The sequence below is a fragment of the Cyprinodon tularosa genome, unplaced genomic scaffold (genome assembly GCF_016077235.1).
Source record: "Cyprinodon tularosa strain WSP-4 unplaced genomic scaffold, ASM1607723v1 ctg730, whole genome shotgun sequence".
In the NCBI taxonomy this organism is placed as follows: domain Eukaryota; kingdom Metazoa; phylum Chordata; class Actinopteri; order Cyprinodontiformes; family Cyprinodontidae; genus Cyprinodon; species Cyprinodon tularosa.
The window spans coordinates 1-144,179 of record NW_024039486.1 but is presented as its reverse complement, the minus strand read 5'-3'; the positions used below and the strand labels follow the sequence as shown (position 1 = coordinate 144,179).

The window sequence follows — 144,179 nt, the reverse complement described above, 5'->3', positions numbered from 1 at the left end:
AATATGACAGATTACTGGATTAAGGACATTTATAGTATACCACATCACACATATCAATTTTAGAGAAATTGGAAACAGTTGCTCTTTATTTCCCAAAGATATGGGAGGAGAAGAGGAGATAATGGATGTTTCAGCTTACTGAAATATTCTGTTCCCCCTCCATAACAGGGAAGAAATTAATTTACCTGCAAGTCTTTAACTGTGCTTATTCCTCTCACCACTGAGAACAAATCCTGTGGATTTGGTCATATTTACTCTTTATTTGCAAAAATTAAAGGGGGGGAACCACATATTTCAGCTGCCTGAAATAATCTCTTCCCCCTCCATAGGGGGCCTCTGGGCGGGTCTCCTCCTCTTCACCGCGGTGGCTGGCAGGTGTTTTTTCATCTAAATAATCTAAATCTTGCAGCTATATTTGATGTGATCAGTGGGAATAAAGTAGTTTTAATATGTTTTTAAGTGAGAAAGTCCACCTGAAAACTTCATAATTGCAGTCAGTTCATCCAGATTATCATCATGCCTATACTATATCTGTCGGAGGCGCTCAGACCCCCTCATACCAGCGGTACACCGACAGTAGGAATCCCTTCATCATCAGCCTCTAGGCCGGGCAGCCTCCGGGTTCACCTCGGTGGCTGGCAGGTGTTTTTCATCTAAATAATCTAAACTGCAGGCACCAGGATACCAGCAATAAAAGCGAACATATTCCGTCGGCAGGTTTCAGGATTTTAAGTTAATTTAGGAGTCATCACAGCGCTCTGTGTCATCAGCGACGTATCGCTGGTGTCGTGGTTTGATTAATACTTTGTAATAAATAAATGAATAAAGCAGAATCATACTCAGTTTTGCTCCCGCTCTATTTTTAAATACGCATTAGAGGTATTTAAAGGTAGTAGAGGACATGTACCTGTATATAAGAAAACCCTATAGTCCGGTGCGCCTTATGTGTGTGTTAAATACAGAAATGGCACACATAACTGAGACTGCGCCTTTTAGTACGGTGCGCCTTATGGTCGGGAAAATTGTCTGTTTTTTTATACATTTCAATCCCCAGGTTTAATTAATGACATTGCTTGTCCAAATGCTCCTGGCCCGGCCCTTTTGTCAAATTTTAGAACCCATTCTGGCCCGCAAGTCAAAAAGTTTGCCCACCCCTGCCTTAGACCTAGTGGTGACTTCTTAACCAAAATCAACTATAGCTCATTTGGTGGTCCATGCATTGGGTCCCATAAGGAGCAGCGGAACCCCACAATGTGCCATTTTCCTGAAAATGGGCCCCACTCTGTTTTAAAAACAACATCTCTTTGAATTTAACAAACCGGGTATTGGGAAATCCTTGATTTGATGTTTGCTAGGGATGGGAAGCCTGAAATGAAGCTGTTTTTATTTTATTTTTGGGATGCCTAATATGTAGATGCACCAATACTAGAAGTGTGACGCATCTGTTCAGCACCGTAATGATGTAAATATGAGCAATGTTATGTATATAAGATTTATTATTTATTTTTTTGTTCACATCTAAGTGGTTTTCTTTTTTGTTTTATTGCCAATAATTAGTTAGCGGAGCTCTTTGTGTGCAAAGTTGCGTGGGCGTGTGAGCGGCATTCACGCTGGTCTGAAATAGTCTCTGGAAAAAAGATGCTTCTCAGTGAGCATTGTTAAAACCCGCTGTGGGTGTGTTTGTTTCTTCTTTTAAAAGTTTAGAAAAACAGCCGGAAGTGTTGCGGTTGTGTAGTGACACATTGTGGCTTAAGGACAGGCTGGTTGTGGGTGTAGAGAAAGTTAAAATAGCTCCTTACTTCTGTGATTTGGCGACTGAGGGGAGAATTTCTCATCCAGCTGGAAGGGAAACTTTCAGAGGGTTTATTTTTTTTAACTCTACATCTTCAGGTGAAGGAGGAATTCAAGTTGGGAGAACGGACTGAGGGAGGGTTGAAAGTGATGGAAAGACGGCATGGATTTCATCTTGGAAAGCAGTCAGTCGGAAAGCCCCGGCAATTGGCTGAGGAGCCGGGAGAGGAGGGGGGTGTGTTTGAGGGCAGTAAGGAGCCTCGGGCACTTCTCCCAGAAGAGCCCAGCCTCAGATCTTAAGGAAACACAGGAGAGAAAAGTGAGAGCACAGGCAGGGAGGAAGAGGGTGAGTGAGAGGGCAAGGAGCAGAGAGGCTGTCAGGCGAGCGAAGGTTTTATAGACTGGAAAAGTCAGGGGAAACAAGAAGACACCAGGGTGAGAAAGGAGGAATGATTTAGCTGTGTGGGTAAAAGCTCCTTAAATAAAGAGGTGAGAAAGAAAAGACAACGACATGGAACAGATCAGCAGGGGAGGCTGAGAAAGCTCAGCTCTGTTGTGAAGAAGAGATTGACGGAGGTTAATGAGAGGAAGATCGAGTATCTGTTGTCTGCAGGTTCCCACAAAACCAAGATAACCACTGAGGAAGAGTTGGGTGACGGGAGCCGCTGTTTTTCACTGTACTCCTCCTCTTTCTTCTTCTGCTCCTCCTTTTATTGCTGCTGTCGGCCTTAACCAGCGGCGGATCACTGGGGCGCCACTACATCGCCATGTTCGAGGCCACGCAGAACGTCACGCTGAAGCCTACGGAGTCCTGGAGGGAAGCGCTGCTGGACACCCGTGTCATGGACCTCTTCTTCTCTGTGAGTACCCCAACAGTCCCTCACCTGTTCCATTACACCATTCAATTACGCTATAATCTCGGTCCTCTGCATGGACCAGACTCTCTCTGTAGTTTGCATTCAAGTTACTCTGTTTATATATATATTCTATAGCCTGAATTTACGTTTTTTTTCTCTCTTATTTCTATTAAATCCTCATTTTTTTTTTTTCCTGATCTCTTCAGAGGGGTTTGTTTGTTTCATGCTGCAAGTCCTGGTTTAACCTTCTCCTTTTTGGGCTTTCTAAGTTTGCTCCTCTTCCGTGGCTTTCCTGAGTGCACCATTAAACAGATTTATAGGTGCTTTGCAGTGGGCTCATGTTACTGTGTTACCGTACAGAAGACCGCCCGGTGAAGCAAATGTGTATTTTAGTGCAGTATGTTTAAAGAGGCAGCCCACGCTGGCCGAGCACACGCTGTGGAACAAACTGGTCAGCTCCTCTTCCATTAAGCATCCGTCCAAACCTCCCAGCTGCCCATCGCCTCCTCTTAACCTTTTAACCGCTTCCAGCCTTATACTTCTTTCAGCTTCTGCTCTGCTTCCTGCTAATGCAGCTGCTATGGGTCCGTTTTTTTGTTTTTCTTCCAGGTCCTATCTTGATTTACTGAACAGAAGGGTTGGTCTCTATTTTGACACGCTGACTTTTAAGTAAGCAGCAGATGAAAGCAGTAGGCTCACCTCTTAGTCACAGGTCACTGTGGTTTTATTCATCATCAATAACTGACATCCGGCTTCGGCTGGTTTTAAACAGAAAACCCAATCTTTTACAGACAGTGAAGGCGTCATGCACAGCATCACCTTTGCTGTAGAGGCTGTTTTTAGCTATTTTCAGTGCATTAAGGTGAGATGAAGTACTTGATGTAACGTGTGTATGGTCTGTTTTTTTTTTTTGAACATTCTTTATTTAAGAATATAATAAATCAAACATATATACAAATGTATCTTCATATATGCAACTACAGAGAACATCAAACCCAAAGGTAGAGGAGAAAAAATAAAATAAATAAATAAAATAAAATGCAATAAAATAAATAAAGTAAAAAGGGATGGAAAACATTCGAATCTGTTTCAGCAATTGACAGTTCTTAGAGGGGTCTTCTTTAGCTCCCATAAACGGGAGGTGTAGATGTCTAGTATACCATAAAAGAGGGGAAATATAAACAACGGGCGCTGATATAATTTTTGTAGCATATGTGGCTCTTTATCTGTGTGGCCATCCGAAGTAGTCAATAGCTGGGCCTACACTTCCAAGAATATGTCAATTTTCACATGAAGTTTTGCTATTATCTTCTTCATTTTATACAGATTCTTCAACCATTCTTGCCATTGTTGAAGGGTTTTCCGGGGTTTATTAATGGTGTATTTAAAATATTAAATGGTCAAACCTTGTCAGTTGGACTGGATGATATAGAAAAAATTGTATCGATAAAAAAAAAAAAAAGTTTATATTGATCTATATGGATAATTATTTAAAAGATTCTTGACACTTCCTTCTCAGGTCGATGAAGTGAATTGAGAGGCTGAGGTAGGCGACTTTACCAGAGGTTGTGTCGTAGTTAGACACAGATAGCAGCTCATTATGTACTGCTTCCCTGCACTCATTGTATAAATTAGGGAGCGCTGAGTTAGAGAACAACTTGCAGCCCGGGACTTTGAATCAGGGATCAAGAGTGGTGAGCAACTGTTTGAAGTCAGGTTTGTCGACTGCAGACAACGGCAGCATATCCATCGCTATTAGGGAGGGAGCGGTTTATGAAAGCAGTCTAAACCGTTCGGTTCGCGTGTGTTGCATTCGGTTCATGCGCTGCTCCTTTTTCTCATAGGCGAAGCGTTTACACTCCAGAGCAGAAGGTGGCGGCACTGCGACCAAAGCCAACTACCAGTAGTAAAGAAGAAGAAGAAGAAGAGAAGCAGCGTAGCCGGGTGTAGCAGAAAAAAATCAGTTGTTGTGGAGAATTGTGTGGGTATGGCGAGTGGGAAAGAACAGGAGTTGGAAGACGCGCCAGCAGCACTTTATAGGTCTGCTGTATGTGATCACTTTGCATTTAGAGTGACCTACGATGACGGCAGAAAGAAAGCTGTGGATAAAAGTGCAACAGTGTGCAAGCATTGTGCAACACGTTTTGTTTATGCTAACAGCAACACGACCAACATGTCATGCTAACCCCGAAATCCCACATACTCCATCAGCGCTCTGCACCGCTGCGCTCCAGACCTCCTGCACAAAGCAAAGCCTACAGCCTCCGCTGTGGCTCCCGTCCACTCTGCTCTGAGTTCCTTAGAGATCGTAGAGAGCATGCGCGAGATGATTAAATTCAAAGCAGCAAAATATGCGGAAATGATCCATGGTTTCCGTGAATAATTAAAAATAATTACAATTCATTATTTATTTATTTTTTTTTTCATGAATTTAATTTAAAAAAAATCATTAATTTTTATCATTTTTATTAATTTTTTTATTTTTCGGTGTAACAATCAACATATACCGAACCGAAAACCGTGACCACGAAACCGTGAACCAAACCGTGGATTTTGTGCATTGTGCTTTGCAGAGGCAGACACAGCTTGTTCTGCATTGGATGTGAGCGGCTTTGATGACAAAATAAGTTGGTTGTGTTACCAGACTTTGTTTTTTCCGGTTCCCTGTAAATTTTACAAATCACTGTGGTTTGGTTTCTGTCTGACTTGCTATAACCTAAATATTGCCAAACTGGTGAGCTACTAAAACTCTTCTTTGGGTCAGTTTCCTCTGCCTCTCCTGCTGCGACATCGTCACGTGCTCTGTATTGTGGTCTGAGAGGGTGGCGCTTTGTGATGGCATGCCTGAGCTGCGATTGGTTGGTGGAAAGTGGTGACTTGCATCAAACTAAATGATAGGCCACAATAAAAAGGAAGGAAAACTGTGTTTCTATATTGAACTTTTAACCATCCTCTTTTTCTATTGCAACACACGGCTATCGATTGATATACGCTACTATAACAAGAATAGAGAACAAAACCTTAGAGGTTGAAGTAACAAATAATGCTGAAGAATCAAAATCGGGCAGAAGGGATCCTTTTATTCTTATTTCAGTTTTCCCTTCAATAGTTAAAGGCTTTGCATTTTTTAACTCTGCATTTGTTGAAAAAATATTGGCACCTCATGTTTTGAAAGATTTTTTGATAAGAAGAGAAAACTGTTGTTTTAAGAGGATGGTCACTTGTCAATTAATACATTCAATAAGATCAATAAACTTTAGATAAATTGATTAATCAATAACGTGTTTTCATATAAGTATTATATTTTCTCCTAAAAATACAGAAAAGATGAGAGATCATTATTTCCTAGAACAAACAAGAAAAAAGATTCAAAACAAGCAAAAACCTGAATATTCTTAGCGCTTCAGTTCAAACCTGATTTAGTTAAAGTTTAGAGGAAAAGACGTTTCAAATAATGAGGGGAAAAAGCTTCATTATAAGTCAACAAATGAAGACTGTGATTTGGTTCAAAGGAATTTTCAGGACTGGTTCATTGGTACGTCTGAAGGAGGAATCAAGTGTCGGCAGTGAAGCATGGTGGTGGCTCAGGAATGCTCTTGAGCTTTTTGTTTTATTTCACATCAAGGTATCCTGCTAGGAATCAAAATCCATTTTTAGTTCTAGTAAACCTTAAACCGGATAAAAGGGACTTCTTTAGCTGTCGGGTTTTTAAAAGCCGGATCGCGACACCAACTGGATTATGTTTGGTGAGTAAAGATTTTGGTAACGATGGCATTAATGCGTCAGAAGTAGCTGATTGTTGTTTGATGTGACCAGAAGCCTTATTGTCCTGTCTGGGAGTTTGGCTCTGAATAAAAATGTTTGTCATTTTTCCGTCGGTCCTTTTTGCTGCTGGAATCTGCAGGATGTGTTTTGTGTTGGTTTCAGTTTTCAGGCCTCTGGTTTCATCTCTGTCTGTGGTATTTCTAGTAGCTCAACTGTTTGTTTTTGCAAGGCTGCCGACGCGCTGCCAGCTGCCTGTGTGTGTTGTACCTTCATCTGCGCTGTGTTGGCTACATTTTTACGTCTGCCGGTTTGGATTTGTGTTGCAGAAAGGGTGCGTGTGTGTGTGTGTGTTGAGTTAAATGGCGTCCTTTGCTGTTTCAGCTGCTGTGTTCCCTCAGCTGTGAGTGTGTCTGTGTTTGATAGATGCGGATAAGTGTCTGTCGAGGGGGTCCTCAGAGGCACGTGCCTTTGGGGTCACAGTCCATTGCCGACCAGTGGCAGGATTACAGCCTGGCCCCTGGATTAGAGGCCCCTGTTAACAACCCCAGTAACCCTACCATAACACACGCGTCCCGTCTCTCCTCCTTAGTGGCTGGGCGTCTGTCAGCCCATAATGTGTGGCTCCTGTGGTCTGTTCTTAAAGCCAAGAAAGGAGCCCTTAGGCCTGCATCTCAAAAACAGCTCTTTAAATAAAACTGATATTCAGGGTCTTTATTGTCATTTATTAGACCGTCTGATGGTCGGCTGTAGTGACCACCGTTCCCCTCCACTGCCACCAGGCAGCTTGTTGTTTTGCATGCGTGGAGCCATAGCAGCACCACTTCTCTCTCCCAACCCTTTGTTGATATGTACTGCGCTCCAGGATGTGGCGGCTGACTGAACTGAATCATTTAGGGAAGGCTTACTTTGAATCGTGATTATTTTTCATAGCTATTGCAGTTTGCCTTAAAAAAGTCAGGTTCCCTTTATATTTGGTAAGTATGGAGCAAGTTTTATTCCATTATTGTTCAAAGCAAAGAATGTGTGTTTCTGGAATATTTTATTTTTTTTCCAGATCCATTTTCACAAATTAGCATAATTCATACAAACTTTTCAAAATGTAAAGGTTCTAAGAAAAGGAAATGTTGAATAAGTAAGTTGGACTCTTGAACATATATAAATGTTTAAAGCCCCTGTCACACCTTGATGATTTAGACAGTGTATGCCTGACGTACGAAAAATCTGGCAATAATGCTGGCATATGTTGGGTAAGTTATTGGTACGTTTTGTATAAGCTATGAGCATGCTGAAGCACATCAAAATACGGCAAGTACGTCTAGAAATTGACTTATACCAGTATATGCTCATATGTGGGTCATAAGTTGAAAGTAAGTTATTTGATCGTTGACATACGTTAAGTGTAAGTTACTCATAAGTTTTCACCTCTAACTTATACAGAACCTATAAGTAACATGTGAACAATTTATGCGTAAACTATTAAGGACTTATTTCCAACGTTTATCAACGTAATTGACGTGTTCTAGACGGCAGATGAACGTTTTTCTAACTTTCAGCTACAGTATAATGGCATAGTGGCAGCCTTTTGGTATAAAAGGGGAAACCATCAGTACTCCTCCAGACTTCATCGTCATCGTAGGGTGAGTATGAAGGATCCTACCTGCGTTCATGACCAACAAACTTCCTTGTAGACATGACGCTGAATCTGCGGAGACTACAAACCTGCAAACCATTTTGTTTTTGGCGGGCAACAAACAGCAGCAAGGTTAATACATCGATCAAATACATCTTTTTATGCAGACCGGGCTCATTGTTATCGCCTCAGGACACTGGCTCTTACATCAATTTATAGGCGTTACGCTGTCTTGCGTTATGCATAAGCTAGGCTGTCGTTGGAGATACGCTCTGGACTCGCTATAAATACTCTATGCTTACGCCCCAAATTTAAAAAAAAGCATAGAAATTTCAGCATATGCCAGCGTTTTAGGAGATTCCGGGATGCTGGCTAAATCATCAAGGTATGACAGGGCCCTAAGCGTTTGTTTAAAGAGATGACTCAGCAGATTAGTTTAATTAAGCCTTGGATTTATAAAGGAGTTTTTTTAAACTCAACTCGTAGCAGCATCTATGTTTGTCACTCTTATTTAGAACTTGGCAAGGAAGCAATTCCTGGATTACTTTTGCTGTGTTTGAAAGAGGATAGACGACCTGTCTGGCAAACTGACAATTTTGTAACTAAAGTAGAGCTCCTTTTGTGTTTTATTATTTGTAGAAAAAGGAAGCGTGAAGCCTGAAATGCGGCAAAAGGGGGTCTAATACTTTTGCAACGTACCGTCATATGGGACTGAGATAATGACAAGATGGAAATCCATCCAGGAAAACGGCTCGCCAACAAGGCTGCAACTGAGTAGTAGAAGAGATGATCTAAGGTGTTCTTTTTACTATGGCAGTAGACAGAACAGCAGTTTGGTTCTGAGAATCTGAAAGGAGAGAGCAGAAGTACAGATGAGGATGTGAAAAGGAATGAGAAAAACTGGAATTAATTTAAAGTTTAGAGAAAAAAATTTAATCTGCAGAATAAAAAGATGATTATGAGAAACGATGGACCAGATCGCTTAACAGAGATGGAGGGAATTGTGGATGTCCCTTTTAATGGAAGAATGTTTTTAGGATAAATGGTCCATTAGAGATCGGAAAGGTTTAAAAAAAAAAAAAAAGGCATTTATTTTTCTTTCAAAATAAGTGCAGCACCAACACAGAAAAGTGGGAAGGGGGGAAAAGGCAAGTTGACAAAAAGATCTTCAGCAAACTGAATCGCCTGTAATCAGAGCTTCGACAATGCATTTTTATTTCCGAGTGGTTGGAGAGTGGCAGCATTTTGGAGGAAAATGGTGGATGCAGTACAACCCATCTGGCTAAAGCCACAGAAATAAATGGACCATCACAGTCTGTCCTGTCGCAGTGCAAAAATGCCCATTTCCTTTTCCTTTACAGTCTGAAGTCTCAAGAATTGAAAAACACTTTGACTATTTGACCAGAACAAGAAAAAAACAACTTTTTATTATGGTTTGATAATAAATAAAAAGTTGCTGTTTGCAGGTTGTACATTATAAAAATATTTATCGCATTAATTTAGTCTAAAAATAATGAAAATATCCATGTTTTTTAGGTTTGGTTTTCCTCTTGTCTCCTTTGAAGGAAAAGCTCAGGCTGATATTATGTATTTACTCTGCAAACACAATCAGTGAGGAGTGGCAGGACTGATGAGGCTGCAGCAAAGCCCTGCAGACACACAGTAACACAATCTGTGAGTGAGACTGATGGTGGAAAAGACAATAAGTTGGAAGCACAGTGTTGATTTTAAAAAAGAACAGAAAGATGAGCCTCCAGGTCCCCCTGAGGTACCAGACACCAGGCTTTGTCTGCTATAAATATTCACCGCCTCTCTTTCTCTCTTCCTTATTTTCCTCTTCAGTCTCCTTTTCTTCCTCTTTACTGTATAGTCTCTTTTTTTTTCAGTCTCTGCTTTTATCTCTCCAACATTACAGCGATTCTGCTTCTCAGATAATCCTGTTCCTTTGGTCTTTCTTCCATATTGCCAAGTCTAATTTCAATTCTTTTTTAGAGGCATGTAAACCTTGGTAGGGTTTCCAAATTAAATCCATTCAGATACAAATCTTGTTTTATATAAATTGGAACGAGCTTTCAAAATATCCTTCTTAGATAATGATTAGTTTTGTCTGACCTCTACCTTTATACTGAAAGGGATCCACAGAAACTACTTTAGAAATCTATGTTAGCCAGTATCTGCCTGGGTTTAGGGCCTTGCTATGACAGTGTTGAGGTTATTCAGATGTTTTCTAAAAAATAGGTGTTATCAGATTTCTTGAAAGAGGCCTTTTATGTCCTGCACACGGTCACTAACCTTAAATTGTACCTTTAATTGCTCCCATAGGAGCAGAACGTGAGGAAGAGAATTAGCCAGGATATAAAAAAATGTAACCTCAAAGAGAAAGTTATATTCTATATTGCAGGTGTTAAGGATCAAGATGTTTTTGAAAATATATTATTTACAAATGTACACAAGCAACCCTTCATTCTTTAAGGGTTATTTTTTTTTCCTTTTAGTTTAAAAATGCTATAAAAGGATCTAGCACCAGTTCAATTCAGTTCAGTTTATTTATATAGCGCCAATTCACAACACGTCATCTCAAGGCACTTTACAGTTCAACCAGATCATACAGTCAAATTGATTCAACATTTTTTATCTAAGGAAAACCAGTTGGTTGTGTTGACACATTGACTCAAATGCAATCCTTCACACTAAGCGTGCTTGTAGCGACAGTGGAGAGGAAAAACTCCCTTTTAAGAGGAAGAAATCTCCAGCAGAACCAGACTCAGTGTGAGCGGCCATCTGCTGAGGCCGACTGGGGTTCAAGGAGACAGAAGCAGAAGTTGAACATATTGGCCTAAATATGTTGTAATGTTACGTGATGCAAACCGTAATCAGCCTCTGTTAGAAAGCGGAGCTTTTTGTAGCATAGCTCTCCATTTGGGTTAGCATCTCCTAGCAACTTCTTCAGCCAACTCTTCTCTCTTGCTCCTTTCCGTACTCCTCATCCTCATTGCCTCTTGTGATTTCTACATAGTGATCAGTTTCATCAGTTCAAACTGAAAAGTTTTAATGTTACTCTTTGTTGTTTTGACTGGATGGAGCTAGCGCTACAGGACCTAAGAAATGTCATTTACCCAACACTGCATTATTGCAATATCGTCACACTGCCTTTTCCATGTTCTTTAAATTTATAAAGACTAATTATATATCCCAAAAAATTAGGGATGGGAATCGAAAACTGGTTCCTATTCAGAACTGGTTGTGTGTTCCAATTCCATGGCACCGTTTGCGAGCTCGCTTAAAGATTCTCTTAACAGTCTCAGGCAGCACTGCCTACTGCTTGATAGCATGACTTACGTCACGTTTTTCATGCGAGTTACGCACACAGCATTCGGTAAGCAAGTACGATGTGACCTCGCGTAAGTCTAGAAAAGCAAAACAAAACAAAAAATGGCGTCCCATCGGGTAAACCTATCAAAATTTTATGTAAACTGGCAATAACATCCGCTGGAGGAAATGCATCCAACATGCAGAAACACCTGCGCACACATCATGACATACATTTTAACGAATGCTGTGTTTTTGAAGCTTCCGTACAGAAGCTAAAGTTACAACCACCAGAAGGCAACTCTGGTGGTAAGTAGCTAGTTTTTTTATCACTGGCTGTGCTTAATCTGGTTCCTAGTAAGTCATATGCCATTTCTGGAAATAAACCCATCTCCTACCTCTCTTTGGGGTTATTAAATATGCTACAAAGTTGCTCTACAGTTCAGGGAGCGAGAGAAAGGGGACGCTCGTTTATTTAATCAGGGTGAGATGAGTTTATTTCCTGAAATTATATGGTAATGCTTTTTCATTAAATGGATGCCTTCTCCGTTAGATTTAGATGACTGTGACGAGATGGGTAGCCTGGCTGCTCAGAGGCTTGCAGCTCCCATTCACTGCCTTATGTTTTAGCAGAGGCAGGCAGAAATAGAATGCCCCAGGCGAAGGTAGACTAATGTCACCGTGCATTTACCAAGTTCATTGTGTTACATAATCGATAAGGAAATCGGATTTGTAAAAAAAATCTTATCAATTCTCAACCCTACAAAAAATAAATTGTATTTGTTTTAAGTTGGTTTGCGAAGTCTGTTGTACAATTAGCCATGTTAGCTGACGCTCTGTAGCACAGCTTTCATTAGCACTTATTCACATCTTTCAGCATTTTCTGTTTGTTTGCCTCGTAGGCAGCAGACCTCCAAACAAGGCCTCTGCTATTGCTTCTAAAACTAAAGAGACCATTTAAAACCTGCTGGCTAGAATTTCTTACTAACTTTAGTTTTAAACCTCCTTGCTACTTGCTAACAGGCTCTTTTTAGCACTTCTGTAGGGACTTGCACATCAGCTTTAGAAGATATAAATTGCTCTATATTGTTTCTATCAGAATTAGCCTTTATTAAGATATTTTAATTTCATCCAGAAAGATTGATTTTTCTTTTTTTTTTCCTTTTGGGGCAACACTTATTTATTGTGGCACACCCACTACAAATTTCAAAATAAAAGTCTCCCATTTAGGCTTTAATAAGGCATCTATTGACCTAATAATAGGGAAAACTGTTAACAATTGGAAATGGGTTGTATATCAGGTGTTGTCCATTTCTTAAAGGCAGGAAAGAGGATTCTGTAGTGGAAGATATGTCCAACGGCAGTTTGTGTGTCTTTGAGTCTTGCGCATGCGTCAGTGCCCCCTCTGGGCCCCCTCTGTAGCAAAAGTTCTCTATGCTGGAAACGCCTCTTCCGGTAATTTTGTATTTCGCTTGGAAAAGCCGCAAAATGCCCTGATGCACTTAGCAGGAACACACCGATTTGTTGGTGTGTTCTCTCTGCTGCTGATCCAACTTACTACAGAATTAAACATAATTTACCTGTCCAGCAGAAGTTTTCAGACCAAAGCATCCGTTTTCAGATCCATTTGCTCCTTCAGGGATCGCCATCTCTGAAAAGAATCTCCTAAACACACACTTAGCCGGCTCCGTTCTCTTCCACTTTCTCTCCTCCATTCAACTACATCGAAAAAGGCTTTCTTTTCTGGTTAGGTTTGTCAGGATTCTTTTCAGCCATTGATGCTCCAGTTTACACAAAAGAGTGAACAAATAGCTAAAAAAAAAAAGCTGCAGCAGCAAACAAGAGTACTTCTTCATGCTTCGGCGTAATGGCGGACCTCTAGCCAAGCAGCGCATGAGTTACATTTAGAGCCAAGGTAAATAACATACTTGGGGCACGTACGGAAACACGTAACCAATCCGCTTTCAACAGTAGTTAAAGTAGATTGTCTAAGGTTTTGCAGGCCCCACCACAACCGGATTTTATGAATTCTAATTTAATTTATTTAACTTTATTATTTTTATTGTGGGGTTGCCAGAATGCCAGCCATCAATTAAGCCATTTTAGATTAATCTGGACACTTAATTTCTCAGAGAAATCCTCTTCCATACCCTTAATACCACAACCCTTCTAAACTTTCAAAGTATGACTCCAGGGACTCTACAAAATAAAAGCCTCTAGATGATACACGTATGTTAATTGCAGCATATGGCTAACATTATGACCCAATAATGTCATGCGAAGTGCAGGATGCCCCTCAGTGCTCTAGTGGAAGTACAACCTGATGGCGAATCTTTAGTTTAACAGCAGGTTACTGTGCTGCGACCAGACTAGTCATTTATTTTCACACAACAAGCTTTCATATATGACATGTTCCCTAATTCTTCCTTCCGTTCCACTCCACGCATGCATGAATACACGCGCAGCATTCAGTGTGTCTAACTATAGTCAAACTCAAGGCGACTGACATTACTGGCATGGTATGGCTCATTCACTGAAGCAGCTGCTTTTCCAGAGCTGGCGCTGTTCAATCTGTTGGCCTTGTGCTGCTCTCCCACTCCTCCCTCTCGCTTTCTTTCTCACTTACTCACCAGTTCCCCTCCTCCTCCTCCTGTCCTCTTGTTGAGCTCTTCCAGAGGATGACTTCACGCTCTGGAAGAGAGCAGCAGCACTGAGGGCTTACAGCGTGGTGGCTATAACACGCTAGCATCTGAGCCGTGTGGCTCATAACCAGCAGGGCAGCACAGCTGTAGATCAGAGAGAGGAGAGGAGAGGGGAGGAAGAGTGTGGGAACGAAGCAGGAAATAATCTGGAGGGGAGTGAGTGAGCAGGGAGGAAAAGGCTGAAAGTTTGATATCTTCAGTGATGGGGAGCCGACTGAAAATGCACACGCTCCGGATTTATTAGGATGGTTGAAGAAGCAGGAAAAAAGAAAAAAAGTGGACGAATTGGCCGAGAAAGAAGGGAGACATTAGAGGTCTGCACATCTGCAGAGAGCCGTCAGTGGAAACACATGTTGCTGTGATGAGTCGCCGTGGCAGTGCTGCTCCAAACGTGCTCTGTGTCTGTATGAACCCAGCATGCCTCTTCTGCTGTCAGAGCGTGACGGCTCAGCGCGCATCAACGTTTGATGGGAAGCTTCACGCTGCCATGACTCTGTATCAAGCAGATCTTTCTGGTCAGGAGTCGGATCCTTCCTCTGAGAGCGTTTGCGTGTCGCTGGGGTCACACTGAAGTCAGAAGCACTCGGATATTTTACAGCGCCTCAAGTTTTCTGGCTTGTTTGTTGCACCAGTGAGTATTAAACAAGTCAGATGCACCTTTTGTTCTAAAGCTTTTCTATTTGTGGAGGACCTTTGTGCAAATACATATATTAATGGATGCAGAGCAGAATAGTTGGGTAATTAAAAATCCACTTAATTTAGGAGAGAAACCTTTTACCCTTTAGGTAAGCAACGTTTTTTTTTTTCTATAGTAAAACTTAATTTGCTTGAAAAGAAAAGCTTACATTTGACCAAACTTTCCTTCCTCCAGCAGCAGATAAAAACCCAGATGATGGTCCACCCTCGTCGTTTCCTATTTGTGCTTGATAAACATTGAACAAAGTGCTATAATTTGAGTTCTTCAGTTTGCATAAGCCTAATTTGCATTAAAAGCTACAACCTGTTTTGTTTGCATCCGATTGCTGCTAAGTTATAAAATGTTCCTAATCCTAATGAAATAAAATAAATGAAATCGCTACAAAACAATCATCTGGTGAAGAACAAATATGAAATTCTATAGGATCTTAATTAAAAAAAAAAAAAATCAGAACTAGCATTAAGCTCCTGTAAACAAAAAAATAACTGTTCTTAAAGTTTAACTGAAAGTCTTCCACCAGTGTTTTCGCTCCTCTGTCAGCTCTCCCACGGCCGCCTTTTTTAAATCTTTCCGTATTTGCTGTAGTCGGCATTAATCCTCGCCGCTGTCACCAGAGATGTTTGAAATTAGCATTCGTCAGTTTTATTAACTCTTGCTTGAAGGTATTTCTGTTGGCTTAAACACGAACCACCTGCTGCTGACCTCATTCTTACGCAAACATTTACAGGCGCAGTGTTTCAAAGATGAGGTTATTGTTGCTTATCCTGTTGATTTGAAAAACAGATTGGGGGAAAAAAATAAGATCTTTGGTTTGCTGGCTCTTAACTTCTGACCAAGGGATGATTAAAAACAACCTGTTGGAGCAAGTGCAGAGGTTCTGCATACGGAAAAGCAATCACAGCAACATCTACAGCTTCAGTGGCGGCGAGCCTGTTGCATGCACAAAGATCTCTTCCACTATAGGAAACAAAACCCCCTTACAGGATTTATTTCTTTTAGATTTTCCAGCTAAATTTTTGGTAAGCATATTGCTTTAGGAAGCAGCTGATGAAAAATGTTTGCAGGAATTTTAAGAGTTGACTGATCTGATTCAGGTAAAATGAAAGGTATATTGTTATTAATACTAAAGGAGAAATGTCTGCTCTGTTCTGCAGATACACAGGAAGATCCGGGAGGACTCGGACATGGCGCAGGACTCCCTCCAGTGCCTGGCCCAGCTGGCCTCCATGCACGGCCCCATCTTCCCAGACGAGAGCGCCCAGGTCTCCTATCTGGCTCACATGGTGGAGGGGCTCCTCAGTATGATCAACGGGTGAGTGGGAGGCCTCCAGGCTTTCTGTCGCCGTTCATTTAGAAATAATGTGGCTTCCTTGTCTTTTTAAGCATTAATTGCTGTTGATATTTAATGATGCATTTATATGTTTGTTTTTGCTCATGGTTTGAAATTAGGGTTTTATGCTGTTGTTTTTTGGGAGAAGCACCATGATAACTCCATGCTGTTTCGACTAGAACAGTTTCTTTCTTCGTCAGTGGCTGTTTTACATTAACGGAGCTTAAATAAAGTTTTATTATGCTGTTGATTAGTGTTCATTTAAAGAACATCTGTAGGTTCCTGCTTCAAAATACAGGTGCTGGTCATAAAATTAGAATATCATGAAAAAGTAGATTGATTTCAGTAATTCCATTTAAAAAGTGAAACTTGTATATTATATTCATACATTACATACAAACTCATATATTTCAGATGTTTATTTTGTTTAATTTTGATGATTACAAATGACAACAAATGAAAATCTCAAATTCATCATATCAGAAAATTAGAATATTACTGAAGACCAATAAAAACAAAGGATTTATAGAAATGTTGGCCAACTGAAAAGTATGAACATGAAAAGTATGAGCATGTACAGCACTCAGTATTTAGTTGGGCCTCCTTTGGCCTGTATTACTGCAGCAATGCGGCGTGGCATGGAGTCGATCAGTCTGTGGCACTGCTCAGGTGTTATGATAGCCCAGGTTGCTCTAATAGTGGCTTTTAGCTCTTCTGAATTGTTGGGTCTGGTGTATTGCATCTTCTTCTTCACAATACCCCATAGATTTTCTATGGGGTTAAGGTCAGGAGAGTTTGCTGGCCAATTAAGAACAGGGATACCATGGTCCTTCAACCAGGTACTGGTAGCTTTGGCACTGTGTGCAGGTGCCAAGTCCTGTTGGAAAATGAAATCTGCATCTCCAAAAAGTTGGTCAGCTGCAGGAAGCATGAAGTGCTCTAAAACTTCCTGGTATGTGGCTGCGTTGACCCTGGACCTCAGAAAACACAATGGACCAACACCAGCAGATGACATGGCACCCCAAACCATCACTGACTGTGGAAACTTTACACTGGACTTCAAGCAACGTGGATGAAGTGCCTCTCTTCTTTTCCTCCAGACTCTGGGACCTTGATTTCCAAAGGAAATGCAAAATTTACTTTCATCAGAGAACATGACTTTGGACCACTCACCAGCAGTCCAGTCCTGTTTCTCTTTAGCCCAGGCAAGACGCTTCTGACGCTGTCTGTGGTTCAAGAGTGGCTTGACACAAGGAATGCGACAGCAGAAACCCATGTCTTTCATACGTCTGTGTGTGGTGGTTCTTGAAGCACTCACTCCAGCTGCAGTCCACTCTTTGTGAATCTCCCCCACATTTTTGAAGGGGTTTTGTTTCACAATCCTCTCCAGGGTGCGGTTATCTCTCTTGCTTGTACACTTTTTTCGACCACATCTTTTCCTTCCCTTCGCCTCTCTATTAATGTGCTTGGACACTGAGCTCTGTGAACAGCCAGCCTCTTTAGCGATGACCTTTTGTGTCTTGCCCTCCTTGTGCAAGGTGTCGATGGTCGTCTTTTGGACAACTGTCAAGTCAGCAGTCTTCCCCATGATTGTGTAGCCTATAGAACTAGACTGAAAGACCATTTAAAGGCTTTTGCATGTGGTTTGAGTTAATTAGCTGATTAGAGTGTGGCACCAGGGGCCATCAATTTTGAACCTTTTCACAATATTCTAATTTTCTGATATGATGAATTTGAGATTTTCATTTGTTGTCATTTGTAATCATCAAAATTAAACAAAATAAACATCTGAAATATATGAGTTTGTATGTAATGTATGAATATAATATACAAGTTTCACTTTTTAAATGGAATTACTGAAATCAATCTACTTTTTCATGATATTCTAATTTTATGACCAGCACCTGTAGATGCAGAAATCTTTAAGCCTTTAAGCAGTTTTTGACCAAATACAGGTTTTACATCATTTGTTTTGGGGTGTTTCTGTTTGTTTTTGTTGGTTGTTAGAAAGTTGTTTTCAAACCAAGAAGGAAAAGACAGTGCTATCTTTGAAAAGATAAAAAAAAAAAAGAAAATTATAATATAAACCAATGGAAAAGGAAAAGTTTTTTTTTTTTTTAAATACCATGTCCATGTTGTCATGAGCTTTCCACCTTAACTTTCAGTGTTTGTGGAAGTGGTGTGGCTGCGCCGCGCTTTCTCCCAGGGACACCATTCCACTGCAGTATTTAGGATCTGGCTTTAAATAGAACAATAAATCAGTAAGCTGCTCATTTGTCCTAGCTTAGTAAACTAGCCCCACCCGCCAGCGGCCGAAATCATTGTTGCCTGTGAGTGGTCTAGCCTCGATCAATGCCCCAGGCCCTAGAACTGGCGGGCCAATCACAACGCAGAGATGTGTTTTGAATTTCTGGATGCAAAGCGGGCGGGTTTTTGAGGGCGCGATGACAAAGCTGCATGACCCTGGAGAAAGCACAACAAGGAAGATGGCAACAACTATTGAACAGTTCTCATTTGACTCAGCTTTGGAATTATTTTTGGAAGCATTAGACTTGGGGTTTTCGTTAAAACGTGAGCAGGAAGAGGCTCTACACTCATTCACTTTTAAGAAGGACGTATTCGCCGTTTTACCGACAGGCTGTTTGTTTACTCTCCCCCACCAGCTTTCTGTCACGCTTACTACATCACAGTCAGTTGCGCTCATTGGTCAGAGCGTTGGCCAATAGGCACAGACATGGTTTGAAAAACAACAGGTTGTTGTCATCAACAATCTTCCGATGTCTCATTTATCTGGGCCAGACTAAATTACACATTTAATCTCACATTTAGTCTGGTTTATCAGGCTACATTTCACCAGTACTCCTGTTATCTAATCCCCTTACGTTATTTTTGTTGGATCTGTCATGATCATGAGTTTGTTCTTTCATTTTTTTTACATTTAATGCTCATATTTGACTGTTGACTAACTATCAGCTGTATTTATGACATGAAAGTCCAGAAATTATCCAAATCTGCACTTCTTTAACATGTAAACTGGATCCACTTTGAGTTTCATCAACTGACTTCCCGCTTAAACGTGGAGTCGATGCTGCAAAAATAGAACAGCCGCATGTTTCCGGACAATCGGCCGGCACATTTGGAAAGCTCTAATAGCGTTTGGAATCAAGGGGCCAAAAACTAGACCCTGTTTCTGGACGTCCCAGTCTGGTTTTGTCCAGAGATGTTCGTGATCTAAACACTTTTTTCTGATAAAATGCAGCTTTTTATGACAGAAATCCTGGTTTTATTTTTGATTTTTTCCATTAGTTCCTTAGTTTGAGGAAGCGTTTTAACAGAGAACCGCTGCTTTAATGCAACCTCAAATCTAAAGAGCCACTTTGACCCTTAACCCAGCAAAATTAAACTGGTTTAGAGCCACATTGTTTCATGACCTTTTGAAAAAAGTTTATATCTTTTTTTTTTATATACCGGGTACTCATGAAAATTTTCATCTCTGAAGAGACATGCTTTAGGTTTTAATCTAAAGAACAATAAAAATGAGGAATCGTGCACTTTTTACAATGCAATATCTAAAATGTTTGTAACAAAATAAGTAAAAAATAAGAATCAACCTAATGTCAAAAAAAATAAATGTGAAAAGTTTTATTACTGCAACTTTTTAGTGTTCTGTTGTGCAAAGGTAAATATAATGCGATTGTATCTTGTATTTAATTTAGCCTCTTAACATCCACCGGATCGCTGGCGATCCGTTATGCATATTTACAATAAACACAATACGCTTGATAATAACAATGGTTAAACTTTTATTAATATAGCCATGTTATACATCCTTAGAAAGCTTAGATTCTCCACAATTTAACCTCCAAATTCATTTTATGGACTCTGAGCACCAAAGCACAATTATAAAATATATAGCAGCATGTTAAATCAAAATTTGTAAAATAAACTTTTGACTTCCTACCTTTTGAAGCTATGCTGATGCCATATTATAAATCCAATCTTAGATTGTTTATATTCCATTTGTCCATAAATGGTATACAGATAAAAAGTAATCCAGCATATTCATAATTACAAACATTCCATGATGAGAAAATCGGGTCATAAAATCCATTTTTTACAATCAGACAAGTTTTATCCTTATCTAATTGGCTAATACTAATCGTCTTGCTAATTACCCTAGCTTTCCCAAATATTAACAATCGATGTTTGGTTTGTTTGTTTTCATCACCTTTCAGTCCGGCTGCTATTGGTTAAGCCCACATGCAATGTTTAGCTGTAGCCAATGAAATCACAAGGGCAAGCAGGGCTCATCTGAATAACGCAGACCAGATATATCCCTGGTCGTAGACTCTGCACAAAGACAGAGCCTGGATTGTTGCACATGTTAGAAAATTCGATGGAAAGTTAGAAAAATTTAAAAAGATTTGCTTGAAAAATGCTTTGTGGCCATCAAAATGCTTCAGTATGATTTTTGTTGTTGTTGGGTAGTCAAATTCTTCTTTTAAAAGCTATAAGCACAATCTGGCATTATTTGGAGCATTTTGAGAAGTGCTTTAATGGTATTATGATACAAGTTAGCTCTAATTTGAACATGTTTCTAGATGGATACTGAGCTGAAGTTGAACACTGATCCGCAGAGACCCAGAGCTGCGACTTGCATCGATACCGTTGCTTCTTTTTTACTTTCGAGGTTTTCTTTGACATTTTGACAAGTTGCATTTCTATAAGCAGAAAAGCATCAGCACTGACAGGTGTGGCTGAAGAAACGACCAGCGGGGGCTAATTGAATGCTGCCAGGTGGAGGCAGCCCCCCCATGAAGACCTGAGCTGTTGAACCCTGAATTAGCTTTTCTCTCTAATGTCTGATGCTTTTAAGGTAAAAGCCTTCCTTCTATTGGCTTCCGCCATTAAACCTTCAACAATTACAGTAAGGGCTGATGGAGGTGTATAATGTAATTATTCAATAATGACTTCAGTCTCACAGGCAGCTCAGAAACGGAGGAATTAAAAGTTGATTTTCTTTTTTTTTTTTTTTTCTCTTGGTTTGTTTAGGAGGCTTTTAATGCACTATGCTAAAGACGGTCGCATCCAGACATAGTGGCTTTTCATGACAAGGATTTCATGCTATTTGAATTCAGACTCAACAAGCGTCAGAAGTTAACGTCAACAGTAGGAGGGACACATATTGAACCATTTCAGCTTTATTTACTGAAGGTAATTGGTTGTTGTGTCTCAGTTTTAATGCCCCCCTACTTTTATCATGGGAAACCGTCTTCCAGCTTGGTTACAAATTGAGAACGTAGAGAAACCAGTGATTTATGGTTCCCAGATGCCTCCAAAACCACATTTATGCCACGGTGGATCAGATTATTATTCTCACTGCTTTTAAACAAAACATGATTAAAAACCCACTCTTAGTTTCTTTTAAACATGGGCAGATATTGTTTTGTTTTATATTGAGCAGTAGTAGTCTGTAATAAAGCTGAGGGGATTGTCTCTCAGATCCAGCTGGAGCGCCGCAGACCTGAAGTTTCTTTGGCGTCGCCTGAGGCAGTCCAAGAAGTGCAAACGCTTCCAGGTCTTTTCTGATGTGTTAACCACTCAAGTTTGTTTGTCAAACGGTTACACAGTTTAGTAGAGATAACACGGTTTCAGGATATTTACTCCAAAGTTTAAAACAAATATTTATACAAGATGATTGCTTTGCTTAAAACACAAAATCCACAACTTCTCCTCCTCCTTAAAAAAAAAGAAGAAAAATAGGTAAATTCCACTGGTATTACAGTTATAATCAACACTTTTTATTTTTTGACCCATAAACTAGATGCTTTTTGCTGTGATTTAGGAGTTTCCCAATATAAAATTTATTTTTTAATAGGATGTGATAGCTGTAAGTACAGACAATATGATATCGGCACAAATCAGACATTTTTATTACTTAATTTGTTATGTTGAATGTCAGAAAGGTCTTCAGAAAAACTGTCAAGTTTGAGAACAACTCGGTCATTATTATCATTCAAGTTAAACTAAGCCATAAAAATATTCCACATTTGAATTAAACAAAAAGATAACAGAGTAGAAGACTGTACACTTCTCCATGACAAGTTCTGCTCTCTGCTGCAGCAGTTTGGTTGGACTATCAGTTTCCTTTAAATATGAGATTTTGGTTGCATAACATATGCAATTTAATCTCTTACCAGGTAGTTTGCTGATATCAGGCCTATTCCCTAAATTTATATCTGATCAGGATATCCCTAGTTTTTAAATACCGTATTTTCCGGACTATAGAGCCAGCTCACTATAAGCCGCGCTTACAACATTTTTTGAAAAAGCTTGAAATGTACATATATAAGCCACACCGGGATATAAGCTGTCGATATCTACAGAACTCTCTCCCACCAAACCTGTAGGGGGAGCTCTACATATAGCCCCTGTAGGGACAAAGAAGAAAGCTAGCTCCCGTTAGCTTCCTGGCTCGCAGCAGCAAGAGCTTCGACTGAAGGATGGAGCTTCGTCAGCTCTTCATTCCGGCTCTGTAGGTGTTGAGCCCAGCGTCTTTATTGGTTCGACAGCTTTAATGAAGTAAATCAATGTCTGAATTTGGGAATTATATATATTTTTTTTTTCAATTTTTCAATTCACAAGAATGCGAGTACGAACTTGTGTCCTTGCCAAGTATGTTTCAGAGAAGAACACAGGAAATTTTGGACTCGGGGAGGACGGGACACGCAGCATAAATCTGGGTCAATTGGAACAGAAGCATACTTGTGACGTCACCACACGCTCAGCTTGTTATCAATATTCTCTAAATAATAATAAATTCTAACTTTTTTCATTTAGTGGGGAAATAATAATTAACACAGTCAGATAAACACAAATCAAATGGACATTTTGCCAAATAAAACAATAACCTCGCCAACAGAGCCAGCGGTCCTTCACACACGGCTATGCATAGAGAGGGCTGCTGCCGTTACCCTCGGAGGTCAGCTGGTTGCTGCGGTGCTCTCAACTTGGAACATTTTTTTATTTTTTTATTACGCATTAAATCAGTAAACGGGCCATATAGAGACGCTTAATAATATGTTCTCACATCAAATGATCCTAAAAATTTACTTTTATTGAACAACGGCAAGAGAAAAGAAAACTGTTAACTGTCAATGGAGCGCTCCATTGGAATCTGCTGCTGCCGCAGTGCATGCTGGGACAGCAGTCAATCTCAGGAATAGATAGGTCTGCTCTGATTCATGCTGGGTGAATAGGTAGGGGCGAGAACAACATCCGGAGACTTTGTTCGTTCTCAGTCTGCTGTCCTTTTGAATTGGAACAGCAATAGGGCTGAGGCTGATCTGACATTTCACGAGCACATGAGAACGCACAAGTACATGTACTGAAAAACAGCCTTGTTCACAGTCTTCCTGCTGCTAGCATGTTCTTTAGCTAATGAAAATTAGCTCCTTATTCTTTTATTTCCAACTTTGACTTCCCCCTCTGGCGGTTAGCAAAAATCAACAGAAAAGTTTCACCTTTTTTAAACTGCATGCTTCAAAGCGTGGGAAAAAACTAGCAGCTTATAGTCTGGAAAATATAGTAGATGCACTTTGTTTAGAGGCCAAATCTATTTTTGCTGCTCTGTTCTTTATAAAGCAACAAGACAAGCTAATGTTAGCTGGTTAGCTAGTCGTACCTTGGTTTCTGCCCTTTCTTAACCATATAGGTGGCCTATCTATATTTTTCACTCACCGTCTTTGTTTTTTGTTTAGTTATTGAAGATAAAAAGCTTGTTGGAAAATTTAAATGTGAGAAAAATTAAAATAAAGTAGCCGGAGGAACCAGCATTCAATCTCTCTATGCCCCAAACAGTCGGAGGGAGCTTGCTTCTCTCTGGTTCGTCCCTGGCTTCTTGTTTAACTTTAAGAAACCGTAGGAAAGACTCTTACTGCTTTTAAAAGTTTATCTTCTTAAAACCTTTTTATAATGCTCATAACCAACACAAACAGTGCAGTTTTATAGGTTTTTCTATGTAAAATAAGGTTTCCCATTAAGTAAGAAGCTGTGGACACGAATATCTTGTATTTATTCCTGATCGTTTCCAAGCAGCTTTGTAAAGTCTGTGAGCCTAATGCTTCCCAGAAACTATTGATTCCTACTGCGTCAAATGCAGCCAGTAAATGTTGTGGGTCAGAAGGGAACATGGCTTCTCTTTTAGCATCAGGCTGTTTCTGTACTAGAAAAACAGTTTCTGAACAAGAGTGAGAAGAAACTTCAGACCGAGGCGATTATTTGGAAACGCTTTTCTAGACAAAAGATTGTAGCCATTTATTATGGAGATAATTCTTAAATTAATTAGTTAGATATTGAAGGTTTTCAAAGCAGAAAAAGGAAAATCAAACTTTTCTTCTGAAAGGATTTGACTTGGGTAAAAATTTGTATTTTGTAAAGAATCTAGAAGAAATAAAAAACTGCTCAATCTTTGGCTCTGCTACAAACAATCTCTTGATGACCTTTTGACCATTCTGTTGCCATTTAGGTAATCTTAATAAACTTTAGTGCAGATCACTACAGTTATAACTGCAGCTACAAAAGCTATAATAAGAGACGCACTGATCAGGTTATGGCAGTCTTTGATTTTTATGCTTCATTTTATCTTATTGTGATTTCTCTTTAATGAATCAGTGTTCAGTCTTCCCTTAAGCTGCCATTAATAATCCATATTGGGAGTAGAGCTGACATCAAACCATGTGTTTGATGAGTTGGTTTTATGCCTAACAATTATGGAGTTGACGTTTTAAAACTTTTAAAAGTGTCACGTTCACCAGCTTTGCATGATTTTAGAATTTAGTAAATGTTAGTATTAAGGTTTCCAAAAGGCTCTTAACATGTTTGGATTCAGCATGGATTTGGAAGTGATCGAGGTGAAAAGTAAATTGTCCACACCTTTAGTTTTACTAATGTTCTTAAGTTTAAATCATTTTGATCTTCTGCCAATAGGAAAAACTTTGTTGAGCTTCTGAAAAGCTAATTTCCTGTGGCAGACATCATCTTTATGCCCTGAAAACACTGTTGCTAAATAACAGTAACCAATAAAATCCAGCTCCCTGCCTTGAAAGCCTCTTGCATCTGCTTATTTTGAGGTTGTTTATAATACAGAAAATAGTGAGCATCGACCTGTCTTCCCTCAGTGACTTCCACACTGAAGACTGTAGCGCTTACGTAATGGAAACTTGAATATTTTCCAACCTGTTTTTCACCCATCAAGCTGACATTCAGGGTTCTAGTAGCTGGTGTTTCATTAAAAATGTGCAGCAAACAATTTTCTGCTATTGTTAAAAAAACAAAACAATTTTGTTGTTTCCAATAAATATGAAATACAATACAGATCGTTGTTTACACTACCTCATTAATCTGGTTGTCGATCATGTGACGTGTTGAGGAAAAGCTGTTTCCATTGCACTTTTGTGAAATATGTTAATTTCAAAATGCCTCAAATAAAACAGCTTTATCCTAGTGCAGACATGTTTAAAAACTGTTTCCATTAAGCAGATTTATTTTGCCATTTACAACATAAGCACTTTGGTGGTTAATGGAGACACAGCTACTGTTTCTCAGAAGTTCTGCGTGACATAAATAATTACAGGACCTTCAGCTTCTGTCTTTTCCATTATTAAGTTTCAGATTAGGTTTTCTTAGATCGTTTTCCAGACCAAGGACCCCCAAACTGATGGCAAGATGGAGCGGGGACCCCCTAATTATATATATTGGATGAAATTGTATTATATTAAACTGGTCCTATAGTCGCTCTATTACAGATGGAGGAATGTAACTAAAGTAATTTCCTTCTGGGATTATTAAAGTATTTCTGATTTTGATTCTTGGTTGATGGGACAGGTGTTGTGAATGAAACGGTGCCCAGCTTGAAAGAGCTCCTGTGTGTCGCTGCATGTGTTCATTGATGACTGAAAGACATCTTCTGCCTCCATTTATCTGTTAACTACATTGTGTTGAATTCATGTTAATGTGGATTTAAAGACATTTCATTAGTAGAAACAATTGCAGGGGGGAATATTAAAAAAAGTCTAATCAACCAAAACTTTTGCGACCCCCATGCAGTACCTCCATGGACCCCCCCAGGGGTCACGGACCCCCTTGTTGAAGACCTCCATCTTAGATGGAGCATTTCAACTATTTTACTTATGGTTTTAATCCTACTTTACATCAGAGATCACTATCACAAGTGGCATTCCCCAAAGGTCCATCTTAAGGCCCCTTATTTATTATTATTTACATCCTCCCCCTAACTCTGTTTTTACTAAACATCTGTATTAGTTACCATAACATGTAGATGACACACAGCTTTACATTACGATGTCACCCAATGACTGGATGTGCATGGATGCACCATTTTTTCAGCTGAATCAAAACAAAACTGAAGTAATAGTTCTTGAACCCGGAAATGTGTGTGTAAAAGTTACACACTGCTTCAGTTAAATCAGCAAGATAATAAGGATCTAAATCTGGGTGTAGAGATGGACTCGGACCTGAACCATCAGAGGCTCATAAAGACGGTAACAAAGTCAGCCTAAAGATTATCCGAATTTTAATGTCTAATGTCTCATTAGGACCTTGAAGAACTACTTAATGCATTTGACTTTAGTAGAATTGATTACTGCAGTGGTATCTTTACAGGTCTACCTAAAATGTGGATCACACAGCTGCAGCTGGTCAGGAATGCTGCAGCCAGCATTTTCACTAAAACTAAGAAAGTGGAGCATATTATCCCAGTGCTAATCCCAGAGAATAGACTTTAAAGGAATAGTACACCCAAAACATGATTAGCCTTCATTTTCTACTCACCCCCATGCTGAACAAAACTCTGGAGTACTTTTTTGATATCTCAAATGCATCTGGAGATCTGGGAGGCTTCTTGCTGTCTGCTGACATTCAAATAATGGAGGTCTATGGCGCCCGAGACAGAAAGGTCCACAAAAGTCCACAAAAACGTGTCAATATTCCTCCATACTGCTCGTCCAATGTAATCCAAGTGTCCTGAGTGGGTAGCATCCAGAATTTACTCGAAACGAAGTCATTTAGAACGTTTTAGAGCCTAAACAGTAGTGTATAGGATTTCCTAATAGCGCCCCCATGCGCGCTCACGATTCTACGGAAGCCGGCAGACCAAACCGGAAGAAAGTGCACATTCAGCTTCTGCTCTGCCGATAATGCAAGCGTAGAAGAAGAAATGTGCTGTTTACCTGTGCAAAGAAAGAAACAACGAAAGAAAAATGTCTGAGGACTTCAGTGTTGAGGAAGAGCATGAGTTCTTTGCCGAGCTGAATGCGCTGGTTTGGTCTGCCGGCTTCCGTAGAATCGTGAGCGCGCATGGGGGCGCTATTAGGAAATCCTATACACTACTGTTTAGGCTCTAAAACGTTCTAAATGACTTTGTTTCGAGTAAATTATGGACGCTACCCACTCAGGACACTTGGATTACATTGGACGAGCAGTATGGAGGAATATTGACACGTTTTTATGGACTTTTATGGACCTTTCTGCCTCGGGCGCCATAGACCTACATTATTTGAATGTCAGCAGACAGCAAGAAGCCTCCCAGATCTCCAGATGCATTTGAGATATCAAAAAAGTACTCCAGAGTTTTGTTCAGCATGGGGGTGAGTAGAAAATGAAGGCTAATCATGTTTTGGGTGTACTATTCCTTTAATGTACTCCTGCCGCAGATTCATGCTCTCAAAGCTAGTGATAAATCTGGTAAAGCTCGCCGTTTAATGCAACACTGAATGATTATAAAACAGATCTAAGATATTCTGGTGAAAAGAGAGACGTTAATACCATGCAATGATTGCTGTATAATTACTAACAAATAACCTGTAGATAGATGCATGAGTCTAAAGGCAAGGCAAGGCAAATTTATTTGTATAGCACAATTCAGTACAAAGACAATGCAAAGTGCTTTACATGATTAAAATACAGGAAGAAAGTAGAAAACAATAATGTTGTACACTTCAGTGTTCACTGCAAGTCACACCATCAACTTTTACCCACATAGTCACATGTGTCCTGGTATCTCTCAGCCCATAATGGATGTAAAGCAGAGTATTTAGGTGCTTTGTTGCCTTCAGACTTCTAAGTGGACCACAGCACTAACAAAGGTCTCCGCTGAAGGTAGTGTCAGTCAGTAGAAGTGGTCTGACAGCACATTCTTCTGGTCTGTGGTTGTTTTATTGGATGCATACTTTAGCTTTTGTGAAACTAAACACATTGGTTTTTAAAAAAAGCAGTAAAATCTTTGATGTTCATGTAGAATTGTGCAATAATTCTTATGCAAGTAACAAAGGAAAAAAAGGATAATTAGACATTAGTTCTCAGCTTTTTTCACAGATGCCTTTGATTCTTAGCAAAGGTTTTATCTGTTGATTTTTTCTTACTAAATTGAGATAAATGGCTACAGTTAAAATTGTACAAATGATGAACTCACACAGCGACATAGAGCCTCTTTTTCTCTCCTTCCTCTCTCGTCCCTCTCCTCTCCTGCTATGTCTTTAATCACCTATTCTTGGAGCTTTTTTCCACTTGCCTCATCGGAAAGCCATGCAGAGAGGGACGGCCGATCTGCATTGAACAGTCCTGCACGCAATTTAGCTACATCTGATAGGGTTTAGTTCAGCTTCTCGCACACTGTTGCTCTTTCACTTGCATAGACTGGGGGAAGATTGTCACTTTAATCAATTGACCACACAACTAAAGAAGCTTCAGATGGTTTTGCTTTTTATTTTGTTTTTCCTTTTTATTTGCTTTATTCTTCTGTAGTTTTGTTTTCTTTTTAATAACTCCCTCTTTTACATATCAGAACACAAACAGAATCATTAGGACTTTGGCAGATTAAATGTAACCTACATCTAATGTCAGATCCTCAAAAACACTTTAGATTCTTGCCTTGTTCCCTATATCAAATCCAAATAATCCAACACATCCTTTCCGCTAAAATGCATAAATCGACTGAAAGCAGCAGTCAGATCTTACTAATCAGATGCTAACCCTTAAAGACAGCTAGTAATCTGCCTTCTTAGGAGTTGATTATCCATCAAATTCACTTAAGAGTCAGATTATGTAACACTTAGAAGTTGCAAAATTCCCAGGAGCTGCAGGTTAAATTTTTTCGGCGGTGCAATTGGAGAAAGACTGGCCCTTCAGGAGAAAGCCTCTTTGTTCCAATAAGAATATGACAGCTGGAGTTAGACTAAGAAATGTTTCCCAAAAGAAATGCAAGACTTGTTCCCATGTATTCATTGAACAGATGAGGTTCAAAATTAGAATGTTTGACAAAAACCATACATGGCCGATCGGCACAAGCACCTTCTAAAGGCGGATTTATACTCAGAAACCAGTTCGTCTGCGTGTCACAGTGAATGCAAATATGCCCCTTCCACCTACACTCTGCTACACCTCTTCCAAATTGTAGGTGAACGCAGACATAGCTGCAGACAGGAGGCCTCTGATTGGTCAAATCGTATTTCCTGTGTGGTACCTTACAGGCTTTTTTTGTTTGTATGACCGCCATTGTGGAAAACGACTCATGAAGATGGACCAGCTAGAAAAGCGAGGTGCGCGAGAACGCTGGAACCCTTTTTCCACCTGGATCCCTGCTCTTTTTCGCCCTCATGTCCTTCAGTTGTCGCACAAACTTGCCTGTCCAATTTTTCCACTTCCTCACTGCCTCAGCCATATCTTTACCCACAGGTAGTTCGTGATCGTACATCTTGCGTTGTGGCGTGGAATAACAGCACAGACCATGCTTCAATATTGGGCATAAATCAAAAATACCTGTTGCAAGCTACCTGCGACACACTGCTGCCGGAGGATAACCCGCCCTTCAGTTTCTCTGTAAGCAATCTGTTGTAGAGTCACATTTGTGGCGCATTTATACTCCGCCTGAAGCTAAATGGGTCAGGGGACAACATGACAATGTGAACCTCAGCAAAAACATTAAAAAGGAAAAAATGATGTGGTAGGGCGTTAAGAATATTGTGCAGAAATGTTCGAGAAAGACCTAAAGATCAATGGATACCGTGTTTTTAGGCCCATACCGATTATTCTGACTTTCTAAGCAACTCCTGATGTGCTGGGCTAAGTTTGTTTTTTTTTAGGACGATTGTTCTTCCTCAGTTTAAATGATAAAACATGACAATGATAGAAAATGTTACATTTGTCTCAATTTTTGCATAGCATTTATTAGTAAAACCAAAACATTATCAATGGATAGCAAATGGAGAGAGCAGTGATGCAACTTAAAGGCAAAAAATCTGTGAATTATCGGGCAATAACTAACCAAACAAAAAAGAATGCTAATATCAACTTGTATATCATTCTGAATACAATGAAGTGAAGAAACGTAAAGACAAATGTGACCTGATCCCTAAAATACGTTAGTCAAATGAAAAATAGATGAGATCTACCAAGTTCAATTTATTCATGTGTTTTTAGAGATTTACCTGTGTTTATTTCATACATTTCACTCAATCCCCAATTTATTCAATAGAAGCTGAATATAAAGTTTCGTCTATCCTTTGATGGAACATGTAAATGTTAATGACTAGTCTTACTGCATTTGTTCAGCACATTTAGTGCTTTAACCTCTCATAAAGTGTGTACAACTAATAACTCGGAATGCATGAAAATTCCACCAGTAAAATGTTTACCAATATAGACATGTTAGACATCGTTGGAAAGCTTAGATTCTCAAGAATTCAACCACCAAACTCATTTTATGGACACAGCGAGCACCAAAGCACAATTAACACAGATATAGCAGCATATTAAAATGTAAACATGACAAAGCAACCACAACAAGCAAGAATCTGTGTTTTACACAGCTTGGGATGTGTTTTACTCACCCAATTTTCATATATATTTAGAAACTAGAAGGGGTTAGCTTTCAAATAATGTATCACACATGTTATTTGGTCTATTGGTTCCTAAGTTATTTGCTTTTCCATTTGGGTTCGCAAAAAATAGGCGAGAATTTCCTAAAATAAGGTGGATTTTATTAAAGTTGTAGAAAAATCATATTTAAATGTCAAATCATTCTGGCTTAAACATGTATATAAATGTACTCTTTATCAGACGATATTGTCCAAAAATGTAGAAAATTTCTGTTAAGAAAAAAAAAAAATCCTATCTTAAAATCTGTTTTTTTTTTTGTTTTTTTTTCTTCCCGTTATTTAATGCAGGCCAATTATACGTCAGCTTGTACGCCTAAATTCGGCCAATCACATATCAAATTTTTTCGGTCATAGGATCTTGATTCATATGTCACAGCTAATATACACTACGGTTGAAATAAGAATAATTTCCTTTCCCATTGAGTTCCGTCCCAGTGTTCACGGGGATGGATGTCTGTGTCTTCAGCAGGCGTAGAGCTAACAGAACTGGCAGCGTTGCGAGGCGAGGGCTCAAACATTACATTTGTCAAACTTAACAAAAGTTGTTGGTCATTTTGCTTCATGCTGGCTTTGAATCTTAACAGATCAGTTTCACACCTACCTTATTGTAGGTATGAAATGAGGCCGTCCGATCCTTCATATATATGTCATCTTCTTCACCATCAATCTGGTGATTTCTCAAGATAAGAGCACATTTAAAAAATATTAAGACTAATAATAATAAATAAAAAAAGAGTAAGATTGAATGACATATTTGGAGAATATCTAAGATGAATATTTGAAGGACATCACTGATTCCTGAAAGTTTTTTTTTTTATGGTAATGGACCTTTTAGATAGTATGTCATCCCAGTCCAAATAACATTAGAAATCCATAAATTGTATGGAAAGCCGCATAATATTGCAATTTGACTTTGTCCAAATTTGGAACCCTGTCATATTTTACATCTCTTAATTTTGGGGGTTCGAACAATTCTCTATTAATACGAAGTTTCTACAATATTTTCATAATGTTCTTAATTCAGACATCTGTATCTATTAGAACTCAGTTCACCTTTCCTACATTGGGTCTCGTTGGTGCCCCAAAACTTAATGGTTCCCAAACTGGGGGCGCCCCCTAAGGGTGGCTTAGTGCAATTACAAGTGGAGCCTGGTAGAATTAAACGAATAAATTACCAATTTCAAATCTTTTTATGTATCTATTGTTTGAAGTAATATCAAATTGTCTATTGTAAAACAAACTGTAACACATGAAATAAAAACACTTCAAAATGGATTATACTTTATTTTAATGCAATATTAGTTTTTACCCTTTTTTGTGTGTTTTCTAGACTTTTAAAAAAATAATAATAATAATAATCCACTGGACTTTGTTTCCAAGTTTGAAGACGTTTCACTTCTCATCCAGGAAGCTTTTTCAATTCAAAAAGCGTTTTGCTTCCTGGACGGGAAGCGAAACGTCTTCAAACTTGGAAACAAAGTTCAGTGTTTTATTTTTTTTACTTTTTGAAATAACTATGACCTGGATGACTGTGAATCTTCACCAGCATTTCTGGACTTTTCTTTGTTCAACGGTTGAAAAGGTCAGAGATGAAAACATCCATCCATTTTCTCCCACTTAGTCCTTGTCAGGGACGCGGTGGGGCCGGTGCCTATCTCTGGCAGTCTACGGGCGAGAGGCGGGCACCCTGGACAAGTCGCCAGTCTGTCGCAGGGCATCACAGAGACACACAAACACAACCATGCACACACCCACTCCTAAGGAAAATGTAGAGAAGCCAGTTAATCTAGCAGTCATGATTTTTGGACTGTGGGAGGAAGCCAGTTTAACCAGAAAGAAGCAATGAAAACATCTCAGAAGCAAAATTGGTGGAGTTGTGGAATCATTACCTTAAACTAATGGTTGTTATTGGTATTTGACACCTACACAAAGTACTGCATACCTGTAAAGTGGATGAAAAAGGATGTTTAGTTTTAAAAAGGACAATAAAGTGATGCAGGTTAAAATGTGGAAGTTCTGTGATACTTCCAGAGTCCGTTTGCTAAAGAGTTATGCCTCCCTGTTTCAGGCCAGCTTAACATTAAGCTGTGGAAAAACTCAGGAGGGTTGAGTTTTAGTAAGAGACTGATTATTATTTTACGTTATTTTTTATTATTTTTTTTTAATATAGTTTTCATTGTCACAAGTGGGTAAAGTGGGAAAACTTTGGTCTGGATCCTGACCTTCCTCAGACCAAAAGAGAATTTGAACTATAAACCAAATAAAGATGCTTTTTTTTCCTCTACTATTTTCTTTTATAAAAAGAAAGGGCAGTTCTTTGCATGTAAATAAAATCCTGCTAGCAGATGGCTGCTTGTTAAAGCAGCCATCTGATATTAAATATCCATGTCTGTTTTTTGGTTGGTTCAGATAGTGAATGGTCTGTATCTTCTCTGTGCTGTCAGGATTGAGATCGAGGACTCTGAAGCGGTGGGCATCTCCAACATCATCTCCAATCTGATCACCATGTTCCCCCGCAGTATTTTAACCGCTCTGCCCAGCGAGCTCTTCACCTCCTTCATCAACTGCCTCACGCTGCTCACCTGCTCGTTTGGACGCAGCGCCGCCCTAGAGGAGGTGGTGAGTCCCTCCTCATCTTGTGTTGCATAATTAGACCAGTCTTAGTAAAACGGAGTAGGTTAAATTCAAGCGAGCGCTGATTAAATGAGAGCTGTGTTGTCACCCTGGGTCACCTGTTCCACAATCTTCTAGCAGGTCAGCTATATTTAAACCTCATAAATCTAAAAGCGTCCCGGGGGCCGTTTGGGGCCCATGGAGTGATAATGTTGGTAATGAATGGGTTAAATCTTGAATGACAGGATTTTCATTGATGGTGGAAAATCTTTTCCACTCAGTTTTTGGCTTTTAATGATTTTAAAATGCTTTCTTTAAAGATCCCTTTTCCACAAGAACATCTGAATTTCTTCTTTTTTATTATAAGATGAAATATTTTATCATTTAAACAATAAAAACTAAGCAGAAATCGTAATTTAAAATGAAAACCTGGTTGCTGCTTAATTGATCTCTTTCATTTCCTCGTCCCGTCAGCTGGATAAAGACGACATGGTTTACATGGAGGCCTACGATAAGCTGCTGGAGTCCTGGCTAACGCTCGTCCAGGACGAGGAACACTTCCCCCGCGGCTGCTTCGTACAGCCGGCCATCCAGGTTTTCAACTCGTACATTCAGTGTCATCTGGCCGCCCCCGATGGCACGCGGAATCTGGTGAGACTCTTTAAATACAACGCCGTTGATCTGGTTTTCTTTGCCGCTCCTGATCTCTTGTTTTAAATGTTCCCGACGGAGCAGTCTGTTAACGGCATAGCGTCACACGAGGAGGAGGAGATCAATGAGCTGCAGGAGGACGACAGGGAGCTGTTCTCTGACCAGCTGTCCAGTATTGGCATGTTGGGACGTGTCGCTGCAGACCACTGCATCCCCCTGCTCACCAGGTAGAAAAAAACAACCCTGCTAAATCAAGAGAAATGAACCCTGCTGCAGTAACCTGATCCTCATGCAGGCTCTAAATGTTGCTTAAACTTTTCCCCCATTTTCTGACCTTATAGTCGCACAGTTCAATGTATTTTATTTTGATTTAGGTTGATAGGCGGGCAGAAATGATTGTAGAACTAAGAGAGGGGAAAAGAAAAAAAATGCTTAGGTTACCAAGATTTTTTTCTTATTTAAAAAAAAAAATCTATAGTTAAATGTACATTTATTTTCAAAATGTCCAATTTTGGGGTGGCTTAAATAATTTAGTCTAATTTAAAAAACAGAATTGAAGTTTCTATCCTACATACAAACTGCTATAGAAAACTAAAACCTAAAACCAGTGGCGGCTGGTGGAGTTTTCTCCAGGGGGGGCTATAAATTCAAAATAGACGTATACCAAAAATCAAATGTATACTAAGTCATCACACCAGTATATTTATATGAATGCCAACAACAAAAAACATTATAAAAACACTTTATGGAAGAAAAAAAAAACATAATTTCATGAATAGCTTTACTTTTTGTACATAAATCTTGCCCTTCTGAGGCTTTGTGAAGATAAATGTGTGTTTTGCGTGGTAAAAAAAAACAATGTGCCAGTTTATTAATAGAGAAGCTATTGGTCAGCTTTATACTTTTTTAAATATATAAAAACTATTTCCTGAGAGTCTTTATTTATGAGCAACTATGCAAATTAACAACCATCTAGAAAAAGTTCACTATATTATATTATTTTCCATGTGAATCCCAAATTATTGATTCTTCTTTGCCTTTTCTAAAAAGTGCTTTAAATCAGTACTAGTTGTCTTTATCCATGCTGGGTCAGAACCTGGCATTTGGAAAAGGAGGCAGGGAAAGCAGAATAAAGCTACATGCTGCTAGCCAAGACTTCTTGCTAAACCAGGTCCTGGAAAAGATTTTTCTTACGCCATTTCTCTCATTCTCCCTCTCTGTCATCAATCCGATAAAAAAATGGAATGACGCTTTACTAGTCATTAAAAGATTAAATATATGTTTTGCATATCTAAACAATAAATATAGATATATTTCAAAATATTTGATAATTTAAAATGAAATTATAAATTTAAAATAATAATAAAAAAAATGTATGTCTTAATCAGGGTCATTGAGTGTTGGGCGGCGCCCCAGCACCCTCTATTGGCCAGCCGCCACTGCCTAAAACTCTGTCAGGGTTCTCACAGTTTTTATTGAACTTACTTTATGCTATTTTCTCTTTGCTAATTAAGCTACTTTTTCTTTCCATCTTTTCTCTGCGTTTGACACAATGTTTAGATCTCCCCTTAATATGTTGCAGACATCAGACTGATCTAGAAACGTTGCTCTGATCCACCTGCAGCCACAGTCTGCCGGCTACACACCAGCGCAGCAAAGCTGCTTTTTAGTGGATAGAAGAAAAATACTACACTGGTCGGTTGGGCTTGACAGACCCGCTGTTTGGCAGTCCATCTGAACCTCCGAACCTCACCCCTATCCCAAAGCTGGCTCCTTTTCTGCCTGCGGGGCGGTAGAGCAGGTATTCACCTGCTGCAAGGACTTAGGATGTTGCTGACATTTTTCACAGCGCGTTTAACAGCTATATGTAAATAAGGAGGTAAACGTGTTTAAAAATAAAAAACACTGTTTGCACTCATTTAATGTCAACCTAATTTCGATGCAGTTTTGACTACTTTCACCGTTTGTGCTGAAGAGAGCACTGGAGGAGGGAGCCCAGATGCAATCAAAGAGTTGATACGCTCAAAAAAAAAAAAAAAGCATCTCAGCCTGAATTTCAGCGTAGCTGGGACACATTTCCGACTCCTAATATTAACCAAAACACACCATCCACACTGAGAAACATGCTGGTGACTGCGTTACTAAATGCCTTTATTTATTAGAGGCTTGTAAGCGATAACAGATGTGGAAAAGTCCTAAAAGAAAACATGGCTGACTGTGTGCAGGTTCACCTCATACAGAGAGAGACCCTGAGCATAAATATTCAATGCTAGCAGAATAGCAGGCTTCTTAGTGGCGCAGTGGGTAGCACTGCTGCCTTCTAGCAAGAAGGATCTGGGTTTGAATCCCGGCTCGGAGTGTTTCTGCAATGTTATCCCTGAGCATGCATGGGTTCTCTCTGGGTACTCTGGCTTCCTCCCACAGTCCAAAACCATGACTGTTAGGTTAATTGGCTTCTCTAAATTCTCCTTAGATGTGGATCTGAATGGTTGTTTTTCCTGTGTCTCTCTGTGTTGCCCTGTGATGGACTGGCAACCTGTCCAGGGTGTTCCCCGCCTCTCACCTGTAGACAGCTGGAGATAGGCACCAGCACCCCTTGCGACCCCGCTTGGAATAAGCGTGACGGGAATTAGATGGAATTGGTGCTTCAGATGTTGATGTGTTATCATGGCCTTCTCAAAGTCCTGATCTAAATCCAGCTGTGAACCTTTTGTAGGACTTTAAATTGTGTTTACCTCTCTATCTAATCTGATGGGACTTTTAGTTACTTTGTATTTTCAATATATAGATCAGCAAAACTGGCAGAGACCTAATCAGAGGGTGTAACTGCAGAAGAATGCTTGGTTTTCCACACTTTTAAGATTTTCAGCATTGTGTTGATGTACTAGTTATTATTATTAGAATAAACTATATGTGATTCACAAAATATGGGGAAAAAAGCTCTTTTTCTGTTGAAAGCTATTGGAGATATCACCATATTTTTCTTTTTTTTACAGTCTGCTGGAGGACCGAGTGAACAGGTTACATGGCCAGCTCCAAAGAACCCAGCAGCACCTTATGGCCTCATCCGACCCGGCATCCGTCGATCGTAAAGTCCTTGATGACCTGTATGAGGACATCCACTGGCTCATACTGGTCTCAGGTCAGCGTCGGTTCTACCTTTTTGAATAACCTTGCTTTGGTTTTTAGTCACGCTTGGATCAAAAGTGGTTTTAGCAATCCGATCTAGACTGGAGTCACTGAGCACACTTTAACAAGAAGTCATGTAAGGGAGATATACAATAGAAATGTTTTATTAAAGTCAGAAATGACTTTTCCAGTGGGGTTTATTAAAGTTTACTGGCTGTATTTATAACGCAGAGAAACCACACCGGGCTGCGGCTTTCTGACATGCTGTCTGCGTCCTTCTATCGTCTCAAAGCTTTACTGAGGTTTACAGCCAATTAACTTACACTCTAGACGGGGCGTGCCCTCTTTAAAGGAGATACTTTTTAATTGTTTTTATAGAGTTGAACTCTATATCTGAGTGGTTGGAAAAATTATTACCCAACGTTCAAACATAATGACTTCATAGGCTACTAGTCTTATTTATTGTGTTAATTTGAGGTTTTAATATTTTAATAACAGGGAAAAAAGTTATTTTATTGTTTGCTTAAGTTGTGTGATGCAGTTTTAAATGGTTTAGAAAGTTATTTAGAGTTTAAAATAAAACAGCTATTTCTTAAATAGCTAATAGTTTTGGTAAACAGTAGCACTTTTATGAGCTTCTATCGCTCTCTCTCCAGGTTATCTCCTGGCAGACGATCCTCAGGGCGAAACCCCTCTCATCCCCTCTGAGGTGATGGAGTTCTCCATCAAACACTCAACAGAAGTCGACATCAACACAACGCTACAGATCCTGGGCTCTCCGGGGGAAAAAGCCTCCTCCATACCGGGATGCAACCGCACAGACTCCGTCATCAGGTGCCGTTTCTGGGTCAGACGGGTTGTTGTTTGTAAATTGTGTTGGAAAAGTGTCACATATGTTCCTCACAGTTGCTATTGGGCTTTAACAGCTCAGTTTGAGAGTAAATTAAAACTACATCTCACTGGAATCTAGAGCAACAGGTTCCCAAATTGTTCACAATCATTGAATATGAAGTATAAGGATGGCCAAAATGCATCATAGTGTACATCGAAGTGAATGATGCAATAAAATGTAACATTTATTTATCTAATGCAGGGTTCCTTCAGATCCTTAAAAAGTCTTAAAAGGCTCTGAATTTATAAATAAAGAAAATAAGGCCTTCATTGGTAATAAATGCATTAAATAATGCATTAAAATTGTTTCTTATTAATTAAAATTTACCTGTTGATAATAACTACTATAAATGTTTTGCCATATACAGCTTCTGACGGCTTGTTAAAGCTTTCACATTCACATTTCCTGTTTTTAAGTATTCGAAGAAATGGTATGATTTTAAAAAAGCCAAATGGAAAGTAGAGGAAGTATAATATACCTTAATTCTAAAGCAGTTTTAACCCTAAAAATAAAATAAAGTTGCATTTATGTGTTGCCATGATTTGCTTTTTGTTCTCCTTGGATTAATTCAGTTTCAAACTAAAAGAAAATGAAATAAATTAGATTTAAAATGTGTATTTTTACTGCTGTTATTTAAAGGTATAGTGGAGGGTGTTCTTTTTCCGGGTGGATCATCTAAATAAGTGGTCCTCCTATTTGTCAATTATTCTGTATGTTTACGTAAGGCCGTTCTTACGTGCTCGTCCCCATTTCCACCTGCCGGTGGTGAGCCTGACATTGTGGAAAAAGTGCAAATCTTCTTTTGGAAAGTAAGCTTGTATGAACGATGAAAACAGCAACTTTTAATCAGAGCGTGCACGAGGAGAAATGGGCTTGTGCACGCTCTCTCACACGTTTGATAGGCGTTCCCTCTGTGGAGCAGGTACAGGGAAGTGAATGTGCATTTGCATATAAAGTAGGGAGGGCGGATCTTCTGAAAAATTTGTGAAAGTCCTCCACTATACCTTTGTATAAAAGCTGCAAACCCTGTTTATTTTACTTATCTTGGAAAGTAATAAAATAGCATTTCATTGATTTAAACTTAATTTCCTGTTTTTGTTTTTTTAAATAAGAGACAAAAATATGCAACATTATAACATATAATACAAAATAGAACATTTAGCCAATGTATTTATTTATATATATATATATATATATATATATATATATATATATATATATATATATATATATATATATTTATTTTTTTTCAAGAGGATACACAAACTTATATTTAAGAAAAATCATTTTATAGTAAATATTTAAATTATTATTTCTTGAAGGTCTTGCAATGCTTTGTTGTTTTTGGTTAAAAAAATGTATCTTTATTCGATAGGCATTAAAACTATGAAACATTGATTAATTAGGTTGTTTAAAATAATAGATAAACTTGGTTACAGTTTTAACATTTTCTGAATTTAATAATTAATGGTTCAATGAAAATAACCCCTCAGATCCGATTATCGGTTTCATTTGCTCAGCTTAAAATAAATTGTTTTATCTAAGAAACCTGTTTTTATTATTGTGCATCTATCTAATATTAACCATCTGCCAACAGACACATTAATGTTTAAATGTGTTTACCAAACAGGCTGATATAAATCCTGAAATGAGGCTGAAGCCTAATTCAACAGATCCAAACATGGACAGTTGGGCTCTAGTGTTCTTGTTATGGGTCAGATTTATTGTTTCTGTGTCGTTAGCGGTGCAGAATGTGGCGTATGAGCGCTCGTCCTGCTCAGGGATTTTGGCAGGCGCTCTGGATGCTCTTCTAATAATCGCCGTGACAACAATAGACGGTCCAGGCATCCAGCTTTATTGTCTGTTGAAGGTCATTGTTCTGCTGGGTCTTGTTGATTGGTCATTAAATGGAGAAGTGTGGGGGTGTGCGATGACAGAGGATTGCGCCCACCAGCGACTGAAAGCATCAGGTTTCCAGTTGGAGGATAGCCGACCTTTGGCCTCGTAAATGTCAGCGCGGTCTTTGTTTTCTGCAGACGATGTGAAACTGCAGGCCGTCCTCAGGGTGAGGAAGAAGGAGCAGTGAGCTCTAAGCTTTCCGTCCAGTATGGGGGGGGGGGCTAAATGTACGCAGATAAACGCAGAGAACGACACGATGACAGCAGCCTGAGGTTTGGACATTTATTGTCTGGTTGGAATGCCTTTCTCTTGCTAACAGTCATTGAAACAAGAAGCTTCATAAAAACTCATCCCCCATTTTGGAGGTTGATCTTTCCTCAATTGTTTTTTTTAGCATCCATTAAAATCTGTGTTTGATAAATGTCATGAACACAAAACATTCAGTACAAATGCCTCCTACAATTACACAGTAAAACTACAACTTTTTATTTGCTTTAACAAGTGTTTTGAGGACTTTTAAATATTGACAGACATATTTTTTTTTTATCTTAAATACAAAATGTTTGTATATTTTTTTATAATCTTGATATAATTACTGCTCTAAATGAGTCGCTCTTTCAGCTAAAGGCATGTTTTACAGTTTCTATACTCCAGTTAATATTCCAGATTAATCGATTATTAAATTAGTTCTTTATCTGATTAATTATTTCAGCTTTAGGATGTATAGATATACATCATAACCTCTGCCCTGGCCTGTCTGGCTCTAAAAGGAGGAGGGGAGGCATCCCAAACCTTCCCCAATTTTTTTTTTTTCAGCTATATGAGCATAATTAAGCCCTGAACACACCGAATATAATTTTGCGCTCATTGCGAATATAGTTTAGCGCTCATTGAAAGTCAATGTGATGAACACACCAAACCCTATATCCTGAGAGGGGGCTGCGTAGCTCCAACACAGATGGACCCCATGTCTATTTTGTTGTGACTACGCAGCAGATCAGCTGCATTATAATGGGTCTGACTGGAACAGAGACGCTATTATTAGGAAGAGACTTCGAAGCATTGGATGCAGGTCCGGCAGATTCCACAACAGCTTCTTCCCACTGCCATTAGACTGCTGAATGTTTTGTAAAATGGGTTATTGTATTGTATTTATTATATTTTATCATTATATATAAAAAAAAAAACAAAAAAAAAAAACATTAGAACTGAATGTATTTATTCTTTTCTTAGTATTTTTCAAGGCTGAATTTTTAAAAAATTATGAAATTGTCCAGAAATTACACTTGTGTAAACAAAATGACATAAAAATCTGTCTAAGTTATAAAGTAAAACATTCACTTTGGGGGGGAAAAAACAAATAAAATCTATCAATCACAAGGGAAAACTGCTGGATTTACAATGTTTGGAATCACAGAGTGCAGGCAGCCTCTTTCATGCAGTAAGATCTTGTATATCTCTCATCCAGAGTTGATCAGTGGGGTTTGTGTCACTAGAACACCAGAAAAAAAATCTTTATCAATAAACTAGATCTCCGCTTCATAGTGCTTGTTCAGCCTCATTGCAGTGGAAGCCATTACAGCTTAACCATTAGGAAGGAGTGAAATCTGCGTTTGGAAAAAAGGCAATAATGTCACTGGTTATGTCTCTTGGCAGAGGAACATGGAGCCGTCGGCTGATAAGCACATTGTTTTGTTTGATTCTTAACCTCTTTGTTTCGTCTGTTCTCTTTCCCTCAGACTGCTGTCTGCGGTGCTGAGGACGTCAGAAGTGGAGTCACGGGCGACCAGAGCGAGCTTGACGGAGCTTCTGAGTCCGCAAATGGGCAAAGACATTGTGTGGTTCCTCAGACGGTGGGCTAAGTCGTACCTACTGGTGGATGAGAAGCTCTATGAGCAGGTGGGTCTGATTCACCGCACCTCTATTGCATCCTCCTCCTTTCTTCTGTTTAAATGTTTCTCCTCCTTCTCCTCAGATCAGCATGCCTCTAAGCACAGCGTTTGGTGCAGACACAGAGGGAGCCCAGTGGATTGTGGGATACCTGCTGGAGAAAGTTATTAATAATCTGTCGGTGTGGAGCTCGGAGATGGAGCTAGCGAACGACACGGTCGAGCTGCTGGTGACGCTGGTAGAGAAGAGGGAGAGGTGAGCCCTGCTTTCCAGAGCATCAGCTTCCCTTAAGGTGCTTCTGAGGCTCACTGTGCTCCCTCTGACCCATCAGGGCGAACATCGTGGTGCAGTGCGAGAGCTGGTGGAACCTGGCGAAGCAGTTCGCCAGCCGCAGCCCGCCTCTCCACCTGCTGTCCAGCTCGGTGCAGAGGTCCCTGATGAAAGCTCTGGTTCTGGGAGGCTTCGCCAACATGGACTCTGAAACCAAGCAGCAGTACTGGGCTGAGGTGACCCACATATTCACACGCCCTCAATCTCATTGTGGAGCGAGATTTCAGTTTATTCTAATCTAGCTAAACTGATCAACTGTAGATCTCAAATGTTTCATAGTGAGTAAAATCCCTTGATGGGTGAGAACATTCCTCCGCTGGGTGTTCCTGTTGACTAATGTAGCTCCTGATCCCGGAGATCTTCATCCAAATGCGCCGTTAGCTTTAAATGCGGCCGTAAAGCCCCCCTGACTCCAAAGCAATTATCTAAATGAGTCAGCTGCTGCTGGTTCCTGCAGCTGCTGTCTGAACTCTGAGGAGCCACCTGACAACAAATCACACATTTTAAACATTTGGCCTGCTGAGTAGTTTAGGATTGATTATGAAAACCTGTTTAATTTAATGTTGTAGATAACGCCGTAACTATGAATATGTTGAATATGTTTATGCATGTAGCAACTAACAAAACTGTTTTAGTTATCAATATGACAATAGTGATGCTGAAAGCAACTTCAATGTCACAAAATTAAACAATCTGTTTTTTTTACAACCTGATCTTAGATTGAGAAGTCATGAAGTTTGTTGTAAAGATGAGGAAAGAACTTAGATCTCAACTTAACAGAACAGCTTCTGGTTTAACCAGAATGCTCAAATATAACCTCAAAAGCCTTCCTAGTGGAGTTTATGCTTTTTAAGACTCATTTTGGAGTCAAGCATCATGTGTGTGAAGTGACTCTATTGTTGCTTTGGTTGATTTGTAGTAAATATGCTTTTTTTTTACTCATTGAAATCCACGAAACAAGCCCTGATCTGATGTGAATGATCTGTCTGATCTCTAAAGCAGTTATAGTGGCACAAATTTTGCAAAAACTAATTTTTATCTGGATAAAATGTTTTTAAAAATCTCCTATTTATCCAGAAGCTCTGTATGTAACACATTATCATGTGAAAGCAGCTTCTCAACCGTCTTTTTGTCTCCAGGTGCTTCATCCTCTGCAGCAGCGTTTCCTCAACCTCATCAACCAGGAGAATTTCGCTCAGATCAGCCAGGAAGAGGCCGTCAAACAGGAAATAGTCGCCACACTGGAGGCGCTGTGCGGCATCGCCGAGGCGACGCAAATAGACAACGTGGCTTCGCTCTTCTCCTTCCTCATGGACTTTCTGTCCAGCTGCATCGGCTTAATGGAGGTGAGGGAAGGCGGAGGGTTTCTATGTAAAGCATTGATCCTGGGTGCTCAGTTCCAAACTCTAAAGTGCTCCAATTTCGGTGTTGTATTTTGTAGTAAATATATATATATTAATATATATATATATAAAAAAGAAACATGTTTATTGTTGATTTTAATAACTGCTGCAAACTAAATATTTTTTAGAAATTATTTCATCCCTGCCACTAGGTGGCGGTGGTGTTTATTTATTAATCTCAGATGAGAAGTGGGTCTGGATTTAAAATGAGTTTAAACCAATCACTGTCTTTGTTTCCCAGGTTTACAGCAACACGCCTGAAACGATCAACCTCATCATAGAGGTTTTTGTGGAAGTGGCTCACAAACAGATCTGCTATCTGGGAGAGGTAAGGCTCTTAGGACACGTTCACACCGCAGCCTAAAGTGACCCAAAGCCGAATTTTTTGGCCCAAACGCGACCTGGATCTGATCTTTTCCTGACCGTCTGAACAACACAGATCAGATTTTTTTCCAAAGCAACCCAGGCCGCTTGGCTATGTGGTCCTGAATCCGATATGAATCTGATCTTTTCAAATGCGATGAATTCAGTTCAGTAGTTGTTAAAAATATTTTTGTTATTTGTTTGTTTTTAGCTTTCTTCCTATATGGAAAGTTTTTCAAAATTTTAAACATATTTACGGCGCCAGAAAATAATGATTTATGTTAAAATAAACATTTGGGGTAAATTTGTTGCTACCAGGTTTTTCTTGTGTTTATTGTGTTTATTAAGTTGGTCTTAAATTTTTATTTTAAGTGGCATTAAAAAGTCTTTAAAAGTCTTCAATTTAACTTGCCTTATTCTGTAGGAACCCTAATATAAGCGTTTGACAGGATCAGGTCATTCATGATGCTGATGTACAACGTGACTTATTTTCATTTTCATGATTAGCAGCTAATCGCCCAGGTTAGCTAGTACCAGAATTTTGTTGTTTTGCAATCTTATTACATTTCAATCTGATCATTAAATGTTGTCCATGTAAACATAGCTACTGATGGTTAAAATAAATATAAATAACAATTTTCACAATAGTGAAACCCCTGATAAATAAGTAAACAGTATAACAGACAGGAGATCCCCTAAAAAAAAAAAAAAAAAAAAAAAAAAAAACTGGATTACTTCATCATGTATTTATGTACGAATATCAGATAAGGGAATTACATTTAAGGTATTTTTTTAAAAGGTCATTTCAATATTTTATAGTAAAATTTACAATTTTATATTTGTTTACATAATATATTTTAAATAAATAAATGTTACATCGACATATTTCATTGATTATTTCTGTATTTCATTATAGAGCCTCCATATACCTCAGGGATCACATCACAGTCATTATGAAAACCATCCGGTCTAAAGTTTTTATTTTTTACTGTTATTAATCCGTAAATCTTAAAGTAGCAAATGCAAAAATTTGCAAATTGATGTCTTTATTGTTGAGCTCATGCCTGACTTAGTATTCCAGTCAGATACAGAGTTTAAGTAGGGATACTTTTTGGAGCATCAGTATTTTTTACTACTTTAGATTACTTCTACTCCTCTGGGTCTAACCTGCTGCTCCTCACCTGAGCAATGATGATGATCCTCCTCTTCCTCCTCTGCTTCCTCAGACCAAGTCCATGAAGCTGTATGAAGCCTGCTTGACGCTGCTGCAGGTCTACTCCAAAAACAACCAAAGCCGGAAGCGGAGCGACGCCACGGCCGAAGAGGACCAGTACCAGGACCTGCTGCTCATCATGGAGCTGCTAACAAACCTGCTGTCCAAGGAGTTCATAGACTTCAGCGACAATGGTGAGTCATCTGAAAGTTTCAGTGGAGAAGATGAATCCATCCCCCCCTCCTCCTTAATCCACTCTGCTTCCAGATGAGGTGTTTCGGAACCAAGAGCAGGGGACGCCGGCGTCAAACCGCACGGTCTCTGCCGCAGACGTCGTTCTCTACGGAGTCAACATCGTTCTTCCGCTCATGTCTCAGGACCTGTTGAAGGTGAAACCACCAACGTGGATGTTTTAAACGTGTGGCAGTGACTCTAGAGAACTTCTGCTGACAGTTTTCTATCCTTTCTGCAGTTTCCGTCTCTGTGTAATCAGTACTACAAGCTGATCACCTTCATCTGTGAGATCTTTCCAGAAAAGATCCCCCAGCTGCCGGAGGACCTTTTTAAGAGCCTCATGTTCTCACTGGAGCTGGGAATGACCTCGTATCCTCTCACAGAGTCCAGATTAGGCTCCAGTCTATTTATTTGACCACGTGTTTCATACAGAACTCAGTAAATATGTGGAGGTAAATACGTGAATCTCCTTAACGCCCCTCCTTAGAATGAGCTCAGAAGTCAGTCAGCTGTGTCTGGAGGCTCTGTCTCCTCTGGCTGAACAATGCGCCAAAAACCAGGAGAAAGACTCACCGCTCTTCATCGCCACGCGCCACTTCCTGAAGGTATGAGACACGACAACATGCTGCCTCTTTATGGACATTTCAAACTATTACTAATATTTTCGGGGCAATAGGGTTTAATTATAAAATTCTAAAGCTTAAATTATATTTGATCATTTCTGCTGCTGCTTCGGTGGCCGATCACGACGGGTTAGAGATTTATGCAGATTAAGATTTCTGTTTGCCTCAGATTGTTTCATTTTATTCTGGCAGAATGAACCTGATTCTGATCCTCATTTATTTGCTTTAAAATCTGAGAGTTTATTGTACTAATTAGCCGTTTATTTGCTTGGACTTTGATTTGCGTCCTGCACAACATAGGTGGAAAAAAAAGTTTTTTCCAGTTTGATCTTTTGTTCATGGGGCCACAGAATATATCAGTGAGCTGCTGAACCAGGAGCTGTTTGTGGTTCTGCAGATAAAATGAATGAAAACTGTGATCCTATATTAAAACGAACAACGCTAAAAGAGCAACAACTTTACTTTTAAATCATTGTTAAAATGAAATGTTATAGGTACAAAACGAAATGGGTTCAAATTGGTGGGTTCTTTTTTCTGAGTTCTGTCATCATTAGAAATAAATATCTTTACTAAAGGGCCTAGACTAGTTCTAAAGGGGCCCCCGTTGGCCCCTACTGACCCCTGTTAAGAGGCACCTATTTAACAACAATATCATTAACTTAAATAAATATTTTACATTGATTTCTTTTGTTTTTTTTTTATCTATTTATTTTCTCCCTCTTGTGCTATTAGTTATTTTTTATGTTGAGTATTAATCTAAGAATTTATAATTTATAGACATTTAACTTGGTTGAAAAAAATGTATTTAAATTATACTTAATTAATCCCCGAAGGTCAATTCAGTTTTGTTACAGCCCGTCCAAAAAGATGAAAACAGAAAGGCATCACAATGGGTGAGGGGAGGGAAAAGAAAATCATATTTTATCTTTAGCAGGATACAGTTTGCAGAAAACCTCAGCAGAGAAGAAACACAAATACAGCAGGAAAAACATTATTTTCCATTTTGGGAAACAGAATCGTATGTTTTGCTTGGAACGGCTCAGGTTAAAGCGACATGTTAATGGGTTGTTTTGGTTTTTTTTGTCTGCAGTTGGTGTTTGACATGCTGGTGCTACAGAAACACAACACAGAGATGACGGTGGCGGCGGGAGAAGCCCTCTACACCCTCGTGTGCCTACATCAGGTGAGAAAGCAACACATGTACAAGCATGCTGATTTAAAGGCTTAGAAAGTCTGAACCTGCAGCTTTGATTTCATGAATCAAATGTTGTGGTTTTCTGATTAGACTGGCCGTTCCACCAGGGAGCACAATGGAGACTCAAACAAACATACTAGAATCAAATTGCTCTGAGCTTTGCCATGTGGAATCAAATAAATATTTAAAAACAGACTTAAGAGCAAAGCAGAAACTGGAAAATGGGTTTGTTTTTGCTTTAAGGTTGGATGGAGGCTTTAATTTCTCTAACAGCACGTTTGCCTCGTGGCGGGAATGTCCCAGGGTTGAAACCAAGCTTCGGGTGTTCCTGTAGATCTCTAGCAAAGTCAGGACTTTTTGTACCAAAGTGAGAACAATTTGCTGGTTCTCACTTGTTTGTGTTTTTTTTTTTTTTTTACCAACAATAAGGTCTAAGTTTGAGTTCAGGTTCAGGTTGAGGGAACAAAGAGGTTAATTAAGGAGAGTGGCGGCCTAGTGGTTAGGGCAGAGAGGTTGTGATTTTAAAACTCTGGGTCCCTGAGCAAGACCCTTAGATGCAGAGGTAAATATCTCCAATGCGAGATGATCAATAAAGTTCAATAATTATTTTTATTAGTTCCAGGTTCATGTCTCCTTTGTGCGACTCTAACATAGCCTAGTAAACTAGCCCCACCCGCCAGCCGCTAAAATCATTTTTGCCTGCGAGTGGTCTAGCTTTGATCAATGCCCCACGCCCCAGAACTGGCGGGCCAATCACAACGCAGAGATGCATTTTGAATTTTTGGATGCAAAGCAGCCAGTGTTTTGAGGGCGTGATGACAAAGCTGCACGACGCTGGAGAAAGCACAACAATGAGGATGGGAACAACTATTGAACAGTTCTTGTTCGACTCAGCTTTGGAATCAGTTTTGGAAGGATTAGACTAGCAGGAAGAGGCTCTACGCTCATTAATTTTTAAGAAGGACGTATTCACCGTTTTACCGACAGGCTGTTTGTTTACACTCCCCCATCAGCTTTCTGTCGCACTAACTACGTCACAGTCAGTTGAGCTCATTGGTCAGAGCGTTGGCCAGTAGGCACAGACATGGTTTGAAAAACACGGGTTGTTGTCATCAACAATCTTCCAATGACTCATTCATAGGGGGCCAGACTAAATTACACATTTAATCTCACATTTAGTCTGGTTTATCAGGCTAGCTCTAACAGACACATATAGAGGATGGGAGTCAACAAACCCTTAATGAACTTCCAGGTTTTAAAAACTTAAAGAAAAACAAGTTATAGCCTGTTAAAGGTAAAAATATAAAGTTATAAAACATCTATTTGCTTTATTTTATAACAAACAAAAAACATGATCACATCTACAGAACTGTATAGCAGAATAATTGAATTAATTCATTATTTATAAACATTTTATCTTTCATAATTTCAGTTGCAATTAAATTTAAAGTTCCAAAAAATAAAGTTAGATTCTTCAACATTTAGGATCAACAAGACTACTCTGCAGTAACTAAGTTACTGTTTCATTGTAATCAAGACTGATTACTTTTTTAAACTAACATAAAGTAAAAAAAACTGATTATATTCCAACATAAATTTATAAAACTTCTAACCAATCAGCTTCAGATTCCAAGAGTTTATTAAAACATTTAAAAAAAGAAACATAAGACTTAAATCTGGTTTGTTAAAAAAGGATGATATATTAGGGTTTAGTTTTGAGGTTTTTTTTAATTTTTTTAAACATTTCACTTCATAAATGAATGCTTTACTAGATAGACGGTGTGAAAATCACAGATTTAGAGATGGGATCCATCCATTATGGAGAATATGAAGCAAAGCTGGTTTAGGAAACTGATCAATGAGGTCCAACCCCCTAACGCTGCTCTGTTCTGATATATTTCTGCTTTCCAAAGAGTAACGGCTTCCCTATCATTTCATCTGACCCTCGTCTTTCAGGCGGAGTACTCTGAGCTGGTGGAGACGCTGCTGTCCTCTCAGAGAGACGCCATCATCTACCAGCGGCTGGCCGACGCCTTCAACAAGCTGACGGCCAGCAGCACGCCGCCCACCATGGACCGCAAGCAGAAGGTGGCCTTCCTGAAGAGCCTGGAGGAGTTTGTGGCCAACGTGGGCGGCCTCCTCTGCGTAAAGTAACCACTAAGAACCAGCATGGGCCTGAGTACGCGATTATTCTGGGGAAAAAAAGCAACCAATCATAGACGCCATCTGTGCCCCGCCCCCTTCTCTGCATCACACCATAGAGCTACGACCGACAGACGGTTGGAGGCTCTAATCCTCCTGGGATCATCTCCCAGTAAATGTTTACCCTTTTTTTATTTTCTGCCTGGGATTTCTTCTTAATCGTTTTCGCCCGCCTCCTTCGCACATTAAAGTCACGGCGCCTCATGAGTCGTTGAAGTGATGTGTTAAAACCGGACTGCAGCGCAGACGGTGGCGGGTTAGCAGCGACGGCCACCTCGGAGATGAGGCTGGCGTTCTCCTATTTAAAGGCTTCTGGAATGTAAACACAGACGCGCACTAAGGCTGAGACCTGACGCCATTAATCAGACCCCGCCCAGTCCTTCCCAGAGTGCCTTTGGTTTTCTTGCTTGTCCATCGTGCGTATGAATGGATCCTGTCATACATAAAGTCAAACTATAAAGACGGTGCCTACCTTCTGCCAAGAGTACAACACTTCCACTCTGACATGCATGCACAACAGGCGTTGCCAGGACAACGGGTGTGCGGCCAGCCCCGGCCGTCTTTGAGGTTGCTGAACGACGCAGCACAAGGGAGCGTTTGTTTGATGGCGACCACAGAGAAACCAAAATAAAGAAGCTGTGTGTATATATAAATATGGATATATATATATACAGTAAACCTATAAATGTACGACGTTTTTAGCCAGGAAACCTTGGAAATGTTCATTTAAATAAATAAAGATGACTGAAATGTTTTTATATGCCAGTAGAGACGGCAAGTAGGAGTTCAACTTAAGAGGGAGCAACTTCCGCCATCTTGACCTTAGCGGTTTGGTAGTTTGTTTGTTTTTTTTCTATTTGGATTAAAGGCGACCTGTCTGGGCCCATCTGCCTGCTCTGTGGGAGCAGCTTATTTTTCTACAGCAGCACATCCACGGGACGACTCCTCAAACACTGGATTATAGCAGAGACTGTTGGAAGCGAAGGACAGCAATAACTTACCAAATAAAAAGGAGCAGAGCCACTTGTGGAAGCATTATGTCGGAGACAGAATCCTCCTCCCTAAGAGCACTATCTCTGTTATTGTAGATGGCTGTTTTTGTTAATGAAGTGTAAAAGTGTACATAAAGTTGTTGTATTAAACCTTCTGGTCTCTAGTAGTTTTATTTTTTTTTCCCCCAGTGTTTGGTGTATTTTTTTTATCCACCTCTGTTGTATAAATGGTTGCAGATTAAGATGGACTCATACAAGGAAGCTATCAGAATGACGGAGGAGAAAGCTGTTCCCACGGTGATGATGGTTAAAAGACGACAGGTAAATTAAGTTTAGCAGCTTGAGCTTCTGTATGGCGGGTGTTCATATAGAAAAGTTGGGTTAAACTACTGTAGTCTTGCAAGTACTGTAAGTTTACTGTTCAGTATATAGAATATGATGATTCCAAAAAATATGAAGTTGTTTGATGTTATTTTATTGGACAGCCAATTATGACAGATGGTAATTAATTACAGGTCAAATTTAAGATGGAGTAATAAATTACAGGGGGAAAAAAATCCTTTCCTTTAATCAGCAGATTGATTTTTTTTTTCTGATGCAGGAATAGCATTTATATAGTTATTTCCTTCTAGATTCTTATTTTTTATTTTTGAAGTATTGACACAGGTTAAATATATTATTTTAGGACTCATAAAGCATGTTTAATAAGTTCTGAGATGTCTAAAAGAGATTATTGTTCTTTAACTTCATTATATAATAATAGGGGAAAAACCTTGAATTAAATTTTTAAAAATTAGAAGGTATCTCAGTAAATTCTGAGTATCATTTGCCTCTAATGTCCTCTCTAATTTTTTTTAGTATTCAAAATGTACTCGCCTAATATGACACCATATGTAAAAACTAAAGTTCCACGTTTCATTTGTTTTTGGAGCCTATAAAGTACGGCTTTGATTTATGCAACTTAAAACAAGTAAGCCAAGAAATGTGTCTTAATCATTTCCATGTGGACCAGTCTTCCTAAGCTGCTTGATGTCGTCATTCTGAAACCAGGATGGCTTCTATGTTTAACTAAGCTAATGTTGAGGAGGAATAAGGAGACGAAGCAGAGTGTAGAAACAGCCATACTTGATAAATATACTGGAAAAACATTACCGATATGTGTAATTTATTCAAAACTATTAAATAATGGTAGTTTGACAATATTACTCAGTGGTGAAGATGTAAGGTGGGGATAGGAGGGGGGATCTGCATACCCCTTAGAAAGTGTGCAGTTGCACCCCTGATAAAATGTAAGATTTTATCTCTCCAAACGAAACAGTCACTAGTACTGAAAAGCGAAAGATGACTGCTGAACATTTCGAACAATGCCAGCCACCCTCTGCACACTGTCTGCATCACTGAGGAGCCTGATCAGTAGGAGATTGCTGCTGCTGTCCAAATGCAGGACCAACAGATTGCTGAACTCCTTTGTTCTCCAACCATCAGCTGTACAACTCCTCACCCTGGGGGAAGGATGAGGAGGGGATAAGAAGAGGGACCCCCCACCTGGACATCTTATGCAAAATATTACCTATTGTCACTCATGTGCAATATTCTTCTCTCTCTGTGCAATAACACATGCCAACTACTGTGTAGTCTGTATTTTTTTTACATATTTATAAGGTCAGTACATCTCTGCAGTGCAATGCAATAACTCAAGTTAATTACTGTGGTTTTCCTTTAGCTCTCTACTGTGCAGATGTGTTTTTTTTCATAAGGGAAATATATTCCAGGACATTACAACTACTTTGTTTTTTATGCCGTTTTTTGCTAAATACACTCTTTTTATATTGTCTGTTGTATTTTTATCTTTAATGGCATCTTGCTTTAACTCTTTGTACTCTATATGAGCTACTGAATTTCCCTGAAGGATTAATCCCAGGTCTAAAATCTGATCACATTTTTATAGTTTGCAGTTGGTTGAAAGTATTTCTATCAGGTTTCTTGTGCAAATGTCTTAAAATATAACGGATACTGGAGCTTGACTGGGATAGTAGGATGGTTCGCTTTAGATGTCTTCAAATGTCCTTATTTTCAAATCCCAAACTTGACAGGTTCTCCGAAAGCAAAGAACGACTGAATTGACCCTCTGCGGTAGCCGTAGTTTTGAACTACGTCATCTTCCGGCGACTTTTTCACGTGTTAATAACAGAACAGCGGGAGTAGAAGAGGTGGTTTTAATCAGGTATGTTTCTATGAGATGAATGAGGTCAGATGTCACCGTTTTTAACTTTATATTCAGCGCCTTTGGCCAGGATCGCAATAATCACTGCGGTCAGAGGATCAGGACATTCAAACATCACCGGGGTAACTAGAAAGTTTGTGAGGAAAGGAAATATAAATTTCATATTTTATTTAGTTCCTTTTAAATATTAACCCAACGAAACTAATATTTTTATTGTGAGCTGCGGATCATTTGTTTTATTGAAATTATTTACAGACCAACATGCTTTTATTTTGAAGGTTACTGCCTTTTTAATTGTTTAAACTCATTAGGAATATTAAAACACAATTCTGGAATAAAATATGAAAATTAACCCAATTTGTTTTCTTTCAAATACTCTGCATAAAGATGCGGATCTACTGTCACTCAGTGATCAGGCTGATTGATTATTAGTGACACCTTTTAGCCAGAAACTGCAGTAAATGTCCACAGTGATTTAAAAAGGAAGCTGATCAGGTTTCTTTAGGAAGATGTTTCAGAGGAGAGAAGAACAGGGATTGAATGGAACCTTTATCTTGTTTAGCTCTGGTCCTGTGAACTTAGACTTACTGGTGACTTCAGAGGAAAACATACTTCATGTTTAATAAACCACCTCTGAATCAGTTTGCCTCAGATTATTCAGTGCTCCGTAAACCAAAAGAAAAAATGAAAACATTTTCTGTGAGGAGACAAGAACAGCAAGTACCAATTAGAGGCAAAGGATAAGAAACAGAAATTTAACTTTCTCTAATCTTAGGCTCATTTAATGGGTTTGAATCTGTTTTTTGTTTTTATTTAATCTTCTTTCCAAAGATCTACATCTTTTTCTTATTTGGTTCTAAACAGCAGAGGAACACCTGGTGTTCATGGAAACATCAGATTTCACTTTATGAGTCTCGAGTTCATGAACCGTTTATTTCAATTTTTTTTATTTATATAGCGCCAATTTACAACACATGTCGTCTCAAGGAACTTTGCAGAGACAATTCAACCAGATCATCCAGTCAGATCAGTTCAAAGTTTTCTATCTAAGGAAAACCAGTTCATTGCACCAACTCATTGACTCGAAGGCAATCCCTCACACTAAGCATGCTTGTAGCGACAGTGGAGAGGAAAAACTCCCTTTTAACAGGAAGAAACCTCAAGAGAACCAGACTCAGTGGCCATCTGCTGAGGCCAACTGGGGTTCAAGGAGACAGAAACAAATATACAGAAAGAAGCAGAGATTCAAAAGGCAACTGTAAACCAGCTCCACAGGCGGCCCGTCTAGGAAACAATATAATAGGAGAATAGAGAGAGAATGATCTCTAGGAGAGATATGATCTCTCTTTTTAATTTTCATCAGAACTCTGGCTGCAGCATTTTGGATTAGCTAAAGGTTTTTAACTACAGTTAAGGCTTGGCTCTCAGAGCAAACAGTTAATGTTTGGAGCAAATTATGTGAGGCCAATCCTCAGTATAATAACAGAAAAATAAACACCTTGATCAGCGGACACAGTCTCACCGAGGTGGATTTTTTTCAGGAGGCTTCCTTGTCTTTTCCTTTTCCTTGTGTCGTTTCCTGTATCCTTTAACTTAGATTATAGATTCTAAACATCCTGAGATGTTTTCTTCCTCTCAGGCCTGTTTCAGGATCTCCTCTCTCTGACCTTAGCAGAGGATTTCTACCCAGCTGCTCATCTTCATCATCGTCCTTTGCCCCGGCAGCCATGAGCGACAGCGATGACGACGTTCCCACACTGTCCGCCCACACTCTGGCTGCCCTGCAGGAGTTCTACAACGAGACCAGGACCGGTCCCGATCCGGATGGGACGGCGTCGGACCCGTTTGCTGTGGGAGCAGTAGAGGAGGACTGGGTGAGTTAGTTCATAACCACCTCTGTGTGCGCCTGATCTTCTATAAGCTTTTTGTTCCTCCTTCCTTTGACTTAGATCCTGTTCAGATGTTCATCATGGAGTTTCTGAGAGATTCAGTTCTGGAATCTTTCCAAACCTTTAAGTTTTTGTGAGGCTGAATATAATGTGTCCTCTTAGGGCTGTGCTACCGTTATAAAGATTAAACAAATAAAAAAGCTCCTCATTGATGCATTCTCGTAGTTCTTAGGTTGTTTTATACCTGCAATCATGGCGCCACGATCAGAAACACTCTGGAAATAATGGACCGTTTTAAAATAGGCTCCTTCAGGACAACATTTATATAAAAAAGTTTGATTTCTATCATTAAACATCCTGCAGTAACCACTTTTAATCATATTCTCTGTATTTGCCAATGCCTCAAGGAAAAAAAATGAATGAAAGGAAGAAAAATAAGAAGGAAAAAAATATTTAAAAAGACTCAATATTCACCCAAATTCAAATTTATTTGTTTAGACAATTAATAAAAAACGTTATCATGTCTAGAATGTGTCGCAATAAACGATTGGATAAATGCCCAATCCTAAAAGGACTAAAATATTTGACCAAAACGCTAAATTCTGATTATTTTCAGCAGATATTGTGTTTTATGTCTGTTTTCTTTTGGCCTAACTGCAAACATGTAGTTTTTGGACCGCTACTGGTTTTTTAGTTTTTCATGGCCTTGAAATGTCGTTTGTCTCTTCCCCTCCATGTTGCGACAAACTACGGTGGCCGGGAGGAGCAAACCAACATTACAAAATCTAAAAAACTTTTACAAGTTCCGAAAACAAATTAGTATTTCAGGAAACAAATTTACATTTAAAAAATAAATTACTAAGCAAAACACTTTTAAAAATTCAAATCAAATAGCATTTTAAGAAAACATTCGAAACACTTTTACAAGTCCAGAAATAAATGACCATTTCAGGAATTCAACCATAAAGGGTGGGTACTAACTCCGAGGCTGAACTGGTCTTGTGCAAAATTCTGTTTCTCTCCCTGTGTCGGGAGCGTGCATTGCAGCCAGAGAGGCATCATTTCATTCTCTTTTAATTATGACAAATAAAGAGTAAATATGACCAAATGCACGGGATTTGTTGTTGATGGTCAGAGGAATAAGCACAGTTAAAGACCTGCAGGAACACTAATTTCTTCTCATGTTATGGAGGGAACAGATGATTTCAGTCAGCTGAAACATCCATTCTCTCCTCTCCTCCTCCCATGGAGGGAAATAAAGAGCAACTGTTTCCAATTTCTCTAAAATTGATATGTGTGATATGTTATACTAAAAATGTCCTTACTTGAGCAATCTGTCATGTTTTGCATGAGAAGGGGATTAACCAGAAATTCTACTCTCATCTTCGCAGGACGTCTTCATTTGTGTGCCCCCTGCTATCAGCCAGTTTCCATCCTCAAATATCAGCAATGAAAAATGAAAAATACACTACGTGTTGGAAATCTGTGTCTGGTGACTGACATTTATTTCTGTCAGGCTGAAGGGACAAAAGTTGGAGAAATACTGACGAGTAATTTCCCTCTGGGATTATTTAAGTATTTCTGATTCTGATTCTAATTCTGATTCTCTTGGCGTTTAATTAAAAAAAACACAAATCAGTGTAAGAAGACCTCGTTAATGTATTTATTTTACAAATTAGTAAAAAGAGCAACCGATTAAACTGAATGTTAGAAAGTTGATATGATTATATGAGCTGTTTTCAGCGAGAAATTATCAGGAGCGCCGTGAAAATGGTCAGATCCGCCTCTCTGGCCGCAATGCGCGCTCCCGACACAGGGGGGAAAGAAACGAGATTTGCACAAGACCGGTTCAGCCTCAGAGTTAGTTCCCACCCTTTCCGGTTGAATTCCTGAAATGCTAATTTGTTTTGGAACTTGTAAAAGTGTTTTATATTTTGTAATGTTGGTTTGCACCTGCCGGCCACATAACAAACCCACTTTAAGCACATTACCACCATTAAAAGGCTGGAGGGAGAAATTTAATTTCTTACTCAAGTTAATTATGTGACCAGAATTGTGCGTCTCTGCGATTTTAAAATAGTGATTAAATTGCAAAATGATTTGCCCAGCTGTACCCCTATAAATGTATCTGTATATAAAATGAATCTGGTGGCGCATGCACTTCTAAACCCAGGTTATGCTCCGTTTTTAGTTTTTTCTGTTTTGTTTTTTATTAAAAATTCTGTGTTCTAGTTTGTTTTGTGGCTATATTGCAGTATTTGTGGCCGATCAGGAAAAGCTGGAGCCTGAGCGTTTATGATGAAGGGAGGGAATTAGATAAACTGGAGGCAAATTCTAAATAAAGGGGGAGCGATTTATAGAGTTTGTGTTGATACTGATAATAACTGTTGTTTTTTTTTTGCCCAGAGGATGAGTCAGTTCTGGTACAGTGATGAGACGGCGGCGCTGTTAGCAGAGGAGGTCGTACGGGAAGCCGGAGAGGGAGGCAGGTAAAGGATTGGTCGCACACACACATCCTTATAACCAGCTTCCAGCCAAACAAACTTCTCTTCATGCTTAAATCCAGGAAAGGGAAACACAGAGTCTAGATGTTACAGCTGGTCTCTCCAGGATCCGCTGTACAGAAATTCAACACAAACTAATCAGGAAAAAGATGAATTAGTCCTTTTTTACTCATACAGAGAGGAAAGATGGAGGTTGATGGTGATGATCTGAAACGGGTGAAAAATAAGAGGAAGGTTCTGAATTACTGCCGATGAAATAAACCAGTTTAACTCAGTAAATATATTTCTAGAGGCACCAATGACTTAACGTTTTCACCAGATGTTAACAATCCACTCATACAAAGAAATCAAACCATAGACGTCCATCAGAGTTAAGTTATGTGTAATAATGTAGAATATTACAGTAAAAAGTATTACAAATATTCATTAGAATGTATTTAATACTTTGTACAAAAGCCTTTGTTTCCTATAAAAGCTTGAGGACGCCTCCTCTATGGAGAAATTAGCAGCATGCATTGCTCAGGTGGGATTTTGGCCCATTCTTCCACACAAACAGTCTTCAAATCCTGAAGGTTTCGTGGGGATCTTCTTTAGTTGTTTCCATAGATGTTCTATTATGGCTGGGCTAATCTAGCAGCTTTATTTCCTTTCTCTGAAACCAAAGGAGAGTTTCCTTTGCTGTGTGTTTGGGGTCATCGTCTTGCTGAAATGTTCCCCAGCGTTTCATCTTTATCATCCTGGTAGATAGCAGCTGATTTTTATCAAGAAGGTCTCAGTACATTTTTCCATTCATCCTTCCTTCAATTATTTGAAGTTCGCCAGTACAATATGCTGAAAAACAGCCCCACACCATGAAGTTCCCACCTCCAAACTTCACTGTTGCTATGGTGTGTTTGGAGTGACGTGCAGAGCCATTTGACCTCCTAACATGATGTGTATTATAGCATCCAAAGAGTTCAGTTTTAGTCTCATCTGACCAGACTATATTCTCCCAGTATTGCACGGGCTTCTCTAAATGTTGTGCAGCAAACTTTAAACGAGCTCCAACATGCTTTTCCTTCAGCAGTGGAGTCTTGTGTGGTGAGCGTTCATACAGGTCATGGAGGCTAAATGCATTACTAATTGTTTTCTTCTTCTTTCTGAAGTTCTCCATAAGTGGCATTTGGCTCTTGGACAACTCTTGTGATAATTCTCTTCACTCTGTCAGAAATCTTGCGAGGAGCACCTGGTCATGGTCAATTTGTGGTGAAATTATATTCTTTCTACTTCTGGTTTATTGCCCCAACAGCGTCACTAGAACATTCAGAGTTTTAGAAATCCTTCTGTAAGCAATGCCATCATTTTTTGCAGAAATAATGTTGTGAAGGTCTTCAGAAAGACCTTTGCTTTTCACCCATCTTGAGGAGTTTCTTGTGTGATACCAGAGACACCTATTTGTAGGCCATTATTTGGGACTGAACCATGGATCCATCCATTTTCCATCAAGCTTATCCCAAGTGGGGTGGTGAGGAGGTGATCATCTCCAGCCCTGGACAGAACGCCAGTCCATCGCAGGGCAACACAGAGACAGACAGAACAAACAACCATTCACACACACTCACACCTAAGGAGAATCTAGAGAAGCCAATTAACCTCAAAGTCATGTTTTTGGACTGTGGGAGGAAGCCGGAGTACCCAGAGAGAACCCACGCATACTTAGGGAGAACATGCAAACTTGCAGAAAGTAGGCCAGGAATTGAACCCAGAACCTTCTTGCTACAAGGCAGCACTGAACGCACCAACTGATTTTAATTTTTTACTGACAAGGGGCAGGATTGCTTTCTAATCACTGAGATTTGGCTTGTCTTGGCTTTCCAGGCCTTTTCACCCCCTCTCTTTCTTCAGGTGTGACTTTTTCCCTCTGTCATTCCACATTATTACACATAAGTTCATTTCTGGGCATCTATGGTTTGATTTCTCTGTATGAGTGGATTGCATGGGTTGTTATGAACAATGTGAAAATCACATGTCAAAAGCACCTCAAGCAAATGTATTTACTGAGATAAATGGAATGTTCTACACTTATTTAACTGTCTGTATTAACATTAGCTGTGTGATCAGAACAGTCTGGTTTTCTCCTTTGATTACAAAGCAGGACATTGGAGTTTTATATTGATTTAAATATTGAATTTATCTAAAATGAAGATCATTGTGTTTTTGGAGCCAATGTTGTTTCTCCAAAAAGACCAAATAAACTGACATCATTCTCCAATACTGATGAAACTTCAAGGCTTTCTGTTTATTTATTTTTTTTTACCAATTCATTCCTTTCATCTTTCTTTCTGCAGATCAGAGCCATTATTTTATTTTTTATCTTTAAAAGTCCCACTCTGTCGTGTTTTAGACGGGTCTCTGATTCAAATGGTTTCCTTTCCTGCTGAGCCATCAGTTGCTGCAGCTTTAGGTCAGGCTGTTTATCCCTTCGTCTGTTTTGGCATTCATGGATGCTTCAGGATTTCACGTTTTGAAGGCGTTAGTCTCTGCTCCCAACCACTGCTTTAGCTGATGACGACCATCTGTTTAGAGGATGAGATGTTTGACCAGGTGATGCTGCCTCCATCATGAGGCACGAAGCGGCGGGGGTCAGGTTGAGGAGCAGACATGGTTTACAGTGAAAGGAAAGCTCTGCAGAGCTTCGATTGAGCTGTATTACAGACAGATTTGGTTTGAAGAAGCAGCAGGATTGGTGTTGAACCTTTTTTGCCAATGAAAGGTTCTCTTTCATTTGGATTTTTCTTTTGTTTCAACCTTCCTTTCCTCGTTCCCTTCAGGGTAGCGTGTGTTTGCGCTCCCAGCGTGTACCAGAAGTTGAAGCAGGGCGTGTTGGACGGGTCAGACAAGGTGTCAGCTGTGGTGTTGGAGTACGACCGCCGCTTCTCCACCTACGGGGACGACTTCATCTACTACGACTACAACGAGCCGCTGTCGCTGCCCTGCGGCGTGGCCCCTCAGAGCTTCGACGTGGTCCTGGCCGACCCGCCCTACCTGTCCGAGGAGTGCCTGAGCAAAGTGGCCCAAACCATCCAGTACCTGAGCAAAGGCAAAGTGCTGCTCTGCACTGGTGAGTAAAGAGCAGCTCAGAGGGAGAGATCAGTGACATTTCTAAATGATCAGGAGGGCTTCTGGTTGTGTCTGCAGGAGCCATCATGGAGGGCGTCGCCAAAGAGCTATTGGGGGTAAAAATGTGCTCCTTTTTGCCCAAACACAACAGAAACTTGTCCAACGAGTTCCGCTGCTTCATCAACTATCCGTCCCGCCTGCTGTCGAGCTGAGGAACCGACGGGTTAAAAGACGAGCGGCGGGTTTGGGAAGCAGAGGAAGATCCATTACCAGAACCTGCATCTGTAATCCAGTTAGAAACCACTGACTGGTTATTTGATCATTTCAGGAAGAAATATGAACAGTTTCCAGCTTTTATCTTGAAAAATGCTGAGGCTTTTTTTTTATTTGTCTTTGCCGTTTTCCTGCTGCTCTCATTGGACCAACGGCTAAAGAGAAGTTCAGACATTTCATCCATTCATTAACAAGTTATTTATGTTCTTTACGTAATTGATGCCTGAAAATTTGCTTATTTCAACAAATTCTGATTAACATAATTTCCAGGTTATGGTAGGTTTTGAATCACACATAATCTTTCCCCAGTGATGCATTTTTTGGGTGAATGTTACTACAAACCCGAGTAAGTTAATCAAAGTCAGAATTTAAAATGGAGTCAATTAAATCCAACTTTTTATGTAAGGAAGTACAACAAAAAATAAACATTTTGTGTATTAAAGGTTTGTAAGTTAGATTTATTTTGGAAAAGTAAACTTTATTATTTAAAGTTTATCATTTCTATTCAATGTTTATGTTGTTTTTCAGTCCAGGTTACTCTAAGCAATACTTAACCAATCATAAAATAATTTATTTTATGATTTAGTTTTTATTAAATAAAAACAAAAAGTAATGATTGAGTCCAGTAGATGCTTGTTCAGCCCAGCTGACTTATAAGACAATTTAGGTTTTAAACGATTCACAAAATGCTTTCAGATTATACTGAGTTATATTGAACCATACTGCAACATTAAGCACAGGAAGTCTTATTAGACTCAATACTTACAACCAGCGAAGATCTTTTTACTCAACTATCAAGGATTTTGTTTTTCCTCCAGCAGTTTAATCTACATATTTAAGATGAGTATCAACAAGTTGAGGGGAATTGTATTCTGTTCTCTTTAAATCTTTTAGGATATTGAATGTTGCGAGTGAAGATACTCCATCATCCAGGTCATAGTCATATCAAAAAAGTTAAAAAACAATCAACTGGACTTTGTATCCAAGTTTGAAGAAGTTTCGCTTACCATCCAGGAATAATGAGATTTGGAATTGAAAATGTTTCCTGGATGGGAAGCGAAACGTCTTCAAACTTGAAAACAAAGTCCAGTGGATTGTTGTTGTTTTTTTTACTTTTTGGAATGAGATACTGAATGTTGACTTCTACAATGTAAATGTATTTTACTGAATAAACTTAAAGAAATGTAAAGAATCTACGCAACGACTTCAGTGGACGTGTGTTTGGATCCAGAATAAACCGTCAAACACAACTGAAATAAAAAAAACTGATGCATTATGGGAAATGGGAGATGAATCTAACCTGTGGCTCTTTAGACACTCGGCGACAGCTCTTCATCACTTTGGTTGAAAAATGAAGCTAATATTTGTCAAAATGTATACACTAATAAATACTTTTTATGTTTTTTAAATGGGAAAAATAGTTTTTTTAAGTTCAGAAATCCTTAAAAAATATATTTCTTGTTTTTTTGCAAGTTTATTCCTTCATTTAAAACCCAAAAATAAAAGCATGGTGATTATTTTAAAAAGGACAAATTTGTGGTAGGTATTTATTAAATATCACTTATCTTTTTCTCCCATTTTAAAAAGATCAGTGTTTGATGCTCTATATGAGTTTTATAAGCTGGACTGAATTTAAAGTAGCTCAGACCTGTTTTAGACGTGTACTTTTTGTTTTAGAAAATTATTAATATTCTTCACAGAACTGTGTTGATCTTGTGTTACTATGATACGACATTACGGTTGTGATGGATGTTGACAAATAGTGATGGCTTCTATATGGAGAAGCAGAGGCAGAGGAAGGGTCTCCAACCCCGAGGCGCTTCCAGGCCAGCTGAGAAACATAGTCCCTCCATCGTGTCCTGGGTCTCCCCCTGGGCCTCCTCCACAGTGAAGAGGGAGCTGTGGGATTCTGTGCTTCAGGGCAGACTGGCAAAGTAAAAGCCATATCTGAGACTGGCCAATAAAAGAAAAAGATTGAGATGGGCAAAAGAACACAGACATTGGACAGAGGAAGACTGGAAAAAAGTGTTGTGGATGAATGAGTCCAAGTTTGAGGTGTTTGGATCACAAAGAAGAACGTTTGTGAGACGCAGAACAAATTAAACGATGCTAGAAGAATGCCTGACGCCATCTGTTAAGCATGGTGGAGGTAATGTGATGGTCTGGGGTTGCTTTGGTGCTGGTAAGGTGGGAGCTTTGTACAGGGTAAAAGGGATTCTGAATAAGGAAGGCTATCACTCCATTTTGCAACGCTTGATTGGAGCCAATTTCATCCTACAACAGGACAATGACCCTAAATACACCTCCAAATTGTGGAAGAAGTATTTAGAGCAGAAGCAGGCAGCTGCTAGCGGTAATGGAATGACCAGCGCAATCTCCAGATCTGTAACCCATGGAGCTGTTGTGGGAGCAGCTTCACCGTATGGTACGCAAGAAGTGCCCATCCAACCAATCCAAATTGTGGGAGCTGCTTCTGGAAGCGTGGGGTGATATTTCTCCAGATTACCTCAACAAATTAACAGCTAGAATGCCAAAGGTCTGCAATGCTGTAATTGCTGCAAATGGAGGATTCTTTGATGAAAGCAAAGTTTGATGTAAAAAAGATCTTATTTCAAATACAAATCAATATTTCTAACCTTGTCAATGTCTTGACTCCATTTTCTATTCATTTCACAACGTATGGTGGTGAATAAGTGTGACTTTTCAGGAAAACACAAAATTGTTTGGGCTGACCCCAAACTTTTGAACGGTAGTGTATGTATCCTATATAACCGGGTTGTAGTCTTTTTTTTTTTTTTTTGCCAGTAGATGGCAGCATTGAAGCAGGTATCCCTATATGCAGTTCAATGCAGTGAGAAATGCTTTGATTTATATATTAGAGAAGCCAAACAACCTCTCCACAGATGCATGGCTCAACACAGAAGAGCGACCTCCTCCGGACAAGACTCTGCACCTAATGGACAAAGGACATTCTTTTGAGGACCAGAATGTTCAAATTTTGTACAAAGAAGACAGGTGGTATCAAAGAGGTGTGAATTTATCCCATTTATGTTACGAAAGAAAAACCAACCTTAAACAGAGGGGGTGCACTCAGGTTCCAGGTCTCAAAAACCTACAACACAGCGATAGAGTTGGTTCCTTCCCACTATCACTTTAACCCCCCACCCCCATGCAGGGGACCAAACATCTCACCTGAGCAGCCAAGCCAACAGTTGCTCCTAATTACCCCCCTTTTAAAGACATAGCCAGGTATCGGGTAATGCAGGCTAACGAAGAACCCAATACGACTCTTCATTCCTAAGGATGTTCTTCTGGTTCAATTTGCATGTTTTCCAAGCTAAAACAAGTTTTTGGGCTACTCTATAAAGCTTCAAACTCAGAACTAATTCTGACAGTTTGATTTGAAAAAGCTTCCTGAATGGGAAGGCAAACGTCTTCAAAGTTGGAAACAAAGTGCATTGTTTTTTTTTTACTTTTTTGGAATAGATATTCCTGTGGTTTTGATCGTTTGAACTGGGGTGGATTCTGCAGAGATTTGGTCTCAGATCTCTGGGGAAATGCAGGTTTGGGTAAAATATTACTTATTTCCCAAAATTGTAAGAAAAAAAACAAGATCAGGCACCATGTTTAGACAATTACTTTAAAAATCTTTTTTTTAATAGAATCCCTTTTACTGTGATGTTCCAAAATAAAACCTGTCAACCAGTTGGGTCGGAATTAATAAATATAGTCCTCCTGGGTGTATTTATGATGTCCAATAATTGAGTTTAGAGTATGTTGAGTTGAACAGAAGTCAAGTACCATTACTTTAAAAAGCATGTCCATCAAAGGACTGATGCTCTCCTTCAGGCCTTTTTCCCAGCAGAGAAAATCTGTCTAGCTTTGGGCTTTGGTCCCTCTAGGCTCCTGTTGCTGCTCTGACCGTCTCGTTTCTTCTCCATCATTGGCACGCAGGTGCATCCCACGGCCACAGAGACGTAGATCTCAGAGTAGGAGTGGCGTCCACCGACGCAGGAGCCGGATCTCCTGAGGATGACGGTGGGAGCGTAGACGGGAACGCTGCGGTACTGCTGGCTCTCCTCCCTGTACGGCCCAAACAGGCAGCCTTTACACAGGCAGTAGGCCTCAGGGATGTAGCGGGGATATCGGTTCGGTTCATAGGAGAGCCTGAAAAACAGATTCAGAGCAGAAATTTTGGTGTTTTTTGTTTGCAAAGCTAATAGTATTAATTCTCTTTTCACTGAGTTTGCTAAAACATCAGGAAATATGGCTCCACAGCAACAATAGACAATGCTGAAGGTGCTCCCTGATTCTTGTCCAGTGATCCATTTTCTTTTGGATCAAAAGGAGGGCATGTGACGTTTAAAAGGGGGGCCATGCTTCGATGGCGCAGTGGTTAGTGAACACGACCCATGTATGGAGGCCTAAAGGGCTGGTTATCCTCCCGCAGCAGTGTGTCGCAGTGAGCTTGTTGCAGATATTTTTGATTTATGCCCAAAATTTAAGCGTGGTCTGCGCTATGTTATTCCACGCCACAATGCAAGAGGGACAATCAGGAACTAGCTGTGGTTATAGATACGGCCGAGGCGGTGAGGAGAAGGGGGCAAGTTTGTGTGACAACGGAGGGACAATGAGGGCAAAAAGAGCAGGAATCCAGGTGGTAAAACGGTTCCAGCGTTCTTGCGCACCTCGCTCTTCTAGCTGGTTGTTTTCCACAATGGTGGTCATAAAAACAAAACAAGCCAGTAAGGTGTCAAACAGGAAATCTGCATAGAGTAGAGCGGATGTAGATTTGACCAATCAGAGGCCTCCTGTCTGCAGTCACCTACAATTTAGGAGAGGTGCAGCAGAGTGTCTGCGGAAGGGGTGCGGACACATTTTACTGTGACACACATGCAGATGACCTGGTTTCTGAGCCATGACCCTCCTGACCTCGCATCTAGCTCCGCCTCTGGGTGCAAACAAGACAAGTCTCCAGTATAAGATTACTGAGTCATTTCAGTCATTTTAAGATATAAACTATCTACTGTTTGAATTCACTGGCTGCATGCAATACTTATCAAAATAATACTGGCATAGATAGCTTTTTCTGGACGATTCCTCTCTAAACAGAGATTATTTTGTCAAAATAAATACAGAAAACCGATTTGAAGGACGACAGCACTGCCTAAAAAACTCTGTTAATGCTTTTATTAAACCAGCACCATGTTTGGACAGAGAACTGATCCAAACTGTGTTGGTTTTGATATTGGAACAGAGGCAGAGCCAGGAAATATTCCTACAGGTGGCAAAGCAAGAACAATGTGCACTTATTTATGATTGATGTCTAAAAAAAAATCATCATATACATAATAATCTAATGTAATTACAATATGAATTAAATGGGTTTAACAGTTCTTTAATTATATATAGGAAAATACAAGCTGGCCTACAGAGAAATAACTTTCCCTTCTTCCTATTAAAACACAAAAACTTTCTCTGAAAAGAGTTAAATCTTTTTTATACATATCTTTAGGTCAGTTTATGGCCATTACACTAATATTTAAAATATTTAGTTAGTAATTAATAATGAGGACATTCCACTTGAGAGTATCACTGCTGCCCCCTCTGGTTTACAGGGGAACTGCTTGTTCCAGTGGTGTTGAATTGGCCTACCACCCCTTTAGTTCCACCCGAGGATCTTATCTTTGGCCGCCGCCGCTGGTGTCTCAGTGGGTTTTCCCCAGGTACTCTGACTTCCCCTAACCCGTATGTTAGGTTAATGAGCTCCTAAATCGCTTTCAGGCCTGAGCTTTAGTTCTCCGATGGACTAGAAACGGACCAAATTCATGAAATCTGCTGATTTCCAAGACTTTTTTTTTTCTATCAAATTATTTTAGGACTCACTTGAACTTTAATGTGGATAAAACAGGAGACTGATTATAAATGTAGGCTATATAAATCTGATGTTCATGCAGTTCTGAATTTGTATTGCTAAGTAAATGTAGTTTTTACCGTTGCCATTTTCTGGCCTCAATACCGACACCTGGCTGTGCAGCATTGACTGACTGATACCATTCCATCCATCCATTATCCGACACACTTGTCCCAAGTGGGGTCCCAAGGGGTGCTGTTGCCTATCTCCAGCAGTCAATAGGCAGGGTACACCCTGGACAGGTCGCCAGTCCATTGCAGGGCAACACAGAGACACAACCATTCACACACACAATCACACCTAAGGACAATTTAGAGACTGTGGGAGGAAGCTGGAGTACCTGCAGAGAACCCACACATACTCAGGGAGAACATGCAGAAAGACCTTGGGCCAGGAATCGAACCCAAAACCTTCTTGTTGAAAGGCACTACCCACTGTTCAACTGAGCAGCCAAACTGAACCAACTGATTTTAATTTTTCACTGACAAGGGGCAGGATTGCTTTCTAATCGCTGAGAGATTTGGCGTGTCTTGGCATGTCAGAACTGCATACTACTTGGATGTAAAATAATTGCCATCATGGCTTTCTAAAGCTGCTGCCTACCTTTGTAAAACAGGATGAAGACGAATACAAAGTGAATCCAGTGGAAGTTTTTATAGCCTACCTGGAATGAGTGACAACAGTTGAATAAACTTTTGGCTCTGGAAATGGTATCGGTGTCCTATTTGTTGGTACTCGCCGATACCGATACTATGGATCAGGCCCCATGTGATACTGGTATCGGGTGCAACACTAGATTTTACCTCCATTTTGTGTGTGATATGTTTTATTTTTATTTTTTTTAATCATACCAAAGCACCAACAGGTAGCTAAGTAAAATCTCCAGCAATAAGTCTGTTTCTGCATTCCTACCTGTAAGCCCAGGGGGAGATGCTCCGCAGGTTGGCCGGGAGGCGCTTGTTGCTATCGGTTCTCCTCAGCGCTGCTGTCGGGCACGTGAGGTTGAGTTTCCCGCGGGGCTCCAGCTCCAGCGCGTGGTGGAAGGCCCCCATCACTCCCACAGAAAGCCGCCCGAACATCTGCTCCAGGATCTCCTCCGGCAGGTCCAGACAAGGCCGGCTCTTAGTGGTTTTCTTCCGAACCCTGGTGGTCTCTGCTGGCCCGGCTGGTACCAGAACCAGATGCAGCAGCAGCAGGACGCAGATCCGACGCCGCATCTCTGCGCGCTTTGCGTTCTGTTGCGCCAGAAATGAACCCAGGTGGCGCACAGCTTGGAGACCTCGTTCTTCCTGCGATCTGAGCTCAGCAGCAGTTTTTTAAGCTGTTTCAGTCCCAGGAGCCATTTGTTATGTGTTCACAGACTGTTGATGCGACTTGGAGTCTGGCGCAGACAAACACACCGAGGCGCGCAGCCAGGAAAACTACATCTGGCTCATCACATCCATGAGGTCTCCAGGATTAAAACCAACCACAAAACATTAAGTGCCGATTATATTCGAAGATCTCATCATTTCTGGTGAAATATAGCCAATTAGTTTTTTTATTTTATTTTACAAAAAGCGAGCTTATCTTCTTTGGTGTGTGCGCATTAACTCCACTGTGCGCTCCGTTCCGCACGATTCCAGCAGGATCTAAATCAAACCGAAGCGATGACAGAGAAAAAGTCCCCATCGAAAAAACACAGAGCCATGATAGGAAAAAAAAAAAAACATTCCTGGATTCATGAGAACAACTGAGGCTGGTTTGCTGCGTCTGTGCGCACTGCTCCATAATCCCTGTAAACACTGGAACCAGTCACTTTATTCACCCTGATCTGGAAACCAATAGCCAGTGGCGGTTCTATATTTTCTAGGGGAGCCAGGGTGTTTTCACACAAAAGCATGAAAAAAAAAATTTAAAAAATAATTCATCATATATATCAAGAGAGCTGCAGAACCAAAGAGATACTTTACGGAATGAAGTGAGATTTCCACATCATTTGGATTAATTTAAATGTTATGTCGCAAATGAAATGTTTTTAATTAACATTTTTTTGCCTAATCTGCTTTGGACCTCTTTTGATTGATTGACTTTATTTATCTCACATTGGAGAAATGAACGTGTTACATCAGCTCAAATAGTTAATTAAAAGAAGAAGCCAAAAGTAATTGTCCATGGGGTATATACAGTGCGTCCACATATAGATATGATATATAAGACTTTTTTTGCTTATAGAAAGCTGCTCCTGAAAGCTTTACTGATCTTTTCATCTTTCACTTTCAATCATTGAACAGTGTAACATATGTAGTAAATCCACATGATGCTCCTCATCAGAGTTGCAGCAGGTCATACAGTCAGAATTTAAACAAGGAGTTTTTAATTTATAAACTTTCAGAGTGAAGTTTTTGAGTATTCATAGAGTTTGTATTTCACAATACATACTTTAAAAATTTTTTTTTATTCTGTAATTTTGCTTGCTGTCCAGCTGAGCGCAATCCTTGCAGCCGCCTGTGTCACCTGTTGGTGAAGCCGGCCCTGTTTTTCGCTTTGAAAATGTAAATTTTACTTAACCTAAAATTAAAAATTATTTACAATGGGGAAAAAAAACAAGCTAAAATAATTAGTTGCTAAATAAATAACTCCTTAATGATAAATTGTATTTTACTTTATACAATGTACTGTATTGCGAACAGAGGCCAACACAGAGGAACTGGCCCCTGTCTGCCCATGCTAATAAGAACCGCTTTTCTATTTTTGTCCCCTTACGGTAATTGTTGGTTTAATCTAATTCACATTTTACTAAAAATATGTCCCATTTTTAACTTCAACAAACCCTAAAAGAAAGCTAAAAATATACTGAGCTACATGAAGTATCTCATCCTGTCTGGGTTAAAACCAGTAGTTTAAAGTCATTGATAGCTGTCCTGGAATAAAAGAAGGATAATAAGTGTTGGTCTGGCCTTAGTTTAGGATCTCTCCAAGTATTCATGAAACCCTATGAGAACAGTAACTTTTAAACGGAGTGTGCACGAGGAGAAATGGGCTCATGATGCTTTTAATAGGCATTCCCTGTCGGGAGCAGGTACAGGGTTGTGCATGAGCTTTTCAAAAATACACAAAAATCCTCAAAAAAAAGAAAATTTGTCAGCCAGTTTAATTTCAAAGAAACCAACTCTCACTTTTGTCTTAAGCAGGAAAACAGATTTTATTACAAATTTAATTAAACTTAAAAAGAGAATGAATAAATAGCAATAAGTTCAACAACAAAGTTCAGTCTGCTGAGAAATGTTCTGTGTTTATAGTTACATATTATTCACACATAATAAAAAATTTTATTCTGCAGATCCATCACAGGAGAACCTTCAGCTCTTCTTCCTCCTCAGCTTTGATGGGGGTGATGAAGAACTCCCATTATGAGCAGATTATAAAGATTCTGATTTCAGAAGGTAGTCGATGCCTCTACTCCGGTAGCAGCTCATCCACCAGCTCCTCATCTGCAAAGTCATCGTCATCCACCAGCCTCTTGACCCCCGTCTTTGGTCTTTCCATCTGAGGCCCCAGCGGATCAACGTATGATGCATCTACACACAAGATCAACCAACGATCTTACAGATTGATGTCATGAGTTCCTGATCAAACCACAACTTCCCTAAAAATGTCTTCAACGTCTCAGGATTCCTGTTAACTAAGAATCACGTCATCAACCATGAGATAGATCAGAGTTGGAGAGGAATACCATCAAACTCACTGCAGTTTTTTTTTTTTTTCCAGAATTATATGGAAACTAAGGAGTCCTCACCAAGTTCTTTAGGGCTGCTGGCTTCATAAGGCTCATTGGAACCAGGAAGTGACCTCATCTTGGCGCTCAGACGCTCTCCTTTGGAGCCGCTGCTGCTGCGGCCGCTGTCTGCATCAAACACACACAGATCCTTAATCAGGAGCTTTGAACAGCATCAGTAGAAAAGGGCTCTAATATTTTAAACAGATTTCAAACTAATGTTAAACCTCATCGTTTGATGTGCGGTTCTCAGGAATCTGCACCATTAAAAGATGTGGATTTATGAGGGAACTTCACTGCTTTCTTTAACACCAAACCGATTGCCCACACAGCTGCTGAGATATTTTAGTAAAATACATTTTTCTTGTGAATAAAACTCAACAAGTTACCGTGAGAATTTTAAAGCAAAAATCCCCTCAATTCAATTCAGTTTATTTCTATAGCGCCAAGTCACAACACATGTCATCTCAAGGCACTTTACAATTCACCAGATCATACATCTAAACTGATTCAAAGTTTTCTATCTAAGGAAAACCAGTTGATTGCATCGACTCATTGACTGAAATGCAATCAATGCAATTTCATCCTCATGGATGAAAGAAATATGCTGCCTCCAAATTTGGCCTTCCTGCTGTAGATTGATTAAAAAGCTTAATAATCAGGTGTCAAATAACGAAGCATAAATACTTAGTATTTTTGCAGTATCTGTTCTTTAAGTATTTATTTTTCCTTTTACTACATTTGAACACAGATATCTGTAGTTTCTTCTCATTTTCTCAGAAGTAGCTCGTTAGTTTTATACAGTTTGATAATGACAGAACAGTAACAGACACACAAAAAAAGGAGGGAAGATAAAAATTGCTTTGAAAGTCTGTGCAGTTGGAGTCCAGTTAGTTTAAGGAAAAACGCTGATAGATGGGGAGAGGCAGCTGGGAAACATTGCAAATAACGATCAGATCTGTTCCCCATTTATTAGAGTTTATATTAACCAATTGACGCCATGTTTTTTCCCCCAGTGTCAGGTTATACACACTCAGTGTTGCACCTAGGAACCTTTAGCATTCTCTTGTTTCCATTACAACTGGTTCCTAACAGTGTATTTTTTCTTTGACCGTTATAAATGTTGTCAGAAATTTGTCAAATTTTCTGTTTATTTTTCAATTAATATAAAGTTTACAAATTTAAATTTGGAAACTATTTAAAGGCAAAGAAATCTATAGTTTATAAATCTGATCTTCAAGGAGTGAAATCTTGATTATTGAATTATTGATGTTAGCATATTTGAGGTTTAATTCTGTTCTCAGCAACTGTAACGGCATTTCAAGCTCTGGCATCTGTGAATGCCAGAGCTTGAAATGTGTTCAGCAGCTAATGAAGGACTTCTGTTTGGTTCAATCTAAACCAGAGGTCTTCAACGTTTTCCAGGCCAAGGACCGCCAAACTGATGATGAGATGGAGCAGGGACCCCCTAATTACATATACTGTATGAAATTGTGTTATATATATCAAACTAGCCCGATAGTCACTCTATTACAGATGGAGTAATTTAACAAAAGTAATTTCTCCCTGGGATTCTCAAAGTATTTCTGATTCTGATTCCTGGTTGATGGGACAGGTGTTGTGAATGATAGGGGTGTGCAAAATAATCGTCATGACGATGCATCGCGATTCTAATTTTTATGATCTGCTGCATCGATTCTTGATGCCAAGTATCGATTCTTAATTAACAAAAAGGAATAAATAAAATACATGAGTGGTTGGCACACATCAGCCAAAAACAAGTGGAATAAAACTTTCAGTCCAGCAGATGTCGCTGCGGATACTGCGATGAGTCATTTATAAACAAAACATCGAGGAGACTGAGATAATTTGCACAGCTCCATCACATTCCAAGTGAGATGTTTGGATGCATTTTGGCTTTAAAAACAAAGAATGTAAAAACTAAATAAATATAACGCATGTAATTTGCAAAAGGGGAAATGTTTTCATTTCATTGGTTTAAAGGACCACTGAGGCCATGTAAACGGCACTGTTTAAGTTTTATAAATCCTAAGCACTTTTTGTCAGTGTGTCCACTCCAGTAATAGTAATATTTGTGTCCAGTATTTGTTTTCATTGCGACACCTTCGATAGTCGTTTCAATAAATACAGCTATGTATGAATTCAGTTGCTTTCAGTTATGGATCAATTAAAGACACTATCCAGATCATACACAGCCAGTCAGCCACTGGTAAGGGCTGTATTTTTTTCTTACAGTGTTCAGTGAAAATATCGCAATGCATCGCAATATTTCAAGTATCGCGATGCATCTTAATAGAATCGCATCGTGGCATGTGAACCATGATTTGGATCGAATCGTGACTTATTTGGCAATACCCACCCCTAGTGAATAAAACGGTGTCCAGCTTGAAGGAGCTCCTGTGTGTCGCTGAATGTGTGCATTGATGACTGAAAGACATCTTCTGCCTACATTTATCTGTTTCCTACAGTGTGTTAAATTCATGTTAATGTGGATTTAAAGAAATTTCAATAAGTGGAAAAAATTGCAGGGGGAATATAAAAAAAAAAGTCTAATCAGCCAAAACTTTCGCGACCCCCATGCAATACCTTCGAGGACCCCCTAGGGGTCACGGACCCTTGTTGAAGACCTCTGATCTATACTTTCCAGTCGGAAGTTTTAATTCAGAACTAAACTAGACTGAGTCTGTTATTTATTTTCCTTTTCTTTTCTTTTTTCCTCTACAAGCACTGTGATCAAAAGGGGAAAATTAACTTTTTTTTCTGTTCATAGATTTGTTTTTTATGAAAGATGTAAGTTTAAATATTTAAGTAGCTTTTTTCAGTCTGTTCTTCACTTGAGTATTTATTTTTACTTTTACTTACTACATTTGGATAGAAATAGCTAAATAGCGCATAAATATGTTTGCGACTTAAAAAAAAAAGAGTTTTTAATAAACCCAGAGGGGTCCAGACGCTCACTCACTCCTGCTCTCCATGACAGTCAGGTAAATAAGGTAAATTATCTATTTAGTTTCATCAGACATATGAAGAAAACACCTCTAAACATCTGCTTTAATCAAATGTCCTGTTCTGTTATTTTGTAAAATAAACAGCTTTTTTTTCATATCAGATTAAAATTCTAAACTGAACAGAGGTATTGAAAGCTATAAACCTAATAGTTTTTTCTTTTCCAGGCTAAAAATAATTCAGCAAAATTTCGAGTCAGTGTTGGTTGTCACGTGTGATAACATTATTATTTTTGCAGTTTAACTTGAAATAGCCGCACGTTAAGTCTGAGAAGATGGCAGCAACAGATTATTTTGGTGGATTTATGGAAAGAAATCAGAACTTCTCAGTTCGAAACCCCTCAAGCTACATGTTTAGCATGGAGCAGTTTGAATGTAAATGAATAGGAGGATTTTATTGCGATTTAACATGTTTTTCAATTTTAAAGGAGCTTAATTCCATGAATGTGTTGCATCAGTAAATTAAAATGATATTAAACATTTACAATTTAAAATGACATGGGGACAACAAACTCCATATTTTGTTGATTTGATTTAGTGATAAAAAAAGATACAGAATAATAAGTAAATGGTTTTACCAACCCAGGATAAGCTTTGTCCTGACATAAAAATGACTTTTTAAACTATTTTATTTTTTGTTTTTTATGAATTTAGATACTTGTAAGAAAAAAAGTGATAAACATTACCAGGGTCACCTACTCTACTATATCTGAGCTTTGGGCTCAGGACAGACTGAAGGACAGACATGAACAAAGGCTGCCCAGTAACCTTGGAAACCAAAGAAAGCTGGAAAACAGAAAGGAGGCCTGATATTCCACTTTCACTCACAAAACCCAAATATCTCACATGAGGCCTTCCAAACTAACAGGCAACTGAAACTTCTGCTGGAATTTATTTATTTTTCCTCCCTCTTTTTTTGGACGGAGAAGCATTTCCTCTTGGAAGGCAACAAGCTGAAAACGGTCTGGCTTTTCTGACTCACATTGTTCTTTAAAAAATTTTAAACTTAAAACATGTCCAACATTCTCTTATTTTTGTAAATATTATCACACAAATATTACATAAATGCATGGAGAACACATCCACCAAAGACCAAGATCACAGTTTGGATTGTTAAGCATTTAGATGGATTTGTGCAGAACTGATGGATTTCATAGAAAAGATGGAGGATTCTCAGGAGCACATTAGATTTTCCTAAATATTTGAGGAATCTCTGCTTCTTAACATGTCTTTCTGAGTTCTCTGAGTGCAAACATTACCTCCACCTTAACATCTCAGCTGCCTGTCAAATGACTAATGGTTTTCCTAAGAAGTTTGTCCAAAGTTAAAAACTCCTGCTGTGAGTTTAAATCAGATAATTTTTTTAACATCTACTTTTAAAACAGGTTTCCTTTTGATATTTTTTTTTCATGATCAGCATTGAATTGAATGTACAAAATATAATTTTTTCATCTTTTTTTATGCATGCACCCATAACTCACTCACAAACTACAGCGTCCTAATGGCATAGTATTTGTTATTTAAACTTTATTTTAGCTAGATATAATATTTCTGTGTATATTTACCAAAACATCATGTGATTAGGATTATGCTGCTGTGCATGGGTACAACTGATTAATAATCAAAAGAAATGAGGCTAACAAGTCTGGAAACTCCCATGGTATAGGAGAAACAAACAAAAAGTTCAAGATCAAGTGTAAAAAGAGCAAAGAAGTTGCTTGATTCCAAAGAACTGAGAAAACAGTCTGACTGTTGGCGTTTACCAAAGCTGTAGCTAAAGATCAGGAAGCATTCTGATGTTGCAAATGAAGGTGATAGATATGCGAGCACATTTTTTTGCAAATAGTGCTACTGTTGTTAACAAAGTTTTAAGCACCATCCTCTGAGCTGCCAGTTTTCTGCGAGGCATTCCTGCAGAGTCAGGACTTATTTAGAAGCTGTATCAATGGCCAACATCTGGTCTTCTGGTAGTTCATTAATAATGTCACCAGCTCTTTTAATGTCCACTCATCATGCTGGGGTTCTATTTGGGCTCAAAAATGACAACCAAAACACTATTATGACGGAGAGTTTTTAATATAAAGCCTCAACTGGATTTGGTTCTTTTTGGAATAGGCATATGACGCCACTATGAACCTTTGAGTGATTTAACAGCCTGAGCCCAAAACATCCAACTGAACTGATGCAGTGACATCCTACAGCTTGTAAACGTACATACCTCGCTCTGGGTCCAACAGAGGGTTGGACTGTTTGGGGTCCGGCGGAGATTCTGAACGGCAGACGGGGAAACGGAGGAAAGAACACAGGCAAGCCAAAGAAAGGGAGGAAAAGATGAGAAGACGATGGACAGAGAGAATAAGGGGTTTTCTTTCTACTCTTCACTGGTTTTGATCGTATCTGGTGAGCCATTAGAAAACACAAATCATCAAATGAAGGAAGTTTCAGGTAAACAAAACCAGAACATCTAAGGCTTAATAAGATCCACTTACATGTTCTGGGTCTACAAAATAAAAAAAACTAGGACCTCTAATCTAATCTATCAAAACACAGAAGTTTAATGGACATCTTGGCATGAAGCAGCGTACATATTATTGACTCAGAGCTTGTTGTATATTTAAATAACTACACAGGAGGATCCCAAAGGAGACAGCTGCAGAGCAGGACAGAGCTTGGCCTGCTTACGGCTGCAGGCAGTGCTGCTTTGTCTGGACTACATTTAAAACTGTGTGATCAGCCAGGTTTCCAGTATCTGAGGCATTGTACACGTTTCTGTTTTTTGTTGTTGTTGGTTTCTGAAAGTGTGCTGAAGGAGAGCTAAATGACGTGTGTCCTCTGCTGAACAGGAAGCATACAACAGTGATTAATAAACTCTACCCGTAATGCTGGACTTCTTCGGAGAAGCGAGGACAGATCTGGAGAGGACCGCTACCAGAGAGCAGTGGTGACACAAAAGGAAATAGAAAATGTCAGAAAAGATGTGTTAAAGTTTTAAATGCTTGATTTCAGATTTGAAAAAAAGCCATGAAGTCATTTCAGTATATTAAGATGCACTAAGTTGCATTTTGAAATCCAAAGCTTGTGCTAAAGAACCTCCTTGTTAGCACAACTTTCACTCACTAACTAACTTGAAAAGCCAAACCACACTCAAACTCATAACACAAGCCTGTTGGGTTAAATCCTAACAACATTGATCTGTACTTATCAGTCTGGTTAAATAAAAAATGACAGGTTTATTCATTTTTTAACCTGGTAGTCCCCCAGCTTAGTCCTCTCGTGTTGGGTTGCTTCCATACTGCCATTTGGCCGATAGGCCAAAACAACAGCCAGGGGGGGGGGGGGGGGGGGGGGGGGGGTCTCTGGCTGTTGTTTTGGCCTATGGGTCAAATGGCAGAATGGAGCACCAGGCCTTCTTCCTACCGAGCAAAAATTGGAAACATCAGTGTGCCCATGGAGGGAAGCGATCGGTAGGAATGGACCCCCAGCTCTGAACCAGAGTGTTTTTTCATTATTGGACTAATGTGCAAGTGAAAGATTGTACATAATGAAGACCTAGTTCGAGCATAAGGATGTCCATTAATGCACCTGGCACCAGGACGCCCCATGCCAGAGGTCAACGATCGACTTTGTAGTTTTATCTTCTGTAGTTTTTATCTTCTAATGTCAATGGGATCTGGAGGAGATCCACCCTGAGTACCTTAGAGCTTTGGAGGTCGGAAATAGTGCCCATGGATTGGCAGACTAGGGTGGTAGTTCCTCTACACAAGAAGGCGGACCAGAGGGAGAGATCCAACTATAGGGGGAAGCACACGTCTCAGCCTCCCCAGGAAGGACTGTTTCTGGATGCTGGAGAGGAGAGTCTGGCTGATAGTACCTCGGCTTCAGGAGGAGCAGTGTGGTTTTTGTCCTGGCCTGGGAACAGTGGACCAGCTCCACACTCTGTAAGGTACTCAAGGTGTCATGGGAGTTTGCCCAAGCAGTCCAGGTGTATTTTTCTGGACCTGGAGAAGGAATTTGACTGGGTTTCAGGAGTACGGAGTCCGAGGCCCTATACTAGATCCCATTTGGTCTCTGTACAAGCAGAGCAGGCGTCTGGTCCACATTGGCATTAAATAGGAACTGCTCCCACGGCATGTTGGACTCCGACAGGGCTGTCCTCTGTCACCGGTCCTGTTCATAACCTTTATGGACAGGATTTTAGCGGCAGCCAAAGACTGGAGGGGATCTGGTTGGCAGACCAGCGGATCTCGTCCCTACTGTGAGAGGATGCTGTGGTTCTGCTGGCTCCCTCCTGCTAAGACCTACAGCATGTGCTGAGACGGTTTGAAGCAGAGCGTCAAGGTGGCCAAGGTTCTCAAACGGAAAAAGGTGGCTGTCTGTCGTTGTTCAGAGTGAAAGGCAAACCGCTTAATTTACTGGATGGTCTACATTCCCTCATCTATGGTCATGAAATCTGAATCGTGGCCGACAGTGGTTAGCAATGTTGCCTTGCAGTAAGAAGGTTGCGATTACGATTCCCCGCCCGGGGTCTTTCTGCATGGAGTTTGCATGTTCTCCCTGAGCATGTATAGGTTCTCTCTGGGTACTCTGGCTTCCTCCCACAATCCAAAAACATGACTGTTCGGTTAATTGGCTGCTCTAAATTCTCCATAGGTATGAGAGTGTGCGTGAATGGTTGTTTGTTCTGAGTCACGGGTTCGTTGCAAAAATACAAAAAAAATGATGGCCCAGCCGGAAAAAATATTGTTTGTGCTTTTTTCTTTTATTGCTCCCCAGGTGGAAATAGTGAAACAGTGACGATATTTACAGTGAAGCGAGAAAACAAAAACAAGTATTTACAGGACAACTTACTTGGACAGCCAACTCTACCATCAGATCCAGTACTCCCCCTCAAATGAGCTCAGCTCCCCTTTAAATACCCCTTTAGCCCCTCCCCCGGGTAAACCAAAATACAAATTAAGGGGTTTTTAAGGATAAAAACAAAATAACCAAATAACAAAACTCAAAACTCAGTTTCCTGCATAGAAACTAAAAATTAACCAAAATGACTCCATACAATGTTCAAAATGTCAGGAACATAAACAATATAAAAATACAAAACAAAACACCCAAAATGGTTGAGTCCTTCGTCACGTGACTGGCAAAGCGCGCCACTCTGCGCTATTTCCAGCGTGACGCGGAAGTGCTCCGGTTTGGCCCCTTAACCAGGAACAGCGGGACTGAAGCAGAGATGAGAGGTGAGTGTTTGTGGAACTCGGCGCCGAGTGTGCACCCTCAGACGCGCGCGATGACCGGTTCAGACGGGGGGGGAATGTTCGTTGGGACTGTGCAGGACCGCGGGACAGAGGTGCGGGCCTGCACGCAGCTGTTTGCCGGGCAGCGCACTCACGTGGGAGAGCTTTCTCCCCGTGCGCGTGCTCCTGGCACCGCGCTCCCCTGGGCCAGAGGAAGCACGGATACTTAGAGTCTGTGATGGACGCTTAGTGGCGCTCCATCACATTATCCGCCTCCTCCCCGAGGTTGACGACGTGCGGCAACCTGGAGAGATAATCTGCCACAATATTAGTTTTCCCCGCCCGATGGCGGATTTGGCATCGGAAGGGTTGGAGAGGGAGATACCAGCGGGTGAGTCGACTGTTGTGATCCTTCATAGAGTTCATCCATATCAGGGCACGATGGTCGGTCTCCAGGTCGAACTCTCTCCCCAGAAGGTAATATCTCAGGCTCTCCAGAGCCCACTTGATGGCCAGGCCCTCCTTCTCTACAGCTGAGTACCTGGTCTCTCGGGGAAGCAGCTTGCGGCTTAGGTACAGCACAGGGCGTTCTTCTCCTGGATCTCCCTGTGCCAGGACAGCCCCGAGACCCACTGCAGAGGCGTCGGTCTGGACCAAGAACCGCTGATTGAAGTCCGGACTCCGCAGCACCGGCGACGAGCAGAGACAGGTCTTGAGGGTCTGGAAGGCGGTCTCACAGTCCTCACTCCAGACGACAGGGTTCCGCTGAGCCTTTCCCGTCAGTGCGGTCAAAGGAGCGGCGATGGTGGCAAACTGTGGCACGAACCTCCGATACCAGCCGGCCAAACCCAAGAAGGACCTCACCTCCTTCTTCGTGCGAGGCCGTGGGCAGCTGCGGATCGCCTCCACCTTGTCGACCTGCGGACGGACCTCACCTCGACCCAGCCGATAGCCAAGGTATTGCGCCTCCTCCTTGGCCCACTGACACTTGGCAGGATTCAGCGTCAGTCCCGCCTGCTCGATCTTGCCAAGGACCCTCTCCAGATGCTGCAAGTGCTGCTCCCAAGTGTCGCTGAAGATTACTACATCGTCCAGGTAAGCAGCACTGCAGTCACTGCAACCCTGTAAAACACGGTCCATTAGCCTCTGAAAGGTTGCGGGGGCCCCATGGAGACCAAACGGCATCACCGTAAACTGGAACAATCCTGCAGGGGTCTGGAACGCCGTGTAGGGACGACTGGACGGCTCCAGAGGCACCTGCCAGTAGCCCTTGCAGAGATCGAGGGTGGTGATGAACCGGGCCCGGCCGATCTTCTCCAGTAGGTCGTCGATCCGGGGCATCGGGTAGGCGTCGAACTCCGACAGGGCGTTGAGCTTCCGGAAGTCAATGCAGATGCGGAGCGACCCATCCTTCTTCACCACGATGACCACTGGGCTGCACCACTCGGACGTTGACGGCTCAATCACCCCCAGACGCTGCATCTCCTCCACCTCCTTCAGTAGCTGCGCCACCAGATGCTGAGGGACCCGGTAGGACCGCTGGCGAATGGGCCCCTTGTCCTTCAGGCGGATGACGTGCTCGATCAAGACAGTCCTCCCCGGGTTGGCAGCAAACAGATTGGAGACCCTCCGGAAGACCTCGTTGAGCTGGCTGGACTGGGTGATAGAGAGATGGTCGAGAGTGGGTGGAGGCGGCTGGTGGAGGTCAACAAGAGGCAGCTCCTCGTCACCCTCGCTGTCGACCTCAGCCACGAGAAGAGACAACACAGGAGCAGAGACTGGGACGGCCTCTCTCCACTCTTTCAGTAGGTTGACGTGGTAAGTCTGTTTGGCTTTCTTCTTGTCAGGGTGGTGTATTTCGTAAGTAACAGGGCCCATCTTCCTCAGGACAGAGTACGGACCCTGCCACTTGGCCAACAGCTTGCTGGTGGAGGATGGCAGCAAGAGCAGGACCCTCTGGCCAGGCTGGAGCTCTCGATGTCTGGCCTGTCTGTCGTACCAGGCCTTCTGTGTCTGCTGGGCCTCTCGCAGGTTGACCTCAGCCTCCTCCCGATACTTGGCCAGGCGCTCTCTCATCTCCAGCACGAACTGCACCACACTCCAATCACTAGTAGCCGTGGTGGGAGCCTCCCAGACCTTCAGCAGCAAGTCCAATGGGCCCTGGACGTCCCAGCCATACAGCAGCTCGAACGGGGAGAATCCGGTGGATGCCTGCGGCACCTCTCGGTAGGCGAACAGCACAAAGGGCAGCCACTGGTCCCAGTCACGTCCAGTGTCGTCCACGAACTTCTGCAGCATCTTCTTCAGGGTCTGGTTAAACCGCTCGACCAAGCCGTCCGTCTGCGGGTGATACGGAGTGGTCTTGATCGCCGAGATCCCCAGCTGGCGGTGGAAGAGCTGCATGAGTCGGGAAGTGAAGTTGGTCCCCTGGTCCGTCACGATCTCATCCGGCACACCGACCCTGGAAAAAAGTTGCACAAGACAACGCAGCACAGCAGGGGCAGTGACGGTGCGCAAGGGGAACGCCTCGGGGTACCGTGTTGCGTAGTCTGAGATCACCAGGATGTACTGGTAGCCCCCACTACTTCGCACGAGCGGGCCCACAATGTCCATGGCTATGCGCCGGAATGGGGTGGAGATGACAGGTAGAGGTTGGAGGCAAGCACGGTCAGATTGGCGGACAAAGCAGGTTTTTTGACAGGTGGGACAGGTTTTGCAGTAAGTTTGAACATCAGAGTACATGGAGGGCCAATAGAAACGGGAAGCGATGTGCATGTATGTTTTGTTGCGACCCAGATGACCAGCCCAAGGCAAGGTGTGAGCCAAGTGCATGATCCTTTGGCGGCAAGACGAGGGAACAACGAGGCGCTTGACACCGTCTGACACTAAATACAGAACATTCTTTTCATCGATAACATAGCTCTCTCTGTTCCCCTTGGCACTGTCCAGCCCCCCAACCACTTTGGCAAACACTGGTTTCAGAGTCTCATCCTGTCTCTGCACAGCCCCAATGTCCCCAGGTACCTCCCACAAGTCTTTGTCCAGCCCCTGACAGACTGGCTCCCTTAACTTCAGGCCCCTCTCGAACCTCCGCTGGCTATATGGTTTCCTTGGACCCTTTTTACCCCCCTCAGACAGGTCACTGTCCAATTTGGAAAAAGGTTCAGGCTCCGGCTCCGTCTGCTGCTTTGTACTGGGTGCCTCCCCTGCCCGGAACTGAGCCCGGGTTAACACAGGACCAGCCAAACCCTTGTCACAGTCACTCTCCTCAGCCCCCTCCTCCCGCAATAAATCCAGGAGTACAGGTAAGTCCCAGCCTAAGATAGCGGCTACCGGTAACTTCTCCACCACCCCCACAGTAAGTAAATATGGTTGGTCATCCACCATCACCGTCATGTCCGCCGTGGGGTAAGAATGTCTGTCCCCGTGTATACAACAAATGTCCTCCTGCTTACTGTAATCCAACAAGCCCGTTGGCACAATGTCCCTCCGCACAAGAGTCATGAAGCTCCCTGAGTCCACCAGAGCAGTCACAGGTTCCCCATTAATGCACACCTCTTTGAACCACTGTTTTCTCCCTACCCCTTGCATGTCCTCAGCCCGTGGGGTGTAACATGCCCCGGTAAGCTTAGCCTTTCTGATTGGGCACAGGGCAGCTTTGTGTCCTGACTGCTGACAATAAAAACAGATGAGCTCCTAACCAGGACCACGTTGGCTGGGTGCAGGCCCGGGATCTCTAGGTGGGTGGAAGCTGGCTCTGGGTTGTGACGACGGCTGACGAACATCCTGGTAAGCAGCTGGGCCTCCCCTCCGTGCGTTGCGGTACTGCAGCGCGAGCTTGGCTGCGGCTAGCCCCTCTGTCGGCTCATGCTCCTTCACCCAGGTGCGAACGTCTGCCGGGAGGACGCGAAGAAGCTGCTCCAGGATAATCTGCTCCCCGATCTGCTCCTTGGAGTGTTGCTCCGGCCGGATCCAGCGCCGGTACAGCCCCTTCAGACGGTGGTAGGTCTCGGTCGAGCTCTCTCCGGGTGGCACAGACATGGACCTGAACTGCTGTCTGTAGGTCTCCGGTGAAACATCAAACTTGATCAGCAGTGCAGCTTTCAAGTCTGGGTAGGAGTGCGCCAACTCCTCATCCATGGCTGTGTAAGCTTCCAACGCCTTCCCGGTGAGTAAGGGCACCAGCCGACATGCCCACTCACCTTCTGGCCAACCCCAAGTTCTTGCGATGCGCTCAAAGCGTAGCAGGTAGTTTTCAATGTCCTCCCCTGAGACATATTGAGGGATCTTGGGGTCGCCGTAGAGCCGGCCCTCATGTCTGGAGGGTTCAGCTCTCTCCATGCTGATCCTTGGGGGCTCCTCGGAGAAACCGCGGCGCTGCCGAGGAGCTGGCGTGGGGAGGTCCACCCGGAGACTCGGTGTTGACTCCTCGGGTGGTGATGCAGGTCCTGACACAGGGACAGACCACTGTGGGGCTGGGAAGGTGGCCCGAAGCCCTCTCAGCTCCGCCAAAAACCCCTCGTCCCTCCGCTCCTGTCCTTTTAAAAATGTCCTCATGACCTCCACAAGCTCCTCACTTGCACTTGGTGCAGGCTGCGTGATTGAGGCAGCAGCGCCACCTTCCTCATCTTCAGTTGCCCAGCCTCCATCGTCCACAGGTAAGTCCTGCTTCACTTTTTGTGAGCGCAGCCCTGTACGCTTCACTGTAGGGTGCTTCCGTCGACCGGCCATCCCACTTCTGACACCAAATGTCACGGGTTCCTTGCAAAAATACAAAAAAATGATGGCCCAGCCGGAAAAAATATTGTTTGTGCTTTTTTCTTTTATTGCTCCCCAGGTGGAAATAGTGAAACAGTGACGATATTTACAGTGAAGCGAGAAAACAAAAACAAGTATTTACAGGACAACTTACTTGGACAGCCAACTCTACCATCAGATCCAGTACTCCCCCTCAAATGAGCTCAGCTCCCCTTTAAATACCCCTTTAGCCCCTCCCCCGGGTAAACCAAAATACAAATTAAGGGGTTTTTAAGGATAAAAACAAAATAACCAAATAACAAAACTCAAAACTCAGTTTCCTGCATAGAAACTAAAAATTAACCAAAATGACTCCATACAATGTTCAAAATGTCAGGAACATAAACAATATAAAAATACAAAACAAAACACCCAAAATGGTTGAGTCCTTCGTCACGTGACTGGCAAAGCGCGCCACTCCGCGCTATTTCCGTGACGCGGAAGTGCTCTGGTTTGGCCCCTTAACCAGGAACAGCGGGACTGAAGCAGAGATGAGAGGTGAGTGTTTGTGGAACTCGGCGCCGAGTGTGCACCCTCAGACGCGCGCGATGACCGGTTCAGACGGGGGGGGAATGTTCGTTGGGACTGTGCAGGACCGCGGGACAGAGGTGCGGGCCTGCACGCAGCTGTTTGCCGGGCAGCGCACTCACGTGGGAGAGCTTTCTCCCCGTGCGCGCGCTCCTGGCACCGCGCTCCCCTGGGCCAGAGGAAGCACGGATACTTAGAGTCTGGGATGGACGCTTAGTGGCGCTCCATCACATTCTGTTTGTCTCTGTGTTGCCCTGCAATAGACTGGCAACGTGTCCCAGGGTGTACCCTGCCTCTCGCCCGTAGACAGCTGGAGAGGGGCACCAACACCCCTTGTAACCCTGATTGGGATAAGCTTGACGGAAAATTGATGGATGCATGGCGGCTCGGGTCTCCCTAAGAGATAGGGAAGTCTTGGAAGTCTAAAACTCTCTGCTGCGATTGACCCCCCACCCCGGTCCCAGATGGGAGAGGTTGAGTTAAAATACAGAGGAAAGAATTTTCCAAATTTTTTTTGTTAAGTGCTCAGGTCTAACTTATCACATCGGGTTATGGTAACACTTTCATTTTCTAATTGGCATATAGATTCTACATTAGATGTCTAACTTAGTCCTTCTATTGTTCACATATTCATTACTGCAAATGGATTATAGTCATGCATTCTTAACTTAAATTATATTTTAGTAACTTCTCTATAAAACATTGAAAACATAAAAAATAAGGAAAAATATGCTATGAGATGTCTGAATATTTATTTTAAAATGCCCTTAGTTTCATGTTTTCCCCCTTGCATTTTGATCCAGCTGGACTTATTCCCCCCACATGTTGTTGTATGTTCTGAGTGTTTTTTAATAAACCTGTCGTCACTTAAGATATGTCTTGCACACAGTTAATCATCGTGTTTGATTTCCCTTGTTTATTTTGTAAATAAGGTAAACCATAAAAAAAAACAAAAAGTAAGCTCCAGTGCCTGTGTTGAGAAAACTTGTTTTCAGTAGTAATTTTTGAAATAGTTTGTATTTTACTGTACATGGAGGAACACTTATTGCAGTTTAGAAATATATTTTGTAGCAGTAACATCACAAAAACATGGATATGTTCTGTCACTTTCAATGTCTACATTACAATGTGGGGAGAAATTACTATCCCAGTTCTCCAGACTTTGCGTGCTTGTGACCTGCACACTCAAAAGCTTAAGTGCACTTCCTCCAGGTGCACACTTCATAGAGGGGCTTAGTGTTTTATGTGAGTGTTGAGACTGGGCCATGGGCCATGGAGAAGTTTGTCATCAGATTAAAAAAAAAAATGGAGGGGTTTCGAGAAATGGAGGAGAACATAAAATCCAAAATATGATAATCCTTCCTTACCGTTGGACTCATCATTAATACAGTGGAAAATTATGAAAGACATGTCGATAGCACAAAAGCAAGCAAACTGAGACACAACCTGGAGACTGCACCCCAGTTATACCAGTAAATAATTGGACTTATTTCTTTTAACCTTTCATGAATCAATGATGGCATCACCTCCTCAGTAGCCATAAAGTGCTGCAGAGGCCTTATGTTTATGGAGATAAGGTGTGTGGAGGCAGGAAAATGTTTCAAACATTTATGTTTGAAATTATTTAAATGATAAAACAAGCAGGTCCTGAGGACCAGCCTTACAGAGCACTGATGTAGAGAAATGCAAATATTATGTAGTTGAACCTTTTTTACTGAGTGAAAGGGAAAGCGCTGATGAGACAAAGGTTTAATGTGCTTCCAGAAAAAAAAAAAAAAAAAAACAATATTGAAAGTTCTACAAAAATGCACTTCCTACTGATTCATTAACTCTTAATATATAAGAAAATCATTATCAGGTAATCAATTTAAGGGGGTAGTATGAACAAATGTCTGCCCCTGTGGGAGGGGGGGTTATGATACAAAAAATTCAGACACTGCACCATAGAGTGGCTGGAATGAGACTATTCAAGTGAGGGTTAGACAAGAGTCGCTGCTCCTCTACATGAAGAAGATTCAGCTGAGGTGTTTCCAACCTAGGGGAGATCAATGTGTGTGACTCACCAGCACTCCCAGCGCCGCCTTCCCTGCCTTCTCTGCGACCCCTGGCACTGCTCTCTCTGCCTGACTTCACCCTCTGCCACAGAAACAATGGATGAAAAAATGAGGAAGATTTCACACAAAAAAATACATAAATATTAATAGTTCAGACAACCTGGTTTGGCTCTGAATTAATTTATTGTAAATACAACAGAGATTTTTAACTCAAGTACATTTCTAAATCTGATGTTGAAGACAATCAATTTACTTGACCTTAAAATAACTAGCAGTGTGTGTTTAACGGGTTTCAAACAACGACCATAGGAGATATTAGCTCACCTTCATGCTGATAATACAGAGTGATAAAAAACACAGGTTGTGTTAGAATACATCCAGTCAAATTGATTCAAAGTTTTCTATCTAAGGAAAACCAGTTGATTGCATCGACTCATTGACTCTTCAGTAATCCCTCACACTAAGCATGCTTGTAGCGACAGTGGAGAGGAAAAACTCCCTTTTGACAGGAAGAAACCTCCAGCAGAACTGTCCATTTCACTGAAATCACAGATTTAGAACCAACTGTATGTGGTTTGATAAACTCGTCCTCCTGAATGAATCCTTAAGGTCTCCTGTGTTACCAGCAAGTGATGGAACATTGGAGGCTCCTTCCCTTCTGCTGTGTATTTACAGCGAATGGAGAGAAGATCTTAAAGGAAAATACCATTCCTGAACAAGGGTCTAAATGTTCTCCTGGATGTCAGAGTTTTAACTCAATTCCAAGAAGGTTTCTAAGCAGCTGGCTTGCAGTTGTGCAACATCTCTTTGTAGCTGCTTTGAGAGATGATTAAAAAACAAACCGTATCAGGAAGACCAAGAAAAACAGCATACGGGGTGGGAACAATAACAAAGAGGAGCTCCAAGATTATTATTTTTTTACCAAAAAACAAAAAATTGAAAACATTTTACTTTACAATTATGCAGTATGTCATGTTGATCGATCCCAAAAAATCCCTAAAGAACGGATCGCGGTTTGTGGTTTTGACATGATGAAATGTGGGAAAAATGAAGGGATAAAAATAGTTTTATGAAGCACAGAAAATTATTATTTCAGGCATCGCTGAAATAACTCCCTTTGGTTCCAATCTGAAAACCTCCACATAAACTAAATTGTGTTAGAGGCTTAGGTTACCGACAGCCAGGCATTAAACAGCTGTTCAGCATCTGCTCTCCTGTCGACACAATCCGGTTCACGGAAAACAGCAGAGAAAATCATCTGGTCTCCACTTGTTTCCAGTAAAAAAAAATTTGCAGCAAAAAAGGGACACAAGCCTGTTTTCACTCAGCATGTTCAAGGTTAAAGCACAGACAAGACGACAACACCATAAAATAATTAATGAAAGGGCAGGACGTAATTAAAAAACACAAGACAACAATTAAATACCACAGGTTATGGTGTTTTAAATTATCAAGAATCCAACAGAAGATTAGATATTTGGGAAAACGGTTACAAAATTTAAAACCTACATTTTCACTAAATCCTACACTATATTAACAGGTAATCAAAGGGATTCCCCATTCCAGCATTCTAAATTTCTTGCTACTATTATCTCTACTTTGCAAAAGTATTTAAACACACAAAGTTGTATGGTGTTAAAAGTCCTTTTATCAGGATTTCCTAAACATGTGGTATTGTATAACTGTACAGTGAGAGAAAAGTTATACTTTTAACATAAAGCGTCCTTTTTTTAGTTGAACATATAACCATTCTAGATGCCCTCCCAGCTGCAAGAACGCCTGTGAACATCAGTTTACAACGCTGTATGGTTAGGGGTTGTTTGCTTTGTTTTTTTCTGATGAACGCTAGACTTCAGACTCAGACTAGAGTCTTTTAGATCCTTCAACGGGTTCAAGGATTGGCCTGTAAATCAGTGACCAGACTAAACTTCATTCACACAAACTCCCTCATCTGTTAAAGCTCTGTTGTGTCCCCAATAGAAGCTGCTCTAAACCATTTCCAGCCACTGTTAAAAACTTAGTGACTTCTCCCTCTTTAATTAGGGACTTTTTCTACCCTGCTATCGACAAAAAATAAATAAATCAAATCCAGTAAAAATTGACTGAGTTTCATGGCACTCAGGGTTTCTGCAAACTCCTCCAAACATCTGACAGTCAGATAGACTCTCCTCTGTTTCCCATTTAAAATGAGTTACACAAAGCTTCCACTGATCCCCCCTCCAACATTGGAAATGCATAAAACATCCATAAAAACATGCTTTTTTTTCTTCTGTTGCACTAAAATACAGCCGCTCTACATTCAATTCAAACATAGCTTCATCCACTGTGTGGCTTTGCTAACTATGTTTACATTTAATTTGATAACATAGGATTGATTTATGTAGCTTTGATTCAGATAAATAACTTAGAATTATGGTTATATTATGGTTATTTTTAGTCTTAATCATAGTGTTTATAATAATTTTCTGTCTTGTAGGAGTTAATTTTCCTTACCCCTGTGGCTGGATCAAAGTATTACCAAATATGCAAATTATTTGATGATGTCACCTAGTAAAATCTAGCAATTATGAGTCCATTAGAGTTGGTTAAAGTGTTCCCAGCGGCTCTGTGGCACCGCGGCATGAAAGGCAGTCCCCCCACCTTCATTCCTGAGAAATATGGATTGAGTCCATTTTTAGTGGCTAATGGAGCAAAACATATCAGTAGCTGAGTTCAAAATCATGAGATGCGTCTTGCGAAGGCCAGATTTGTAGAGTGCTTACGTCATAGCGTGGCACCGAGGTCTGTTCGAATTGGAAGACTCCTCGGTATGCAGATGACAAATGCATCTGTCTTTTTGCCCACTTTGAAGGACGGCTTCAGTGTATCCTACATTGCGAGTCCAAGCAAGCCAGCATCTCCGTGCTCAGTGAAATAAAGGTACTTGGTGCTGAACAGTGGTGAATATTGGAAGTTCAATTAACCATAATACAAGTATGTGAATTGTTCCATCTGAAAATACTACGAAAAATACTTGTTTTAAACGGTTATTGAGTCAGAAATGTGGTGGGTAATGTTTGGTTTATTGAAAGGTTTTTATCTGTCCCTGTGTAAATGGGTTTGGCTAATATTTAAGCATGGATTCTAATATAGCTGCAGTGCTGGGGACTATTAATCTGATACGATGCAGCTGTTAAAGCTTCTCAAAAATGTTATTAACACCCAGAAAAGCAGTGAGAAGTTCGGTATTCATTCTTTTCCTGCTTTGTGTGTCAATTGTCACGGTTGACAGTTGATACACAAAGAAGGTGACAGAGCGTACGGCGGTAAAAGCTGCAGAAGGCTAGACCTGTTTGAATTAAAAACCAAAACTCTTCCGGTCTCCTTATTTTTACAGACCTCGAAGGATCTAGTCCAGATAGACCGTGTTCTTGGAAGACACAGCCTTTAAAATCGAACACACCCTACGTCAGAAAACCAAATGAGCCAGACAGGAAGTCAAACACTGGGAGAGAGAAGCAGCACATTTCAGAATAAAAGGAAATACATAGAAGGAACCCAAGCGTTTAGGCCGTGGATTGCCATGCAGCACATTTTGTGAGGGATGAGAAGGTATGATGGGGCAAACATAAGAGCCTAGGGAAGACTTTCCCATGGAAAAGAATTAAACTGCATAATGGTCATATTTCCTTTCATACTTCTCTATTCTGTCAGCTCATGTGGATCCTGTCGTTGTGACATTCTCTCTCTCTAGAAGAGCTTGGGGAGGTCTTGTGTTCTAACCCTTCCTTGCGTTATACCAACACTATGTAACTTTTGTCCCAAATAATGTCTTAATTTGAGGTCCTTTAAAATATTCTTCAGGTTTCAGCACTTGGTGCGTATTGATGCTTCATAAAGGGGCCAGTTCCGTCATTTAATGGGTCATGTGAGCCCAAATGTTGCTTTATGACAGTTTTATCTCCTCTTAAAACACGGAGCTAACTAAGCTAAAAAGTTACTGTTAGTCAGGAAAACTGGTCAAACATAATTTTGGTTTTCGGATGCAAGATTTAAATTTGTCCTCTATGACATCTCACTCTGCTGCCCCACAGCAGTCACTGCATGAAAAGTGAGATTTTCGTCCCCGTAAACCCCCGTAAACTCCCGCAGATCTGCCTGATTTTCGTCAGCTTCCGACAATTTGCAAACCGTGCTTGTCCGCGTTTGTCGTGCCACAAATTGTCGGAAACGTACCATGACGTATGTGGAGAGCGATCAGCTGTACTAATGGCCCTAATTAGCATATGAATGCAGCAAACCCGCGCGGCTGGCCAAGTATGGCTTGAATAACCTTCTCAGTATTGGCTGAAACCACTATTCTCAAACAAGTGAAATCGCTCGTGATTGGCAGCAAAACCACACGTGGCCACGCCAGGCTTTAATTTTCTTTCTGAGTATTGGACGGAACCACTTCTTTTTAAACAAGTAAAGTCGCTCGTGATTGGTTGGCATATATATATATATTTACATATAAATTTACATATATATATTTATTCATATATATATATATATTTATTTATTCATTCATATATTTATTCATTCATATATTTATTCATTCATATGGTGTGTATTTATGTTATCCTACACTACTACACAATTAGTATGCTACCATCAAGGACATGAATGAATTTATACAGGAAATGAAGATTTGCCAGGAAGCTTTTTATGCAAAGAAAGAGCTTTATTAAAACACACACAACTATATACAACGCGTATCCAAACACATGCGTTTCTAAAAATTAAAAGTCCGTGAACGGTCCGTTTGCTTCCTCGGGGTTGGAGGTAACTGGCAGCATTCCCTCCGAGGCAGGTCCGATGTGCAGACGCCTACTGTGCGTGGCCCTGTACTTTGGCATCGCTTCTAACCGGGACTGCAGCTTAACACATAGTTCAGTGAGATCCGGCCTACGAAATGGCGGCGACCGCACAATCCATCCAGAGACACCGCCGAGGAAGGCGGACTTCCAGTGTTCCACTTCCTCATCTGCCAGCACACTCTGCCTCGCTTTCAGCAGCTGAAAAAAAAACAATGAATCAGCGCACTGCGTATGGACACAACACATCTATCAATGCACCTGAAAAATAGTCACCAAATAAAGTCTTACCCTCTTTCTTCTGGCCCGACTCCGAGCAGATAGCCTCCGCACGCAGCGTGTTGACTGGCTGCGTATATCTGAAGCTCCTGCGTACCGTCTGAAAATACGTCTTACAGGCAGCTGGAAAACAATTAAATGAGAGTGGTATAAATAAAAAATCAAACGCAAGTCACAGTAACAAGGAAGGAGAAAACATTAAAACAAGTCACTTACACACAATGTTGTCTTTATCAACATCGTGCAAATCTGGACTTGCCGAGATGGCTCCGAGCAAATAGGAGGCCTGTGAAAACAAAATGTAAAGCTATGATCGGTATCCATTACCTTTTACCGCAGAATGAAAGCATATTCTTTAAATCTTACCCTTGCTCCGGTTCATAGCGCCTGCAATTAGTCTCCGAGTTGTGAAGACGGCGTACTGCTTCCTGTAAATCACAAAAAATACACTTTAATAATGCTTGTTCTTGCAAGGCTACTATTAGCCGCTATTAGCCGTAGCTCAGGCTAGGCCGCTTTTAGCTTAGCAGGCAGTAATCGAACATATATTTACCGCTAGCATCTCTTCTTTGAGTTCGTCTTGTTCGATGCAGAGTCGCCATCGCGTCCAAGAGGAGTTTTACCCCGAAATCCCCCATACTCCGCTCCAGACCGCCTGCACAAAGCAAAGCATCCATCCTCCACTGTGGATCCAGCCGCGCCGCTCTGAGTTTCTTGGAGATCGTACAGAGCATGCGCGAGATGAACCAGGGTGTCCGCGGATCAATAAAAATAATTAAAAAATCATTCTTTTTTTTTTTTTTATCAAGGCCTTAATTGGCACTAAAATTATTTAAATATGTTATATAGCTAGAGGATATATATATACGTATATATGTGTATGTGTTTACATACATACAGGAGTCATGGAACTGTGCTTGCAGCTCCTTCATATTTCATGTACACTAATAACTTGTGTACATGGTTCTTGTTGATGGCATTAAAATCATTTCAAATAGCATTAAAATAGCATTAAATTAGAGTCACTCATTCGTGTATGAACCCTGTGAGCGCTTAATTTAATATGACATATTAAAAAAATCCCACCATCATCCAGCCTATGTTCAGTTTCTGCCCAAATATATATATATATTTTTGTAGATTTTTGTAACGGGGATAAGGATAATTCAAAACTGCTTTTTTTTTAATGAACTTGTTCACTACTTCCAAACTCAGCATCTCTTTTCATTCCTGTAATAAGAAGTTTCTTTTGAATGGATTTGATTAAAGTTTAAGTCCCTCGGTATAAAATAAATATTTTGATGGAGATGAGAAATCTGCTTCCTCGTTGGTGAATAACCAATAGTTTGGATCCAATCATTTAAATAAACGGTGTTAGTTTTTTTTTTTTTTATATATATATATAAGAATTGTGTTATAATTTCTAGTCAACGATCTGTTGCTGCTATATTTTAATTTGACGAACCGGAATTTGTCGATGTTCTTTTTCCTGTTTGGTGCGATAACAATTGCGGATCTTGACCTGGCCAGACCTTATGACCACAGTGTACCAATCTTCTCATGGCTACTTCCAACAGGATAATGCGCCATGTTATAAAGTAAATCATCTCAGACTCATTTCTTGAAACTTTTCCACTTAAGTAATTGTGAATTGAGCATATTGACAGACAACATTTTATTTTTTATCTTAAATGCAAATTTTTTTTTTTATAATTACTGCTCTAAATGTATTGCTCTGTCAGCTAAAGATCTGTTTTGGTCTCTATACTTTAATTAAATAAATCAATTCAAGCTAAAATGTAAGAGGCTATACTGAGCCTGATCTCTTTGTATCAGAGATTTTCTTACCCAGAAAGATGTCACTTGGGGTAAAACCCCCCCTGCAACCCTGGTTTGCATTTGTATAGCTCACAGCATGTTCATTTACATGTTAAAGCCTCCCCTAGAATTCCATGGGGGGGAGGCATGGGGGGAACACTGCCTAAGAGAGTCCACGTCAATTTCTGACAATTTACGGGAGTTTTCGGCGAAGCCTGCAAATTGTCGTAAACTGCCGCTAACCTGAAGTTCCACGACAATCTACAGTGCCGCATATTGACGAAAATCCCACTTTTCATGCAGTGAGTCTGTCTGTTATTAGATTCAAAAAACACAAAAGGAGACTGGTTAATTTAGTGTAACTGCAGTGTGGTCAGAAGCTTTCAGGGAGGAAAACCTGGAAGTTACAGGTCTAGAACTCCTAGTGGCTAAAAATTACAGCTGGCTAGCTCAAGTGGTAAGTCACAGGACTAACCAGCTAGCTCAAGTGGTAAGTCACGGGACTAACCAGCTAGCTCAAGTGGTAAGTCACAAGCCAAGGCTTCCTGCACACCTGGGTGCTGGCAGCTCATTCCCTCCCAGCTGGAGGGAATGAGCTGCCAGCGTGGGTCCTTAAGCAAGACCCTTGACGCTAATGCTTGCTTTGGGGAGTGGCGACCCTAGTGGCTAGGGCATTGCGTTTGGAATCCAAAGGTTCTGAGTTCAAGTCCCACTCCCATGGACTGCCACTCTGGGTCCCTAAGCAAGACCTTTAACCCCCATATCCATAACTTCTCCTGCCTGCTGTGTCCCATGGTCTTCATGATGCTGGTTATTCAATATATTTTAAGGGGTAGAATATAAGGGAGTTAATAGAAATGCTTTATGAAATGCTTTATGTTTTTATGTTTAAAGAAAAATATCTCTGATAAAGTATTCCTAATTTCTTTGGTGTGTTTTCTCAGACCTAGTGGGTCTGGGCAGCAGGACCCTGATACAGAGTCTCGATTTCTTCCTGTTAACCCTTTATAGGGTCAGTGAAATATTATGAAATTCAACATTTAAACACAACAGTGTTATTGAATGACAGAAACACAACTAATTGCTTTTGTAATATTAAAAAAGTAATTTTTTAATATTACCATCATGACACAGGTTAGTTTTACCCTACTGATAATGTGTTGTTGCAAAAGTAACAACAACTATTGTAACAACAACAATAGTTGTTACTATTGCAACAACAACTATGTAACCTTATAGGTCAAAGTTACATTGACCTTGTAAATCTAGGTCAATCTTATTAGCAGAAATAGTCACTTGCCCTAATATGGTAAAAAAAAAATGAAAAAAAAGTGTTTGAAAACACTTACAGAAAGAGAAACAATTTGCTTCATTAAAACATAATCCTCAGAAAATTAATGCAAAGAAAGGAACTTCAATTTTACATTTTTTAAATTGGATTTTAAACTTTCATAATTTCAATTTGAACTTAACTTCTTTAGTTTGTTGTACTTAATGTACAGTAACATATCACATACAGTAGACAGCATTAGATTACTGGTGGTATTCTTTAAAAAAGTCAGCTTTAAGACAAAGGTCACCCTTATAGACTGCAGATCACATTTACAATCATGATTTTGCCTCTTTAGATGTGCAGTGATCTTTATTTATCGATAAAATGTTAAAGGGGAGGTTTTTTCTCTCCACTGTAGCCATATGCTTGTTCAGGAAGAGGTAAAGTGAACCACACAGTGTAAGTGTCATCCACAGCTACAAGCTGCAACTTAATGGATGCTGGTTAGATTATACTGACTCCGTAAATAAAGTTAAATTATCAAAGTTGTTCTTAACCATGAGTTGGTCTGGTCACAGAAACTGCAGATAATACTTCAACAAGAGAGTACAAATTATTCATCTGAGCAGCAAAAATGCAACAAAGTGCTTTTTCTAAGTTATATCTTTAAAAAGTCTCAAACAAACCTGCTCTTTCATCTCCTTCATCTTCTCCAACTTCTTCAGCTTGGTTGCAAAATCTTGGACTTCCTTCAGTCCCATGTCAGCCGAGAGCCTCACCAGGAGGGTTAGACCTGAACACAAACACAGAAACGCATTTCTTATGTTCTACTTCAAATTTAATATTTAATAAAACCTTAGACACAAACAAAAGTATAACCTACAGTCCGTGTTTTCTGGAAACCTTTGATGGATCTCTTTGTAGGTTTCAAGAGCTTTCTGATAGTTTCCTAAAAGAAGAGAGGGAGAGAAGTTAAAGCATTCCCCAAACTGGATGATGATGCAAATTGACTTTGCTGATCGGTCTGATGAGAGGAAAAAATAAATAACAGGTTTTATTCTCACCGCTTCTTCTATAACAGCTTGCGACTAACATCTGCCACTTCACCTGGGTGGGCCTACGAGACAAAGCAGAAACAGACCTGCTCACTAACAGATCCCAAAAATTATTGAAATAGGTGTATTTTCTCTTAATTTGAGATATTAAATAAAATAATGTCAAAATGAAATTAGTCATTTTACCATGAAAATGAGATAATTATACAATAATTAAACACTGTCCTGTTAGTAAGATACATAGGTTATCTATTAAATGTAAAGTACCCAAGCATAGCTGCTCAGTGGCGCAGTGGGTAGCACTGCTGCCTTGCAGCAAGAAGGTTGCGGTTTCGATTCCCGGACTTGGGTTTTTCAGCATGGACTTTGCATGTTTTCATGCACATGACTGTTAGGTTAATTGGCTTCTCTAAATTCTCCTGAGGTGCGAGTGTGTGTGAATGGTTGTTTTTCCTTTTTGTCTGTATTGCCTTTCAATGGACTGGGGACCTGTCCAGGGTATACCCCGCCTCTCGCCCGTTGACAGCTGGAGAGGGGCACCAGCAACTCTCGCGACCCCACTTGGGATAAAGCGTGTCAGTATCCCTCTAACTGGGGCCAATGACCAACAGGAAGTTATGTGGACATGTGTTTTATTATATGATACAAGGTAAATGATACATTTTGATTTAATAATCAAACTGTTTTTAATGCTTTTCGCTGTTTGTTATTTTTTTGTCAACAATGCTCAATACCATTAAAGGAGGAATACATCTTTTCTTATACTAGTGATGTGAAGAAAAGGCATCATTTTAGATGGGAAATGATGTGACGTTCATCTGAAATCGATCATTTGACAAAACTACGTCTTCTTGCCAAAAGCTTTATAAAGTTTCCTAAATTTAATTCTTTAGTAGGCATGTTTTGTTCAACAAACAGTGCTCAACAGCCCCACCTAGGGCTAGAAATTATACTTATTGCTCCTATAAAAATGTCTTACAGACGTAACAGAGGCAGTGAATATTTTTTCACCATTATAACTGCACTTGAATATTTAAAAAGTATATATATATATATATATATATATATATATATATATATATATATATATATATAAATTTAGGGGCTGAAATGTTCTTGTTAATTAACATAGTTAAATGTATTTTTTTTTAAATATATGTACTGAAGTCCTAAGCGGGAACCTTTGCTGTTGGTGTTTCTTGTACAACCTTAAATCTGATATACAAGCAGTATCCCAGGTGTTGGGTTCAATCTGAACCACGGAAGTAGACTATTTTTGAACTGGCAGATGTATAACTAACGGATATATAAACCAATAATCTCTACATAACTTAAGCTAAATTCCCACTGCAGGAAAATGTGACCCATATCACTGTTTTTCATTGCAGTCTGAATGACCAGATTCTGATCTTTTTATTGCCCAAAAACATCCAGTTGTGCCAATTCCATATGTTGTTATTTATTCAGATCCGTATCGGATGTCTGCAGCCAGCCGCTGTCTGAACAGTCATGTTGCATTTTCACATCGCTCTCCTGGCTCTAACTACACACCCACACACAGCAGCAGAAATTAGCGATCCACTGGGGGTTCAACACTTCTAAAGAAATATTTAAAAGAAGTTGCATAAAATATCAGGGGTTCCTAAATGATTGTGACTTTCAACCTATCTGATGGGTGGATAACCTAAATAACGGAAAGATAAATAAATATACATTAAGAAGATTTTAATTTCAACAGATTAATGCAGTTTGAGTGTCCAAATTTGATCACCTTTTGCTTTTAGCTAAAGTCAAACCGTTATTTATCTTTAAAAATATCTTTAAACTACGGCATTCTTTTATTTCGACCCACCTGGACTACTAAAATGCACTTTATTTCAGTATATGTCACAATTTTCTTCCACACGTGCAGTTAGTCCAGAACACTGCGACTCATCTTTTAACTGGACCAAAAATTCTGGCAAATTAGTCCTGTTTTAGCATCTTTGTACTGGCTGCCTGTTCAGTTTAACCCTACCGTTTTTTAACACTTGCATACCCCTTACAAATGGGGTCCCCCATCCCTTCAAGGTCTAGAAGTAAAAGATTTATATCCAGCCATTCAGCTAAGGCACTATGTGGATGCAGATTCTATTTTTTAATATTTTAATATTATTAGCTAAGGCCTTGAATAATTTACCTACTGTCAATTAAGTTGAAAAAAAAAAGTTAAGAAAAAAGGTAAAAAGCTAAGGGAAAAGTTAAAAAGCTAGTTGTACACTTACAAAGTAAAGTTAAAAAGTTAAAAGCCGAGTTAAAAAAAAAGTAAAAAATGTGTCTGTTGCAACAAAAAAAAATTGTGTTTCTTTCACTTTGTGTTTTTCATTAATTTCTTATAGAAGCACTTTTGTTATTTCTTTCTTAATATATTAGGGCAAGTGTGCCTTTCTTGTTATTTTTTGAATGTTACAAAAGTAATAAGGTCTTGTCCTGTCCTACAACAACACTATTGGAGTGAAATTTAGATTTTCAAAGTATTTAAATTAATGCCCTATAAAAGATTAAGGGTTGATTTTAAGATTTTGTTTTTTTCAAAGTTTTAAATGGGCTGGCCCCACAGGATATCACTGACCTCTATACACTGGCACGCAGTCTGAGGTCAGAGGGCCAGCTCCAACTTATGGTCCATAGGCTAGACTTAAAGGAATAGTACACCCAAAACATGATTAGCCTTCATTTTCTACTCACCCCCATGCTGAACAACACTCTGGAGTACTTTTTTGATATCTCAAATGCATCTGGAGATCTGGGAGGCTTCTTGCTGTCTGCTGACATTCAAATAATGGAGGTCTATGGTGCCCGAGTCAGAAAGGTCCATAAAAGTCCACAAAAAACGTGTCAATATTCCTCCATACTGCTCGTCCAATCTATTCCAAGTGTCCTGAGTGGGTAGCATCCAGAATTTACTCGAAACAAAGTCATTTAGAATGTTTTTAGAGCATAAACAGTAGTGTATAGGATTTCCTGAAAGCGTGCACCTGCGCGTTCACGATGCTACGGAAGCCGGCAGACCAAACCAGATGAAAGTGCGCATTCAGCGTCTGCTCTTCCAATAATGCAAGCGTAGAAGAAGAAATGTGCTGTTTACCTGTGCAAGGAAAGAAACAACGAAAGAAAAATGTCTGAGGACTTCAGTGTTGAGGAAGAGCATGAGTTCTTTGCCGAGCTGAATGCGCACTTTCGTCTGGGTTGGTCTGCCGCGGTTTCCGTAGCGTCGTGAACGCGCTTTCAGGAAATCCTATACACTACTGTTTATGCTCTAAAAACATTCTAAATGACTTCGTTTCGAGTAAATTCTGGACGCTACCCACTCAGGACACTTGGAATACATTGGACGAGCAGTATGGAGGAATATTGAAACGTTTTTTGTGGACTTTTATGGACCTTTCTGCCTCGGGCGCTGGGCACCTCCATTATTTGAATGTCAGCAGACAGCAAGAAGCCTCCCAGATCTCCAGATGCATTTGAGATATCAAAAAAGTACTCCAGAGTGTTGTTCAGCATGGGGGTGAGTAGAAAATGAAGGCTAATCATGTTTTGGGGTGTACTATTCCTTTAAAACAACCACAGCACTTGAGTATTTTAAGTCCTGTCTTAAGACCTATTTCTACTCTCTGTATTTTAACACGGCAAGTTTTATGGTCCTGTGTGTCTTTATTGTATTAATTTTTTTTTTTTTTTTTTTCTACTGATTGCTCTGTATTTGCCTATATGTTTTTGTTTTTTCTTAACTATGCAGCAGTTTGAAAATGCCCCTCTTTATAAAATGTAATATATAAATAAAGCGGACTGGATAAAATAAGCTAAATGATAATAACTAAAATTGATTTGATGGGTTTATATTCTAAATAATGAATAAAAACAATTAATTGCAAAGAATACAAATTTGTGTTTCTGGGCTTGTAAAGTCAATTTATGCAATAATTTAGAAGCAAATTGAAGCAATTGAAAATGTTGTTTATTTGGTTAATATAATGTTTTTGATTAAAATGCGATTTATTGGGATCAATCAATTATTAAATCTTATATGTAGGTTCATATTATTTATGTCTTTTTTAAGTATGTCTTAGAACTACTTTAGAAGATATTTTTATGTTTTCTGATTGTATATATGGTACTGGGGACAAAAGTACAATCTAAAACCCAATGTCAACAAATACTAACTTACTGTATGAGAGCTGCTCGTTCAAAGTACTGGATGGCCTTCTCACAGAACTGGGTCTCCACGTAGTGAGCCCCGAGCCACTCGATCACATCAACGTTTGACGGAAAGTACCTGAAAGACTGAACAGCAGTCCGATGCATGGGAGTGTTTTTAACACCAATGTAGCCTGAAAACTTAACCTTCGTTATTTATTGTGTAGAGAGGGGGATAATGAAAAAAAAAAGTCTCCTTTCTCACCTCATTGTAGCACTGGAAAGCCTGGGACTTGTCCCCTTCCTCGTCGTGCAGCTTTCCCAGTTTGGCCAGTACGTGTGGATCTGTGGGAGTGACCTGCATCAGCCACTCGATCGCCTGTTGAGGATCTTCTAGCATCTCGTAGCTGAAACCAGGAGGTCAAGGGCCAACGGATATCAAAGGTTTAAGTTTACAATCGGAATAAAGCCTCAGCAACAGTGGCTGATTTATTAAGCGTCACAGGTGTTATGACTGGGATACAGGTCGGCCAGCTGATAAATGACCTGGAAGCTGTTCCTCAGAATGGCATGAAGCTTCAGGAAGCAGTCTAAAGCCTCCTCCAGTCTGCTCTGTCTCTTATATGTCAAACCTACATGAGGCAAAAGGGGAAATTATGAGTTCTTAGTTTTTTTTGGGTACAATTCATTATTTAAATATACAACATTTCACTATAACCTTCTGACAGTAATCGGCCTTTAAACATAGAACCAGGATAGATGGACTGAGGGATATTTGATAGAAGTGTGCTGTTATATCTAAAAATATTAAATCCAATCTTCTTTTGTATTTTTAAAATGTTCTGTTTGGTTTTACAGATTTTACCTCGAAAGATTGATCTGCTTTTTTCCTCATAAATCTGATTCTATTCTTAGAAAAGTTTCATATATTAACAAAAGCAAAATAACAAAAAGAAGAAACATATTTTATGTGTTGTATAAATGTCATAAAACATTTTAGAATCAATCTCAGACTCTGGTAATACAAAAATATTTAAAGACTTTACACGCTGCTATTGCTAAACATTAACATTATAACTCAGATTTACATCTTTGTGTTTTTTTTTTCAATGTTCCACCTTTTATTTCCTTTCTTTTTCTTACAACTTGTATTAATATGTGGTTTTCACCTGTATTTACAGGGCAAAGAGGTCCCTAAGTATAATACAATGGTAACAAAAAGAAGGATGTGAAAGGATAACTGATGGATGTAAAGTTGATGAGCATGTGACAGTTTGGGAAAAAAAACTGCATGGATGGATGGATTTATTTTTCTTACCTAATTCAATCTAAAGAGTAAAGGAAAAGACATCTCCAGATTGTGTAGGAACCATGCTATGACACCAACCGTCCAACATGACAGAATCTCAGTAAAAACAGACCAAACTTTACTATCAAACTTCTTTTTCTGCTACAGCTATGCTGAAAAATACTTTGTTCGTGTGATAATGAGTCAGCAGTTACTGTTCGACAGTTACAAATAGCTGAACATAAACTCTACCCAGGTTATAGAGCGCCTCAGTGCACGAGGAGTCATTCCTCAGTGCCTCTTTGTAGAACTCAGCAGCCCTTTCATAGTCCTTCATGACAAACACCATGTTTCCCTTGTTGACAAGTACAGCTGGATTATAACGATCAGTGTTAATAGCCAGGTCAGCGTATCGCTCGGCCTGCTCGTAGTCCTTCTCCTGTAAAACATAAAAACTACTGAATCAAGACTTCTGTCCATTCATTGAATTTAAATCCAGCGTATCACCTAAAATACATTTTTAACATAAAAATCTGTTGTTTTAACGAAGTTAGAGAGACTTACCAAGAAATAGAGGGAAGTAAGGTTAGTGGCTGCCACGCCTTTCACTCTGCTGTCTTTCTTTTCAAATGTTTTTAATATTTCCACCGCCTGTTAATGCAGTAAAACAAAACATGTTGAGTTCAGCTTTCTGTGAGTCTCTCTGGTCCTGAAGAGAGATCTAGGTGTGGCCGTCAAAAGTATGAATACAAGCATAACGTTTCATATTTACCAGATTAAAACCACAGAGATTGTAGCTCATAGACTAACACAACACATTGGTTTATGGGGAATTGTTTGAAATGTTCATACAAAGAAATCTAATACCCTGATACATTTTAATCTAATCTGGCATAGTAAACAAGGTCCTCCTTTGATTTATATTTAGTACAAATCCAGCTGTTCTCTGAAGGCCTGCGTTTTGTAAAAGCAACACTTCAAAAGGTCAAATTTATTGTGTTTGTCACTGAAGGTCTTAATATTATAAACGTTCTGATGGCATTTTAGCGAAAGTATTTATCAAAAACATAATTAATGTGTCACAATAAGTGATAGCTGTATTAACCTTACATGGAAAAGGATTTTTATGGGGCCCCCAGGAACTTGGGGCCCTAGGCAACTGCCTAGTATTGCCTAATGGTAAATCCCTCCCAGCCCTCCAGAGCACATTATAGGACATCATTAGATCTCAGGATCCAAGGTTAGCAGGTCTGAGCCATAAACTTTTAGGATTATGCGAGAATGTAGCTTTATAAAACTAAAATATTTGCTTGATTATTCAAGATTTCCTGAGACTAAATATGTCCTAAAATGTACACCATAATACCACACAGTGTACATTCAAAAATACTTGATTAAGTAAAGTTGTAGTTTCCTTTCCATATAAAGCTTTTGCCAATGACTCTATGGCTTTGTTAACCAATAACTGCCTCTCCAAGTCTCTCTGGCTGGTCCATTTGGACATCGGTATGTGTAGGTAGTGGGAAAAAACAAACAAAACTAAAACAATTTGTGATCATGAAAGCAGAGAGCAAACATACCTATATCTTAGCCACAGATATGGGAAAAAATTAGGCAAAAGCAGGAGAGAAGGGAGGACAATGAAAAGAGGAAGAATTTAAGTGCAATCGAGAGCTGTGTGACAAAAATGAAGCCATGTAGAAACAATGATCAGATATCGCTACAGTGGTTTAAACATAAAATCACTCCTTATATGGAAAAGCAAAGCAAACCCTTCACACATTAGAGCAATAATGGGAATAAGCAACCTAAAAATAAACATGTAAGCAACATATTTGAACAAAGTCTGGACTGAAGTATTTATTCTCCACATTTGCTGACACACCTGGTGAAACCAGATGTGAGCAAAAGAAAGTTTTGCAAATTCCCAGGTTAATAATGTAATTGTTCTTACAGAATCACAAGGGACACATTTACTGACCCCCAAAACAATCTTTGTTTATTTTACATTTTTGACGTGGAACTTTATTAGAACTATAATAGCTGCTCTTCAAAATCAGAAAGTCAAGAAGAAGCACTATTTAAGTGAGGCGAAGGGTGCTAAGAGGCATTAGTCAGGACATACAGGCTAATGGGGCTACAGAGCCGCATAAGACATTATACACTCCGCTAATATCTGCTTATTGTAGGAAACTGCAGCAGGACTGAGTTTGTTTTGTTTTTTCTTTTAAGTAAAAAGGCAACTCATGAGCTCTTATGTATGGTAGAGTATCTGTGATGCTGGGGGGCATTTCTTTATAGGTTCTCTTTTATTCAAGCTTCAAAATATTATCAAAGAAAGTATTTTGACGTAAACAATGTGCCAGCTCAGTTCCAACAATGACAGGTCCTACATAAATCACCTTGGCCACTTTAAGTTCAGCAGTTTGATAAATAAAAACAAAGCCAATCAGCTAATTAGACGGCAGCTTTTAGGCGTATTGATGTTATGATGTCTATATGCAGAATTCAATCAGAGAATCAGAGCGGGGAGGAAAGGAAGATATTTAACAATGCAATCAGCCTTTCACGTTTTCAGAAAATGTGTTAAAAAACTGAAGGAAGAAAAGAATAATAGAGGGAGGCTGATCAGACAAAAAAGCCAAAATGAGGACAGAGAAGATTAGGCGGACGTGTTTAAAATGATAGAAAGTTCAAATACCGATTAAAACTATGACATGGAGGAACAGAGTTTGGACGATACAGATTTTTTTTAGGTCCAAATAATCAAGTATTTTTGACATCAGTCCAACTGCACTGCAAAAAATTTAAATCTAAATAAGCCATTTTTTCTTAAAATAAGTGAATTTTGTCTTGAATGGAGGAGGTAAGTGTGATACTTTGCCAATGGAACAAGACAGTTTTACATTAAATAAGAAAACACAACTGCATTGTCTTATTACAAGCACATATTATCTAATTATCTTATTTTAAGAGTAAAAATACCCATTCAATCAGCAAATCCATCTTATTTACCTGCTGAAATTAAGGGTAAATACACTTGATTTAAGAAATTTCTACTTATTTCTAGATAGTTTTTTGCCATGTGATCCCAGATCTGTGCTGCCAATTCTTTGGGGGGGATCAGTACTTAAAGATTTTATTACTTCTTCTTCCACCATTAGCATAATAAAAAATACAATGAAAACAAATATTATACCAGCTTTAATCATAAAACAATTCAAACAAAACATTAACAATGGTTAGCAAATAGAGGGAGCAGCGATGCAGGAGCTATAGATGATCTCAAGGCATGACTGCTGAATGCAATAATGAATCACCAAATGCATTAATGCATCAGCTGATGCTGACATAAAAGAAACAACCAGAAAAAAGCTGACTGAAGTATTTTCCTATCATTAATAAGGAATCATAAACCAGGGGCCACTCCCAAAAGAAGCTGGACTGTGGCATGTTGAAAAAAACTTTAATGTCATCTGCCTTATTCAGATGGTAGAGTCAGAAATTTGCCCAAATGGATCTTGAATCAATCCAGTACTGATTCAACTTTTCAGGAGGCGGCTGGTGGCGTCAGAAGTGGGGAGTTACGACACAGATTAAAAACTAAAACATTTGACACACACCATCTAGTGTGATTTAGGGAAAGCGGGTGTGACAACTGCAATCAGGTCTTTACGCGCCCACATTCAACCACACTCCATGAAAAGCAGTGCATGATTGTGATTTTGTATTTAAATGAGTCAGCTGATCGGTGACATATAATATTAATCAAACGCAGAGAAAGAGAAAAATGTGTTTAACTGAGACAGAAATAAATGTGTTGTGTGAGATGGAGATGATAAATATGATTGGTAGTCACAGTAGTGACGTGACAAATGAAAGGAAGCATTATGAATGGCAACTAGTGTTGCACCGATACCAGTATTGGGCAGGGCCCCGATTTAGCACTAAAATGGTGGTATCGGTATCGGCGGGTACCAACAAATAGGGCACCGATACCATTTTGAGAGCCAAAAGTTTATTCAACTATTGTCACCCATTCCAGGTAGGTGATAAAAAGTTCTACTGGATTCACTTTGTATTAGTCTTTTTCCTGCTTCACAAAGGAAGGCGGTAGCTTGACAAAGCCATGATGGTAATTATTTTACATCCAAGTAGTATGCAGTTCTTCATATATTCACACACACATCAATTTTAAACAGATGGTATCTGCATCAGTCAATACTGCACAGCAAGGTATTGGGTATTGGTATCTGGGCTAAAAAATGGCATCTGTGCAACACTGATGGCAGCAAGTTCTGGACTGATCATAATCACATCCCAGGCGCCCCTTGCGATGCTTCAGCTTTATGGATAAATCCAAAGAATGGTCTTGTTTCTAAAAGTTGCTTCAGATTTAGAGATAATTATGTTTAACACCTGTTGGGGATTTCGCACAGTTACCAGAAGTAGTTAACAGCTGCCCACCAATCTATCTATCTATAAGATTTAATATGGTAAAAAAGTCAGCTACATCAGATTATTATAGTAAGATGTTTCCTAATCTAATGTGGATTAGCTTACATCTTTAATAAATTGTAGCCTTAAGCCACACTCATTTTTAATCTATGTCAAAAAAATATTAGTTTAGTATATGGACCATAGATTAAAACATTACTTTAATATGTTGTTCTGTGACAAACTTCACCCTGTTAATCAGCAGGTAAAGGAATGTGTTTGTAAGAAAATATCAGAGTTTTGAACCGAAACCCACGCTATCTGACACTACTCTGTAAGAAGGACAAACTCACCTGATTATAGTCCTGCTGTCTGATGTATGTGATGGCTTTGTTGATCTCCAGATCACTGGCAAACTCCACATATTGAGAGCTCTTTACCATGTCAACACACCTTAAAAGATCAGAAAAAAAGTAAGAAGAAACTAAATTTAAGTAAAAACTCAAGGAAATATCAATATAGCACCACTACATTCACAAACCAGTCAAAACCGCTGGCAAAGGACGTCTCAATAGCTGGAGCGATTAGCTTGGCTGCTGTCATGATGTACTTCTCAGCCTGGATTTTCCTACAACAAGAAAACAGTGACATAAAAATAAGACAAAAGAACACATGCATGTAAGGACTTGGTATACATAATATGCTGGTTTATGCAGAGTTCCTCTTACAGGTTTCTTTCCATCTGATGCAGCTTGTCATTTCTAGTGGCTTCGATGACCATATTGGAACTGGGGTCATCCTGAAAAAAGCAAAAAAAGAACAACAGCACAAAGTTAACTGGAGACAATTCAAATTTCAATGAAATCTGTAGAAACAAAATAAAACTGACTTAAAGCAGAGAAAATCTCAATCCGTAATGAAAATAAATGCAAATTTATAAAGATTAAGCAGTGATTTTGGATATTTTTCATGTTGCAAATATGGTATTTGAATGACAAACCAATACAAAGTGGTTTCAATATCGAATTTTTTCAGGTAACACGATATTGAGGTAAAACAAAAAGCAAAAAAATAAATAAATAACAGCAGTGTCATCCCGAGAATACGATCCTCAGTGAAACATGGTTATGGCAGTGTCATGCTGTGGGGATGGTTTTCTTAAAAATATTAAAAATTGTGCTTAATATAATGACAACAGTTTAAAGCAGAAACTTGAGGGTAGGTGGAGGTTTACCTTCCAGCATGGCCTAAAACATACAGCCAGAGCTAAAATGGAATGATTGAAGCAATTTAATGAGCTAAAATGGCTAAATCAAAGTCCAGACATAAATCCAATCAAGAATCTTGGACACTGAGGTTGGAAGATGTGCTCCATCCAATCTGAGCTTCAGCTAATTTAGAAAAGGTTTGGATCTCTAGATGTCCAAGGATGTTAGGGATATACTCCAAAACTTGATTTTAGTTCTCTTCAGGGACAGAGAATAAAAATGCAAACTGCACTTTGCCATTTAAAAACATGCATCCCTTTAAATTCACATTACTCTTATCTGCTACACAGAGTTAAAATCCCAAATTGAATAAAAATACATTAATGCTATATGAGCCAAAAGTTTAAGTTCAGAGATTTTGCAGGATAAAATTCTTCTAACTTACACTTGCTAGGATGTACTTCTCTTCATCATCAATCCCAAGAGGGACGGAAATGAGCTTCTGAAAGGCCTGCTTCATCCTCTCTCTGTCTCTAATAGCATAGTAGCACAGGATAAGGTTGTATCCAGTCTTTATGTTGGGACTCTCGCTCATGATGTGCTCGAAAGACGTTATGGCGTCAGAGTACTGGCCCAGGTGGACAAACACCGCTCCGATGTTCTGCATGATTTTGATCCTCATTTCCTTGTGATCGGCGAAGATCTGATCCAGCGCCATGCGGTAGAATTTGATAGCTTTAAGGTAGTTCTTCTGTTTAAAGTAGATGTTGGCCATATTGACTCTGAGTCGGCCTGGAAGGACAGAATTTGCATTTTAATGGCAATATAAAATATCTAACAAGGGATTAGAAATAATATTGATTTAGTTAAAAAAAAGGAATCATTGACACCTTTACAAATACGATTAATTCATCCCTAGAAAGTAAGGGGATGAATACAGTAACTATAGACCTAAACTATACTAAAAGCTTAATCTGAGCTTAACATTCAACTAGTAAGTTAGATCCCTCTGATTTCTACCTCCATTTTACCTATGATTAATCTTTCTCTAATGATGGGATATGTAGACTAATTCATGCTATTTTCAGCATATTAGTCTGGAAAGAAGCAGGTAGAGCTTGATTTCAAAGTTAGGACTAAGACTCAGAAAAAAACAGGTTAGAGTCAATAAGATAACTATGGATGTGACACAAAAACATCTTTTTTTTGTATATAAAGAAAAGCTCTTACAGCAGCCAGTTTAAATCTTAATGATATAAACAGTTCTTTTGGAACATAAAGGGAATCAATAAAACAGTAAAATTCAACATAAGATAAAAAAAATGTGCCATTAAATGTCCCATTGAGGAATCAGGTGTAGTTTTATTTATGCAATAAGGCAAACAAATATAAACTCAGCATTAAACTATGAAAAGTTATATCAAATATTAAAATGTGTTGGTAGATATTTAAAAAGTGGCTGCTGCTCTCTGAAACAGGGGAGGATCAATGGTGTTAATTTAATCCAAATGTCACATATTGCATTAACAAATGTTGACACACATAAAACACATCACTACAACAGGTGAAAATAGCTGTGGTTAATAATAATAACTGCACTTTATTGATCTCACACTTGTGAAATTTACCTCTGCATTTAACCCATCCTCTTGGGGAGCAGAGGGCTGCCATTCGATCCCCAGAGTGCAGACTGTGGGGATCGAACCGGCTACTTGCAACCTTCTCAGAGCACAAGCACACTGCTCTAAACACTAGGCCTTCACTCCCCTTTAACCGCTCTGAAAAAATAAACTCCAGAAACCACGGCAAGAGTTGAGCACAAGATGACTGTTCTGAATGAATGAACACTTCCCTCTGGACTAATGAGGAAAACCTCCTCGCTGTCTAGCCACTGTCAGTCAAATCTTTTAGTATGTTTGCCAATCAGCATCGGGCAGCCAGCCTTACGACTTTCTCACCGCTTACTTCAATATACTCAGGTCCAAACCTCAATAGGGATTTCTCATGGAGACTGAAAGGTTGGCTGCAATCCCGCAGCAGTGTGTTGTACGGATGGGACGATTTATGAAAACCGTCAGAACCGTTCGGTTCGACTGTCTCGGTTCGGTTCGCGTGTGTTTCGTTCGGTTCATGCGCTGCTCCTTTTTCTCATAGGGGAAGCGTTTACACTCCAGAGCAGAAGGTGGCGGTACTGCGACCAAAGCCAACCACCAGTAGTAAACAAGAAGAAGAAGAAGCGAAGCAGCTTAGCCGGGTGTAGCAGGGAAAAAAATCAGTTGTTGTGGAGAATTGTGTCGGAATGGCGAGTGGGAAAGAGCAGGAGTTGGAAGACGCGCCAGCAGCACTTTATAGGTCTGCTGTATGGGAGCGCTTTGCATTTAGAGTGACCTACGATGACGGCGGAAAGAAAGTTGTGGATAAAAGTGCAACAGTGTGCGAGCATTGTGCAACACATTTCTGTTTACGCTAACAGCAACACGACCAACATGTCATGCTAACCCCGAAATCCCTCATACTCCGTCAGCAACCCCCGCTCCGCCCTGCTGCGCTCCAGACCGGCTGCTCAAAGCAAAGCATACAGCCCCCCTGTGGCTTTGTCCGATCCCCTCTGAGTTCCTTGGAGATGGTAGAGAGCATGCGCGAAATGATTAAATTCAAAGCAGCAGAACATACGGAGATGATCCAGGGTTTCCACGGATCATTTAAAATAATTACAATCCATTATTTTTGGGGGGATTTTTTCATTAATTCCATAAATTTTTATAGGATTTCGGTGTAAAAATCAACATCGAACCGAACCGAAAACCGTGACCAGAAACCGTGAATCAAACCGAACCGTGAATTTTGTGAATCGTTCCACCCCTAGTGTGTTGCAGTGAGCTTATCGCAGGTATGACGCAGACATTTTTGATTTATGCCCAACATTGAAGCGCGGCCTGCGCTATATTAATCTACGCCACAACACAACAGGTACAATCAGGAACTAGCTGTGGGTCTGGATACGGCTGAGGTGGTGAGGAAGTGGGGGCAAGTTTGTCCAACAACTGAAGGACATGAGGACGAAAAAGAGCGGGGATCCAGGTGGAAAAACGGTCCTCGTTAGTCTAGTTGGTCCAACTTCATGAGTTGTTTTCCACAATGGTGGTCATACAAACAAAACAAGCCGGTAAGGTACCAAACAGGAAATACGCATAGTGTAGAGTGGATGAAGATCTAACCAATCAGAGACCTCCTGTCTGCGGCACTACAGAGGTGCACCAGAGTGTCTGCATCGGGGACGTCTCTGCGTTCACCGCGACACCTACACAGACGACCTGGTTTCGAAGTATAAATCAGCCTTGACAGGCAGCGTCCTGCTGCTCCAGAGCAGAGGGAAGATCATGTCCAAGAGGGGGCTGAAAACATCATCTGTGGTCAGTTCATCACGATAATGATCCTACAAAACTATTCTGTTCTAGTTCAGAGCTGCAGAACCCCCACATACAGGCGGGCAACGGTACTGGGTGAAAGCTTCCTGAAGCCGGCCAGACTGTGGGGGATTTTCCACTGCCCTTCGTAATGGCTGGAAGTGAATATAAAAAGTTTTTTTAGATTTGTTGTTAATAACGGCAAATATCAGAATACAAAATGAAAACATTTTTGCCGGCAGGTTGTTACATTTTTAGTTTATGTAGGTACTTATAACTGTTTCCCCACAGTTCAGTAAAAAAGGTTTTAGTGGAGAAATATTGATTAGCCCGCTCTCTTTTCCTGGATGGGATGCAATCAGCTGGTTTTCTTTTGATAGAAAACTTTTTACTAATCTGACTCTATGACCTGATTGAATATTCTCTGTAAAGTGATTTTTTTTTTTATCTCGCTCCATAGATTGATATACGACTTAAGTCTTTTATACATTAACCAACCCCTAACTTAGAATCAAACAACATGTGGTCAGTTAGATGTGTCACACAATACAAAAGACTTCTACTCGTAATTTTTTTTGTTTTAAAAGGTTTGAGGAGCAACACTTTAGAGTCAAGCTGCCTCATTGTGAGAACATACGCTGTAAGTCTGCAGCCAACTGGATCTGGTTACCTGCGTTACTGAACATCTTGTTTTTCACAATGACCTGGTAGGTGGTCAGAGCCTCCGGGTACATTTCATTGTTTGCATACTGGTTGGCGAGGTTGAACAAAACCTGATAAAGACATAATTAGCAAATGTTTTGAAGTGGTTAGAGACAATTTTACAATTTAATTAGCCTATAAATAATAACACTGTTTAAGCGAAACAATAAATAGAATTACAGCCGATTTATGATCGCTGTTTTACTCACAGAATAAGTGAGGTCTATGTTGATGTGTTCTGTGTTGCCCGACTGTTCCCTCTGTCTGACCAGCACTCGTTCCTTCCTGCCTGCCTCTTTGGCTTTTTGGAGCGCCTGCAAAAGCAAATGCCCAAAAAAATGACAGGCTATAAAGACAACAATTAACAAAGAAGATATCAGAGACAATCTGTCTGTAATGAGAAAAACTTTAGAGAAGCAAATGGCGCAAATATTTCAGCCTATTGTTGTGAGATTTGTAATGTGTCTGCAACCTCGATATGAAGTGAGATCTAAGGTCTATGTTACATTCTTGTGTTGCTTGCATTATAAACATTTTTTCATCTGTTCTATTGTGGTGATAACAAAAGGAAAAATAAGAAGAATTAGTTTAAGATTTCTCAGTCCTTTTTTTTCTATAAATGTGTTACTGTTTACAGTCATAACAGCAATAGAGATATGTTTCTCTTCAGTAAAAAATAGTCCACTAGACAGAAATTGCTTACAATTTGGGATTGACCGTTACTAAATTTCTGTAAAGCAAATAAAAGTGTCTACATTTCAGACCAAAATCTCTACCTTCATTTTTTCAAACATTAATACAGCATTTATTGATCATTCGCCAACATTAAGTCAAAATAAAACTTTTATGGGGTTTTCATAGATAATCAATTGAACTTTGATCATTTTAAGGATGATTTATTCTTTCAAAGTATACAATAATCAATATGAGGGATTGCCTTTAAGTCAATGAGTCGATGCAATCAACTGGTTTTCCTTAGATAAAAAACTTTGAATTAATTTGACCTCCTTCACCTAGGGAGAATTTAGAGAAGCCAATTAACCTAACAGTCACATTTTTTGGACTGTGGGAGGAAGCAGGAGTGCCTGGAGAGAACCCACCCATGCTCAGGGAGAAAATCCAAACTCCATACAAAAAGATGACATGTGTTGTGATTTGGCGCTATACACTCACCGGCCACTTTATTAGGTACCCCATGCTAGTAACGGGTTGGACCCCCTTTTGCCTTCAGAACTGCCTCAATTCTTGGTGGCATAGATTCAACAAGGTGCTGGAAGCATTCCTCAGGGAGTTTGGTCCATATTGACATGATGGCATCACACAGTTGCCGCAGATTTGTCGGCTGCACATCCATGATGCGAATCTCCCGTTCCACCACATCCCAAAGATGCTCTATTGGATTGAGATCTGGTGACTGTGGAGGCCATTTGAGTACAGTGAACTCATTGTCATGTTCAAGAAACCAGTCTGAGATGATTCCAGCTTTATGACATGGCGCATTATCCTGCTGAAAGTAGCCATCAGAAGTTGGGTACATTGTGGTCATAAAGGGATGGACATGGTCAGCAACAATACTCAGGTAGGCTGTGGCGTTGCAACGATGCTCAATTGGTACCAAGGGGCCCAAAGAGTGCCAAGAAAATATTCCCCACACCATGACACCACCACCACCAGCCTGAACCGTTGATACAAGGCAGGATGGATCCATGCTTTCATGTTGTAGACGCCAAATTCTGACCCTACCATCCGAATGTCGCAGCAGAAATCGAGACTCATCAGACCAGGCAACGTTTTTCCAATCTTCTATTGTCCAATTTCAATGAGCTTGTGCAAATTGTAGCCTCAGTTTCCCGTTCTTAGCTGAAAGGAGTGGCACCCGGTGTGGTCTTCTGCTGCTGTAGCCCATCTGCCTCAAAGTTCCACGTACTGTGCTTTCAGAGATGCTCTTCTGCCCACCTTGGTTGTAACGGGTGGTTATTTGAGTCACTGTTGCCCTTCTATCAGCTCCAACCAGTCTGGCCATTCTCCTCTGACCTCTGGCATCAACAAGGCATTTCCACCCACAGAACTGCCGCTCACTGGATGTTTTTTCTTTTTCGGACCATTCTCTGTAAACCCTAGAGATGGTTGTGCGTGAAAATCCCAGTAGATCAGCAGTTTCTGAAATACTCAGACCAGCCCTTCTGGCACCAACAATCATGCCACGTTCAAAGTCACTCAAATCACCTTTCTTCCCCATACTGATGCTCGCTTTGAACTGCAGGAGATTGTCTTGACCATGTCTACATGCCTAAATGCACTGAGTTGCGGCCATGTGATTGGCTTCTTAGAAATTAAGTGTTAACGAGCAGTTGGACAGGTGTACCTAATAAAGTGGCCGGTGAGTGTATATATAAACTGAATTTAATTGAATTGAATATCAACTGAAGAGAAATACCATAGTTGTTTTGTTTTTTTTTATCCATCAGTGCAGACATTCTATGTGACAAATAAATGAACAGATTAAGGCTAGAATTTGTCATGATCTTGGCACTGATGGTTCGTTTTTTTCACTTGCTCCTTGCTCCCCTGTCTAATTGGTTCTGTGGCTGATTAACGCCAATCATTTCCACTTGGTTCCTCTGCTATTTATGTTGTGTGCGTGCCTTCCATCAGCGCCAGGTTTTTCGAGCATTTTGGTGAGACTAACTCTAGCTTTTTGAAGTCTATTCTGTTTTTTCTGATTGTGACCAGTTTCTGTCCTGTGGATCCTGAGTTTTGCCTTGCCCCTGTCTGCTCTGTTTGTCTGATCTGTTCTGGACTGATTCCTGGATTCTAAAGGCTTCTGAACCTGGGCCTGTCTTCTAACTCTGGCTTTGGATTTCCCCTTATGGACACTGTTGCTGCTCGGCAACAGTGTCCCATTTGGATTCAGCTCTTTTCTCCGAGAACGGACTGAACTTTGAATCAGGTCAGTGACTTTGCTCGAAGTCGTGATCCGCTCCACATCCAATCACTGACCTGTATCTCCTATCTCTGCAGAGACACGCCCCAAAGCTGACAAGCAGCCCCGCGCTCCTATTAGTTTTAAATAAATGCTTTGCTTCCCTACATTATTGTCATGTTTAGAATCAGATTTAGGGTCTGACCAGCTGTAAAGCGCCTGTGATCTGCGCCATGCAGCTCTCCTCCACCAGGTCATTCACTTTCTTCTCCATGATCTTGATCTTCTCTTCCACACTGTAGCACAGAGGACAGAAAATACTCTACATGAATTTATCCTCAGAGACCAAACATCTCTCTACATGACACATATCACATCAAACTTAATTATATCTATGACTGCTAGCTAACAGAAGTCCAAACTAAAAGTTTTGTTGCTACTTATTTTTAGAGTTGCACCTGTTGAATATTGTGATAATATGGTTAATTCATAAGTCCATAACTTCATTAAATAGAATTTAATTAGACAATCAAATAAATGCAATACAATTACAGTTAAATGATCATTTTAAACCCAAAGGTGATTAAAATGTGTCATACTAGTTTAACTGCACAAGAAGTTCTTCACTAGAGGGCGCAGGTAATCCATTCACTGTAGTTGATTTTATTTCCCCTCTCAATTCCTTCCACTTACATGAAAGCCTGTTGGGATTAGTTTGCTTCAACTAGCAACTTCAACTTCACAGATGACTGAACGGATACTGGTGAACAGACATTATTGTTTCACTACATTTTTTTGTCAATTCCTCCAACAGCATCATAAGTTCTAACAGGTGCTATTCCCCTCATAAGAGGTTGATTCACCTCCTTAACTTCTGAAGGAAGACTTTTGAACAAAGATCTCTTTCTCCAAATTTCTTTCAATAAATATTATCAATAAAAACAATAATAATGTTATTTCAGTTCCTGATCTACATTCGTTCCTTATGCCTGTTTCAGTTAAAATATCTTGAGATAGAAAAAATGTTTAAAGTCTGGTCTACCCCAGGAAAGGGGACAGTTATGATACAATGAGGACTGTGATCTGTTAGGGCAAGAAGGGATCAGAATATAGGTGTGGCATAGCCATAGCAACAAAGATAGCTGCAACCACATGCCCCATGGGTGATTTTGTTATCGCCATTATCTATCTCCTGAGATTCAATAAACTCTGAATGAATCAAGACATAATTAGGATGCTCGTATTTAAAGGTGCTGTAGGAGATCTTGGAAAAATGGTTCTAGCAAGCAATATTTTTGAACATACACAACCATGCCTCTCCCTTCAGACCACCCCTCGAAACCATGCCTTCAAAACACGAGCGTGGGTGCTGTCTGCTACGTTTAGAGCAGCTGAAGCAGCGGGTCACTGATCTGGGAGCTGGTAGGGAGACAGGCAGCACTGATGATGCAGAGCGCTATGATCACTGCTCTGAAACAGGTTATTAACGCCTAAATTAACGTAACGCAAAACGTTTGCTTTTTCCGTAAAAATTCAAAACATATCCACTGGACTTGGTTTGCTTTTATTATACTGGTGCCTGCAGTTAGGATTACGTACATGAAAAATGCCTTCCAGCTGCCACGGCAAACTGCAAAGAGGCGACTGGGCAAGAGGCTGCTGTTGAATGGGGTTCCTAGTGACGGCACCGCCGGAGTACAGGGGTCTGAGCGGCTCAGACAGAAATAATATTTGAAGGCAGGATGGTAATCTGGATGAACTGGCTGCACTATCCATGTTTTTCAGGTGGACTTTCTCACTTCAAAATGGATTCACTGATCAAAGCAAATATAGCTGCCATTGTTACAGGCAAAGAAAGAATAGGGTAGCTCTGCCCAACACGCAGCAGACCCACTTTTTCCACCGTGCAGCCAGAGCAGCAAAGATGCTTCAGCTGTGTGTCAGAACTAAACTTGTACAAGCATCAAAAATGAAGCAGCACGCGCGTTTTCTTGCTGCTCTTGCTGTGTGAACGTAACATAACAGTGGCTAGCTTCCAGCCATGGCGTCCTGCACGAGTATTGGGGGGTCGATTAAATCATGTGTCAAAGTACGCGCACAGGGGGGAGGGACAAGCAGACGACCATGAATGACGTGTCAGGAACCAATCGTGTACAATGGACCATCTTTTGTAATTGCTTGAGGTTATTCATTGATTTCTCGCTGTAGCTGGAACCATTTATTTTAGTTTCACTACCAGACCTTCTATTTCAACGCTTGCTAAGCAGCTGTGGGGAGATCTTTAAGCCACATGGTAAAAAACGCATCAGAACAGATCTCCTACGGCACCTTTAAAGCATCAAAAGTAAAGTTGTCAGATTTGGGCTATAGTGCCTGACAGTGCAACTATAACCAGCATTCACTGCTGAACAAAAAGAGCCAACTCACGTGTTTTCACTCTTTGCTTCGAGTGGAGGGGCAGGGCCCCTGGACTGGCCCAGTGGGTCGAACATTGAGCCTGGAAAGGAATTCATCTGTTAAGGATTATCTGCATATGAAACAGAGATGCTAAGGCCCACTTTGCCCATGCAACATTTATTACAATCTTAATGGTAATATAGGGACCAACCACAGCACATCAAAAAGAGGTAAACACCTCTTCTGTTTAAACTCACCACGCATCAGTGAGGAGGAGAAACCTGCAGCTGTGACAGCAGTCATCGGACGGGCAGCTCCATCCTGTTGAATGGAAATTGGCCATACAATAATGAAAAAAAAAATAAAAATTAAAGCTACAGTGTGTAATTTTCAGCGACATCTAGCGGTCAGACTACAGACCGCAGCAACATGAACATCTCCCCCCCACCGCTTCTCCCCCCCAACAGTACGGCGAGCGTTACGGGACAAAATTTCTTCTACGACGTCCACATCACCTACCTTCTCAAGTGATGAGGTTTGTTTACATAGATAATTTTACAGATAGTATTTCATTAGTCTGTGTAGGGTATAGATTTCATGTAGACTTAAGATAATAAATATACCCGTTATTTTTTCTACATCGTTGTGACGTCTTGGTGAGCTGCTTTGCATGGTGATATAAACAGACGAAGTAATTGTAGTCATTAGTTTAACAGCGAGATTGTGTTCGCTGGAAGAATATATATCCCCCGTTTACAGAGTCCAAGTCATTTTGGTGGCACGGGGGTTACAACGCGAGGGAGAGGGAGAGGACGAGGGCGAAGGCAGGGAGGCCGTGCAGCTAGGGCCAGGCGAGAGAGGGGAGCCAGCGGGGTGAGAGCAGAGGAGGAAAGGCTTGAAGATCTCCAAAGGAGCCGGAGAGAAGTAACCGAGGTATATATCCAGAAAATTATTTTACAGAAAATTACTGAATCATTACCTGTGAAACGTCAGGGACGTTGCTGAATAAGTATACTGGAGAGTAACAGCATCATCACGCAGCATGTTATTGTTTTAGACAGGTCTGAGCATCCTGTACTCCAAAAACTGCAGTGATATTAGACAATTGTGTGTGTAGGATTAATTACCTGTCCAAGAGAAAACTGGCAACTTGAGCGTCACTTTGAAAACCTTTTTCCTCCATCAGTGACTTCCATCGTGTAAATGCCGTGCCAATGTTGATCCGTGTTTTTTGCCGTTTCTTGTCACGCTTGCGTTTATTCTCGTCGTGTTTCCGCTTCTTAGATGACGGGGGTTCGGTGTCCGCCGCTTTTCGTTGTGATACAGAGTAGGCATGATCCTCCATTCGTCTGATGTTTGGCCACACAGTGCCAAACAGTTTGCAAAGTCACTCACGCCTGCCGCCTTGTTCACCTTTCTTGTTACTGAGGCGCAGTATACCTGCTTCTTCTTCTTCTTTGGTTTCAGGCAGACTAAACGCTTCTCAGGCATAATACTGCCATCTACTGTTCAGTACCGTCTCAGTTAATCTCTCTCAACTTGCCGTAGTTATTTTTGAGCGTCATGGGAGATCTCGCAATCGCTAGTTTGTTGCCTCTGCGCTTGCCGTAGCGCAAAGATGTCAGCCTCCATGGCTGCGAGACCCGCTCCTATGTAATTATAAATAACGAATTCTAAGGCAACGCAAATATTATGGTTAAAAGGCTGAGCTCATAGGTGATGATAAATAACATAGTTATGTATAATATATTAAATTTCTGACTTTATATGCCTGTAATTATTACACACTGTAGCTTTAAAAATTTTTTATATACATAAAAAAATTTGAATGTGTTATCTAGAAAAGAAAATATAGTCACATCTACCCTAATGGACATTTGAATGGTACTAAACAGCAAGTATGAAGGCTTTCATATGATGAATCCGAACAAAGACCTTTTAGTCAGGTTACAGGTGTTTTTAGATGCTTATGTAGATGATTGACTTCAATCTGTAGAGCATAGCTTAATAAAATAGATATAATATAATCGAAGCTGATCATTTGTTAACAAATAGTCACTTTCCTGACTTAAGAAGGCAAAACAATTGCGGAAGAGATAGTGTTGCAGCCTTGTAGATCAGCACTGAAGGTGAAAAGAAACCAACAGATGTTAAACTGATCATGCTTATCTGGTTTCTTCCTCTCACCTGCACAGCTCCAGTCATGGGTCTTCCCAGTGATGAAGCCATTGGGACGCGGGACTAAATAATAGAACACACAGAATTGTTATTGTTTCTGTTTATTTATGTGGACAGTTTACATGTTTGTTTGGGTTTTTTTCAATCACTGTTTTTATATTTTCTGAAATTGAGTAGATTGTCTTTAGCTGCACACATTGTTCTCCAGCACTTTGTCTGTGCAACTGGCTCTAAACTGAGTTATCTTTAGTTGTGAGCCTTTACTGTCTGAAGCAGGTGGGAACAGAAATATTTGGTTACAGGCTTAGGGGTCAACCCCAGGCATTAATCTCTCTCCAACTCATTCATATCTGATATTCCTCGACTGACTCCCTTTGATGTGAAGGAGCAGTTACTCTACAATGAGCTCCCTGCAGATGAAGGAACTTCTGACCTTTTCTCTAAGACTAACCTTAAGTAACTCAAATGAGAAAGTTCAGTTCAGCTCTTTATTCATTTATCTACCACAATAGAACCTTTCTGCAGATGAAGTTTTCCCATATTTCCTTCCTAAGGTAATTCAAAAAGATACCATCGCACTTGAATACAACACTTGTTGATTTACAGATTATTTAAAACATTTTAGAAAACAAGCTAAGTGGTATTTTCAAACATATATTTTTTTAGCATGTTGGACTCACCCCAAACGATGATGCTAAAGGTCGACCTCCAATTGCAGTGCCTGGAATCTTCGCAGTCATCTAGATGATTATTGACAAATGAATTCAAACTGGATTATCCTAGATGAATTACATTTTGGGGGGATTTTCTATAATATAGTAATTTAATCTGTTGTTTCACATAGGAAATTTGAAATTTCTACAAATATAAAACTATGTAAAGGAGCATAATTTAAAAAGAAAAAAAAAAACTAAACAAAAAAGTTTTATTGACATTTTCATAAAAAATAAAAACAAACAAACACGTAAATAAGTATTTTGGCCTAAAAAATCTGCAGAAAATTTTCATCAGCAATTCAACAACAAAACCTTTATAATTGCCAGGCATGATTCTTGATGAAAAACTTTCAAACACTCTGACTGAGTTGTCTCTGTAAAGCGCCTTGAGTGAATTGGCACTATATAAATAAATTTAACTTAATTGATTTACTGATTCCTCTGTGGCGATCTGCTCCGGGTCCTTCGGGATGGGAGGCTCTCTTACTATAATCTTTAATAGTTTCACACTTCAGGCGGAACCACTATGAAATGTCAATATTATTTTCAGAAAGATGCTAAATAAATAAGTATACAGAGAGTGGGATCTTTTACTCATTCGTCTCTGCACAGGCTCTTTAGATCGCTCAGTGTCATGGATTTACTGAATGTCCCTTTCAGATCAATCAGGCTTTCTAGGTCTAGAGACTGCAATAGCCATGGAATATAGAGTATTTATAGTGTATATCAAACGACTTCTGTGCCTTTTTCAATTTCATTTTTTGTATCACAATCGTTTTTGAAAGACCACTAATGAATGATCTATTTTCAGTTTACTGATAGAGGCCACCATGCTGTTTTAGATCACAAACACCTGGAAGTGTTTGTTTCCATAAAAAGCTTAATTTTTGTTTAGTTCACAAAGTCTAGTTGCTACGACGGAGTAGCAGGCGAGGCTAGAGATTTATTTATCTTTTTTATTTTGAGAATAAAGTTAGAAATATTATGAAAATAAAGATATAACATTACGAAAATAAAGTCGGAATATTATGTAAAAGAAGTCATCGTACAACAATGCGTTTCAGAAAGAAAGCTTCGAGCTCCGACCAGCATGTGAGGGCCGACCAGCTCCACCAATCAGCAACCTGAGTTCACTTTGACATCCTGCCCAGTTTGATGCTAAAAGATTTCCCTATTTGTCAAACCAGAGCCCAACTAAAGCGTCACATGATGCTCGACATTCATCATTTTAGGGAAGACAGTGATTCTTGTAAGAATTGTCATAAAATACAACTTTATTCTCGGAATTAACTATTCTCATTGTGACTTTTTTCTCTTAATGTTACGACTTTATTCTCATAATTTTACAACTTTATTCTCAGAATTTTATGACTTTATTCTCAGAATTTTATGACTTTATTCTCATGATTTTAGGACTTAATTCTCTTAATTTTATTATTTTATTCTTATAATTTTAGGACTTTATTCTCATAATTTTAAGACTTTATTCTCATAATTTTAGGACTTTATTCTCATAATTTTAGGACTTTATTCCCTTAATTTTATTATTTTATTCTTGTAATTTTATGACTTTATTCGCATAATTTTATGACTTTATTCTTGCAATTTTATAACTTTATTCTGATAATTTTTACAACTTTATTCTCATAATTTTATGACTTTATTCTGAAAATTTTTCCAATTTTAGTTCATAATTTTACGACTTTATTTCATAATTTTACAACTTCATTCTCGCAATTGTATTACTTTATTCTCATAATTTTAGGACTTTATTCTCTTAATTTTATCATTTAATTCTTGTAATTTTAATACTTTATATTCTCATAATTTTACGACTTTATTCTTGCAATTTTATAACTTTATTCTGAGAATTTTTACAACTTTATTCTTATAATCTTATGACTTTATACTCATATTTTAACAACTTTATTCTCAAAAATGTTCCAATTTTAGTTCATAATTTTTTACGACTTTATTTAATAATTTTACAACTTCATTCTCGCAATTGTATTACTTTATTCTCAGAATTTTACAACTTTATTCTCTTAATTTTATTATTTGATTCTCATAATTTTACAACTTTATTCTCAGAATTTTATGACTTCATTCTCTTAATTTTATTATTTCATTCTCGCAATTTTATTACTTTATTCTCAGAATTTTATACCTATTCTCGTTGCGACTTTCTTCTCGAAATAGAAGAAAAATAAATCTCTAGCCTGGCTCTAATACTCTGTCGTAAGTTGCAGCATAAGTACATCAACTTAAACAAGGTGTAAAAACAACAACAACCAAATGCATTTATTTTTTTAAGGTTATATCCTTTAACTATTAATTATGACATTATTATATATTTTAGCCACAGTTTGTTTAATTCCTCCCTCCCTCTTACGTACTCCAATTAAAGTCAATTAATATGAAATCTATTTTTGTAAATAAGCTGGATAGGCCTGAATCAACTGGGCGTCCGATGAATTTAAACCCACATGTTGAACAGTATTTATTACATCACTATTGTCGGTTTTTTAATATTTTCTTAGAATGCAGTGTTTTCTTACCGGAGGTCTTCTGCCATAACTAGTCCTAACTGCCTGCTGGAAGCCCACATCGTTCTCCAACTCCTTAGAAAAGCCACAATAAGTGTCATTACATATCATTATACATAAATTATACAAACTCCAAGGTGTCAGCCAAATAATCACATTTTATCCCTCTATATATCATACGTCACTTTAGTTTTAGTTACAAATTTAGCTTAACACAGTAGCTTAGCAGCATTGATGATTGAAGCTAAACGCTTAGTAACACTGGATGATTACTCACCTCGCATTCAAATGCGGGATTGTAGTCGTTGTAACCCGAATAAAGGTCATCCTCCTCTACTGCCAGATGCACATTCTCCATTTTATTTCACAGAATTTGGGGGAAAAAACGGGCAGCTACTGGTGCATAATAACAAAAATGTTTGTTATAGTTAAAGCTTTCTGTCCCACAATTCAAAGCGGCATGGGTGGGAGGGAAACACTTTTACAGCTCCTGATTGGCAATTCATACATCAATCATTATCTTCTGCTGATAGGATTGGATATAGAAGTCATTCACTCGTTGCTAGGATACGCAGGAAGCTACGTCGTCTTTTTATTTGTTCTTAGCTCAAACATTTCTCAAAATATTTAACATTAAAGAATGAAATTGCAAGACAATCGAGTATCCTTTTACATATTTGAGGGTAGCGTTTTGATAAGAATATCAAATCAATTTAGATTTCGAAGTTAAAGGACTAAATTTGTCCATCTTGGCTACCGTACTAGTTAGACAGCGTGACTCTGAGGAGGCGGTGCAAAGAAATAAAGAGTCTTCAGTCTCTTTTCGCCACTTTAATATCAAATAATGAGCACTGCAGAGTTGAAGACCATCACCGTGGTTGGCAGGTGAGCAAAAAACTGAAAAGACAACATTAAATAATGATTTTAGGGTTTTGTTTCAGTAAATTAATTTTATCTAGTGCCTTCTCATACAACACATAGTTGCATAAATGCTTGCAAATGTATGTTTTGAATGGAACTTTTAACGCACCTCTGAGTTGTTTCTCTCACATTTACAGCATTAACTCCATGAAACCCATTTTATTATTGACGTTTGCTGTGAAACTGACCAAATGTCTTTCTCCTGTGATCCCTTTCAGGGTTGGCTTACATTTTAACCTATTTCCTGTACCCTGATCCGTATTTTTGTGCAGTCAGCTAAACACATTAGGCCTCTAGTGACCTCTCTTGACCTGTAAAGTAAACGGAAAGTCATCTTTAACTGAACAGTCTGGAGCAATGTTAACAAGATCAAGTAAAGATTCAAATGTTATGATGGCCCTTTGTAAAAACAAATAAATAAAACGTCTTTGTTATAAGATGCACCTGAATAGTATTCACAGTGCTGCACCCATTTGATACAGTCTTATTCAAAATTAGCACTCAAAAGTCTAAACATAACATCAACATGAAGGACAACAATCTCTGTAGCAATCCACCAATCACAGTTAAGCATGGTGGTGGTTGCATTATGCTATGGGAGTGTTTTACAGCAGTAGGAAAGGAAGACTTATCAGGTTAGAAGGAAAGATGAATGCAGCAATGCACAAACATCCTGGAGGAAAACCTGCTCCAGTGCGCTTTGGTGCAGCTGGAGTCCAGACTTGAGATCTGAATATGGCTGCATAAACATTTTCCATCCAACCTGATCATGGAGCTTTAGATGTCTTGCAAATAAGTAAGGGCCCACCTACCTAAACGTACATGTGCTACGGTGTGGCATCATATTCAAAAAGATTTGAAAATGTAATTGCTATAAAAGGACCAATCAGTCTTAATAATAAATTCTATGTCTTAAAGCTCTGCAGTTTTATTAACTTTGTTCATTTCAATGGAAACTGATTTAAATCGGATTTCACAGCATTAACCTGAACTGCTGGATGTTCTCATGTCTTCTTACTCTGTCTCTGGGTGCTTAGCGGTCTGATTGGCCGCTCCTGGGCCATGGTGTTTGTCAGCGGAGGCTACCGGGTAAAGATCTACGACAACCAACCGGGGCAGGCTTCAAAGGCTATCACGGAGATCAGGTAACTTTCTTTGTACAGATGTGCCTTATGTGTTCCTGCATGTTTTATGATCTGAAATAATGTATTATTCTTTGAAATATTAGCATGTTTTTGCTTAATGATGTGTAATTCAGGGGCTGCTCGGTGGCACAGTGGGTAGCACTGCTGCCTTGCAGCAAGAAGGTTTTGGATACATTTTCCTGCTCGGGATCTTTCTGCATGGAGCTTGCATGTTCTCCCTGAGCATCTGTGGGTTCTCTCCGGGTACTCTGGCTTCCTCCCACAGTCAAAAAACATGACTGCGACCTGTCCAGGGTGTACCCGGCCTCTCGCAGGTAGACAGCTGGAGATAGGCACCAGCACCCCTCGCAACCCCGCTTGGGATTAGCTTGAGGAAAATAGATAAATGGATGTGTAATTTGGTAAAATTACAAAAAATAAAGGATCTGCACTTTCAGAAATCATGACAGATTTTTAAAATATAACCATTAACCTCCATCTGCTGATTACTGTGAAGCTAAACATGAACAATACTTGATCAGCAGCTTATAAACATTAAAAAGCACATGTTCAATAACATGTTAATAACACTGACCTTTCACCATTAGGTAAAAATAGCTTCTGAAAGTCAAGGGCCTTCTTTTTTTGCTGCTGAATTGCACATGTACATTTTGCCAATGCATTACAAATTTTCAATGTTTTTACAGTTAGCTTTTTCTGCAAAAGTTAGTTTGTTATATCAAACTGGTCCTATAGTCACTCTATTACAGATGGAGTAATGTAACAAAAGTAATCTCACCCTTGGATTCTTATTCGTATTTCTGATTCTGATTCCTGGTTGATGGGACAGGTGTTGTGAATGAAACGGTGCCCAGTTTGAAAGAGCTCCTGTGTGTCGCTGAATGTGTGCATTGATGACTGAAAGACATCTTCTGCCTCCATTTATCTGTTTACTACAGTGTGTTGAATTCATGTTAATGTGGATTTAAAGACATTTCAATTAGTGTAAAATAGGGCTGGACGATATAGCAAAAAAGCTTATCGATAAAAAAAAAAATGCATATTGATCGATATTGATGATTATTGAAAAGACTCGAAACCATATTTTATGTGCAGCCCTGCGTGGACATTTTATGATATTGCTAAATGATTTAATTTTAATAAAGAACACAAACACAGACTTCCTATTAAATTTTTATTTAACCAACTTTTTTAACCATAACAAAATTGTTGTAAAGAAAAATAACTTAAGAGACCTGAGTTAGGTTATTAAATACTGACAAAGAATAAACTAAAGTGACCAGAAAAGTGACCAAAATAAATGTAACAAATAGATAAATAGAATATCCTATACTATATGGGTCGTTTTAGGTTGTTTTTGGGTTGAAAATAGGGGCTCTGGCAACCCTGAATACAAACCACATGGTAGAAGAAATTAATTATCACTATCCCAGGATTTAGTGACCAAAGGGGAATAATACACAGATTGAATAGAGTAAAAACATAGAGGCACACACTATAACACTCCCTATATCTGAAGGTTTAGAGTAAATAGTTTCCCGTACATTCAGGGTTTTATTTGTAAAAAGATACCTGGACCTCAAAAAGGGAAACATACAAGCTCTGCTAATTCAGAATCAGCTTGTCACAAATATCTAGAAACAGATGCCAAGGTATTAACACGTCAGCTGCCATGTCCCGTCTGCAGGGCGTGTGCATTGTCTGCATGTTCGCAGCATCCTACAGCCATAATAAGGCTCCTATGAGCCATTAGGAGGCTTTATATGGCAGGCTGGACCCTCCCCAGGGTCAGCAGCTGATGTTATTTATGTTTCTTCAGGCATTATTATTATAATATTTTTCAATTTTTATTTTTGTGTTGATTTTGTTGTAGCCAGTTGACATCTTTAAAAAAAAACATTTTATATGTTCGCCGATTCTGTAGATTTCCTTCTAGAAAATATGCTTTAGATACCTTTAGAATAGGGTTGGGAAATTTTTTAGTCTATTAATATTTTTTTTTTTTTTTTTTTTTTCTTTTTTGGTTTTTACAGCTATTTATTTATTCATTTGTGCTCACATGTGTTCAGGAAGCAGCTGGAGGAGCTGGAAGAAGCCCACATGCTGAGAGGGCAGCTCACCGCCGCGCAGCAGCTTGCCCTGCTCTCCAGCTATGAAGACTTGGCCCAGGCCCTGGAGGGAGCCTTTTTCGTGCAGGTAACTCGACGAAAAAAACACACGACTGAATCAGTTTTTACAAAAGCATAGGATATGCTCCCCCATTGCTGTTTTTAGTGGATTTCTCACACTCAGATTGAAACACAGGGCAGGACATGCTGTGTTTAAACAAATTATTGTAGTTATTCCAGGTTATTTCAACAGCAGGGCACAGTTGTTCATTAACAAATAGAACTTATTTTTGTGTTATTTTTACTTAAATTAACTACATCTGATCATAGACTGAGAACTGGGGGTTTTGGGCTCAATACTAAAATATCCCTGGTTCTCTAGTTGCCTTAATCAGACAGAAGGGGGCAGTATAACACACTTTTTTCTGCTCTTCATTAAATAAATATCACCTCATTAACCCTTTAAAATGTGTTCAAAGTTCTGTTAACAAACAGATAATTTTGAAATAAAGGTTTTTAATTGAAAGTTTGACATATTTCTTTAAATAAAATCTTTATACCAATTTCACGGATAACAGAGTGTTTGGCGACTAAAAAAAAACGTTGTTTTTTTTGCACTACTTAAAGGAGCATTCAACTGGAAATAAGCTGAGGAGTCACTCCTAATGGCTAAAGGAAGTTAATTTAGAAATTCAAGCTTAAGGTAAAGCCTTATGACACTGAGAAAATCAGGTCATCCAGCTACGATTGTAGAAGAGAATCTCAGGAATATAGCAGGTTTTATTTTAAGGCTACTTTTTTAATCTATTAATGATTCTTTATTTTAAACACATCATTAAAAAGACTGGATTTTAGAGTCTTAGACAGACTGGAGGACTTTTAATGCTCCTTCCTGGTTATGGAGGGGAAATGTTGTTCGTTGCTTAATTGATTTCTGTCATTTACCACAGACTCTGTGTCTTTGTTTGAAACCAGGAGTTAGTTCTAAGTAATGTAAAATCTTACAACTCAAATCATGTGAGCTACCGTACACGACAAACTTGCTTCGTATGCAACAAAGGATTAAAAATTTATTGAAAACTAAAGAGAATTAGGAAAAAATTTCCAACTTCGTTCTCTAAATAAATTTAGTTAGATAATAAATGATTTTTTAAATAATGGTCATTACCCACAGTTATATGTTTTATCACTCAGGAGGACCCTCACATTTGTCACGTTAAAGACCTAAATGAGTTTTATTGGAAATTATAAATTAAGTTTTAAAGTATTAACAATTTAAAAAGGAAGCATGGCATGCATGGGAGATAGGCTACATGACATGCTTTAATTAAACCCTTCATCGTCTTCCAGTCAGGTTTCCATGCTCACCACAGTACAGAGACTGTCTGCCTGTTAAGGTGATCAACAACATCCGTAAAACGCAGACTGTTGAAGAATCACAGTGCTGGTATTATTGGACCTTAGTGCACAGCTCAACACTATTGATCACTCTATTTTATCAGAGCGCCTATATTTTTATTTAAGACCACAAAATCACATGTGGCGTTCCCCAAGGGTCCATCTTAGGGTCCCTTTTATTCATTCTCTACATCCTCTCCCTCACTCAGAACATAAGTTATCATAACTATGCAGATGATGCACAGACGCCTATACCCATGTCACCAGGTGGCTATGAACCCATTCAGGTTCCAGGTAAATGCAGTTTTTGGACTAAAAGAAGAGCGTTCAAACGTTAGCACACAGCTTCAGTTACCTCTGATATTCAAGTTCCAAAGTAAATCGAATGCAGGATTATACTCAAACACGGAGCTGTGATATAAACCTGAACTGAAAATTCAACAGTAGCCTCATTTCAACCCATAGAGGGCAGCGCTAAGGAGGTTTTAATCATATTCCATTTGCAAGAAGCTCTATAATGGCCCAATTTATGCGGTTTATCTGCAAAAAGGATATTCATGTTTTTCATGTTATCTGTTGTTCTTTGTTGGAAGAAAAAGCAGTAGATTTTTTTTTTATTCTTTAATCCATTTGATCCCTTGTCACTGCTCTGTAAACCTGTGAGTTTATATTTCCTGCAAACCTAAAATTTGTGTCGGCTTTTAAGATTCACTATAATTAATAGTGGGAGTAAATTTCAACCTTAAGATTCTCTAACAAGCTATTTGTTGTGCAACTTTATCATTGTGCCTTTTTATCTTTTTATCATTATGTAGTTTTTTTTTTTTCTTTTAACAGATTTGGTTGTTTTTACTCAATTTGCTGTTGCATAAATGTTGCATTACATGTAAAAGTAATATTTTTTTATATGGTGGCATTTCTATTGTCTCAAAGTTTAACTATTGAGTCCGCAACAGCTTTAAGGGACAGTAAAGTGTGTAGTATTACGTCATAGTAATACATCATATCTTGAATTTGAACAAATGTTATCTGAAATTTTGAGTATTTTGCATTATCCTTCACAAAGTTTATTTTTTTCTTTATTCTTTCAATTAAATTTTATAATGTACCTCATTAAACGGTTTCTCTAATTCTGATTCTTTATGTTGATGCATTTCAGGAGTGCGTATTCGAGCAGCTTGAAGACAAGCAGGGCGTCTTTCAGGAAATCGAACGTTTTGTGGGTAAAGAAGTGATCCTGAGCAGCTCCACCTCCTGCCTGGTACCGAGCAGCGTCTTTTCTAAAGTACAGGAAAGAAGCCGCTGCCTTGTGTCCCATCCGGTTGGTACCAACCCAAAAATACAACACGCTTTAGTTTAAAAGAATTCAGGAAGGGGAACAGTGCTTATTAAAACAGAGACATATGGCAGCTGATGTTTTTGAATATTAGCATGGATTTCTTGATCAGTATCTAATGATGGCCGATTTATTGTGCAGTGGTTTCCATGACGCAGTGTAATTGCAAATTAATGGAGTTAATAACCCAGTTTGAGTTTTTTTGTTTTGTTTGTTTATTCAACAGTGGATTTGCTGCATTTGATATCCATTGTTCATTTTGTTTCAAAATGTCAGTTTTTTGTTTAACATTTGTTATCATTGTGTTATTTTTAACATGCAAATGGAAAAAGAAAAAGCAATTTTGCCTGTAAGAATCGACCCAAATATATCGGCAGTTAGATTGATGTCTGAATAATCGGCAGCGGCCTTTAAAAACATGCATCAGTCAATCTCTACTGATTTACAGCTCCATTATACGTTTGCAAGAGCTACATTTCCAAACACAATGTGAAATAGTTTAACTATATTAGTTTCAGGCCATCTCATTTTTTAAAACTCTTATGCATGATATTTTGACAGACTTCAGATTTCAGTCAGGTTTCTGTTCAGACGTTTGCATAGGGTCATGTCCTGGCGTGTTGTGTGACATAATCAGCTTTCCTTTCATGTGTCCTGTTAACTGCAGGTAAACCCACCTTACTATGTCAGACTGGTCGAGCTGGTGCCCCACCCAGAGGCCAAGCCAGCCGTTATGGACGCCGCCCATTCTTTGATGACCAAGGTGCAGATTACAGGTTCAACTGTTCATGGGTGATTTAAGTCCGAACATGTATGAGTGATGCAATCACTTGTCAGTATAATGGGATATGACGTCAGGCGCCTGTGAAAACCCAACCCTGCCGGTTGGATTGATTTTTTTTGAGTTGTTGTCAGTAGGACAGCAGTTAAGTCCTGATTAAGCTGCCTCCTTAAAACAAATCTCTTCAAAGAAGGACTTTATTGAGCAAGATTTTAAAGCTTAAAAAGAGGAATGAATCCAAGCAACCAGTACATCGCTGTTATGGGCGAATGCTCTGTATAGTTGGATAAAATCCAACCAGCAATTGTTAATAATGACAGCTCTGAAATGGACTGTGAAATGTTTGCAACGGTCAGCTGCTTTAAATGTCTTAAGTGTTTTATAGGTACATTTGCAAAGAATAAACCATGTTTTTTATTGGTAATTTTCTTCCTCTACAAAGACTGTTTACTATACTGACAGAGACATTAAACCCCCCGTGCACCCTCCGGAGGAAGGGGGAGAGGAGGGTACCATCCGAAGCGCGGAAGTTGGGCCAGGGCAGGTGTAGGTACCGGATCTGCTTGGGGCCCTGCCCCTTCTTCTGATGTCAACATATGCAACTCCACTTGACCAAACTGTAGTGCAACAGTTTCTTAAGAATCAAATCTCTTTTGGAGTCTCAACATATTATTACCTATATTTGCTATTACTTTACAATTCACTGACGATCTAAAATAGTCGAAAGTAGAAAAGAATCATTCTAAGTCTTGAAAGAAAGTACTGCGTTCGAAGACTGAGTTCTGCCATTTTACAAGACGACAAGAAAAAGTCTCAGCTTATTTTTATTCTTTTTATTAACATCTGAAGGCAGGACGGACAAATGGAACATCTCAAAAATGACTTTCGTAGAGATTTTAGACAAGTAAAACTGTTTTTTTACTTGTAGAAAAATGGTTGTTGTCGACACGTAATATGGCTAAATGACCATTCTAAAAGAGTCTAACCTGTTAGCTACTGAGCACAGCTAGCCACAGTGCTACCCAGTTCCCCCCTTTATATCATGGTCTAACAGTTACTTTGTTCACCATAAAGATTGTTTTCAGTTTTTTATTGATCAGGTATCGGTCATTAGAAACGCTAACAGTACAGATGCTCCTGACTCGGCACACTGACGCAGAGTGATGTTATTATTGTTGCTGGGCAACCATAATGTTTTACATCATGTGGCAATGTTAAGCCAGTCATGTAGCTTCTGTCACTGGAATGAAGCAGGACTTGAGCAGGTCTGACCAACCGAGCAGGTCTGGTACCTACACCGGCCCACCGACACCGCCCCCAAGGCACCCATGCCGTGGGTCACCGTGCACTTGTGCGGCATGCGTCCAGTCTCTCAACACATCCTCCGGCGCCGCCTCTAGAAGGGTCTCTGGACGGCGCGCTCTGGAGCAGGGACGGGCGCACGTTGCCAGATGCGCCTTCGGTGGGCGAGTTTGGTCCCAGACTAGAGTCGGTCGAGTTGCCCCTGGTGATATAGTTCTATATTTATACGTTTTTTTTGTTTTTTTATGATATATATATATATATATATATATATATATATATATATATATATATATATATATATATATATATATATATATATATATATATATATATATATATATTGTTGCTCTGCGACTAGTTTATAAGTAACTAGTTATCTTCATTAAAAAGTAAAGTGCTTTTCCTTCAAAAATAAGGACATTTCAATGTGACCCCAAACTTTTGAAGGGTAGTGTATATATACATATACATCCTGGACAGGTACCAGTCTGTCGCAGGGCAACAATTTATATATTATATAAAAAAATACTTATAAATATATGACTATATCGCCAGGGGCAACCTGACCGACCCAAGAGATTTCATCTCTTTTTTACATATACCTGAGATCCATATTTATTTTCTTTCAGGTCGGCCAGGCACCGGTCCTTCTGAAGAAAGAGATAGATGGCTTTGCCCTCAACAGAGTTCAGGCTGCTATTATTGCTGAGTCATGGAGGCTGGTTCAGGTATGTGTCAGGGAGAGGTCTTCTTGTTGAAGAGCCTGTTGGGTTCATTTCTTGCTGAAGTCATGTTATTATATTACTTTTCTTTTTACTCTCTGCATAAAGTCATTGTCTTTGTTTCAATGACTCTTGTCAGTATTGTTAGTAATGTGTCCTTCTACGTTGTATGCATATTTATTGTATAAGGAGAGTTATTTTCAGTATGTAATTCTAATGTGTTACATTTGTGTTTAAATGAGAAACAAAATCATTCTTTACAAGTTTTCAAAGCAAATAAAATAACATTTTGTGTAGATCCTGATCCATGCAGGTGGCAAACCAAGTGGGGTTAAAATGGGAGTAACACTGCAAAACGTTTAAATATAAGTAAGTCAATTTTTATAAAATAAGAAAAACACAACTGCACTTTCTTATTTCAGGTGCATAATATCTAATGGTCTCATTTGAATGGTAAAAATACTCATTCCATCAGCAAATCATCTTATTTACCTACTGAAATTAGGAGATTGAATACGTTTATTTTAGGAAACTTGTACGTATTTTTAGAACATTTTTGCAGTCAATATACAATAATCTGTTTTTCCATTATGAAGTCTCACCGCAGCGTTTTGTACGAAACTAAAGGCACCTAATGGACATATCACTAAAAAAAGAGCATGTTACAGTAATCCAGCCTAAAAGCAACAATGAATGGAAACAGTTTCAGAAATCTAAGATGCATCTATAAGTGATCCTTCTTCCCCAGAATATGTTCATGTTTGTCTCTGGGAGTCAAAGCAGGCCTCCTTCCTGAGCTGTTTATTGACATTCCTGTGATGCTTTTAGTTGCATCAGGTTGTTTGCATTGATAAATGTGGGGCATTGTTGACTCAATGTAGATCTAGAAAACACAAGCTTTACTGAACAAAAAGGTCCAACATTCAACATTTTAGGCAGGGCATTAAGGCAATATAGAGATGTTTACCAATAGACACCCAATATAAGAATTGGTCCAATAGAATGCTTTATACATCTACTGTACTCTGATCCAGAACCGCACAGCATTCTGGGGGATGTAGTCCGGAGAAAGGATTCATCATCTGAAAACTAAGTAATTTTGGCAGTAGGCTTACCTCATTAACGATTAAATTAAATCATATGATAAAACCTGATCAACATTTTCACCCTGACGGCACACTGTCACTGACCTCAGTATGGATTTATGCTTCTTCTGATTGGATTAGTGCTGCAGCTATTGATCATTTTTTGAATTAATCCATTAATCCAAAATTAGATACCTTTGATAAATTCCTTTGATAAACAATTTTTTTTTACCAAAAATAGAAACAGCAATACACATTTTTAATTTAAGTTGAAAAAACATTAAAAAACTCAGTTTAATGCTAACGAAATTGCAATTATATTTATTTATGTTTTTTAAAGAATTGAAAAACTTGAAGAGTTCTAGATAGATTTTTCATTTTAATGCAAATTAGGCAGAATTACAGGTCTGAATAGTTAATTATTTTAGTTTTTAGCTAGCATGTTTTACTTATTCAATCTATTGTTTCAGCCCTACATTGTCTGTATCACAGCTTTATTAACTTAACTTTGCAGTAATAATTGATAACTTTCATATAAGCAAATAGTTTTGGAAATTTTATGTTAATCTTATTGGTTAAAAATGCAACAGTTTTTGGTTTTTAAAGGTTAATAATCTGCTCAAAACAAACTAACTATTATTAAACCGATAATATTAAAGTAGAGTTACATTAGTTAGTATTGCGTCGTGTGCCATAAAATCAGAGTTTTCCGGGTCCATCACCTAAATAACCAGCGGCATTTCCCTCACACCAGAGCTGGGCTCAGTGCTAGATGTCCTTGTTTTAAATAAATCTCCTAAATGCTGTTTTGTTTTTCTTTTCTTTTTTTGTGTCCTAACTGCATAGGCTTTCACTTTGTTTAAAACTCATCATTCTGCATAAAGGACTGATATTAAGCTGACAGTTTGTTTGAGAGCAAATTTCTCAGTTAATTCCTTCCAAACTCTACATTTCAAAGAAGTGATATAAAAAAAAAAACACAATAGCTCTTTGGGTATCTGTTCCTAGCTTTTTTACATTTTGGGAAAAAAGACTGACTGACTGACTTGCTTTCTTACTTAAACTTACGTACACTTATACTTACTTAAACCTATACTTACTTACTTATACATACTTAAACGTATACTTACGTAAACTTATACTTACTTACACTTATACTTTATACTTATACTTTATACTTACTTACACTTATACTTACTTATACTTTATACTTACTTACAGATATACTGATTCTTACTTACACTTATACTTTATACTTGTACTTTAAACTTATACTTACTTATACTTATACTTACTTACACATATACTGATACTTACTTATACTTATACTTACTTACTTAAACTTACTAACACTTATAATTATACTTTATACTTACTTAAACTTATACTTTATACTTACTTACACTTATACTTACTTATACTTTATACTTACTTACAGATATACTGATTCTTACTTACACTTATACTTTATACTTATACTTTATACTTACTTACACTTATACTTACTTATACTTTATACTTACTTACAGATATACTGATACTTACTTACACTTATACTTTATACTTGTACTTTATACTTACTTACACTTATACTTACTTATACTTTATACTTACTTACAGATATACTGATTCTTACTTACACTTATACTTTATACTTATACTTTATACTTACTTACACTTATACTTACTTATACTTTATACTTACTTACAGATATACTGATTCTTACTTACACTTATACTTTATACTTATACTTTATACTTACTTACACTTATACTTACTTATACTTTATACTTACTTACAGATATACTGATTTTTACTTACACTTATACTTTATACTTTATACTTACTTACACTTATACTTGCTTATACTTTATACTTACTTACACATATACTGATACTTACTTATACTTATACTTACTTACTAACACTTATAATTACACTTTATACTTACTTAAACTTATACTTTATACTTACTTACTCATACTTACTTAAACCTATACTTACTTATACTTACTTACTCAGACATACTTACTTATACTTTATATTTACTTACCCACACATATATTGATACTTATAATTACTTAAACTTATACTTAGCCTACTTATACTTACACATACTCACTTATACTTACTACTTAGACTTATACTTGCTTATACTTTTGGCTTACTTACTTAATACTTAATTACCTACTTACTTATTTACTCACTTTATTTATAAGTTGGGAAATTGCAGTGTAGCAGCAGCTGTACACATAGTGGCAGTCGCAGCACAATAAGGTAAAATAAGAAGGAAAAAGTTACTTTAAATATCACTTATTTTGTGAAGTTAAAGGAGAAAGCCTGAAGAGAACTGTACACTGTAAAAACTCATCTATAAATAAAAAAAGAGTTTTGTGTATTTACCCTTGATTTTTGCAGGTGAATAAATTATCTGCCAATGAAATACGTCTTTCTGCCCTTAAAATAAGATGATTAAATATGATAAGATATATTCCTATAAGAATACACTTAAAATAAGATAATAGAGTTGTTTATTTATTCTGGTAATAATCTATTATCTAATTCCATTGGCAAACTGCCTTCCTGACCTCCTCAAATAAACTTATTTCAAGAAGAGTGGACTTAATTATATTTAAATTTTCCAGTGCATGGCAGCACAATTGAATGAACGTCTGAATTTATTTTTTTTATTTCATCATCAGTACTATTAAATTTAAAATTTTCAGCCGTAACTTAAAAACAAAAAACGCAGTTTTTCAAAAGCAATGTCGGAAATTTGAAGAGAAAAATTGTGGAACATTCCTGTTTGTTCCACAGAACATGCTGGTTACCACTTCATTAAGCTGTTATTAAAACACTTTTTTAGCTGGTGATGCTGTATGGAAGGATGATCTGCTGGGATGGTTTGCTGTGAGACCATTAATGCAAACGTTATGCAACAGGTTTGCCTTCAATGGAAGGCAGCTTTGGTTTTTTAAATTTAGACTAAATTGATTTAAAGCTGCATATATTCCTATATTTTATTGAGATCCTTTTGTGTCATATATCGAAACAAATAGAGCTTATTTGTCAGCTGGAAGTTTCTCTGAATCAGTGTTTAAGACTAATAGATTTTGTGTGTTTTACTTGATGAGGTTAGTTTGTGCAGTAAAATTCTTAATCTTCTCACAGCTGTGGGATTTTAAAAAGTCACTGAAGGAACAAGTGGATTTTTAGTTCACGGATGAGGCAAGTAGGCATGAAGTCGGGTAAGAACACTTAATGAGTTAGTCACTGCTATTTAGAAATAACCTCTCACTTCTAAGAATTCAAGGAAATATATTTAGTTCAAGCATATTTCCTTATTGTGCAGATGAGCCTTTCTATGTTGGAGTCCTGCATCCACTGCATGATATTTGAGATTTTGCACTGAAATGTGGACATTCAGATTTAGATCTAGAGAACATTCCTTATCGCCAAAGGGCTGCTTTATTGCCGCTATTGTGGAGTAGAAGGAGCCTTGAGGCTCCTCGTGGGTCCCGGTTGGTGAAAAGGTAAGACGCTCCAGCTGAGTGAATCCCACGGTGTTATGTTCTCTATTACAACAGAATTAAAAGGAGAGCCAAGAGAAGATGCCAGAACAAGAGCACAACACCCTTTACAGTACCAGCTGCACCTCTTTTAGAACATGTTGTTTTGCATATCCTACGTAGACAGTGTGTACTTTTAATATGCAGTTTTTCCAGCAGAGCAGGGCACCTTACGTTCAGTGGAACCTAATGATTCATTTTCTGCATAATTGGATTTAATTATAGCCTTCTCTAGCGTAGCACTTCTAACTACTTAAGCTACTAACTGACGTCCACTAATACAATGCAGTATTTGCAGCATACAATAAGAATTTAAATAAGTTCTCCCCCTTAGAAATCATGGAGGGGTCTGAAATTGTCATCATAGGTGCATGTCCACTGTAAGAGACATAATCTTAAAAACAAATCCAAATATTTATTTGTAGATACAGCTGCAAACAAGTGTGAACACCTGTCTATCATCAAGAATTCTGACCCTCCAAGACATGTTAGTCTGTCTTCAAAATGTCCACCTCCACTCCATTTATTATCCTAAATTAGATGCACCTGTTTGAGGTCGTTAGCTGCATAAAGACACCTGTTCACCAGATACAATCGGTAAGAATCCAGCTACTAACATGGCCAAGACCAAAGAGCTGTCCAAAGACACTAGAGACTAGATTGTAGACCTCCACAAGGCTGGAAAGGGCTATGGGGGAAATCGCCAAGCAGCTGGGTGAAAAAAGGTCCACTGTTCGAGCAATGATTAGAAAATGGAAGAAGCTAAACATGACTGTCAATTTCACTCGGACTGGGGCTCCATACAAGATCATACCTCGTGGGGTCTCATTGATCCTAAGAAAGGTTAGAAATCAGCCCAGAACAACAAGGGAGGAGGTGGTCAATAACCTGAACAGAGCTGGTTTCCAAGGTTACTGTTGGTAACACACTAAGATGTCTTGGTTTGAAATGCATGGCACGGAAGGTTCTCCTGCTTAAACCAGCACATGTCAAGGCCTGTCTTAAGTTTGCCACTGACCATTTGGATTATCCAGAGGAGTCATTGGAGAAAGTCATGTGGTCAGATGAGACCAAAATTGAAATTTTGGTCATAATTCCAACAACTGGGTCTGGAGGAGGAAGAATGATGAGTACCATCTAAGAACACCATCCATACTGTGAAGCATGGGGGTGTAGACATCATGCTTTGGGGTGTTTTTCTGGACGTGGGACATGGTGACTGTACTGTATTAAGGAGAGGATGACTGAGGCCATGGATTGCAAGATTTTGGGGAACAACCTCCTTCCCTCAGTTGGAGCATTGAAGATGGGTGGAGGCTGACTCTTCCAGCATGACAATGACCCGAAACACACAGTCAGGATAACCAAGGAGTGGCTCTGGAAGAAGCATATCAAGGTTCTGGCGCGGCCTAGCCATTCTCCAGACATAAACCAAAAAGAAAATCTTTGGAGGGAGCTCAGACTCCGTGTTTATCAGCGACGGCACAGAAACCTGACTGATCTAGAGAAGTTCCGTGTGGAGGAGTGGGCCAAAATCCCTCCTGCAGTGTGTGAAAACCTGGTGAAAAACTACAGGAAACGTTTGACCTCTGTAGTTGCAAACAAATGCTACTGTACCAAATATTAACATTGATTTTCTCAGGTGTTCAAATACTTATTTGCAGCTGTATCATACAAATAAATGTATTCCAAGCAATACAAGGCCTTGTCTCTATAAAGCCTCAAACTCACTGTGGATCCAGACATTTGAATTGAGAAAGCTTCCTGGGGCCTGTTTCAGAAAGGAGGTTAAGTGAAAACTCTGAGTTTGTTAACCCTGAAATGAGGGAAACTCTGGGTTTTCTGTTTCAGAAAGGGAGGTAAGTTAAACCTGAGAAAGCAGAGTAAGTCAAGCCCGTTTCTGAAAGAGAGGTAACTTATACTCAGAGTCAGTTACCATGGCAATTTACTCTGTGAACCTAACCTGGTCGGGAGCAGGTTTTCTTCAGAAAATCCAGAGTTTATTTTGGTCTCCTCCCCTTTTTTAAAGAGGAAGTGGTGTTTAAACACCTCATTGATTCTTTGGGGACATACAGTATTCATTGCACACATTTCAGTCACGTAGAGCGCATCAAAGGGAATGAAATGGCATGTCCTTTAATGGATGATCCTGTTTGTAAAGCCAGGTAGCTACTCTACTCCCATGATGTGCTCAAGGCTCACCTGCTTGAATTTTTTTTTTATATTTCATTTTCAGCTGCTGCCATGTTCTTTTGATGCCTGCAGGATTGCACCTATCCATGAAAACTAAATTAGGTTTAATAAAATACTGTTCTTCCAGTTTCACCTCTGATATTATAACAGTTGGGTAAGTTACTCTAAAATAGTTCTTAATTACTAACTACAAATTTTATCTTCAACAAGTCTAATTAGATTAATGTAATAATTACTGTCTCTAGAAAGTATTGGTCTACTTACTAATTTGTTTTACTTACTTATTAATTACTTTCTAAATCCCAAATCAACCTCAACCACTTGAACAATACAAGGAGAGACAAGAAACTGCACTTCTAATGCTTTCAAATAAACAATATTCAATTGCATGAATTAATCTTAAATTGACCAAGGTGTGTAACTAGAGGGAGAAAGTTCAAATCAAAATATACCTTTTAAAATTTGATATTAAATCCACTATTGTTTTATAGTCTTTAATTTAATTACAGTATTTATATGACTTAAGTAACTTAATTCATTACACCCAACACTGTATAAAAGTAATTAAAATGTAAATTTACGCATTGACTCGAGCAGCTATTTTCACCCAAGCTAACTCTCTCTCCTTCGCCGCTGCAGCCGTGTTGCTTTTAAAAAAAATACATGTTCAAATTCTGCATATGCTTGCATAAGCACATCCAGTTCTGCTGGTGAGAAATATGCACACCTTTTTTTGTCTGACGCTGTTGCCATGGTGACTCGTGATATCTGTGCTCCATTGATAATGGCTTTTTATAGTTGTGGTGCACGCGCTTAACTCAGAGTCAGTCAATTTAGAGTTGATTGAACTAACTCATTTCAGCTGTTCTGAAACCCAAAACTCAGAGTTTCCAATCTCAGGATAAGTCAACTCAGAGTTCAAGTTTTAACTCAGAGTTGGTTGAACTTCCTTATTGAAACAGGCCCCTGGAGGGGAAGCAAAACTTCTTCAAACCTTGGAAAACAAGTCCAGTAGATTGTTTTTTAAACTTTTACGGAATACAAATAAATAGTTTTAAAAAATCATATATTGTGATTTCTGGATATTTTTTAGATCATGTCTTTCACGGTAGACATGCACCTACGATGACAATTTCAGACCCCTCCATGATTTGTTTATTTGTTTTTAGAATCTGATATTTACCAAAGTAGCCTCTTGAAACACCAATCTGACTATATGATCTGATTAAATTCTTTTTGCAAAGTGGCTCTAGATGATTTGTCATGCATTGGCGCTATAAAAATAAACTAAATTGAATTGAAACAACCTATAACAAGTTTTAAAAGTGATCAAACAGCTTAATTTATTTTGAGTTAAAGCTGAAGTCTGTAAGTTTTTAAAAATCACTTTTTTGTCATATTTGCTAAAACTGTCCCTATGCCCAGACAGCAGTACATGTGATATGTAACCTGTGAAAAAAACTGCTTCAATTAGTCCCGCATATTGCCCGTATTTCAATCTGGAAAGAATAATTCGGGACGAATCAAAACAACCAATCACAGCCAGAGGAGCGTCTGATGGAGTGTCAATCACAGCTCCCCCCCCCCCTCACCGCTTAACCTGCCACTGCCTCCCGGCTGCCGCAGTCAGGAGGACGCGCGTGGAAGTCATGGCGGAGCGACAGCCACCAGCGAAAGAGAAACTGCCCTTACTGCCCCTGCCGACAACTGCTTACACGGCAAACTTCGGTATAACCAGCATCTTATATCTAGCTGCTTGGGGGTGAGTGTTATCGCTCTTACCGGTTCACACTCCATGCCGCATACGCTCCTTGGACGCTTCTGGTCGCATGCGGTAGCCGCGCAGGTGCTGTGAGAGGGGTGGAGCTTGGAGGTGGGGCATGAGTGAAGCAGAGAGGGTGGGGGAGTGGCGTGAAACCTGTTTTTCTTCAAATTTTCAGTCGAAGTCTGCTCTCTTCTCAATGTTACAGACTGCAGCTTTAACAACAGTCTCTGTAATTGAATCATTTAAGTTCAAAAGGTACTATAAAATAATAGTTTAAAGAAAACAATTATCACTATTATTTGTCGTTTCCTGACATCATTTAAATTTAAAAAATTTTAATTTGAACATTTAAAAGCTTTTCTGTATAAGATTGGTTAAAGGGGCCATAGAATGATTATATAGGGTATTTGTTGCTGGTCCTTAAAGGAATAGAACACCCAAAACATGATTAGCCTTCATTTTCTACTCACCCCCATGCTGAACAACACCCTGGAGTACTTTTTTGATATCTCAAATGCATCTGGAGATCTGGGAGGCTTCTTGCTGTCTGCTGACATTCAAATAATGGAGGTGCCCAGCGCCCGAGGCAGAAAGGTCCATAAAAGTCCACAAAAAACGTTTCAATATTCCTCCATACTGCTCGTCCAATGTATTCCAAGTTTCCTGAGTGGGTAGCATCCAGAATTTACTCGAAACGAAGTCATTTAGAATGTTTTTAGAGCATAAACAGTAGTGTATAGGATTTCCTGAAAGCGCGCACACGCGCGATCACGACGCTACGGAAGCCGGCAGACCAAACCAGCGCATTCAGCTCGGCAAAGAACTCATGCTCTTCCTCAACACTGAAGTCCTCAGACATTTTTCTTTCATTGTTTCTTTCTTTGCACAGGTAAACGGCACATTTCTTCTTCTACGCTTGCATTATTGAAAGAGCAGACGCTGAATGCTCACTTTCATCTGGTTTGGTCTGCCGGCTTCCGTAGCGTCGTGATCGCGCATGTGCGCGCTTTCAGAAAAGGGTGAGGAGAGTGAATACAGGACTGTGGTGGGCAACTTTGTCACTTGGAGTGAGCTGAACCACCTGCAGCTCAATGTGACAAAGACTAAGGAGCTCATAGTGGATCTGAGGAGGACAAAAACACCTGTGATCCCTGTTTCCATCCAGGGGGTTCCTGTTGACACTGTGGAGGAGTATAAGTACCTGGGAGTGTACTTTAACAATAAGTTGGACTGGACTAGAAACACCGAGGCGGTCTACAAAAAGGGCCAAAGCCGACTATTCTTCCTGAGGAGGCTGAAGTCCTTTAACATCTGTGGGGCGATGCTGAGGATGTTTTATGAGTCAAATGTTGCTAGCATGCTCTTCTTTGCTGTCACATGCTGGGGCAGTGGGCTGAGGGTCGCTGAAAACAACAGACTGAACAAACTGATCAGGAGGGCCGGTGATGTTGTGGGGGAGCAGCTGGACACCCTGACCTCCGTGGCAGAGAGGAGGATGCTGTCCAGGTTTCAGTCCATCTTAGACAATGACTCACATCCTCTCCACGACACACTGGTCCAGCAGACGAGCTCCTTCAGCAGAAGACTCCTCCTACCCAGATGCACCACAGAGCGCCACAGGAAATCATTCCTACCTGTGGTCATCAACCTATATAACGCCTCCCTCAGGTGATTCAGCCCCCCCCCCCTCTGTAATTGACATTTATGCACTACTTTTGCACGCCACGTATCACCTTACTTGGATTTATTCACTTTAATTGGACTTTTCACTCTATTGGATTTAGGTTTTTACATATACATAGATATACGTACAGATATATATATAGAAGAGCTATATGTGTATATATATTTTATCTCTTTTTATTCTTATTTTTTATCTTTATTATATTGTATAGTTGGATGTGTGTATATATCATGTAAAACTGTAACTAGAGCGTGTAACAAAAGTAATTTCCCTCTGGGATTATTAAAGTATTTCTGATTCTGATTCTGATTGGTTGGGCTAAAAATTGCATATTTGCTGTTCTATGAGCCCCAATTCAAGCCTGGTTATAAGCCCTAGAATGAAACGACAGGTTTTCTTCCTTTTATGGTATGCTCATGAATTTTTTAATTGGTTTACAATGAGTGAAGCTACTGAGCAAAGACGCATCATAGCAACAAGCACTCACACACTGTAACATCAAATTGTTGATATGGTAGGGTGACCAGACGTCCTCTTTTTACCGGACATGTCCTACTTTTCATACCTAAAAAAATGTCCGGGGGGGAATATCAAAATCGTCCAAGATTTTGGTCGACTACAGTGCAGCACGTAGTTGAAACACACCGGGCATTCAAACCAAGCAGTCAGCTCCGGGGCTGGTCTGGGAACCCCGGCCGATGGGGGAAGGGAGCCAGCAGGGGACGGAGCAACCCAAGCCCACCTGGTGACAGTAGCCTTACCGGCCCCCTTCCTCCATTTGAGGACGGGCGGCTCATGGCTCTCTGCTGAGGTCCAGTCCAGTCAGTGTTCATGTTGTGCTGGTGTTCCCTATTGTTTCCATTTTGCTCCTCTGACACTTTTAGTTGCTTAGCAATGACAAAAACACGGCTCTACGTGGGATTCCGATAAAATGAGCACACCATCATATCTCGCTCAGACAAACGTCGATGTGGCGAGTGAGGAGTTGGACTTGTGAACGAAGTGAGGTATTTAGGTATTTAATCATGAGAATTTCACTGGCTCTTTGATGACCACAGCCTAGGAGTGTCCCAACAAAACTTCTCAGTTTCCGATACGATGCTGATATTGTGCCTTTGAATATGGACCAATGTTGACCTGAAATGATGTCAGCATGAATCAGACATACTTTTATTACTTATTTATATTGTGCAATGATAGAAAAGCTTGATCAAGTAATATTTCTTAAAAAAGAGAAAAGTAGTTAATAACCTCAGGTTGAGAACAACTGACCCACTTCTTATATTTTGGAATTACATAAACTTTAAACAGAAGCAAAATGTGAGCTTTCTAATATCAGTGATTTTAGAGGCAGTCTAACACACTGCGTCAATCTAAAACTAATTAAATATGTAAAAAATGTTTACTAATCTTAATTTGAGGAGGTTAATAAGATGATCTGCTAAAAGAATTAGTATATTTGCCCTTAAACTGAGATAATTAGGTATTAGATTAGATATAGAATAAGATTATAGAGGTGGGTTTTTTATTCTAAATGTAATTCATCTTATGTTATTGGAAATTTTGATTACTTATCTGCTCAAAACAAGTAAAAATATACTTATTTCAAAAAAGGAATTAATTACTTTACATGTTTGCAGTGTATATTCTGATATATCTGATCCCTGACCAAAACCCCTGGTCTTTTTTTTTTTATTACATCAGGTTTAGTTACACTTGAAGGGGTAGCTTATCATCACTTAATCTCAAAATTTAAACCAATAGGACTTGAACTTAACCTGTAGCTTATTAGTCTTTACTTGAGACTTAAGACCCGGTCGTGCCTCTTGGTAAAGGGTTGGGGTGGGGTGGGGAAGAGGAAGTTACGTTCAACTTCATAAAGGCGTAGCTACTTTTGTTTAAGCATCTCAGTAATGTAAGACATGTTGTGTGCTCATCAAGCAACAGAGCACACTTCAAACTACAGAGGAATCTTGATGTAAAACAAACCTAATATTACCTGTTGCTTGGTTTGGTGTTAAACATTCCTCAACAAAAAGAACTGTAACTAGAAAAAGCTGTTTCGGAGAAACATCAAAGTGGGAATGCTTTTGCTGAATGAAAAAAGCTGAAATTACCTGAAGAACATATGAAAATGTGATAGGAAGTCATCAGAAACTTCAAACTGCAGAAAACAATTGAATCATCTGAAGATTTTGTAGGGTAGAATCATTTGGCAGTAAAATGGCAGAAACAAACTCATCTTAAAAGCTGCACAGCCAAACCATACATGATATCAAAAAATGTCTTGAATGTGGGCACTAGAAGGGTCTTAATATAATGTCTCCCAAGTTTCTAGAAAAATGAATAAAGACATTTTGAAGGGGGGTTTACCTACTTTCCAGAAACATGTCAGGCGTGTTATGAATTAGCAGCAAACAGAAAAGCTTAATTCCTGTCCAGAAACAGAGCAGAATGAAGCCAAAGTTCACAACATAGGCTGAAAAGTATGAAATTAGCTGAAGTAGAAAAGAAATTACAAAGAAAAACTCTAATCTTATCTGGTTGAAGAAAAAATTAGTAGCTTAAGGATGGGAAGTAAAATGTTGAGGACGATGGTATTGAATAAGTATTAACATTTTGAAATCATATGTGGAAATGTCAAGACTTGGCAAAACAATTGGAAAATTGTTTAAAATGTGTCGGTTGATCAGCATAAAGAAAACAGTGTCATCCTTAGAGGATTGAAAATCTATAAACCTATGTGCAAGACTGACCATGAGAAGCAGAGGAAGGACAGAGAGAGAAGCTTATAGAAAGATAGCTAATACCACTTAAGGAGCTGAATTTATAAAAAAAAAAACTAACCTGCATGATACGAGCCGCTGTGGTGATGAAAGCACCGTTGGCAGGCTTAGGCTGCATGTTACGAGGTTAGCAGATGCTTTATTACAGTGTAAATCTTAGAGCCGTATTAAGAAATGTAAAC

At 39.5% G+C, this 144,179-nt stretch overlaps 5 protein-coding genes across 9 annotated transcripts in view; 3 read left to right on the top strand and 2 right to left on the bottom strand.

Annotated features, from left to right (window-relative positions):
* The window catches only part of xpo4 (exportin 4), an 81,428-nt gene extending 30,614 nt beyond the window's left edge, over positions 1 to 50,814 (top strand). The window contains exons 7-24 of the mRNA XM_038269595.1: positions 2,539 to 2,651; positions 15,906 to 16,063; positions 33,480 to 33,654; positions 34,123 to 34,299; positions 34,384 to 34,526; positions 37,296 to 37,441; positions 38,085 to 38,262; positions 41,959 to 42,118; positions 42,195 to 42,364; positions 42,441 to 42,615; positions 43,579 to 43,785; positions 44,084 to 44,170; positions 45,432 to 45,612; positions 45,686 to 45,807; positions 45,891 to 46,021; positions 46,140 to 46,257; positions 47,366 to 47,458; positions 49,427 to 50,814. Coding sequence (XP_038125523.1) covers positions 2,539 to 2,651; positions 15,906 to 16,063; positions 33,480 to 33,654; positions 34,123 to 34,299; positions 34,384 to 34,526; positions 37,296 to 37,441; positions 38,085 to 38,262; positions 41,959 to 42,118; positions 42,195 to 42,364; positions 42,441 to 42,615; positions 43,579 to 43,785; positions 44,084 to 44,170; positions 45,432 to 45,612; positions 45,686 to 45,807; positions 45,891 to 46,021; positions 46,140 to 46,257; positions 47,366 to 47,458; positions 49,427 to 49,624 — 2,732 coding nt within the window. The 3' untranslated portion in view covers positions 49,625 to 50,814. The remainder of the gene's footprint in view (positions 1 to 2,538; positions 2,652 to 15,905; positions 16,064 to 33,479; positions 33,655 to 34,122; positions 34,300 to 34,383; positions 34,527 to 37,295; positions 37,442 to 38,084; positions 38,263 to 41,958; positions 42,119 to 42,194; positions 42,365 to 42,440; positions 42,616 to 43,578; positions 43,786 to 44,083; positions 44,171 to 45,431; positions 45,613 to 45,685; positions 45,808 to 45,890; positions 46,022 to 46,139; positions 46,258 to 47,365; positions 47,459 to 49,426) is intronic.
* Positions 50,815 to 52,806: 1,992 nt separating this feature from the next.
* On the top strand, positions 52,807 to 62,062 carry eef1akmt1 (EEF1A lysine methyltransferase 1). 3 transcript variants are annotated; one of them, XM_038269590.1, is made up of 5 exons: positions 52,807 to 52,888; positions 54,539 to 54,762; positions 57,184 to 57,266; positions 60,092 to 60,381; positions 60,459 to 62,062. In XM_038269590.1, exons 2-5 carry the CDS (start codon positions 54,616 to 54,618, stop codon positions 60,590 to 60,592), a joined length of 654 nt encoding a protein of 217 aa, XP_038125518.1. In that variant the 5' UTR covers positions 52,807 to 52,888; positions 54,539 to 54,615; the 3' UTR covers positions 60,593 to 62,062. The 3 variants fall into 3 exon arrangements, with proteins under 3 accessions (XP_038125518.1, XP_038125519.1, XP_038125520.1); XM_038269591.1 differs by having other exon boundaries at positions 52,814 to 52,888; positions 54,528 to 54,762; XM_038269592.1 differs by having other exon boundaries at positions 52,821 to 52,888; positions 54,564 to 54,762.
* A 2,029-nt stretch (positions 62,063 to 64,091) lies between these two features.
* On the bottom strand, positions 64,092 to 68,109 carry il17d (interleukin 17d). Its single transcript, XM_038269599.1, has 2 exons — positions 67,480 to 68,109; positions 64,092 to 64,820 (listed from the first exon to the last, which is right to left on the bottom strand). The coding sequence occupies exons 1-2, from the start codon at positions 67,782 to 67,784 to the stop codon at positions 64,499 to 64,501; spliced, it is 627 nt and encodes a 208-aa protein (XP_038125527.1). The 5' UTR covers positions 67,785 to 68,109; the 3' UTR covers positions 64,092 to 64,498.
* Positions 68,110 to 69,713: 1,604 nt separating this feature from the next.
* On the bottom strand, positions 69,714 to 121,649 carry ift88 (intraflagellar transport 88 homolog). Of its 3 annotated transcripts, XM_038269600.1 has the most exons (26): positions 121,476 to 121,649; positions 121,211 to 121,273; positions 118,617 to 118,676; positions 117,946 to 117,999; positions 116,016 to 116,079; positions 115,789 to 115,858; positions 113,567 to 113,657; positions 110,648 to 110,752; positions 110,407 to 110,509; positions 106,775 to 107,121; positions 105,850 to 105,920; positions 105,663 to 105,749; positions 105,475 to 105,574; positions 101,249 to 101,335; positions 100,937 to 101,123; positions 99,920 to 100,028; positions 99,662 to 99,803; positions 99,428 to 99,543; positions 95,230 to 95,282; positions 95,049 to 95,114; positions 94,852 to 94,958; positions 85,970 to 86,042; positions 76,225 to 76,275; positions 75,569 to 75,619; positions 70,346 to 70,453; positions 69,714 to 70,127 (listed from the first exon to the last, which is right to left on the bottom strand). In XM_038269600.1, exons 1-26 carry the CDS (start codon positions 121,554 to 121,556, stop codon positions 70,006 to 70,008), a joined length of 2,568 nt encoding a protein of 855 aa, XP_038125528.1. In that variant the 5' UTR covers positions 121,557 to 121,649; the 3' UTR covers positions 69,714 to 70,005. The 3 variants fall into 3 exon arrangements, with proteins under 3 accessions (XP_038125528.1, XP_038125529.1, XP_038125530.1); XM_038269601.1 differs by lacking the exon at positions 76,225 to 76,275; XM_038269602.1 differs by lacking the exons at positions 75,569 to 75,619; positions 76,225 to 76,275.
* Positions 121,650 to 121,926: 277 nt separating this feature from the next.
* On the top strand, positions 121,927 to 130,965 carry cryl1 (crystallin, lambda 1). The gene is made up of 6 exons (XM_038269597.1): positions 121,927 to 122,083; positions 123,157 to 123,264; positions 125,334 to 125,460; positions 127,930 to 128,091; positions 128,774 to 128,869; positions 130,822 to 130,965. Exons 1-6 carry the CDS (start codon positions 122,043 to 122,045, stop codon positions 130,948 to 130,950), a joined length of 663 nt encoding a protein of 220 aa, XP_038125525.1. The 5' UTR covers positions 121,927 to 122,042; the 3' UTR covers positions 130,951 to 130,965.
* Positions 130,966 to 144,179: the final 13,214 nt, after the last annotated feature.

Excerpts from the sequence above, each read along its gene's own strand:
- eef1akmt1 (XM_038269590.1), top strand. The coding sequence starts at position 54,616 with ATGAGCGACAGCGATGACGACGTTCCCACACTGTCCGCCCACACTCTG. Across the intron at positions 54,763-57,183 it reads GAGCAGTAGAGGAGGACTGG|AGGATGAGTCAGTTCTGGTA; the intron begins GTGAGTTAGTTC and ends TTTTTTGCCCAG. Across the intron at positions 60,382-60,458 it reads CAAAGTGCTGCTCTGCACTG|GAGCCATCATGGAGGGCGTC; the intron begins GTGAGTAAAGAG and ends TTGTGTCTGCAG.
- il17d (XM_038269599.1), bottom strand. The coding sequence starts at position 67,784 with ATGCGGCGTCGGATCTGCGTCCTGCTGCTGCTGCATCTGGTTCTGGTA. Across the intron at positions 64,821-67,479 it reads ATCTCCCCCTGGGCTTACAG|GCTCTCCTATGAACCGAACC; the intron begins GTAGGAATGCAG and ends TCTGTTTTTCAG.
- ift88 (XM_038269600.1), bottom strand. The coding sequence starts at position 121,556 with ATGGAGAATGTGCATCTGGCAGTAGAGGAGGATGACCTTTATTCGGGT. Across the intron at positions 118,677-121,210 it reads GTTATGGCAGAAGACCTCCG|ATGACTGCGAAGATTCCAGG; the intron begins GTAAGAAAACAC and ends ATAATCATCTAG. Across the intron at positions 113,658-115,788 it reads GAAGCAAAGAGTGAAAACAC|TGTGGAAGAGAAGATCAAGA; the intron begins GTGAGTTGGCTC and ends TCTGTGCTACAG.
- cryl1 (XM_038269597.1), top strand. The coding sequence starts at position 122,043 with ATGAGCACTGCAGAGTTGAAGACCATCACCGTGGTTGGCAG. Across the intron at positions 122,084-123,156 it reads ACCATCACCGTGGTTGGCAG|CGGTCTGATTGGCCGCTCCT; the intron begins GTGAGCAAAAAA and ends CTGGGTGCTTAG. Across the intron at positions 128,092-128,773 it reads GCTGCCTTGTGTCCCATCCG|GTAAACCCACCTTACTATGT; the intron begins GTTGGTACCAAC and ends TGTTAACTGCAG.